General features: G+C 41.8%; 2 protein-coding genes across 6 annotated transcripts; both read left to right on the forward strand.

The window, feature by feature from the left end:
• Positions 1–50,827: 50,827 nt before the first annotated feature.
• Positions 50,828–102,391, forward strand: AHCYL1 (adenosylhomocysteinase like 1). 5 transcript variants are annotated; one of them, XM_072137399.1, is made up of 17 exons: positions 50,829–51,049; positions 71,431–71,542; positions 72,468–72,611; positions 73,400–73,500; positions 75,349–75,451; positions 79,943–80,037; positions 80,130–80,236; positions 80,866–80,982; positions 87,311–87,374; positions 92,546–92,634; positions 93,711–93,781; positions 93,951–94,045; positions 95,191–95,289; positions 95,666–95,734; positions 98,401–98,479; positions 98,725–98,845; positions 99,721–102,385. In XM_072137399.1, the coding sequence occupies exons 1-17, from the start codon at positions 50,960–50,962 to the stop codon at positions 99,725–99,727; spliced, it is 1,563 nt and encodes a 520-aa protein (XP_071993500.1). In that variant the 5' UTR covers positions 50,829–50,959; the 3' UTR covers positions 99,728–102,385. The 5 variants fall into 5 exon arrangements, with proteins under 5 accessions (XP_071993504.1, XP_071993502.1, XP_071993500.1 ...); XM_072137400.1 differs by having other exon boundaries at positions 71,434–71,542; positions 99,721–102,384; XM_072137403.1 differs by lacking the exon at positions 80,866–80,982 and having other exon boundaries at positions 50,828–51,049; positions 99,721–102,391.
• Positions 102,392–116,048: 13,657 nt separating this feature from the next.
• On the forward strand, positions 116,049–131,104 carry STRIP1 (striatin interacting protein 1). The gene is made up of 21 exons (XM_072137404.1): positions 116,049–116,218; positions 117,664–117,733; positions 118,441–118,515; positions 118,610–118,744; positions 118,847–118,967; positions 120,629–120,697; positions 120,791–120,897; positions 121,306–121,433; positions 121,501–121,683; positions 121,942–122,159; positions 124,087–124,152; positions 124,238–124,301; positions 125,082–125,153; positions 125,257–125,331; positions 126,610–126,707; positions 126,807–126,933; positions 129,047–129,147; positions 129,220–129,286; positions 129,374–129,478; positions 130,017–130,221; positions 130,306–131,104. Exons 1-21 carry the CDS (start codon positions 116,093–116,095, stop codon positions 130,551–130,553), a joined length of 2,460 nt encoding a protein of 819 aa, XP_071993505.1. The 5' UTR covers positions 116,049–116,092; the 3' UTR covers positions 130,554–131,104.
• Positions 131,105–144,179: the final 13,075 nt, after the last annotated feature.

Here is a 144,179-nt window from a genome sequence, read left to right on the forward strand (position 1 = left end):
GTAACTGGGGAGCTGTATATATTTATTACAGATGGCTGTGTATATTTATTACTGAGGGCTGTATATATATATTTGTTACTGGAGAGCTGTATAAATTTATTACAGATGGCGGTATATATTTATTACTGGTTTCTGTATATATATTTGTTACTGGGGAGCTATATATACAGGCAGTCCCCGGGTTACATACAAGATGGGGTCTGTAGGTTTGTTCTTAAGTTGAGTTTGTATGTAAGTCAGAACTGTATACTTTATCATTGTAATCCCAGCCAGAACTTTTTTGGTCTCTGTGACAATTGAATTTTAAAAATGTTGGGTTTTCATAAGAATCAATATTAACACTAAAGCTTCATTACAGACACATTTGATAACTGTTACAGCTGATCAATGTAGCCTAGAACTAAAGTACAATAAATTACCAATATCCAGGGGTCCGTTTGTAACTAGGGGTCGTATGTAAGTCGAGAATTCTTAAGTAGGGGACCGTCTGTATATATTTATGGGTCAAAACGGGTTTATTTAACAGATAAAAACGGTGCACAGTTGAGCAGAACAACAAAGCACAAGGGCTCACATATGTTCTTCATGAATCAGACACACCCTCTGACAAAGTGCACCAACTTTTTTTTACTTTTACTTTTTACAAACCTTAACCCGTACGCGCACCAGGACATACTATAATGACCTGGTCCTGCAGGTGGTGTATGGACAGAGCTCACGGGCTGAGCTCTCTCCATATACAGGGTGTGTCAGCTGTATAATATAGCTGACACCCGCCTGTTACTGTCAAGGTCAGTGCTGGCACCTAATTTACCGTCCCAGGAGATGGCAGGCTATTAGAGATCAGCAGTAAAATTGTTATATACTGCAATACAGTAGTATTGCAGTATATAGTATTAGCAATCAGACCCTGCAGGGTTAACCCCTTAACAACCAGTCCCTTTTTTGTTTTTTCATTGCCATTTTTCACTCCCCACCTTCAAAAATCTATAACTTTTTTATTTTTACATGTAAAGAGCTCTGTGATGGCTTGTTTTCTGCGTAACAAATTGCACTTCATATTAATGGTATTGAATATTCTATGCCGTGTCCTGCAAAGCGGGAAAAAAATCCAAATGCAGAGAAACTGGTGAAATGGTTTCCTTGTAGGCTTGGATTTTACGGCTTTAACTGTGCTCCCCAAATGACATGTCTACTTTATTCTTTGGGTCGGTATGATCATGAGGATAACAAATTTATATAGGTTTTATATAATGTTTTCATATATTTAGATTTTTTTTTTTAATTTTGCGCTACTTAGATGTATGGAGCTGTGGGTGGTGTCATATTGTGCGACTTTAGAAGAAGTTTTCAATGCTACCATTTTTAGGACTGTACCACCTTTTAATCACTTTTTATAGAATTTTTTTCAAAATGGCAAAAAAGTGCTATTTTCCATTACGGGGTTAAACGCAGTGAAAAACTTAGATTTTGATAGAATGGGCATTTTCAGATGCGGTAATACCTAATGTGTTTATGATTTTTACTGTTTTTTAAATATTTTTTTATTTTTACTTTCATAACTTTTCAGACCCCCTAGGGTACATTAACCCTAGGTTGTCTGATTGATCCACCTCATTCATTAAAATCTGCAAATCGTACATTATAATGAATGGGTTAAAAAGAAACAGCCTCAGGTTTTTGGAAGACCCAATGCTATCATGGTGAAAGATTGCTGCTCCCCGATGACGTCACGGGGAGCGACGATCGTCACTTTATGAAGCCGCTGACAGCTTTGTCGGCTAGCACCATTTGCGTGTGTTACCGGTAAAAAATAAAAGATATTCCCATGAACACCATAATGGAAAACAGTGCCCAAATGTCTGAATCACCACCTTATCCCCATTTTTCCATCCATTATTATTTGAATAAAAAATTATTAAACAGTCATATAGATCCCAAATTGATATAAAATAACACCTTACACCAAAGTGTGGAAAAGTTTTTGGCCTCAGAATTTGGCAAAATGGTAAATATTTTTTATGTACAAAACATTTACATTTTTAAAAATCTATTAAAACCAAATAAAACCTATATCAATTTGTGAACGTATTGACCCAAAGAATAAAGAGAGAGTTTCATTTGGAGCGCAAAATAAAACCCGTAAAAACAGAGCTCACAAGAATACGCCCCAAATGTGTTTCTTTTGTCAATTTCACTGCACTTGAAAGTTTTTTCCAGCTTTCCAGTACATTGCATGGAATACTAAATTGCGCCACTAAAAAGTACAATTTGACCTGTAGATAACAAGCCCTAACACATCTCTGGCAATGTAAAAATAAAAAAGTTATTGCTTTTGGAATGAGGGGAGTAAAAAACAGAAACACAAAAATGAAAAAGGGTTGAGTTCTGTAAGGGTTAAGGGTTAGAGTCCTGTAACTGTGTGACACAATTCTGTCGGACACTGCATGATAAATGTGGCACATGGTCCGACCGTGCAAAGGAACGCCCCTATCAGTGCAGAATTTTGTGTTTCGTTGGGTATAGCGCAGCGAAACACATTTGTTTCCACTGGGCTACTGTTATGGAGCAATCAAATGAGTATAGATATGACAAGTCTGAACTATAGTATTCCAATGGAAAAAGATCAGATTCACAGTAATGCACCTAATAGCATAAAGTTATGAAAAAGATACATACATATGCAGCAGATAGGGATCCACAGAATACAAAGACACAAGAAACAATAGGGTAAAACATGGGACAGGGGCTATCCGTCCAGAGCAATGCCTGAATTTGAGAGCTGTATGTTATAATTACAGGGGGCTGGATGTATTACTGAGGGGATATATATCTGTATTACTGGGGGGCTGTATGTATATCCATTACAGGGGGAGTTGTATGTAATTATTACAGGGGGCTTTATGTATTACTGAGGAGCTATATATCTTTATTACTGGGGAAGCTCTATATATTTTCATTACGGGGGGGGGGGGTTGTACCGTATATATTTATTACAAGAGGCTGTATGTATTACTGAGGGGCTATATGTATTACTGAGCGGCTATACACTCACCGGCCACTTTATTAGGTACACCATGCTAGTAACGGGTTGGACCCCCTTTTGCCTTCAGAACTGCCTCAATTCTTCGTGGCATAGATTCAACAAGGTGCTGGAAGCATTCCTCAGAGATTTTGGTCCATATTGACATGATGGCATCACACAGTTGCCGCAGATTTGTCGGCTGCACGTCCATGATGCGAATCTCCCGTTCCACCACATCCCAAAGATGCTCTATTGGATTGAGATCTGGTGACTGTGGAGGCCATTGTCATGTTCAAGAAACCAGTCTGAGATGATTCCAGCTTTATGACATGGCGCATTATCCTGCTGAAAGTAGCCATCAGATGTTACAGGGTACATTGTGGTCATAAAGGGATGGACATGGTCAGCAACAATACTCAGGTAGGCTGTGGCGTTGCAACGATGCTCAATTGGTACCAAGGGGCCCAAAGAGTGCCAAGAAAATATTCCCCACACCATGACACCACCACCACCAGCCTGAACCGTTGATGCAAGGCAGGATGGATCCATGCTTTCATGTTGTTGACGCCAAATTCTGACCCTACCATCCGAATGTCGCAGCAGAAATCGAGACTCATCAGACCAGGCAACGTTTTTCCAATCTTCTACTGTCCAATTTCGATGAGCTTGTGCAAATTGTAGCCTCAGTTTCCTGTTCTTAGCTAAAAGGAGTGGCACCCAGTATGGTCTTCTGCTGCTGTAGCCCATCTGCCTCAGTTCGACGTACTGTGCATTCAGAGATGCTCTTCTGCCTACCTTGGTTGTAGCGGGTGGCGATTTGAGTCACTGTTGCCTTTCTATCAGCTCGAACCAGTCTGCCCATTCTCCTCTAACCTCTGGCATCAACAAGGCATTTCCGCCCACAGAACTGCCGCTCACTGGATGTTTTTTCTTTTTCGGACCATTCTCTGTAAACCCTAGAGATGGTTGTGCATAAAAATCCTAGTAGATCAACAGTTTCTGAAATACTCAGACCAGCCCTTTTGGCACCAACAACCATGCCACGTTCAAAGGCACTCAAATCACCTTTCTTCCCCATACTGATGCTCGGTTTGAACTGCAGGAGATTGTCTTGACCATGTCTACATGCCTAAATGCACTGAGTTGCCGCCATGTGATTGGCTGATTAGAAATTAAGTGTTAATGAGCAGTTGTACAGGTGTTCCTAATAAAGTGGCCGGTGAGTGTATGTATTACTGAGGGGCTATATATTAGCTTTATATTGAGCTGTATATGTATTTATTTATGGGGCGATGTATATATATACATCAGGGGGAGGCTTCACTTTTCATGTCCTAAAGCATAACACAACTTTTAATAGATGTATATTGGTAAATTACCTAATAAGATAAAAAAAATTTAATCCCAGAAGAGAAAATGGTTTATCTCCCCCGCTGAGCCTGTAAAAAAGACATACATAATAAATTAAGGACATAACTGTTATAAAATATTCTGAGAGGTTTTCCAGAATCTAGGCATCTTACCAGACTTATAACTTAATTTGGAAAGTCTAACCAATATGTCACCTAACAGGTTTGTAGAACCCTTGCACTGATGCAAGGCCTAGACGCTTTTTAAGTCTCAGTTTCCTTAATTACCCTACTGACATCAGTTGATGTTATAAGCAGGGCACTTTAAGACAATGTTTAATCACCTGTGCCTTAGACCCTCCTGCCCCCCAACACTTACATCAATTACCCTACTGACATCAGTTGATGTTATAAGCAGGGCACTTTAAGACAATGTTTAATCACCTGTGCCTTAGACCCTCCTGCCCCCCAACACTTACAAACACATTACAAAAACATGAGGTAAAGTGGCCAAGCCCTTTAATGTTAAAGCATCCCCCCTTAATATTAGAGCTGAAGTTGAGCTGTCTGTGTCTGATAGTCTCTCAGCATTTGCAGCAGTGCACATCTAAAGCTTCCCACCAATCTCAGAAATAAATACAACTGATCATTTCCTCATTGATTTGGTTTAAAAAAACTTGGAGCAATAATGTTTTTTAGCGTACGTGATCTCCTAAGTTTTGGATTTTTAGGTAAAATTTCCTTCCAATATGTTTTATGCAACAAAATGTTCCAGTGTTTACGCAAGATGTTTTTCATTTTTGTACCATAATTTGAGTAAGTGGTGATGAAGTTAACATGACTTTCTGTATGCTGACTTATTCTTTTACTAGGTTCTAGGCTATTGCTTGACTTAGAGCACCTTCTTGTGCATGGGCTGCAGTAATGAAGGGCACTTGATACTCCGTAGCTCTCAACCATTTTGTTAGGATTTCACTTTGTGTGTAATAATACCTATCATCCATGCAATTTTGCCTTATTTTCTTGTTATTTCCATAAGGAATATTAGAAGGAATATTAAATACATCTTAGTTTTACTATGTGAATTACATCTTCATTATATGAAAAATAATTACAGTACATCTAAATACTCTTACCTCTCTTATTCTGGACAACATTACAAGCAGGGGCGCACCTGCCATGAGGCGAGTTGAGATTCTCGCCTCAGGCGGCGCGCCTCCTGCTAGGCAAGGGAGCGGCGTCGGGCTCCCTCCCACTGGCATGTGTTCCGGCCTGTACATCTCCTCGCCCCTCACATCCACCCGCCCGCTGCCTGCACATGTATTTTCGCACCGGCCGACACTTGCCCCGCCGCCCGCCCCTCAAATCCACCCGCGGCTGGCACATGTACCTGCGCGCCCCACACATTCCGCCAGCACATGTTTTTGCATAGCAGCCGACACTTCCCCCTGCGGCACACCCATCACATCCATCTGTGCGGCCAGCGCATCTCCCCGCCCATGCCGCCGCCCATCACATTTACCCACCCGCGGCCGGCACATGTGTTTGCGCGCCTGCCAACACTTGCCCCGCAGCCTCCATCCACCCCCGCGGCCGGCACCTGTTCCTGCGCGCCGGCCGACACTTCCCACCGCGGCCCGCCTATCACATACACCCGCCCGGCACAGGTACCCGCCCCAGCCCAATGTTTGCGCCGGTAGCACCCCCCCCCCTTCGATTCCGCCTCCCCCCCGCTCCGATTCCGCCCCCCCCTTCCCCCGGGCTCCGATTTGGCCCCCCCCCCTCTGATTCCCACGTCCCCCCACCCCCACCGGAGGACAAGGCAGACGAGAAAACAAGAAAAGAGTTAAGGTAACTTCTATGTATGTATATATATGTGTGTGTATGAATGTATGTATAGATGTGACTGTGTGTGTTTGTATGTGTGTAATATAAATATATATATATATATATATATATATTCTGTATATGTATGTGTGTATATTTGCTGTATCTACTGTTTATATATGTGTATGTATGTGTGTACCTTCAGCGTGCCACCATGTAAAATATACTATATGGCAGCATGCTTTATATATTATATACTATATGGCGGCATGCTGTATATATTATATGGTATATGTCAGCACGCTGTATGTATTATATGGTATATGGGGGCATGCTGTATGTATTATATGGTATATAGGGGCATGCTGTATGTATTATATGGTATATGTCGGCACGCTGTATATATTATATGGTATATGGTGGCACGCTATATGTATTATATGGTATATGGTGGCATGCTGTATGTATTATATGGTATATGGCGGCACGCTGTATGTATTATATGGTATATGGGGGCACACTATGTATTATATGGTATATGGGAGCATGCTGTATGTATTATATGGTATATGGCGGCACGCTGTATATATTATATGGTATGTGGCGGCATGCTGTATATATTATATGGTATATGGTGGCATGGTGTATGTATTATATGGTATATGTCAGCACGCTGTATGTATTATATGGTATATAGGGGCACACTATGTATTATATGGTATATGGGGGCATGCTGTATGTATTATATGGTATATGGCGGCACGCTGTATGTATTATATGGTATATGGCGGCACGCTGTATGTATTATATGGTATATGGGGGCATGCTGTATGCATTATATGGTATATGGCGGCACGCTGTATGTATTATATGGTATATTTCAGCACGCTGTATGTATTATATGGTATATGGGGGCACACTGCATGTATTATATGGTATATGGGGGCATGCTGTATGCATTATATGGTATATAGGGGCATGCTGTATGTATTATATGGTATATGGGGGCATGCTGTATGCATTATATGGTATATAGGGGCACGCTGTATGTATTATATGGTATATGGTGGCACGCTATATGTATTATATGGTATATGGGGGCATGCTGTATGCATTATATGGTATATAGGGGCATGCTGTATGTATTATATGGTATATGGTGGCACGCTGTATGTATTATATGGTATATGGTGGCACGCTGTATTAATTTTATATTATATGGCGGATTGTTGTATGTATTTTGTTCTTTGTGGTAGCTCGCTGTGTCTATTATATAGTACATGGTGGCACACTATAGATTTTGCATTGCTTTATTTTCACATTAAACCAATATGATTGTCTAGTCCCGACACTCCCTGATATATTTCATATATGGAGGGGGGCGTTTTTCTATAGTTCGCCTCAGGCAGCAGAAAGGCTAGGTTCACCCCTGATTACAAGTGAATTCAAGATCCCAAGTATTTTCTTTAAATCTCCAACAAAAAGCTCTGCATCTGCTTGGCTCCCATGCCATATTATAAAAATTTTGTCTATAAAACGTTTAAACAGCATTTTTCAAATAATTTATGTTTGTAAATGTTCTGTTGCTCAAAAAGACCTACATACAGATTTGCAAAGCTGGGTGCTAATTTACTCTCCAAAGAAGCCCCCCTTTGCTGTAAAGAAAGGTGGTCTAGAGGTGAAAAGTAATTGTGTTTTAATCTATTGAAATGGATCTCAGTAAAAAATTGCTTTGTTTGGCAGAGATGTTAACCTCATCGTTTAAGAATTGTGATATGGAATAGACCCTTAGATCCTCATGAGGGATATTGGTATAAAGAGAGGTTATGTCCATAGTAATTAATAAAATTAAATCTTTTCAAGGTTTCTGTAATACATGTTCGACTAAATCAGAAGTATTTAATATAAATGAATCTAATTCTTTTATATATTTTTGTAAATAAAGATCAACATAGTTTTTGTATAAAAGTACTCTATGTATATGCTGTGTTTTATATCTGTCTGATGTTTTGAGAAAGGGTTCTTAACCAAAACATCATTCAGGATTATATAGATTTACCATTTCCTATTATTATGTTTTAAATTGTTATGTTATTATGTTTTTAATTTTTTGACAAGGGCGTAACTTGAGGGGGTGCAGAGGTTGCGGTCGCACCAGGGCCCAAGAGGTTTAGGGGGCCCTTATGGTGTCACTTTCCCATATGAGAAGAGTAGTACTTTAAACCATACATTATAGTCGGGGCCTGGCACATACTTTGCACTGGGGCCTATCAGCTTCTAGTTACGCCACTGTTTTGTGAATAAATATTCACCTTTCATTTTCGTTATTTGGGGTAGTCAATTCATTGTGATAAAGATACACCATTTCCTATGGTTGTTAGTGCCCCATTCGTACCCTTTTTTGTATCTGTATTCTAATTACTGTGGGCTTCCCAAATTAAGGCTTTACATGTACCTTTTTCACAGTTGGCTTGCAAATAGTTTTAAATTTTGACAAATTCTATGGTGGACATTTATTAAGGCTTGTAAGCCAGTTTTCTGCCCATTTTCCCCCATTATGCCACCTCCACGATGGTGGATTAGCCGGAGGTGCAGGGATTACATCATACGCTGGCGCATTTTGATAAATCCCACCAATGTCTTTTTAACTGTTAGAAGTTGGCCGTACCGGCCAAAAGAATAAATTAGACATGTCATTTGGGGCAGTGAAAGCCGTAAAATCCAAGCCTACAAGAAAACTGTGCAAATGCATTTTTTTCACCATTTTACTGTATTTGGAATTTTTTCCTGCTTCCCAGTATACTACATGGAATATTCAATACCATCACTATGAAGTGCAATTTGTTACGCAGAAGATAAGAGCTTTTTATGTGTAAAAATAAAAAAGTTATAGATTTTTGAAGGTGGGGAGTGAAAAATGGAAATGAAAAATCAAAAAAGGTCCTGGTCGTTAAGGGGTTAAGATTCTCTGTGAATCAATTAACTGAAAGTCTGTAATGCTTTTTTAATGTGATAAAATTTTGCATAAGATACAGAAAAGATATTGTTTGAGGTTTGTAACTGAGAGGTTTAGGAACAGGTTTAGGTCTCTACCTAAAAATCTGTTTTCCTTTCATAAATTGTTCTAGTGCGATAAGAGCTTTTAGTATGAATTTATTTTGCAGATTGCATAACTATCAGGTAAATTGTTTTTTAAACATAATTCATTCATATGAGGGGCTCAAAAGTAATTGGACAAATTATATAATTGTAAATAAAATGTTAATTCCTAATACTTTGTTAAAAACCCTTTGTTGGCAATGATTTCTTGAAGTCTTGAACTCAGGGACATCACCAGACATTGGAGCAGATTTATTTATGAAGTGTCTGAAAGTCAGAATATTTCTGGTTGCCCATGGAAACCAATCACAGCTCAGCTTTAAAATATTCACGAGCACTGGTAAAATGAAAGCTGAGCTGTGATTGGTTGCCATGGGCAACTGGAAATATTCTGACTTTCAGACACTTGATAAATCTGCCCCATTGTGTTTCCTCCTTTTTAATGTTATGCCAGCCCTGCCAACTGTTTTTTTTATTGCTGTCTATTTGTGGATTTTCTGTCTAAAGTTTAGCCTTTAACAAGTGAAATGCAGCTTTAGATCAGGTGACTTGGCCATTCAAGAATATTCCACTTCTTTGCTTTAATAAACTCCTGGGTTGTTTTGGGTCATTGTCCATCTGAATTCTGAAAAGCTGACCACCAGTTTGGCTGAATTTGGCCAGTGGGCAGCTGCGCCAAAATTTGATCGTGACACAATCCCCAGTTAAATATCTGTCGCAGGTGTGCACAACCCAAAAATATAGGAAAGTCAGACAAAAGTGTGGCCGCTGACCCTTAGTAAATAAGCCCCAGTATGTCTCTGCATACCTCAGAATTTATCTGGTTGCTTCTGTCCTGTGTCACATCAATAAATACTAGTGACACATTGCCACTGGCAGCCATGGCTGCCCGAACCATCACACTACCTCTGCCGTCTTTTACAGATGATGTGGTATGCTTTGGATCATGAGCTATACCCCTGCTTTCCATCATTTCTGTAGAGGCTGATTTTGGTTTCATCTATCCAAAGAATGCTGGCTTTTTTTAGATGTTTTTTTTTTTTAGCAAAGTCCAATATAGCCTTTTTATTGTTGAGGCTTATGAGTGGCCTCCACCGTGAAGTCAACCTTCAGTATTTGCTTTCATGCCATCTTATCTTTATGGTAGCTATGGATATTGATACATCTACATCCTGGAGAGCGTTCTTCACTTGGTTGGCTTTGGAGGGGTTTCTCTTCACCATGGAAATTATTCACATTATTATTCCACATTTCCATAGCTTAAATTGGGCACATGCTACTTTTTTCCTCTGATAGGATCATAGGTTCATACTTCACCTACCAATCCAGTATGGACTCCAGCATACATGTGGCAAGCTTAATTATGTAATTATTGATGTAATTATGTGACTATATAAACACATGGACTTGTACACATGTACTTCAAACACATTGCTTAATGTAGTAATCTCTGTCTTTTGTTTTACAGCTTGCACATGTTACTGAGGTTTTCAGAGTATGTAACTTTATTATTGTGTATTTTACTTGATATTATCTTTATATATTAACCCCTACGGGACTCAGCCTATTTTGGCCTCTAGGACGCGGCCCCATTTTTCAATTCTGCCCTGTGTCACTATAAGTGCTTATAGCTTTGGAACGCTGTAAGATATCCTGGGGATTCTGAGACGGTTTTCTGTGACACATTGTTCTTCAAATGAGTTTAAATATATATCTTTTGTGTTTAGTTATGGAAAAAAACGGAAATTTGATAAAGATTTTGGAAGATTCTCCTTTTTCAAATTTTTTAATTCTCTACTTTTGAAGCAGATAGTCTTAGCACCCAAATTAATTCTTAACTTACATTTACCAAATGTCTGCTTTATGTTGACATGTGTTTTTTCAGAATCCATGTATTTTAAAGAATGTTATGCGGTTTAGAATTTTGGTGCAATTTTTATAATTTTTTGGAAAATTTCCTGTATTTAGAGAGACCTGCTCAACTTTCAATTGACTGTGAGATACCTAAATAATAGAAAGACTTGTACATTACCCATGTTATGGGAACTACACCCCTCAAAGTATGAAAAAACACTTTTAAGAAGTTTGTTAACCCTTTAGTTGTTTTATTGGGGCATCTGTAGCTAATTGATTAGATTTTATTAACTTTTGGTTGGTGGAGGAAATGAAAATGGCTAATGGTTAATGGCTTATTCTTTGCAAGAAAGTTATTTTTATTTATTTAAAAAATGTTAACTTATTTTTTCCTATGTTTTACTTTATACAAACTTGAACTTGTAATGTAGTGTAAACTGTATGGCATACAGAGGCATGCGCAGACAGTTTACAGTCAGATCCGGAAGGGGTCTGACTGCTGGAGACACTGGGCAGCCCTGGGGCACTCGGCGGATTTATCAAGCTGTCTGAAAGTCAGAATATTTCTAGTTGCCCGTGCCAACCAATCAAAGCTCCACTTTAAAATATTCATGAGCACTGGTAAAATGAAAGCTGAGCTGTGATTGGTTGCCATGGGCAACTACAAATATTCTGACTTTCAGACAGCTTGATAAATTTGCCCCAGTGTCTTGCAAGAAGCGCCATCTTGCTTCTCCTTGTTCCAGTTGCCTAGTCTGCTGTTAGGTGACACCAAATCGATTCCATAAAGGTAATGACACATGTATCCCCTCCATGGGCATTGTTCATGTGTCTTGCTATAGGGGTATCACAATTATTTGCAATGTCACCCAAGTGGTCCTCCTCCCTCCTTCTCAACTCCCTTTTTGTCATTCCCACATATTCCAAACCGCATTTACAGAGGGCCCTATAGATGACCCCCTGCAATCTACAGTTAATGAAGTGTCTTATGTAGTAGGTTTTTCCTGTTACTGATGAACAGAAGTTTTACCAGGGGTAAGAACAGGGCACACAACACAGACCCTACACCTGAAATAATAATTGGGGATGTGTTACCCGTTACTCAGGAGAAATAACTACACTATGTGATCCTTGATGGAACGGTCCTTAGGATAGCTTGGGGGTTATCCCCAACCACATCCTTAATATCCGGATCCATTACTAGAACATGCCAGTATTTATTAACAACATTTTTAGCTACCTATGTACCACTATTAAAAGTATTAATGAGTCTAATTGTGGTCCACTTATCCAAATCTTTATTTTTGGTCGTTAGTAGAGCTGAACAATTTTGACAAATGGGGAATACAAGTATATTGCAGTGTAAGGGCTTGAACAAGCGACTGGATGAACGCTTGTTCAAGCCCAAGTCTGGAAAATGTAAAAAATGTTAAAAAAAAAGTAAAAAGATTTTTATAATAATTAAATAAAATAAGAGTCCCCTAAACAACCCAATTATTTATAAAATCTGAATAAAGTATATAAAACACAAAAAAGTACATATTTGGTATGTTCAGTAAAATTGAGCAAACATAAGAAAAATTATATAAATGAGGTATCACTGTAATCGTAGTGAACCAGAGAATACTGATAAAATATTATTTCTATATTATGGCAAGCGGGGAAAAAAAGAGCTTAAAATCCAAAATAAAAGTTGATAATGTAGTTTGTGTCCCCCTTGAAATAGTTAATAAAATCTCATGAATAAGCTATAGACCCCCAAGAATTATCTGTACATTGTATACCCTGCAAATAATAAGCCATAATAATAGCTTGTACATTGTGACAATACAAATCTGCTGTGAATGGTGCTGCTTACATTTCATGCCCGGCCAAGTGCCCATACAGCAGTTACCACCACATATGAGGTGTCGATACACTCGGGATAAATTGGGCATCAAACTTTGAAGAGCATTTCATCATTTTATTCATTATGAAAGTGTCATTTTTGGTTTAAATGAATATATTTTCCAAAAAAAATCAAAAGTTTCTAAATCGCACTTCCATTTTATTTTAACCCCTTAACGCTCTGAGCCGTAGCTCTACAGCGCAGAGGTGCAGAGAATGTATGAAGAGGGCTCACAGGCTGGGGGTTGTTGCATATTGCAGCAATTGCTAATAACCGCGGTCGGTGCATGCCGGTGCATGCATAATTTTAGCTTCCTTCCAGTGTCCCTCTGTGCATAGAGAATCATGGGGCCAGCAGGAGGTCCTCCAAAGATAATTCTTCCCTGTCTATTCATTCTCCCTCTTTCTACAGTCCCAAGTAGTGAAGTAAGTATCAAAATATGACTGAAAGCAGCATATTTTAAGTTGCTTGGAACTGCAGGAAGATTCTTTTACCTCTGTCTGGTGTGCTGGGGCAATGGCCCGGGTGCCCACAGAAAGGGCACCCCCGTGCCATAGGTTTGCAATCACTGCCCTAGATGGTCTAAGAAATAGTGAAAAAAAAAGAAAAAAAAAAGTTTCACCCCTCTTTCCCTAGATATAGAACACTATATATGTGAAGAAACATCTGCATCTGCAATGTATGGAAACATCTGCAATGTGTTCTTCACACACATATATATTGTTCTTCACATACAATTTTGTTCGCACCGTTCCGCGCATATCTCCCGACAAGTAAGCAGATGTGCCGAACATCTGTAATCTATTCTTCACTGTGTTCTTCACTGTGTTTTTCACTTAAATGATCCTGTGTTCACTGTGTTCACTGTTTTTATTCTATTCTTCACTGTTCTTCACTGTGTTTTTTTAATTAAATGCTCGATCTCGAGCAGGGGAATTATTCATGTCACCTAGCAACCCATCCGTTTAAAATGCATTGCACTCGCATTGCACTTGCATTGCTTGCGAGTGCAATACGTTTTTGATGCGTCTCCATAGATTTGAATGGGGCGGGAAAAACGCGCGTGAAACGGAAAAGTAGAGCATGCTGCGATTTTGACGCGCGTCAAAACAAACGCAAACACGTGTGTAAAAAACAACGCAAATGAGGAAAGACCCATTGGAAACAATGGGACAGAGTGCAATGCAAGTTCTGCGCGTCAAAAGCACGCGCAGAACACGCGCATGAAAAACGCTAGTGTGGAAGGGACCTAAATGTCCTCCATCCTTGGATCTGTGTGCTCTGCCCGCTTGCACTGTATGATATGGCCCTGTCTGATGACATCATACAGTGTGCACAGACGTGTCTTTGCTAGTGCCGCTGAAGTAATCAATTGTATGCATTCCAGCCAGCCAATGCCTTCCACTACCAAACAACCAGCTTGCAATCTAGTTTTCTCACTTGACGATGTATGTACGACATGCTCTTAGGCCGGCTTGCTAATCAGATTCCGCTGTCATCATTAAAACTTATTTGGAGTGGCATTCTCCACAAGATCAATTGCCAAGAGAGAGCAAAAAGGTATAGCTTAGTTTTAAAAAATTTGTATAATTGCAGGTATAAAAGCACACAGCATCTCATAGCACAAAGTACCGTATATACTCGTGTATAAGCCGAGTTTTTCAGCACAAAAAATGTGCTGAAAAACGTCCCCTCGGCTTATACACGAATCAATACTACCAAAAATTAATTAAAAATGGACTAAAAAAATAATAAACTTATATGCTCACCCTCCGGTGGCCCCGATGCGCAGTGCTGCTTCTCCGATGTCATCGCGGCTCCTCTTCTGGCTTCCCGGCTGCTCTTCATGCTTCAGCGTGCTGGGCGCCGCCATGTTCTTCTCGAGGGCGGCGCCTAGTATGACGTCAGCCGCGGCGCGTCATACTAAGCGCCGCCCGGGAAAGAACAATGGCGGCGCCCAGCACGCTGAAGCAAGAAGAGCAGCCGGGAAGCCAGAAGAGGAGCTGCGATGACATCGGAGGAGCCGCAATGACATCAGGGGAGCAGCGCTGCACATCGGCGCCACCGGAGGGTGAGTATATAAGTTTATTTTTTAATTCTGGGCTGTGCTGTATACTACTGGGGGCACGGCTGTATACTACTGAGGGCAGGCTGGGGCAGGCTGTATACTACTGGGGGCAGGCTGTATACTACTGGGGGCAGTGCTGTATACTACTGGGTCAGTGCTGTATACTTCTGGGGGCAGTGCTGTATACTACTGGGGGCAGTGCTGTATACTTCTGGGGGCAGTGCTGTATACTTCTGGGGGCAGTGCTGTATATTATAGGGGGCTGGCTGGCTATATACTGGGGGGGTCTGTGACCAATGCATTTCCCACCCTCGGCTTATACTCGAGTCAATAGGTTTTCCCAGTTTTTGGTGGTAAAATTAGGGGTCTTGGCTTGTATTCGGGTCGGCTTATACTCGAGTATATACGGTAATCATGAAGTCTCTGCTCAGCTAGTGCCCGCCCACTGAATTTGACACTGACTATTACTGAGTGATAGGACCAAAAACAGCAATAAAACTGAATAAAATTGCAGAGTGAGGGGTTAAAAATTATCTTTATTGTGCAAACATCACTAGAGGATAAACATTTGAGAAGTTTCTTTCATGTGCAAACCCCCTTAAATGCAAACATTTTTCAAGAGTATATGCTTCATAGTTAATCATTCATGGCTCAGATTCTTGATGCTCAGAAAAAGCTTTTCAAAAATGAGGTATGGTGTCTTTAGCCATGGAGTAAGCTTATATACATTGGAGTCACCCACAAAATGAAAATGGAAAAACACACCACAGGCTAACCCTACTTTGATGAAATGTCCTTAAAACAAGTCAAAATGAGTCTTAGTATTGTGTATGGCCCCCCTGTGCTTGGATGACCTCCCTAGAAAGCCTCGGAATTCCCCTGATGAGGTTGCAGATGCTCTCCTGAGGGATCTCCGCGATCCAGCGGCGCATTCTCTGTGGAGGATTCGAGTCTTCCGGCGATTCACTATGGTAGTGCGCCCCATGTCCACTAGGTGCCGCTGCTGCGCTGAAGTCTGTCAGAGTTCACTGGAGTTCACCAAGCTATCCTGGGTGCAGGTAAGCACGTGTCAAGCGGCACTTTTTTTTTTAAAATACGGCAGGTTTTACGAATCCATCAGGTTTTCTTACTTCCACGGCCCCCGCTTTCTGTCACGTGCATGCCGGCACCGATGCACCACAATCCGATCGCGTGCGCCAAAAACCTGGGGCAATTCAGGGGAAATCGGCGCAAAACGGTAATATTCGGGTAACCCTGAAACTCTGAACTGGATCCTCAATTTCTTTTCCCCCATAAATCTCTGATGTTACACTATAATAGACATGTAATACATCAAAAATTGTTGCCAAAACATGAAACAAATGTAATGGGGACTGACATCTGGCCGCACCATTTGCTGGCGGAAATTGGTCCCCATTGACACCTATGGCACCCTGAGCGGGTATCCAGCCTGAGCCATTACTGTGAACCCCAGTCTGAGTTGGCACCTGTATTAAAGCAAGTTTCCAGCCTGAGCCAGTACCCTGAATCCCAGTCTGAACTGGAACCTTTATCTGAGTCAGTATTAAGCTTTAGCCGGTATCCTAAACCCCATTCTGAACTGGATCCTGTATCTGACCCTGTATCCAGCCTGAACCAGTAACCTGAACCCTAGTCTGATCTGTATCCAAGCCTATATTCAGCCAGAGATGGTTTTCTGAACCCCAGCCTGAAATGGAACCTGTATCTGAGCCACTATCCAGCCTGAGCTGATACCCTGAACCCCAGTCTGAAATAGAAAGTATATTTAAACCTTGTATCCTTCCTGATGCAAAACCCTGAAAACCAGTGTGAACTTTAACCTGTACACAAGCCTATATCCAGCCTGAGCTGGTACCCTGGACCCCAGTGTGAACTGTAACTAATATCTAACCCTGTATCCTGACCCGGAACCCTGCATCCTGAAGACTTATCTTGAACCTGTAACCGGAACCTTGTATCCTGACCTGTTCTAGAATCCTTTTTCCTGCCAAATTCGGTATCCCTAAACTCTAACCTGTTTTGTAACCCCTGAAACTGTACTCTAAATCCTGTTTCAGAGCCTGCTCCCTGTTCCTGATCTTGTACACCGATTCCGTGCCTATTCTCTGATACTCATATGTCTGCATACTTATCTGCCCTTACAGAAAATATATTTATTTGAAACCCTGACATAGTTTACTTGAATGGGATTGAGCTGCAGTTTGGGGGGCTGGAGATGGTAGTACAGATTGATGGATGGCTCATTCTATATGAAATGCCAATAAAACAACAAGTTCCCAAGTCAACTATTCAGTGAACACTGTCTACAGGATAAACAACCAATCACAGTAGGGTTTTTGTTATCACGACAAGATTAAAGAAGTTCTGTGGTTGTGTTTTTTTTTCTTTAATAAAGTTTTGGAAGTCTTCTCCTTCCTTGTAATTGCAAATCAATTAATTCATTAATGCAGCTAAGAGCTTATGTACACTAAAGAGAGACTAGTATAAACACAGTGTTTGTCTATTTTAAGATTGGTGTAACGCTTTCTTTTATTACAGTTATTGGCAATCTGATAAGTTCCTAGCAAATATTAACACTCTTTTCCTGTTCAAAATCCTGTGTAATCTGCTCTGGACTTTGTTACATAACATAATCTTTCAAAACCAACAACTACAGCTTTTCACTTTCACTGCCTACATTGTATACAAATTCATACCTGCAGGTGTCTTTAGCAATACATTATGGCCTGAGAACTTGATGGAATATGCTAATGTATAAGGGTTTCTATAATTCTGTTGCAACATAAGAGCAAATTAATAAAATAACAGAAGCCCCTGGTGAATAAATGAAAAATTTAATGAAATTATTCTCAAAAACAACAGGAACTTTAACCCCTTAGTGATCAAGCTCATTTGCACTTTGATAGGAGGATAGTAGACAAGGAACACAACAGCGCTCATAGGGTGATAACGTTTGATTCAGGGTATATGGCGTAGTTGGACAGTCGCTTACCTGGATGAGTTGTGCTTTAACATATGGCATAACTCTCGTATTGGGATATAGAGTTTTTTGGTTCGAGGTGCAGCCGGCGTCTTTGGGGTATCCAGACACGAGATGCTAGATCGGCTGGAGTCAGAGAATAGGTGCAGAGGGCCAAGAGCAGAGGGCGCACGACAAGACTGGGTAATAGTTCCGAAAAAATTTTTCTTTTTATTTAAATCATCGAAGGTACACAGAGGAAACACAACGCGTTTCGGGGAACTGTGGTCCCCTTTTTCAAGTGGATAAATGATCTGTGAGTTGGCGAAGGACAAAAGTATATATACACAAAAATGAGAATTGGTACAGAGGGGAAACAAGGGAATTTGTACACAAATGGTACAAAAAAAGGAATAAGTATAAGTAAAAAAAGGATATAAAAGATAAAAAATGGGAGATATTATATAAAAGACACGTAAAATACAACAAAAGTATCATGTATACATGAGTGAGGTTGTGATATATGAGTATTTTACATAAGTTAAAATAAATGTTAAAATATGTATGTATTCAGGAGTAATTGGTACAAACAATATGCGGGTTACGATGGGTAAAACCAAACAGTAAAATACAGGACAGTGTATAGTTCCATCATAAAATGTATTATATCATATAGAGATAGAGTTAGGGTTACAAGTAGGTTCAAAGTTTGAGTATATATCAAGATCAGAGTTTACAATAGAGGTCTAATAAGGGATGGATTAGTAACTTGATTATAGACATGTATAACTAAACGAATAAATAGATAAATAAATAAAAACCCAATAAATCTATTTATGCACTGAAAAGTTTCTTTGCCCCATCACGGTGAGATGATCGGACTTACCAAGCACTGGAGTGACTGAGGGACGCTCCAGTGTGTGTGCGCGCGCCCGATCGCATGCTGGTTTTAAAGACCGCGACACCTCTATCGTTGGCGGGTAAGTGCGCACTTTCAAAGAGGAAACCAAAAACATGGCGTCCGGCGATGTGCACAGTACTAATTGCTGATGTATCTGTGAATCGAGTGCCTGTTGTGGAGTGGTGGTATGGTAATGTGAGCTCTTGAAGAATGGATGAAGAGGAATAATTAAAAGGAATACATGGATAATTGGTTGCCTGTTTTGGAGTGAGGGTATGGGAGTTTGGGCAATTGGGGAGTGGATGAGGGCAAGGGATGAGTTGATGCAATGGATTATATAAACTGTCAATTGCATGGATATAAGTATAAATAATTGATTGATCCCGATTTAATGATGTATAAATAAATTAAATGAAAGAATATGTAAATATATAAATAAATAATTAAATAAATAATTAAATGAGTGATCCTAAATACATAGTTATATGGATGAAAAAATGAAGGATTCGAATGATTAAAAGTTCCTTTGAATCTGAGTGTATTAAATTCATTAATTGTCAACGCGGGGGGGGGGGATTTGGTAGTGGCGTTAGAAGTTTTCTTCAAACATTTCGTTAAGTCCTGCTGGGTGAAGGCTGTTTAATTTAAAAATCCAATACATTTCGCATTTACGCAACTTTTGGAAGCGGTCACCACCATCTGTCTCTATCGTGACAGACTAAAGCATGTTTGATGACACTATGTTTGGTATAGCTATTTGTTATTTTACTTCTGTGTCCATTCATTCTGATGCGTAGGGTTAGGCAAGTGAGGCCCACATTCCATCAGATAGATGACATAGGTTGATGAACAATTAAGAAACTGGTGAATTTTGAAGGTCTCTCTAGTTTGGTTGCTGGTAAAGGAGTTCTTTCGCTGTTGGATATTCAGGCAGCATTTGCCACATATGGCCACATCTAAAGCTGCCCGTTGTTTGTGGAAAGAGGGAAGTTATTTTAGCCGTGTTTTTCTTTACCCGTAGTTTCGTAGGGGCACGTATGCCTTTTAGTATCTGTGACCGTCTGTAAATTATTTTCGGCTGTCTGGGTAGGTTCTTGTTTAAAAAAGGGTCATTCAGGAGTATAGGCCAGTGTTTTCTGGGGTTTTTGCAAGGGTTAGATGGTTATTGTTGTAGGTTGTAATGAATACTGGGCAGTTGTTGGGGGAGGCTCCTGGTTGGGTTTTAGACTTGAATTGGATGGTTGTAGACATTCAGCTTGTGTAAGATTAAGGGCTTTGTCAAAGGCTGCTTCAACCAGTGTTTTCGGAAACCTCTTTTCTTAAAGTCTGTTTCTTAAAGGTGTTAGTCTCTGTACAATTTTTTCGGATTCTCCTGAATTGACTAAAGGGGATGTTACTTTTCCATTTATTATGGTGTGCACTACTGTAATCCAGGTAACTGTTAGTGTCTACCGGTTTGAAATGGGTGCTGGTGACAATCCGGTTGTTTTTGATGGACAGGTGTAAGTCCAGGAATTCAAGCTCGGTTGAAGAGAAGGTTGCGGTGAAGGATAGGCCTAAATCATTATTGTTGAGATGGTTGATGAATTGGTTGATGGAGGTGGCGGGGGCATTCCAAATTATGAGTAAATCATCTATGTAGCGCTTGTACAGTACAATATTAGGGTACCAGTTATTGTTCTTGTAAATCAAATCCTCCTCAAATTTACCCATGTAAAGTTTGGCGAAGCTAGGGGCAAATCGTGTCCCCATAGCTGTGCCTTTTATTTATCTGTAGATGATGTTCTGGAAGGAGAAGTAGTTGTGGGTTAGTATGTAATTGATCGCTTCTATGACAAAGGTACTCTGTTGGGTAGGCATTGTGGGATCTTTGTCTAGGTAATACTGAACAGCTTCCAGGGCCTTTTTATGGGGGATATTAGAATATAGGGCTGTGATGTCCAAGGATAGCCACATATAAGTGGATTCCCATTTGATTTTCTCTAGTGCTAATAAGACACTAGTGGAATCTCGTAGGTAAGAGTCTAGTTGGGTGACATGTTTCTGAAGTAGGACATCTACATAATGCGAGAGATTGCAAGTTAGAGATTAAATCCCCGAGATGATGGGTCTACCGGGTGGGTTTTTGGTGCATTTATGAACTTTTGGAAGATGATAAAATGTTGGGGTAACCGGGGTGTCTAATCAGATGTAATTTCTTTCTTTCTTATTAATTACACCAGATGTGGTGGCTTTTTTCAGTAATGCTTTCAGTTCCATTGAGTAGTTGACAATGGGGTTTGTGGGCAGAATCTCGTAGAATTCCTTATCGGAGAGGATTCTTGGGGCCTCTGACAGATAAGTTTCCCTGTCTTGTAGGACTATTCCCCCGCCCTTATCTGCATTTCTGATGATTAGGTTGGGTTTGTCCGTCAGGTTTTTGAGAGCCGATCTTTCCGTTGGTTTGAGATTGTGTTTAATTTTTATATCTTTGTTTATGTTTCTAAAATCATTTTCTACCATGGACAGGAAGGTGTCGATATGACTCCCTCTATGGTGTGTCGGGTAAAAATTGGATTTTGGTCTGAGGTTGGTAGGAATAACTGGGTGTTCCGTGGAGGGAGGGGAAGTTTGCGACAGGTTCCCTGGATTTTCCTTAGTGGTAGGACACCCCTCGGTAGGTTTTTCTACTAGAATGTTGAAGTGACAAGTAAGGGTCAGTTTTCTGACATAGGAGTGAAGGTCATTAAATAAGTGAAATTCATTGAACTTTGTTGTTGGGCAGAAAGAGAGCCCTTTTGTTTGAAGGGAGATCTCGTTTTGTTCCAAAATGTAGGAGGAAAGGTTGAAAATCTTTACTTTTACATTAGCTTCTTGTTCTTTTGCATTTTTTGCATCACGATCTGTGGTTCCAGTGGAGCCGGATTTGGGCTTCCATTTGCACTTTGATGATCAAGGCCCATTTTTCAAAACCAGCATGTGTCACTTTATCCGGTAATAACTTTAGAAGGCTTTAACTTACCCAGGTGGCCTTGTTTTTTCAAGGCATGCTGTACATCAAGTTAGTGGGAAAAAAAGTGAACTTGGTAAACATTTTGAAAAAATTATTTATTTTCAAAATGCAAAATGTTCTGTTTTTCAAACTGATAGTAACTAATTTGGGTAGTAAGACTAACTAACATTTACCATATCTCAGCTTTGTGTTTTATAAGTGTCCTTTTGTTTTATCACGATCCTGGAAAGATCACAAATCGAACTGCATTTTTTCACATTTTCATGAAAATTTTACAATCATTTATTTTAGGGACCATTTTATTTTTATAAGGGTTTTGGAAGTTCTGTTAATAGAAAGCCCCTACATATCACCCTGTTCTATTAACTTCACCCCTCAAACTATTCAAAATAGCATGTAGGAAGCTTGTAAAGTATTTTACAGGACTTCAAACAAAATGAAGGTTTGATTTAGAATCTACTAATATTTATCATTAATACGTTTATTTACCATTAACCCCTTCCCGACATTTGACGTAATAGTACTGCATGGCGGGAGGTGCGTTCCCGCAAAATGCAGTACTATTACGTCATGCTTCTGGCCCCGGCTCCTAAACGGAGCCGGGGCCAGAAGCTGCGGGTGTCAGCTATATATCATAGCCGACACCTGCCCCTAACACCCGCGATCGGAGATTTCTCCGATCGCGGGTGTTAACCCCTAACACGCCGCGGTCGCGCTGACCGCGGCGTGTTAGAGGCATTTAAAGTTTAAGAAGAGGGAATCGGACCCCCCGCGGCGCTTACCGGGGGGGTCCGCTGCTCCGATCGCAGCCCCGGGACTGCCGGTGCCCGGGGCTGCGAGATCTTCATCCCGGTGCCGGGTCCCTGCCTCCTGGCAGGACCCGGCTGTAAGACACTGGGCATGCGCAGCATACTCAGTGTCTTACATTACACAGTGCAATACATCTGTATTGCACTGTGTAACCTGTAAAAATGCTTGAACAAGTGATCAGAAGATCACTTGTTCAAGCTTAGATGGCAGTAACTGTAAAAAAAGTAAAAATAAATAAATAAAGGTTTTTTTAAATAAAAATAAATAATAAAAGAAAGTGAAAGTCCCCCCAAACACCACATTTCCCTGTACACAAGTAATAAAGTATAAAAAACACTAAATCACAAAAAAACCCCACTTATTTGGTATCGCTGCGTCCGTAACAATCTGTACAATAAATCCTAATCATAATTGGACCCCCTCGGTGAACGTGGTAAAAAAAAAACCCCAAAAACATGCCAAAAATTTAAACTTTTTATCAAATTGCTTTACAAAAAATGTTCTAAAAAGTTATCCGAAAAAGTTACAAGCACCAAAATGATACCAATGAAAAGAACAACTTGTCACGCAAAAAATAAGCTTACAACCAGCTCCGTCAACCAAAAAATACTATAGTTATGCTGCTATAAAAATGGAAATACTAAAACAAATGCAATTTTTTCTATTCTAGTTTTCCTTCAATAAAATTGGACAAATATGAAATAAACTATATAAATGAGGTATCACCGTAATCGTAGTGATCCGTAGAATAAAGATAATATATTATTGTTATGCTACAGTGAACACCCCCCAAAAAAATGCTAAAAATCCAAAACAAGAATTGCTGATTTTATTTTCCTCCACACGTAAAAAGTTAATAAAATTGCTTCAATAAGCTAAAAACCCACTAAAATTACGTTTTTTTTACAGTGCATCTCATCTCGCAAAAAATAAGCCATTATGTGTCTAAATTGCTTAAAAAATAAATAAAGATTGTATAGCCTATTCCCAACGCGCATTGTTATAGAACGGTGCTGCGGGTAGTGACTTGCCAACACGGTTCAGACACAGTGATCGGGGCAAGACGGCGGCTGTTCCTGACGGCCATTCATCCTGCCTCATGGACCAGAAGGGTTACGTCCCCCCCACATGATCGCTGCTACTGGCTCATCAATTCAGACCAGCCAATAGCAGCGAATTTACTTATGACGTCAGTAATACCGGTCACCATGTCTGTAGACACGGTGATCGGGGCAGGGTGGCGGCTGTTCCTGACAGCCACCAATTTTGCCTTGCGGTCCAGAGGGGTTTTGTTGCCCCCCTCTGTCCATGTTTGCCGCTATGGGCTGGTCGATTTGGTCCAGCCAAAAGCAGCAATATTCGTCACAATGGGCATCGCTAGGGTGAATAAGAGCAACACTTGGTGAAAATTTCCCTACGAAAAAACAAGATATGGTACAAAAGCGCTGGCCGTGCACATTGTACAGATTATGCTGTACAACTCTTACGAGCTGTTCCAATGTGCATGTCCTGCCGTATCATTTCTCCATTTTCAAGAGGAAGATATTAGGAAACTAATATTGGGACAAGAAGGACGGGGCCCCAGTACCTCTGGTTTAGATGTTCCTGTGTTTTGCCAGGACAGCATTTTCCCGGTGAATTCTGCTGCTTCTAATGGTAGGACTCAATAAAGAGTCTGTTCCAAAAGAGAAGTTAGGATGGACACTACATACTAAGGATGGACACTACATACTACTAAGAGACCTGCGACACCTCCAGAGTGACAAAAGTTTAGTTGGTCCCTTGGTATATTCCACCTCCTTATACGCAACACATTCACAATTCACGCCCAACCTGTTGTGAATTAATTTCGGTAAAATGAATAATTGTAACAACTGTTAGGTTACGATGCTCCCTATAACCCTCCATTATTTCATATGGGGCGCCACATAACGGGCACTGAACGTTCCAGAAATAATTGCAATTTCCATTTTGGACTCCATTGCACATGATATTTGGAAACCACCTATATGTTCAAAATGCTCATTTCACGACGTGTATTACACTACACCACATATTACACCTTGCTATATTCCCCAAGGGGTGTACATTCCACAATTAGGGTCACTTTTCGGGTTTTCCTCTGTTTTGGTACCACTACGGCTCTCCAAATGTATCCTGACACATGTGAAGGATTTCTGTCAAATTTGGCCTCTAAAAGACAAACATCCCTCTTTTCCTCTACTGTGCGCCCATAAAGTATTTTATATGCACATGTGGGGTACTTCTACACTCGGGAGAAATAGTTTCACTCCTTTTTTGGGGTTATTTAATATATTATCCCTTGTGGCTTACAACAATTAGGGGTAAAGTGACATTTATAGGAAAATTTTCACCTTTTTAATGTTTAGGGCCTAATTGGATCATTCACCTGTAGGGGCAAATACATATATTACACATTGCAAAATTCTCTAAGGGGTGTGCATTCAAAAATTAGGGTCACTTTTCGGATTCTTATCTGTTTTATACCACTAGGGTTCTCCAAATGCATGTCAAACATTTCTGTCAAATTTGGCTTCTAAAAGGCAAACATTCCCCTTTCCTTTTACTGTGCGCCCATACAACATTTTATATACACATGTGGGGTACTTCTACACTTGAGAGAAATAGCTTTACACATTTTGGGGGGTTATTACATTTTTTTTATCCCTTGTGGCTATAAAAAATTAGGGGTAAAATGACCTTTATAGGAAAATTTTTAACTTTTTCCTATTTAAGTCCTAATTAAATCAAACACCTTTATGGACAAATACACATATTACACCTTGCTAAATTCTCTAAGGGGTGTGCTTTCCAAAATGGTGACACTTGTTGGGGTTCCCCTCTGTTTTGGTACCACTACGGCCAGGGTCGGATTAAGGTTGGTGGGGGCCCCTGGGCGCAAAATCTGGTGGAGGCCCCCACTGAGTGCAGCGTGCATACTCGTCCCCCTGCTCACTATCCACTATCCCCGCAGTAACACCGCTACATACAGCCGCCTCATCCCTAGTAACACAGCTACATGCATACGCCTCACCCCAGTAACACATCTACACACAGCCGCCTCATCCCCTGCAACACAGCTACATACAGCCGCCTCGCCCCCAGAAACACAGCTACATACAGCCACCTCGCCCCCAGTAACACAGCTACATACAGCCGCCTCGCCCCCAGTAACACAGCTACATACAGCCGCCTCATCCCTAGTAACACAGCTACATACAGCCGCCTCATCCCTAGTAACACAGCTACATACAGCCGCCTCGCCCCCAGTAACACAGCTACATACAGCTGCCTCGCCCCCAGTTACACAGCTACATACAGCCGCCTCGCCCCCAGTAACACCGCTACATACAGCCGCCTCATCCCCAGTAACACAGCTACATACAGCCGCCTCATCCCCAGTAACACAGCTACATACAGCCGCCTCAACCCCAGTAATACCGCTACATACAGCCGCCTCGTCCCCAGTAACACCGCTACATACAGCCGCCTCAGCCCCTGTAACACAGCTACATACAGCCGCCTCATCCCCAGTAACACAGCTATACACAGCCGCCTCGCCCCCAGTAACACAGCTACATACAGCCGCCTTATCCCCTGTAACACAGCTACATACAGCCGCCTCGTCCCCAGTAACACAGCTACATACAGCCGCCTCACCCCCAGTAACACAGCTACATACAGCCGCCTCACCCCCAGTAACACAGCTACATACAGCCTCCGCATCCCCAGTAACACAGCTACATACAGCCGCCTCAACCCCAGTAACACAGCTACATACAGCCGCCTCATCCCCAGTAACACGGCTACATACAGCTGCCTCGCCCCCAGTAACACAGCTACATACAGCCGCCTCATCCCCAGTAACACAGCTACATACAGCCGCCTCGTCCCCAGTAACACAGCTACATACAGCCGCCTCATCCCCAGTAACACAGCTACATACAGCCGCCTCGTCCCCAGTAACACAGCTATACACAGCCGCCTCACCCCCAGTAACACCGCTACATACAGCCGCCTCATCCCCTGTAACACAGCTACATACAGCCGCCTCATCCCCAGTAACACAGCTATACACAGCCGCCTCATCCCTAGTAACACAGCTACATACAGCCACCTCATCCCCTGTAACACAGCTACATACAGTCACCTCGCCCCCAGTAACACAGCTACATACAGCCGCCTCTTCCCCAGTAACACAGCTACATACTGCCGCCTCGCCACCAGTAACACCACTACATACAACCACCTTGGCCCCAGTAACAGAGCTACATACAGCCGCCTCATCCTGAGTAACACAGCCGCCTCATCCCCAGTAACACAGCTACACACAGCCGCCTCGACCCCAGTAACACATCTTTATATAAACCTTCACCCCTACCAGATATGCAGTCCCATTTAACATACACCTCAGCCCGCACCAGACACCCAGTCCTGCAGTTTATACAATTACACACATTTATACATTGATATATACACACATAAAGTTCTACACTGGTATGCTTGCACCCATATATATACAAGTATACACACACATTTATGTATCCATATACATTTATACACTAATACACAGAGTATACACAAACTCATAAAGTATATACACACATACGGTATATATACATCACACACATATACACTGACCATATATACACATACATGCAGTATAAAAACACCATATACACACAGAATATACACACATACAACAAATACACACACATTCAGTATATACAGCATTTTCACACACATACGGGAAATACACACACACACATTCAGTACACAGAGCATATACATACATACCACATACACAGGATATAAACATAATCATATATATTTAAATGTGCACATATATATGCTTATACAAATATATGCGTGTATAAATACCGTATATGCAACTATACACAGTATATACATATAAATACAGTATATACACATTATATACACAGTAGATGCATGTATACACATATACACAGTATATATACAGTAGATGAATGTATACACATATACACAGTATATACACATTATATACACAGTAGATGCATATATACACATATACACAGTATATACACATTATATATACAGTAGATGCATGTATACACATATACACAGTATATACACATTATATACACAGTAGATGCATGTATACACATATACACAGTATATACACATTATATACACAGTAGATGCATGTATACACATATACACAGTATATACACATTATATACACAGTAGATGCATATATACACATATACACAGTATATACACATTATATGCACAGTAGATGCATATATACACATATACACAGTATATACACATTATATGCACAGTAGATGCATATATACACATATACACAGTATATACACATTATATGCACAGTAGATGCATATATACACATATACACAGTATATACACATTATATACACAGTAGATGCATATATACACAGTATATACACAATTACACATATATACACTGTATATACACAGTTACACATATATACAGTATATACACAATATACACAGTATATACACACAGTATATATACTGTATATACATATATAAACACAATATACACCATATATACACAGATAAATACATATTGTATTTAAGGCTGGTGTTCGGGGGGTCTCTGTCGGTTGCTCGTTCCGACAGGAGGGGGGGTTTGGTCGGAGGACGCCTGCCTCTTCGCGCGGGGGGGGGGGGGATCACGGAGGACACCTGCTTCTTCGGGCGGGGGGGGGATCGCGGAGAACAGCTGCTTCTTTGGGCGGGGGGGGGGCGGGAATCGCGGAGGACAGCTGATTCTTCGGGGGGGGGGGATCGCGGAGGACAGCTGCTTCTTCGAGCGGGGGGGGGGAGCGGAGGACAGCTGCTTCTTCGGGCGGGGGGGGGGAGCGGAGGACAGCTGCTTCTTCGGGCGGGGGGGGGGAGCGGTGGACAGCTGCTTCTTCGGGCGGGGGGGGCGGCTGTTTCTTCGGGCTGGGGGGATCGGGGACGGCTGTTTCTGCGGGGGGGGGGGGGTCGGAGGACGGCTGCTTGTTCGGCGCGGGCGGGCTACCGGAGGACGGCTGCTTCTTCGGGCGGCGAGGGGGATGGAGCGGAGCGCAGCTTCTTGATCAGGCGTGGGGGGGGGAGCAGCGGAGGACGGCTGTTTGTTCGGGGGGGGGGGGGGAGGGAGCGCGAACGGGGTTGGAGCGGGTGGGGAGGCCGGGCCATGCAGCAGGATGGGCGGGCGGGGAGGTGGGTACCTGTGCCAGGGGGCGGACGGCTCGTCCATGCAGCTGAAGGGCGGGCGGGGAGGCGGTAACTTGTGCCGGGGTCGGGCGTACGGCTCAGGCAGGTGGCGGCTGAGAAGGAAGGGCCCAGGGGGCACGATCTGGTGGGGGCCCCCTGGGGGGGCAAGATGGTGGGGGCCCCGGGGCTCGAGCCCCTGGAGCCCCGCCTATAATCCGGCCCTGACTACGGCTCTCTAAATGCATCCTGACATATGTAAAGGATGTCTGTCAAATTTGGCTTCTAAAAGGCCAACGCCCCTCTTTCCCTTCTGAGCTTCACTGCGTACCCATACAACATTTTATTTGCATGTGTGGGGCAATTTTATACTCGGGAGAAATGCTAGTACACATTTTTTTGGGGTTGTTTCATCTTTAATGCCTTATGGGATACAAAAATTAGCCGTAAAAGTGACTTTTTTGGGAAAATGTTCATCTTTTTCCTTTTAGGGACCTATTTGAAGCAAACACCTGTAGGGGAAAATACACATATTACACCTTGCTAAATTTTCCAAAGGGTGCACTTTCCAAAATGGTGACACTTGTTGGGGTTCCCCTCTGTTTTGGTACCACTAGGGCTCTCCAAATGCATCCTGACACATGTAAAGGATGATTGTCAAATCTGGCTTCTAAAAGGCCAAAGCCCCTCATTCCCTTCTGAGCCCTTCTGTGTACCCATACAACACTTTATATGCAAAAGTGGTGCAGTTCTGTGCTTAGGAGAAATAGTTCTACACATTTATGGGGGGTGTTTCATCTTTTATCCCTTGTGGCTTACAAAAATTTGGGGTAAAAGTGACTTGAGAAAATTTTCACCTTTTTTCCTTTTTGGGGCCTAATTGAATCAAACACCTGTTGGGGCAAATATACAAATTACACCTTGCTAAACTCTCCAAGGGGTGTACTTTTCAAAATGGTGTCTCTTGTTGGGGCTTTCCTCTGTTTTGGTACCATTATGGCTCTCCAAATGCATCCTGACACATGAAAACTTTTTCAGCCATATTTGCCCTCCAAAAACGAAACAACGCTCTTTCCATTCCAAGTGCCCCCCTGTGCCCGTACAGCAGGGTACAGTGACAAAATGGGTATTGGCATACTCAGGAGGAATTGCCCTCAACATTGTAAAATGCATTTTCCTTTTTAACCCATTGTGAAGGTGCAAATTTTAGTGTTCAATGAATCTATAGTAAGATAAAATTACATTTCTCTAATTTCACTTTAATTTATCTTTCACGCTCATGAAACGCTCAAAGGGTTAACAAAATTCCCAAAGGTTGTTTTGAATATTTTGAGGGGTGTAGTTTCTAAAATGGTGTCATTTGTGGGGGTTTCCTGTCATGTGGGCCTTATAAAGTCACTTCTAACTAAATTGACCCTCCAAAAGTAGGTTTTGATGATTTTCGTGAAAATCTGAAAAATTGCACCTAAAGTTATAAGCCTCCTAACATCCTAAAAAAAGGAAAAGATGTTTGAAAAATGATGCCAAGTTAAAGCAGACATATGGAAAATGTAAGTTATCAAGTTATTTTAGTGATATGACCAACTTTCCAAAAAGTAGAAAATTTTGAATTTGGAAAACATAGTTTTTTTCAAAATTTTTGCCAAATTTCCATTTATTTCATAAATAAATACTAAACATATTGATTAAATTTCTCAACCAACATGAAGTACAATGTGTCACAAAAAAACAATTTCAAAATCAACTGGATATGTTAAAGTGTTCCAAAGTTATAACCATTTATAGTGACACAGGGCAGATTTGAAAAAATGGGCCGTGTCAGGAAGGTGAAAAGTGGCTTCAGCGTTAAGGGGTTAAATTTACCCACTTAAGCTGAATAAAGTTAGAAAATAAATATATTGTGCAGATTCTTCTGAGTACAAAGAAACCTCACATTTGGATGTAACCTGCTGTCTGGGAACATGGGGGGCGTAGAAGGGTAGGAGCCCCATTGAACTTTGCATCGCAGACGTTTGTAGAGCCCATGAAACATTGGCGATTTGGACATTTGGGTGCATTTTTCCGTGACGGGGTTCATCGCCGGGAATAACTGTGCTTATATATTTTTATAGATTGGGAATTTTGGGACGCGGTGATAACTAATATGTTGTGTTTTTTTACTTTTTTAATTACCGTATATACTCGAGTATAAGCCGAGGCCCCTAATTTTACCACAAAAACCTGGTAAAACCTTTATTTTTTACTCGAGTATAAGCCGAGTTTGAGGTTTCAGCACATTTTTTTTGTGCTGACAAACTAAACTAGGCTTATACTTGAGTATATATGGTATATACTGTTTTATGTGCGTTGGGGCTTTTTGGGATATTTTATTGAATTTTATTTTAAATTGTTATTTTTTATTTTTTTGTGCTTTTTTAAACATTGTTTTTATAATGCTGCTCTGTCCAGCCAGCGGATGGTGATCTGGAAATTGTCTGTCACTCAAAAATGTCTCAAAGCCCACTGTACTTCTTTTTTTTTTAGGATAAATCAGTTCCAATTTCCACCTCTAGTCGGAGTTCTCATTATCTCAATGCCATTATGTTTTTGCCAGATACCATCCCTGTATTCTCTTCTTCAGATATATAAAAGTCTTTCCCACATAACTTAGTAGTCAGGAACAGGTAAAGAGAAATCACTCCCACACTGGAACAAAAGATGAAATCCCTGATCTTATACTCTTTGGCAGGCCTTACACTAGTAAAGGTTAGATATTTATGTATTTTTCCTCTGCATTTTTGCATTGGTACATCAATCTATATATATGTTGACATACTATTGATAGACTTGTGCAACTTATATATATACACTCACCGGCCACTTTATTAGGTACACCATGCTAGTAACGGGTTGGACCCCCTTTTGCCTTCAGAACTGCCTCAATTCTTCGTGGCATAGATTCAACAAGGTGCTGGAAGCATTCCTCAGAGATTTTGGTCCATATTGACATGATGGCATCACACAGTTGCCGCAGATTTGTCGGCTACACATCCATGATGCGAATCTCCCGTTCAACCACATCCCAAAGATGCTCTATTGGATTGAGACTGGTGACTGTGGAGGCCATTTGAGTACAGTGAACTCATTGTCATGTTCAAGAAACCAGTCTGAGATGATTCCAGCGTTATGACATGGCGCATTATCCTGCTGAAAGTAGCCATCAGATGTTGGGTACATTGTGGTCATAAAGGGATGGACATGGTCAGCAACAATACTCAGGTAGGCTGTGGCGTTGCAACGATGCTCAATTGGTACCAAGGGGCCCAAAGAGTGCCAAGAAAATATTCCCCACACCATGACACCACCACCACCAGCCTGAACCGTTGATGCAAGGCAGGATGGATCCATGCTTTCATGTTGTTGACGCCAAATTCTGACCCTACCATCCGAATGTCGCAGCAGAAATCGAGACTCATCAGACCAGGCAACGTTTTTCCAATCTTCTACTGTCCAATTTCGATGAGCTTGTGCAAATTGTAGCCTCAGTTTCCTGTTTTTAGTTGAAAGGAGTGGCACCCGGTGTGGTCTTCTGCTGCTGTAGCCCATCTGCCTCAAAGTTTGACATACTGTGCATTCAGAGATGCTCTTCTGCCTACCTTGGTTGTAATGGGTGTCACTGTTGCCTTTCTGTCAGCTCGAACCAGTCTGCCCATTCTCCTCTGACCTCTGGCATCAACAAGGCATTTCCGCCCACAGAACTGACGCTCACTGGATGTTTTTTCTTTTTCGGACCATTCTCTGTAAACCCTAGAGATGGTTGTGCGTGAAAATCCCAGTAGATCAGCAGTTTCTGAAATACTCAGACCAGCCCTTCTGGCACCAACAACCATGCCACGTTCAAAGGCACTCAAATCACCTTTCTTCCCCATATTGATGCTCGGTTTGAACTGCAGGAGATTGTCTTGACCATGTCTACAAGCCTAAATGCACTGAGTTGCCGCCATGTGATTGGCTGATTAGAAATTAAGTGTTAACGAGCAGTTGGACAGGTGTACCTAATAAAGTGGCAGTTGAGTGTATAGGCACTGTGATGAACAAGGGAGATCCACATGCCAGATATTGTCTTGTTCATCAAGCTACCCATATCCCTTACTTTCCCCCCTCAGCTTAATTAGCCTAATGGAGCTAGCTAGAGTGTTATATAACACTACAAAGGCTGCAGAGGAACTCTGGGTCTGTAGGAGGTAGCTATTAACTAACACTTTTTGCAGTCACAGCGTCTCCAAAAGGGCAAATACATTTTTGGATTCTATATCATCAGGGGATCACAGTGTCCCAATTCCTAAGACTGTAGCACCCTTAGGTCCAGAGATATAAATATCTCGGGATGGGACAGTAGCAAATGGATCACGTTTCGTATCAATGTGATCAAGGGATTCACCCGGATCCATGGATACCAGAACCCTGACCCTACAAATTCCACTTGAGAAGCTATGACTTCTCCAAGGTTCTGGACTTAATACCAGGTAGGAGGGACCTATGAGCTCTCCTAGGGGTGGACAGAGGTATGTCTGCATCTAATATAATCAGAACACCCCTGATGCTTTTGTCTGGAAACCCATTTACTAGTGCAGGAAAGATCTTAAGGTGTGGACTATCAGGTTCCATTAGGCCCATACACAAGGTAACTAACTAACTAAAATGCTGACACTTTTAGTCCTACCTTTATATTTTGTACTCTGTTGAACTTATATATATATATATTTATTATCTATTGTGTGTACTGTTTGACTAGTGTGTTTAAGGTAATTAAATTTAAAATTTTACCTGTGTTGCAGATCGGGCTTATATTAAACGATAATTGGTGGCAGCTTAATTGGGTTGATAAGGTTCTGCGTCACTGAGGCTAGTGTAAGGGGTCTTATAACCATTTGGGGTTGTGATTTATTGTTGTGCCATACATGGAAATTGTGTGGACAAATCACTTTCAGAACCCATGCGTTTTGGGAGTGTCTAAAAAGGATAAGTGACCTTGCGTTCCCTTCAGGGGTCCGAAACATCACGGTTTTCTTTACAGGCACTATACAGCATTGACAGTCCTATGCAAAGCACAGTACTATTAACCACCAAGTATGTGTGGGGGCTGCTCAGTATTACTTCTATTATACTGTATATATATGTATATAGCACTGTAACACTAAACAGACTATTAATGTATTAACCCCTACGGGACTCAGCCTCTTTTGGCCTTAAGGACGCGGCCCCATTCTTCAAATCTGACCTGTGTCACTATAAGTGGTTATAGTTTTGGAACGCTACGAGATATCCAGGGGATTTTGAGATTGTTTTCTCGTGACACATTGTACTTCAAATTAGTTTAAAAATTTGGATGATATCTTTTGTGTTTAGTTATGAAAAAAAAAACAAAATTTGGCAAAAATTTTGAAAAATTCTTTATTTTCAACGTTCTAAATTCTCTACTTTTGATGCAGATAGTCATAGCTCCCAAATAAATTCATAACTTACATTTCCCAAATGTCTGCTTTATGTTGGCATGGTTTTTTAAGATTCCACATATTTTACTAGAATGTTATGAGGCTCAGACTTTGGGGCCATTTTTCACATTTTTTGTAAAATCACCAAAACCTGTATTTAGATGAACCTGCTCAACTTCTAATTGACACAGAGGCCTAAATAATAGCGAGACTCGTAAATTACCCCATTGTGGAAACTACACACCTCAACGTATGAAAAACCACTTTTAAGAAGTTTGTTAACCCTTTACGTGTTTTTAGGGGTTAAAACAAAATGGAGGTGCAGTCTGCAAATTGTAATATTTTTTCACAATACACCCATTTTGGGTGGAAAATTAAACATTTACAATGGATTAAATGAATAAAGGCTCCACAAAGTTTGTTACCCAATTTCTCCCGAGTACACGGATACCCCATATGTGGTGGTAACCTGCTGTATGGGCGCACGGCCGGGCATAGAGGGAAAGGAGGCGCCATCCAGATCAGATTTGCTATGTCATTTTGTACAGGCTATAATTTTTTTCTTTTTTTTAATGTGGACCTATAGGGGCTTATTTCTTTTGCCACATGAGATGCACTTTTCTGGTACGTAATTTGGGGGAATCTATAGGCTAATTGGTGAGATTTTATTAACTCTTTGTTGGTGGAGGAAATGAAAATCATCACTTTTCAGGAAGATTTTTATGGGGTTTTTTTTTTGGCTGTTTACCATACCATAAAAATAGTATATTATTTTTATTCTTTGGGTTGCCACGATTACAAAAAGACCTCATTTATATAGATTTTTTATTTTTTTCCCATTTTTACTGCATAAAAAGTAATTTGGCAAAAATGTTGTTAATTTTAGCATCACCGTCTTTCATATGCATAACTTTTTTATTTTTCGCCTCACAAATCTGTTTAAGGGCTTATTTTTTGCGAGAAGGATTGTTCTTTTTAGTGGTCTTATTTTAGAGTGCATAACATTTTTTAAATCCCTTTTTAGAGCATTTTTATAGGGTATTAATTGAAAATGATCTTTTTTCTGGAGCTTTTTTTGTTTCGTTTTTTACGGGGTTCACTTTGCGGATCTAATAACGATTCTGTTTTATTATGCAGATTGTTACGGACGCAGGGATACCAAATATGTGGGGGTTTTGTGTATTTTATTCAATTGTACTGAATAAAAACCAATTTGGAGAAAATCTTGTTCATTTTAGCATCACCATCTTTTCATATGCATAACTTCTTTATTTTTCGGCTGACAAATCTGGTTAGGGACTTATTTTTTGCGAGAAGAGTTGTTCTTTTTAGTGGGCTTATTTTGGAGTGCATAACATTTTTTAAATTACTTTTTAGAGCACTTTTTTATAGGGTATTAATTAAAAATTATCTTTTTTCGGAACGTTTTTGCGTTTTTTTTTCTACGGCGTGTACCGTGCGGGTCCAGTAACGATTCTGTTTTATTATACAGATTGTTACGGACGCGGCAATACCAAATATGCGGGGTTTTTTGTGTTTTTGTGTTTTTTATACTTTATTAAGTGTTTTTATGGGAAAGTGACATTTTAGGGGCTTATATTTTTATGTATTTATTTTTTATTTATTATAATGTGTAGTGTTAAGTGTTTTTGCATATTTTTACTTATACATACTTGAACTTGAACCAGTGATGCTCTGATCACTGGTTTAAGTTCAATACACTGCTCTACAATACTATTTTATTGTAGAGCAGTGTAAACTGTCTGAGCAAGCTTGCGCATGCTCAGACAGTTTACAGTCAGACCCGGAAGGGGTCTGACTGCCATGGAGACCGGGCAGCTCCGGGGCACATGCCAGTCCTCGGAGCTGCCCAGAAGTGGATCGGATCCCCCGGTAAGCGGCACGGGGGATCCGATCCATAGCGCAAACACCCTTACACGCCGTGGTCATGTTTGACCGCGGCGTGTAAGGGGTTAACACCCGCGATCAGAGCCGGCTCCGATCGCGGGTGTTAGCGCAGGCTGTCAGCTGTACTAGACAGCTGACAGCCGCTGCTTCTGGTACCGGCTCCGTTCGTGAGCCGGTGCCAGAAGCAGGACGTTATAGAACGTCCCCGTGCGCTAAGCATCTAGCCCCGGGGACGTACTATAACGCCCTGGTGCGCCTAGGGGTTAAAACAGCATTGCAGAATGTAACATTTAAAGCTTACAGTTTATTTTATTTTAAATCATTTTAGTATACAGACGGTCCCCTACTTAAGAACACCTGACTTACATACCACCCCTAGTTACAAACGGACCTCTCGAAGTCGGAAATTTACTGTACTTTAGCCTTAGGCTACAATAAACAGCTACCAGTTATCAGAGGTGTCTACAATGAAGCTTTATTGTTAATCCTGGTTCTTATGACAATCCAACATTTTTCAAATCCAATTGTCACAGAGACCAAAAAAAAAAAATGTCTGGGGGTTACAATGATGAAGTATACAGTTCTGACTTACATACAAATTCAACTTAAGAACAAACCTACAGACCCTATCTTGTAACCCGGGGACTGCCTGTAATTGAAGTATGTGAGCAACAGAAAAAATAATAGTAAGGTACCTTTATTATCAGACTTTACTTATGAGTCATCTGTTTTCATGAAGGAAACACTGCCCCAGGCTTTCCCTGCCTGCCAAGTGAGAACCATTGTATGAAAGAATGCACATTAGTTATCATATATAAAAGAAGAGAATGAGAGAAGCCGCTGCAATACCTTATGAGTTCATTAATCTGTTTGTCAGCAATTACTTCGCATACAATGGGGGAGATATATTATGCCTTCTCCATCAGTTTTCTGTTCCAGAAAGCACATGAATCTCCCACTCCCCATCATATTCACAGACGCTGTTGTTGATGTCATGTCACTAGGGTGTGCATGCACTACATACTGCAACTTTCAACATGGCATAATATTTTATTATTGTATATATATATATATATATATATATATATATATATATATATATATATATATATATATATATATATGTTGTACTATATAGGAGTGGTACTCAATGTGTTTGTAACCAAAAATACAATTATTTTTGCTCCCCTCGAACCACTATTCCCTGGAAAAAAACATTTGGGTACCCTGCCCTTACCCTGTACCTAACCTATCCTCTGTGTACCCAAAAAATATAATACACTCACTTAATGGCCCCTATTTTATATAATGTCCCCCTTAGTAGCCCCCACATGGTATAATGCCAAGGAAGTGTACATAATACTGTGCAAAATGTTCCCAAATAAAAACATGTACATTGGAAGACTTAATAAAAACTACAAATAAGGATGAATTCACGCAGAGACACCATAAGCAAGGAGAAGGAGACACCTGTGGTAAAACATGTCTCTGGCCAAGACCACAGTATCATATATTTAAACATCGCTATCCTAAAGGGTTACTACAAGAAAAGACAGAGAGATAAAAACTTGTGAATATAAGCTGCTAAATTACAATTAATGACACAAAGTTTTCCACCCATTCTCCTTGCATGTTACTGTTGCTTTAAATTAAACAAAAACTAAAAATTAAAACACCCCCCTTTCTCTAGAACTGTTATAAATATAAATCAACAGTAAAAATAACAAACATGTTATAATATCAGCGCATCCCAAAATTTCCAATCTATCAATATATAATACCGGTTATTCCTAGCGTTTAACCCTGTAACGGAAAATAGCGCCCAAAGTCGAAAATGACACTTTTTTGCCATTTTGCAAAATATTGAAAAATTCTATAAAAAGTGATCAAAATGCAGTACAGTCCACAAAATAGTATCACTGAAAATATCATCAAAAGTCACAAAAAAAAGACACCACCAACTGCTCCATACACCGAAGTATAAAAAAAGTTATGAGCGCCACAAGATGGCAAAATAAAATTTTTTTGTACATGAGGTTTTAATTTTTGTAAATGTATGAAAACAATTGTAAAACCTATATAAATTTGGTATCACTTTAACGACCCAAAGAATAAGGCAGACATGTCATTTGGCGCGCCACAGTGAAAGCTATAAAATCTAAGCCCATAAGAAAACAACACAAATGCATTTTTTCACCAATATATTATATTTGGAATTTTTTCCAAAACAAGCAGAAAACAAGCCCTCACACAGCTCCTTACATGGTAAAATTAAAAAAGTTATGGATTTTTGAAGGTGAGGAGTGAAAAATTTAAATACAAACAAGGGCCTGGTCATTAAGGGGTTAACATGCAATATATATATATATAACAGTTTGACGAAAATGGGGTCTGGCGTGCACTGTGTGTATAAGTGATGTGCAGCACTGACTGAGTGAGTTAAATGTCCGTGAGAAGTCGGGCCCTGCGTGTAGAATCAGACGTCCTAGATGATGTAATACGCATGTGTATCTCTAATACAAGCTAGAAATAACATTGTAAATTTGAAATATCACGATGTAGTTGAATAAATGTACTGTAATATGGAAGAAGATAGGTTTGAGAGTATCAAGAAGCTATGCATAATGCCATATGTTATTACATTGTGTATAAGTGAGGAAAAGGGAGAGAGGAGTATAATGAATGATGTTAGTAGGAAGTGCAACATTTAATTAATAAATAACTAATAGTCTATATGAATTGGACTGAGTGTGTGTATAAACACTAAACTATGATAAATTGATTTAGAAATGATGAAATAGATTAGCATTAAGTTAATAAACACATAGGGGCAGATTTACTTACCCGGTCCATTCTCGATCCAGCTGCGCGTTCTCTGCGCTGGATTCGGGTCCGGCCGGGATTTATTAAGGTAGTTCCTCCGCCGTCCACCAGATGTCGCTGCTGCGCTGAAGAGTATCGGAACGCACTGGAATACACCGAGCCGAGCGAAGGTAAGTGCAATTTTCGCGACACATTTTTTTTTAAAAATGCGGTGGTTTTTCCGAATCCGTCGGGTTTTCGTTCGGACATGCCCCCCCGATGTCCGTCGCGTGCATGCCAGCGCCGATGCGCCACAATCCGATCGCGTGCGCCAAAATCCCAGGGCAATTCAGGGGAAATTGGCGCAAATCGGAAATATTCGGGTAGCACGTCGGGAAAACGCGAATTAACCCTTAGTAAATGACCCCCATAATATAAACTAAGTGAAAAAAATTATATTTTATTATACACATGATATAGTAGGGTTGCATCAATAGGTAGATGCGCAATATGCAATGAAATAAAGTGGATAAATAAACAGATTTCATCCAAAAAGACGTAAAATAGCATAAAATAAATAAAAATATGATATATAATATCATAATATAATATGATATATAATATAATTGCATTCAATTTCAACATGATCATCCAAAATATAATGGCAGGATGAGGAAGGTGATCTGTATAGTGTAGGGTGAATCCTACCTCAATGAGGTATGTCGAGAGAGATGTCTTCATATAGTAAATGAACATTGACCATCCTCTATATATACTAATACACCAGCAGAATAGCTCCATCTATGATCACTACTGTCAGGGAAATATCCCCATCTCTTGATGTGATGTGTGGTTCTAAATTATTGTATAGTACGAGCTGCTCGGTGAATCACTCAGACCTTCACATGTTTGAGAGAATTCCAATTTATTTAGGTAGCAGACAGTTTTTATAGGTTCTTGAGACAAAGGAGCCTACTGACCATACCCACATTCCAATAGCCCTCAAGAGGAGCTATCAGTGTAAAATGATCTGTGTACTCGGGGGGGATGGGTACTAGTCTTTTCTATCAATAGAGCCAAAGATCTTTGTATAGATACATGATAGAAGAACAGATTCAAAAATGGATTCTATTCCCTCACAATTCCTCCCTTTTTGTGAATAATTTCAGGTACGGCTCAGGTGGTACATTGACATGTGCTAGTCACACATCCAGGACTTATCTAACCCTTCACCTGCTTCCCTCCTGAGCATCCTGAACATTACATCACAACACAATTCATGTAAATCCATTGTAAAGGGCAGAATCTCTACATCCTATTGGTGTATATCCATGTCAGCATACCAACCCCTGAGTACTATTAGACATGGTATGCGGCGCACACACTGTAGTAGGAGTGGTAAGAGTGATAATGTCCATAGCAGCATCGAGATACACAGATTCATGTTCAACAGTCTCTGGGTCCTGCTCCATTCTTCAGCTGTCGCAGTCTCGTTGTAGTTTCTACACGCTGATATGTCACAGGTATTTGGGATGACCCTTCAAAAGACTCTCAGGTGTCACATCAGGACCATCTCATCACCTGGGTGCAGGTCCTGTGCTCTAGCTACTTTAGGTTCTGGAACTGAAACAGATACTTGGTTATGCACCTAAGAAAAAATGTATCTGCAGCTTTTGGACACCCCACCAGTTCTCTATGACACCTCTGGACAACCTTAGGGAAGTATATGTTCATCCATGGGGCAATTCTAAAAACAACCTCAGTAGGTGAAAAGACTTTTTAATCCCTAGAGCTGTCATCAACTATATTACTACCCCAATAGGGATTTTTACTTTAGTCTCTAGAATAAGTGGACTAACGTATTCCTCGATCCCTGGCTGTGGTCTTTACAGTTGCTTTAGTTACAGGATAGGGTTCAGATTACCCAGAAAAGAGGTCCACACACAAGCACATGTTCGTAGCCACTTACCTTTCGTAGCTGTACTTAGCCAATCTGCAGCTTCTGGAAGGGGTAAAGCGGCTTTGGAGTGTAGATATGAGGGTTTTCACTACTCTCCCTACATTGTACTAAGCACATATAAACATACTTGTGTAAATGGACAATAGCAAAAGTGACTGTAAGTGATACTCAATACTAATCCACTACGGAGCATATAGAGTCTTAGACTGGTGCCTCACCCTGTGGGTGCACTGAACCATCATAGGGTAAAGGGCCGTTGGCAGACATTGCTTGTCACCTCTTTGCCATAGTCCACCCTCCATCCATGGGGTCCCAGTGTTACTCCAGTCTTGCTTCCTCACCTGTGAAGCCGGTTTCTATATAGACAGGAGTATAGATAACCCTACTGGGCCAGCGAGGGTCACGGACTGTACTGATCCAGGCTCCTTCCCCTAGGCTTTCTAGTAACCAGTATGGTCACTTCATGTGTTACAGCTTTATAGGTTTTACCTTCTAGGATGGACCTTTATTGTAACACTAAGGCCTCTATCAGCTATTTCAAAGTCTCATAGTTGTGGATGAACTTACTAGATCATGTCAGGAATCATAAGGAATCCCAAAAGACTCACATTCTTACCCTCTGCCACTTTACACCCCTCCATCAGTGCCTTCACCTCTGCCTCCTGTACAGACAGGTAGGTCAGGAGTGGTTTTTCTTTAGTTACCTCATGTTGTGTGACCGCTGCACATCTGATGTAGAATTAACCTCATTCCTGGTTTCTAAAACCATCTACAAAAAACTCAAAATGCAGATTAATGATATATTCAGTTTTGACATTACAAAAAGGTAACTGGTTCATTAATCATTAAGATAATAGAAAATTTTAAATACAACCCGTCTACCTCATGTCTCCCCCCTTTGAATCTAGCGAAAATAGTGGAGCTGGATTTAATGTAATACATCATAAAGAGGGCACATTGTAACCGAGGTTTCTAGTCATGAAGAGGTGAAATATTATCAGGATAGTCCAAAACTACTACAGAAGCTTTTTATACACAGGCAGCAGTAGGATACAAAACCAAGAAGGATCCAGGTTGTCCTGTGACACACGATCAGCAGCTTCCGGCCTGTGTCCTCTCCTCTGAGGTGCTTGGCTTAAACTTAAATGAGAACAATAGTAAGTGAGCAATATATTCCAGAAAAACACAGTATTGGGACCAATGCCGATGTATCAATGCTTTATTATTTTAAACCTATACAGTCATCCTGGGGGCACATACTGGGGACACATACTGGGGGCACAAACTGAGCAGAAGCATCACTAGAGCCAGTGACGTAGAAGGCTTCTAGGGATGTTATAGCTTCTGCCTAAAAAGCTCCTAATAATAATCTCAGTCATAGCTGCTGAATAGGACTAATAGTGTAGGGATCATAGGGAGGTTTTACTCCTGATTAAAACAATAAAATTACAGATGTTGCACCGAATCAAACCCAAAATCTGCTAAGGGCCATGAGGGTTATCATGAACACACATTCTCATTGTTCCTTTCTTCTCTTAACATTCCAACATGTGCTTCCCCCCCCCCCCCTGCGTTCACTGAGACAAGGGGGGAGGCAGCCCCCTCCTTCTCCCTGTGGTGTCTGTAGTACTAGGTGTCCCAGCATAGCAGGAGAACAAAGAAGGAATCTAACACACCATTGTAACATCTAAGATCACTGTATCATCCTACACAAATTGCAAAAACTTTTGACCACACCCTTCAAACTTTAGGTGTATTTATAAAGTTTTACACTACATGTCTGATGTTTTTAAACATAAATCACAGGATTTCTCAGGTCCAAGCCTACAATGAACAATGTCCACAACTGGGTGGTGTGCTTTCCTCACATCTGGTAACTCTGATGTGACTCTGCTAAATACCATTAGCACTACACGTCATATAGGCAAAACACATTTATATATTTGCCATAATCTGCAGGACTGTATAATGGAATAAACTCATAGAACATCTACAGTATCTGGCAAGGGTCAGCTCAGGGAATCCAATTGGGACTGCACAACCGTCCAGGAGCTCTCCCCACAGAAGACCAAAATCCGTAACAAATATGTTACTACCCGGGTTTTTGGACTTTGTAATTCTGAGAGGTGACTCTAAGATAAGCAGGCACAGTCTCCTACATTTATTCCCTGGGTACTATATCTTAGTTGTCTTCTAAAGTTACAACAATACAGCTGAGCGGAGTGTGGGTGCAAATCCAAAGATCTTTAGGCAATGCATCATTACCCATACCACTGGTCTACTGCCCCCTACAGGAGAAACATCTGAAGACTACGTCTTTGTTCTGTGCTAATCCATGTAATGGATGTTCTAATCCAGTCCTGACCAGATATATTCCAGTGTGGGGGTTGGGTCTAGGTGCCACATTGCATTCACATGTCTCCGCCAGTCTGTTTCTTTGTTTCCATACATCAATTCATCCACCATTTTAGGGTGGAGGCAGAACTTTTTCTAAATGTTGTCTTTTGTCTGTCCAACGTTTTTGTCCGTCATCGTCATAACACTCATACAACACACAATTTCCTATGGCTGTTTCTTTATAACCTCCTCTGGTCACTTCCTCTGTAACTTTCTTCTATCCACTTGCAATTTCCATCATATCATTATCATGCAACCAGCCTTTGTTCTTTTAAGAACCTTTCCATTTACCAACATACAAACAACCATCTTTTGATATACTTGTCCTTTTCCAACATTCTCTGACATCCTTTTACAGCCTCTTTTTTTTTATCATTCAAGATCCGTACGTCTGGTTTCCCTCTGAATTGCCTCTCATCCTACCTAGCAATTTTTCCCATAATTTTCTATATATCTCTAATGCCGGCACACACTCGCAGTCACTCACTCTTCCATAGGGCAGTTTTAACCACTTCTAATTCTAAAATTTTTTTTTCTTTTTTTTTTAAACCGTTGGCCCGTCAAGAAATGACTGCAGTCCCCTTCCTTGAAGCAGCTCTGGAACCTACCACACAAAATAAATGTATAAAGTCCGACTGTCCAAACTCAGTCTACTTTGTCTCAAGCGAATTACGATCCAAAAAGCTGCTCGTCTAGGAGACTCTTTAGGTAGGGGCAATTCCTAGAATGTTACGTTCTTAAAACCAGTACAGTACAGTACAGTATCACAATAGCGCTATCAAACACACATGTTCAAACTCACACAATAGCCATATAACACTACCACACATCACATGGAGTTTTCAAATAAACTAACAAGATTCTTTGGACTGGGCAAAATAGGCATGCAACTCACCGGACGTGGAGCAATCTAATCAAGGAGAGACAGAACAATTTGTAAGAAAAAACGCTTCTTACCTTTTTGTGCAGCTGCATGGTCTGTCTGTCCTGAAAGGATGATCCCTGAGTTGTCCGGTAGGCGTCATGCAAACCCATGTCGCTGTTCGAGCGCCATGTTTTGTCAGGGAAATATCCCCATCTCTTGATGTGATGTGTGGTTCCAAATTATTGTATAGTACGAGCTGCTCAGTGAATCACTCAGACCTTCACGTGTTTGAGAGAATTCCAATTTATTTAGGTAGCAGACAGTTTTTATAGGTTCTTGAGACAAAGGAGCCTACTGACCATACCCACATTCCAATAGCCCTCAAGAGGAGCTATCAGTGTAAAATGATCTGTGTACTCGGGGGGGATGGGTACTAGTCTTTTCTACCAATAGAGCCAAAGATCTTTGTATAGATACATGATAGAAGAACAGATTCAAAAATGGATTCCATTCCCTCACACTACGGCCGGGTGCATTGTCACACAGAAAGGTTTCACAACCCCTTTTTTTTTTTTTTGTATTTTTAAAAGACGTGGTTTCCCCGTTCCATTCCTTCTTGGGACTTGTATTACGTGCGTTGAATATGTTATGTTGTTTTCAATGTCTGTCACAGAGCTGTACTGTACAAAGCAATTTTCCCTGGGATTAATAAAGTTTTATTTTATTGATTTTTTTTGGTTAATGGTTTCTTATTAGCTTTATGAATTTGTCAACTTCCCCATCTGGTATGTGACATATACTGTAACTTCCTAGAGTGTGGAATCTCATATATTAACCTTGTTTGCTTTGTACGAAAAACATACAGGCATCTGGATTTAGTTATTGGGACATTGTACTGATTTATGTATAGGATGTGCTGATTATTTTTTAGACATATTAATGTGATTTTGTTAAGCAACCATCACATAAAGTTTGGTATGTTCACTGTTTTCAACAAGAGTCCTTGATCATGCTTGGATTTGTACCTTGCTACACATTAGCAAACACTTTGCATTGGTAATTTCTGGGCTTCTTGCCAATTATCATATGGAAATTTCCCTATCACTGACAGTGGGAAAAAGCACAAAAAAGAAAAAAGAAACTGTTTTGGATTTAACCTTCTAAGGGATTGATGCTACCATTTTGAATTTTATCGTCCAGGGATTTGGACCCAGCAGCCAGCAAGGGATCTATGTTCCCCTCCAATTGGCTGGGACTTGAAAACTAGTTATAAGGTACAGATACCAAGGGGAGAGGGATAGTTTAGGCTTGTGTGGAAACATTACTAAGCTAAATTCACATTGCGTTTTTATCCCTCTGTTGTAAGCGTAGGGTAGGAGGATTACGAGAGTATCCTTACAATAGGGGGCAGCATCGTATCACACAACACGTTTATACAGTGGGATACGTCCCCAGTTTGGCTTCTCCTAAAAAGCAGTGATTTACATCTGTTGAGGTTCAGGGTTTTTCCCTTCTGACATAACTGTCATTACATTGACAGTTATATAATTGGGGCAAAACTATAGTGTACGTACAGAGGAGACTGGGAATTGATGCCATACAGTTGCATCCTTCCCCCATTACCTCTTGAGCATATGCTGTTTTACAGCAGTAAGCAGGATAAAAAAGCACAGACTACTGTTTTCTTTTCATTCAGTGTTTCCAGCTACATGCAACGAATTCTGAGCAGACATAGGCAAAAATTATGTCTTCATCCACCAGTATACACCTATGGACATATTCAGCATTTTAAAAGCCAAAAAAGTTATGTGAATGTAGTCTTAAAATGAGAAAAAAGAATAAAATCCACACCGGCAACGAGAGGATTAGAAAAAATGTATTTTAATCCAAAAGCATAAAAAATGACATCATTACAAACAAAGAAAAAAGGTGATGTGTTTTGGACAGAATTCAGTATTTTGTCCTTATTCATACCTTAAGTCTTAGTTGGTGTAGATTGCAGTATGTATCCAGAGAGAGGCATAGAGGTGTTGACCTGCACGGGTGTCCTTTTATTTTTTTTTAGGAGGGTAGAGACTTTGAGGCATTGCACCGATTCTGTAAGGTTCCGTTAGCGGTTTTGCTCAGCCCGAACACAAGTAGTCCATGGTAAGCATACAAAAAGAAAAGGGCAGCACTCACCGGGCATGTGGAACTGCTTCTTTTATTCAGAAAACGGTGTAATACAGGGGAAACACTGGAGCCAGACGGCGACGGGCCGTTTCACGCTTACTAGCGCATCTTCAAGCCGTTGACGTCACCTGCCCGTGACGCACTATATTTATGTGTCAGAGCCGGCAGGTGTCGTCAAGGGAACAGCATACACAAGATAAGATCAAGGCGTGTGTATGAACAAATAATAAAATTCAATACAACATATCAAAGTTTAAAAACAAATACAAAATGTATCAAAATACAGCTATCGATGAAAAGCTAGTAATACATTGTTACAGAAATAATGCAAATTCTCATTAGAGCACGACTAGAGTGGCACAGGCGCATGCACTACAGGAAGACACTAAAGTCATTTCTGTCGTTCATGCCCAATGGCCCCATGGCATCGAACCTAATGATATATCTACTTTCATGTTGCATTAGGGTTTTATTTCTATTGCCTTCTAATGGATCCGCGACCACTACTTCAATACATTGGGGTTGCCATCATGGCAAGTCCTCACATGTTCAATCAGGCGTGGGCAACCGTTCCCATTTTTAATTGACCTTTGCTGCTCTTTAAATCGTACATTTAGTCTACGTATCGTTTTGTCGATGTAGTAGAAGTTACAGGGACAGTAGACAATATATACAACATAGATGGATTTACACGAGATAAAGGACGTAACTTTCTGCAATTTAATCCATTTAAGTTGACCATTAAAGCGACAGCTACTGCATCCACCACATTTAAAGTTGCCTACCGGGGTTCCTTTTTCTAGCCATGTGTATTTAGGGGTGTGGAATCTACTTCTGATTAAGGCCCTTCTGATGGTAGGGGAGCGTCTAAACGCAATATTGGGGCATGTAGCAGTAATGCCCTGAAGTTGTGGGTCCTGCTTCAAGATGCTCCAATTCTTAAGGATAGCATCTCGAACTATTTTCTCACAAGGACTAAACTCAAAAGAGAAGACCGCTCTTTCGCTACTGTTCTTACTGGTGTGTGCATGCCTTTTTATCCCTGGTATCCCTCTTGATTTGTTTTTTAGGCCACAGTAACTCCTCCCGTGGTAATGCCAAAACTTTATTGTATGCCTCACTGATTAACTGTTCTGGATAGCCCCTAGCTATTAAACGACCCTTAAGTTCCTCAGCCTGTATTTTGAATTGGGTTACATCGTTGTTTGAATTTTCTAAGTCGTAACAACTGACTATAGGGGAGTCCTCTCTTAGTATGGAATGGATGGTGGCTATTGAAGTGGAGAAGTGAGTTGGTGGCGTTGGCCTTGTGAAAGGCCACAGTACACAGCTCACCCCTCTCCTCTCTAACCTTGACATCCAAAAAAATCAAATTCTTTCTCCCCATACATGGCAGTGAAACGCATGTTCATACAGTTGGTAGTATACATAATGCTACATAGGTGTAGAGCACTGCATGTAGCAGAAACCATGGAATTAGGAAGTTGTTGGATGAGACCTGGCATCATTGTGCAAGTCTTAAAGGAAACCTAACACCACAAATCTACCTATAAAGGTAGATCGGGTGGTAGGTGGATAAATGGGACGTGAGGATAGCCCTTTTAAGGGGTAATCCTCACGTCCACCCACTTTTTTAGTAACTTTTAATAGCCTTGTATGCAAATTTTGTTAGCAGCGCCATGTAACCTCAGATGCGGCTACTCCACGCCCCAGTAGCCGCATCTGAGGTTACATGGTGCGGCTACTCCACGCCGCAGTAGCCTCTTTTCCCCTCCTACTCACCATCATCGGCGCGCAGCTCCTCGTAGCTGCACGCCCTCGTCCGACCATCCTGCCGTCTGTGCATGTGCAGAACAGCAGGCCCGCGCCTGCGCGGTCACTGCTCCGAAGCCAGGGCTGCACAGGCGCGGGCCTGCTGTTCTGCGCATGCGCAGACGGCAGGATCGTCGGACGAGGGCGCGCAGCTACGAGGAGCTGCGTGCCAAAGATGGTGAGTAGGAGGGGAAGAGAGGCTACTGGGGCATGGAGTAGCCGCGCCATGTAACCTCAGATGCGGCTACTCCACGCCCCAGTAGCCGCATAACAAAATTTGCATACAAGGCTAATAAAAGTTACTAAAAAAGTGCGGGGATGTGAGGATTAGCCCTTAAAAGGGCTATCCTCACGTCCCATTTATCCACCTACCACCCGATCTACCTATAGGTAGATTTGTGGTGGTAGGTTCCCTTTAAAGAAGCATTCTAAGGGTCTGGGACTATTTCATACCTGTTGGCCGTGCTTCACAATAAGTACTTCATGGTCAAACTGTGTACAGAGTGGGCCACAAAAAACTGAGCCGTTTTTTTTTCTTGTGTGGTTTATATTGGATACAACCTTCTGAGGAATATTGGGGATGGGTGGATTTATCACATGTTATTGCATCACTGAAGATGATGCCACACATTGAATTTTTGGACCGTTTTAAAGTATGCATTTTCAGTCCGTTTTTAAAACGCATGCGTTTTTGAATGTTTATAAAGCGTTTGTCGGCTTTAAACACCCTCGCGTCCGAGGACAAACTAAATCGTCCTCGGCAGTTAACCTGTTAAGTGCCGCAGTCGAACTCGACCACGGCACCTAACTTACCTTTACATGGGCGCCTCCATCTTGGATGGCCGATCCCTGTGATGTCATCGCAGAGCGCCGATCGGTTGGCATGGCAGCCTACAGTTTCATTGAGACTCGCAGGCTTGCCATGTGCAATGATCTCTAATAGCCAGCAGATGGCAGGCTATTAGAAATCATTGTAATATTGCTATATACTGCAATACATTATATATATATATATAATACCTTTCCCTAGATCACATATAAATCAAATAAACAGTAAGAAACATGTTTGGTATTATCACGTCTATCAAAATATAATAGCGATTTTTCCCTGCGTTTAACCCCGTAACGGAAAATGTTGCCCAAACTCGAAAGTGACACTTTTTTGCCATTTTGAAAAATATAAAAAATTCTATAATAAGTCATCAAAAGGTCATACAGTCCTAAAAATCATAGCATTAAAAATGTCATCAAAATTTAAAAAAAAATGACACCACCCACAGCTATGTATGAAAACATTATAAAACCTGTATAAATTTGTTATCCCCGTGATCGTACCGACCCAAAGAATTACGTAGACATGTTATTTGGGGCGCTTAGTGAAAGCTGTAAAATGCCCGCCCACAAGAATATGGCGCAAATGCCATTTTTCATCATTTTTACTGCATTCAGAATTTTTTCCCGCTCCCCAGTACACAGCGTGGAATATAAAATACCATAACTATGAAGTGCAATTTTCTTACGCAGAAAACAAGCCCAAACACAGCTCTGTATTTTTTACAGATTTCTGAAAGTGGGGAGCGAAAAATTCCGTAAAAATGAAAAGGGGTTAATCTGTTTCACAGCTGCCTACAAATGAAGATAAACAGGTTCAAAGCAGACAAACGTATAATAAACATTCAAAAACGCATGCATTTTAAAAATACATGCTTTAGAATGGTCCAAAAACGTGACGTGTGGCATCGAACTAAGGGCAGATGGGTTTTGTGCTGCCCATTTATTGTATGGACAGCAGTACTGTAGTAAAGGCAACACTTTTGTATGGATCGGAGGCCACCACCATAGTTTTTAATGGACCGTGTGTCCGATCTGTTGAATAACAGAGCATATCCTAGCCAGGTTTTTCTTACACATCACTCAGACTATAGTTTATTTGGATAATAACCGATACCAGACTGATGCACGTCAGCTGTGACTATTGTATGTTATCATCCATGTTACACAGCTGCTGCAGGTCTTCAAGCGGCAGTTCTGACTGTAATACATTGCATTTCCATCAAGTTTGCTCAGTACAAGGAAAACGTTACCTCCACCTACGATCACGGGGAGGCCTTTGGCTTGGGTCTCAAATTGCCATGTGAACGCAGAGAAAGACCAAAAATATAAATATGTAAATTCACCGAAAATGCGGGTGCTCAAAAAGGGGCACCAACTCCATAGCAGTCCTTTGTCTGGTAGCACATATAGTAAATACACAGTTTATTATCACTTCCCTTCAGTGCGATGTGGCCGACAGTACAAGAAACGGACAGCCGCTCACATCCTGTCAGCCTCGCCTATCATGCGCCCTCTAGCGGAACCTTCCAGCAGTGCGTTGCCCATACTACACGCACAGATGCACTTGCCAGTGCCTGACGCAGTGATGTCATACGCAGCAGTGACGTCCGCTCCTCCCGGTGCTCCTGTCACTTATCCCGGTAGTAAGACACTTCATCTGCTATAGTTACATAGAGGGCGCGGATCCTTCACCAACATGTCCACACCAGACGCGATTGCAGCGGACGAAGCTGAGGCCTCCAACAAATTCTCCTTCATGGCTGCGGTCAGCAAGACCCCGAAGAAGGTAATGACGTCACTTATTCACTCGCCCCACCCACTGGAGCTGACGAGGGTGTGCGTCATAGTCACTTGTGCTCCGGGTCATAGGGAGTCGGGGTGTCTGTTCCCGTACCCCCTCTTTGCTGTGTGGTGATTAGTTTAAAATGAAAATGACAATTCTTTATGTTTTAAATGACAGCCGGTTATATGGCAGCCATTAGTGGTCATGAGGCCGGTACATGGTGTCCCCATATCACAGGAATCCTGCTCTTCTCTATGGAAGGGACATGTTCACATGCGTTATGTAAGACTGTGTCAGTGTGCCCTCCATGGCACAGCGTTATTGTAACTGCTGCAGGGCACGTTGGCTTATGTGCTCTGTCATTTGCTAGTAATGTAGATTTGTACCGTGTTAGTCATGGGGAGCTGAAGAAGAGTGAAGAAATCAGGCGATACCTTTTTGAGGCTAACTGAGTATATTTGATGGTGAGCTGTCGAGAATACTAGTTCTCTTCATCAGACATGATGTTATGCATGAAATAGAAAATTCACAGCATTTTATACACACTAAACAGTGATCATCAAAGGATATTAAAAAAAACTTTAAAACAACAGATTGATAAATACAGGGACACCTTACAAAGTGGTCTTAACATCCATGCCAGCTTCATGACCTCCTATCTCTGACCTGGAGGCCACAAGCAGGGCTCTCTTGTCATGCCTTACAGGTTTTTAGTGTGTTTATTGCCGTCCTGTCGTAAATGAAAAGTCCCTGTGTTATCTGTTGTTTTAAAGTTGTTGTTTTTTAATATCCTTTGCTGATCACTGCCTAGTGTGTATAAAATGCTGTAAATTTTCTATTTCATGCATAACATCATGTCTGATGAAGAGAACTAGTATTCTCGACAGCTCACCATCAAATATACTCAGCCTCAAAAAGGTATGGCCTGCTTTCTTCACTCTTCTGTCATTTGCTATGTAGAAATAAGTTTACACACTGCTTTCACACATATTCCTTGTGTGTGGGCTAGCAGTGATTTAAACATATAATAAATTAGAAAAAAATTAAACATTTACTTGAAATGTCTGTTCTGTTCCTGATCTAAGGATTTGGGCCAGGTTGAGCAACATTTATTGGTCCAAGAGACATATTGTCAAACTGCTCATGAAAGACTATGTGCAAATGAGCCTGAGGGGCTCCATGGTCCATTAACAGGGAGTCTGTAGTCCCTCAGGCTCATTTGCATACAGTTCTGCATCATGATGGCGCATTAGTAACCAGTACCCCAGTTGCACTAACAACCACAATACAGCACAAAATGCCACCACAGAAATTATAAATGTCACAGTACAGCAATAAATACCACCCCAACCACCAAATACTACATTAAGCAAACAATAAAGGGCGCTGTCACACAGTGCCTTCTTGGACCGTTTTTAAATGTACATAAAACTCATACGTTTCTGTACTATACCATGCATTTGGCTGGTTTGAACTCGTTTATCTTAATTTCTAGAAGGGTTAGGCAGATGTGAAACACAGCCAAACGCATGGTAAACGTACAATAAAGCATTCTTTTTCAGTCCGTTTAAAAACGGCTCAAGAATGCACCGTGTGACAGCACTCTTAGGCTGGTGCCACACGTGCCGCTTTGTTTGGGTTTGCAAACGCAGACAAAATGGCAGGTGTGGCACCAGCCTAAGGCGCCTTCCACACTTGCGTTGCAGATCACATCAGAGTTTGATCACGGTGCAATCAGGGTTTGGTCAGTGAAAAACTGTGAAAACGTGAAAACCGCATTGCACTTGCAAGTGTCTCAGAGTGCGATGCGTTTTTGATGCATCTCCATAGACTTGTATGGTGCGTTTTTCACGTGCGTAACTTGCAAAAGTAGAGCATGTCCAGATTTAAACGTGCGTAAAAAAAACCCTATGGCATCTAAAAACACAATTAATTTTGTGTTATTTTAAGGAGGAGATTCTCCCCTTTAACCCCTTAACGCTCAGCGTCCGATATATCGGACGCTGAGCTCAATGACTTAGCGCTCAGCGTCCGATATATCGGACGCTGAGCCCATGCCGGTTCAGCTCAAGATCTGAGCCGAACCGGCATCGGGAAACACGGGGTGCCGGCTGTAACTAATAGCCGGCACCCCAGTGTAACACCCGCGATCGGAGTTGTCTCCGATCGCGGGTGCTTAACCCGTTAAATGCCGCGGTCAGCGCGACCGCGGCATCTAACATGCCTCTGGGGGGTCTTTCCCCCACGATCGGCCCCCCCGAACCGTTTTCGGGGGGCGCCGATCGTCGCTATAGTAACTCTGGGGTCCGATCTGGACCCCAGAGTTACTTGCAAGAATTGCCAGTAAGATGGCGTCTGTGACGTCATCTTACTGGCACAGTGCCAGCCTATGCAAGTGCATAGGCTGACACTGATAATACTCTGCAATACATCAGTATTGCAGAATATTATCATGAAGAAGCAATCAGAAGATTGCTTCTTCATGTCCCATGGTATAAAAGTGAAAAAGTAAAAAAAAAAATGTTATTCAATAAAAAAATAAAGTCATAAATCACTAAAAATGCCCAAAACCCCCAAAACATATAAAGAGACATATAACTCAAAAAAAAAGTCTAAATCATAACACAAACCCCACATATATAGTATCACCGCGTCCGTAACAACCCGTAGAATAAAAGTAAATCTTTATTGAACCCCCACGATAAACGCCGTAAAAAAAAACTGCTATAAACCTTCCAAAAATTATGATTTTTAGCTATTCAATCCCACAAAAAATGCTATAAAATGCGATCAAAAAACCATGTGTACTCCGACATGATACTGGTGCAATGTACAACATGTCCCGCAAAAAATAAGCCATCAACCAGCTCCGTAGCCAAAAAAGTAACAATGTTATGCCACTTGGAAGACGGCAATACATAAATGATAGATTTTTCCCCACATTAGGGTTTTGTTTGACAAATTTAGTAAAACGTAAGAAAATATATTCAAGTCTGGTATCCCCGTAATCGTATCGACCCATAGAATAAAAATAACATGATTATTAGGCTATACGGTGAACACCAAAAAAAAAAAGAGTAAAAAATCCAGTACAGAATTGATGCTTTTCTACTCCTGCCCTCAAAAAAAGTTCCTAAATTTTCAACAATAGGTGATACCAACCCCAAAATGGTAACAATGGAAAAAGCATCTCATCGCGCAAAAAAAATGGCATCACATGGCCCCAATAACGCAAAAGCGAAAATTTTATAGCCTTCAAAAGGGGCCAATGAGGAAACTAAAATCCTGACAGCTGCAGGGCTCTCCTTCCCTTCTGCGTCTCGCTGTGCGCCCATAAAACAAGTAACGGCCACATGTGGGGGGGTCTTTGTACTCAGGAGAAATTGCAGAACAAATTGTATGGTGGGTTTTCTCTTTTTATATTTTGGAAATGTGTAAATTTTAGGGCTAAATGAACGTATAAGGGAACAATATGACCATTCTAAATTTCACCTCCATTTTTATTCAATTACTATGAAGATCTCAAGGGGTTAACAATCTTCGTAAATGCTGTTTCTGATAGCTTGAGGGGTGCAGATTTGAAAATGGGTTGGTTATATAGGGGGTTTTGATGCTAAATATGTAAAATTTCATTCCAAACTGTATTTATCCCCAAAATAGTCAATTCTGAAAATCCGGAAAAGCGATATTCTTTTTGTAAGCCGCGTGACATCAAAATAAATTATCCAAACATTTCAGAAATTATGAAAATGTAAAGTAGACAAATGGGTAATGTTATTCAGCAACTTATTTAGGTGGTAAATCTATCTGCCTGGAAACGCAATGATTTTGAATTTCGAAAATGGCAAATTTTTCAAAAAATGTATCATATTTTCTTTTTTTTTGTAAATAAACGCAAAACTTATCAGCCAAAATTTACCACTAAAATGAAGTACAACATGTGGGGAAAAAACAATCTCAGAATCGTTTTGATAAGTAACAGTCAGAGGTCGCACTAACATTTTTCCAGAAGGGTAATAATACTCCTCTCACAATTTTTGAGGAGTATTTTTAACCCAGGAGGAGTACGAAATTTTCACTAATAAATGTATAACTCCCAGGCGTATATATAGTGTTAAGAGACATCTATTAATACAAGGAAAAAGTTACAGCTCCTGTTTTCTGTGCTTAAAAGGGTTTTCCCACAAATTCAAGTTAGACCCTATCCACGGGATAGGGTCTAATTTGAATTTGTGGGAAAACCCCTTTAGGGAGCATGCACACGTTTTTTATGCGTTTTTGACGCATCCAAAGGCTTCACATGTTGAAGTAACACTGCGTGGAGTAACACAAATGCAATGGAAACGCAATGTTACTTTAACATGTGATCAAGGTTGAAGCCTTTGGAATGCGTCAAAAAACGCAACGCATCGTGTGAATGCTCCTTCAAATAGCAGGTATGTATTAAACGAGTGGTGCACAACATTTTTATGGTGTGTTCACACATGGCGTTTTCAAACAAGAACAGCTGAGAAGAGATTTGCATAATTACATTGCTGTCAATATTGTGTTAACAAAACACATGCATCAACGCAATGTGGACAGCAATATAATTAGGCAAATCTCTTCTCAGCTGTTGTGATGCGTTTGAAAACGTATGTAATAACCTCACCCTTAGGGCGCTGTCCCACGTTGCGTTTGCAAACGCAGACAAAACCGTGCCCACCGGGGCGGTCCGCGGTCCGATCGCATCGACGTTTCTGTGGAAACGTCTGCGATCGGGTACGAGCCGCCTGTGTTTTGCGTTAAATTAATGCAATACACCGGCGGCTCGTTCCCGATCGCAGGCGTTTCCATAGAAACGCCGATGCTATCGGACCGCTGACCGCCCCGGTGGGCGCGGTTTTGTCTGTGTTTGCAAACGCAACGTGGTACAGCGCCCTCAGGCTACATTCACACTACCGTATGGGGGCGTATGTAAAACCACAAGCTTGTGGCTGTACATATGTCCCCAATAGATGGCCACACAGAGTGATACCGCTCAGTACACGGGAAAATGACATGTCTTTCCCCGTGTTACGGCCAGTACCCAATGCATTTCAATGGAGAGGGTCGGGGTCACCTCCTCCTCCTCTCCATGGTGCAGAACGTACGCCTGCCTGGCGGGCACACGTTTGTGTATGTCTACCCAGCGGACTATGGCTGACGGCGGCCCCCAGACCAGTCCGGGGCTGATGCTGCTGAAATTTTATTTAATTAGGTTTCTGCGGTTTGGGAACATAACCCTTTTTTTTTTTTTTTTTTTTTTTTATACAGGGGCACATTTAGGGAGGAACACATAATATATGTGTTCCCTGCTTTTCTTTTATATAGATGACAGATAACAGTGATCTAATGGTAAGAGCCCATTGGATCACTGTCATCAGTGATCTGTATACAGAGACATGCAGAGAGGATGCATAGCACCTTCCCTGCAGCCTCTCACTGTATACAGGGGCTGCTGTGACAGGGGACCGATTATTATCAGTCCCCTGTCACATTACACGATCGGGCTGTCACATAGACAGCACGATCCTGTTACTGGCTGTGTGCACGATCGCACACAGATCAGGAGCACAGCCCCGGCAACAGAAAACCCTCCTCTACCCCTCGCTTGGCTCCTCCATCTCTCACCACTCGCTCGGCTCCGCCCCCACCACTCGCTCGGCTCCGCCCCCACCACTCGCTCGGCTCCGCCCCCACCACTCGCTCGGCTCCGCCCCCACCACTCGCTCGGCTCCCCGCGGGAGAGGCACGGACGGTGAGCTGGAAGTCCCTCCCTGTCCTGCCTCCAGCCACTCAGCGCTGCGATCCTGCAGAGAATATCTTGCAGGATCGCAGCCGGCAGCGTCACCGCTTGGAAGCGGCAGCTCACAGGAAAATCACCAAGCGTATTAATACGCTTGGTGATTTTTTGGGGGAGTAAATCAGCCTCTAAACGCGTCTATGACGCGTGTAGAGGCGTTATCGCGACCTCTGGTAACAGTGTTCAAAAGTTATAACCATATAAAGCGACGCAGGTCAGAATCCAAAAAATCGGGCTGAGCCTTAACCTGCAAAATGGCTGCGTCCTTAAGGGGTTAATATCACAGCGAGAGTATGTTTCTAGGTATCTAGTAGATATCCATAGTTAAAGTTACAGCCGGGAGTGGAAGCTGTATATGAAAATCTGTGCATATCTCCATTATTGTGGCATACAATATTTGTGTGAAACACAATTCACGTGTGAGTGATTATTTTATTCTCTTCTTTAAAAAGAGACCAGAACTATAGTGTGAACCCCTGTAAGTAGGGGATATTTTTGAAGTAGGGATTTATGTTTTTCAACACTAAACTAAATAGACTGAAAAATCATGTTAGGGCTTATTTTCAAGTAGATCATAAAGAATGAAATACTGCTTATTGTGAATCTTCCCCTATTACTTCAATCAAATTCACTTCTGTACAAATGAGAGATAGTAAAATGTTACCTTTAGAGTCAAAACAGCTATAGCATGTAATTACCCAGGTGTTGAATTTTATATGGGTACTTCAATATGCACTACTACTCCAATGAACGCTGTGGCCCTGCTCACTAAATGGGCTGGATGGGCGATCCCGGAATAACACCCTACCTCCTGGACCTGTTTAAGTTCCAGGGAAAGGGATATATTAAGGTTTCCTATATTCAACATCTGATGCTATCCTGTATATTGATGTCTCCAACGTACCTCAGCACTTTTATCCCGAGAAACCTGTCAGGAATAGCTCCCTGTTTACACCTGATGTGTTTCTGCTGGTCACACACTAACAACTCATATTCATCCAGCTCATCAGAGGTGTCAATAAGTGCTAGCCCATAACATTGTATGGCCACCAATTAGCAAGACACACAGCCTCCTCACTAGCTAACTCAGGGACTAAACTAACTGGCATGCAGCATAGCCTCCAGCACTAGTATGGTCATGGCGCCCGCCACTGCAGTGGGATTTAAAGCCTTTATGCCTCGCCCACTCCTCAATGAGGACAGTCAATGGATCAGCTGATCAGTCATCTTATCTGGGGCTGGAGGCGGTCTTTTGAAACACAACATTATTTCCTTGGTGCCGCCAATCAACTCCTCAGCTGATCGGTCAGCTGATCGGGAGCCAGAGGAGAGGCACCACCTCCAGGTTAACTCTGTAGGGGCATATTATACTCAATGTACCAAGCCAATCGATGGACCAGTTAGTGTTGACTTCAGCTCAGTTAAATGTACAGCCCACTGCTGTATTCTCGCAACTGTTATCAGGAACTAATTGGGGCAAATTTTTGGTAGCTATATCCAGTACAGTATAAGGGATTTGAATGACAGAGGGTCGAGAATGACCCCAAGGAGATCATCTATTACAGTGGAGGAGTTTTTCTCCTATGAGAGAATAAAACTTGCATGTCCCTTATGCATAAGGTCTCCAATTCAATATTAACCTGAGGCTTACCAAATTAGTCAAAATATATTTATTGTTAGTCTCATACGCCCTTATACATATACATCAACACCAGGCATGTCAAATTAAAGGGTCTTATCCCATATGATGCTTAGATAAATAATAATTCCACTGACAATATTTGGAATAAATAACCAATATAGATCGTATCATGGATGTGGAATATGCCATACAGTACACAGATCACATGTATCCACAATCATAGACGTGGGGTATGATCTAATGTATATGGATCCGCATATCTCCATGTATCACATCCCACGTTTAAAAAAGACAGACAAAAGTATTGGGGCACATTTACTTACCCTATCCAGCGAGTTCCCCAAAAGTGCATTGTCCGACGATAATGCACTGTGCCGAGATTCACTAAGATCGTGCGCTCGATATGTGTCGCTTCCCTGCTCAGGTCCAACGGAGTTCACCTTCTTCTTCCTGGTGCATGTAAGTGCTTCGTCTTGGTCTTGAGTCACGCTCAGTCCGACTCAGTCGGATTTTCCGTCGCTCTGCCCCCGTTTCTGTCGCATGAAAGGCAGTGCAGCTGCGCCACAATCTAATCACGTGCTGCACAATCCCAGAGCAAATCCCTATTAAATACCTGTCAAATCCCGAAAATGGGGAACAATCAGACAAAAGTGAGCAGTGCGACCCTTAGGGCGCTGTCACACGTTGCGTTTGCAAACGCAGACGCAGACCAAACCGCGCCCACCGGGGCGGTCCAATCGCATCGGCGTTTCTCTATGTTTCTATGGAAATCGCCAATGCGATCGGACCGCGGACCGCCCTAGTGGGCGTGGTTTGGTCTGCGTCTGCAAACGCAACGTGGGACAGCGCCCTTAGTAAATAAGCCCCATTGTGTTCACTTCCATCAGAATTCACATATCTCCAAAGATCTCATTTCCCGTTTATAAGAAGTATTCAAAAGGTTTTGTGTTCATTTAGGCCATATGGGTTAATAGTGTTCAGTTTATATATTCAGTGGGTCTCTTTCGGTAAAATTAGGCAGTCCCAGTTACCTCCCCTCTTGGGGGGCGGGTCCACTTTCATAATCCCCTGAAAGGAGATACATTTGGGCTTCCCACCATGTTGTTTAAACATGTGTTTGGACAGGGAGGTGTCATCATTACGAGTGATATCCCCAATATGATGCAAAATTTATCTCCTAAACTCCTGTATGGTTTTAATCACGTATTGAATCCTGCAAATGCAGGTTGCCAGCTATACCACCCCTTATGACAGTTAATAAATTGTTTTATGGCGTATCTTGCTCCAGTTGCGGTTTGTTGGTAGAATTTTGAGAAATTTCATAAGGGCTTTAAATCCCCACATCAGCGGGCACGCCAGTTAGTTTAGTCCTGTAATCCCTGAGTTAACTAGTGATGCGGCTGTGTGTCTTGGGGGGACAAAATTTGCTAATTGGTGGCCATACAATACAATGTTATGGACCAGCACTTATTGACACCTCTGTGAAGCTGTTTTGACCCTTTATACACGCAACCGACCTATTGCAAAACTATGACCCGTGCTAATATACATACAATTGCCCTTTCTTTTTATCTATTTCTAATAAAGGTTACATTTTAATATTCCTCATTTTTACACATGCAAATAATCCTTTGCTAGTCTTTTCTGCTTTCAACATCTGTACGGTTAGATTAGGTAACATGTTATCCACTATGCTGGTACAGTACACCAGCGGCTGACTTGCATGGTTTATGTCCAGAATGGACCTACCTGGGGTCTAGGTTCACATAGTACAACTGCATTGTGTGAACCCAGATTGAGTCACCGTATTTGGTTTCCGGGAGATATGTTTTCCTTTATCAGTTTTTAACGTTTCCTTTCATGGATTGCAGGTGCTTTCCAAGGCAGTCACTTAGTGTTTATGTGGTCTGATGTTTGCTTGGCTTATGAAACAAAGATGTCTTTGCTCAATAATTGATATGTTGTTTGGTATTTTCTACTACAGTGATACATTGTAAGGAGGTAGCTTTGAGGAACCTTCCCAGCTTGGCTAACGTGTCATTATATCCCTAAGCTTTATATTTAGCATTGTCAAGCATTCCTCAATACAGAAGTAGGGCTACAACAGGAGCCTAGATGTCTCACTTGTAAACGAAATCAAAATGAGACCTGTATTCTTGCACAAAGGTTACTGAGAGCTCGGTGACGTCACTGGTCAGGGGAATGGGAGGGGCGACGTGTTATCTTATACACGCTGGAGGTGTGCATAATTAGGTTACTAGGGAGAGCCTGGTGTGATGTGTACAGGAGCACCCGAGCCTCATTGGCATCATATTTACAGCAGCTTTTTGTCAAATCGTTTTATGCCTACTCAAGAAAAGGTCCTTCCTCGGCACGTTTACAGCAAACATATGCAAACATTGTGTCTTGTTGCCATCTACCAAGTGGTAGATTTCTTTGAACACCTTAATGGCATGTGAAATAACTGCAGACAAAGCGGTGCGTGTGACACCGGCCTTAGGGTGAAGACACACATGGCGCTTTTGGGCCGTTTTTGGGCCGTTTTTACTAAGTGCGTTTTCAGATCGTTAAAAACGCATGCGTTAAAAAACGCATCCGTTTTTTAAAAACGCATGCGTTTTTTGAAAACGCATGCGTTTTTGTCCGTTTTTCCGAAATTGCGCAATGAAAAACGGACAAAAACGCATGCGTTTTCAAAAAACGGATGCGTTTTTAACGCATGCGTTTTTAACGATCTGAAAACGCACTTAGTTTTTACTAAGTGCGTTTTCAGATCGTTAAAAACGCATGCGTTAAAAAACGTTTTTCCGATTTTTTTCCGTTTTTCCGAAATTGCGCAATGAAAAACGGATGCGTTTTTTAACGCATGCGTTTTTAACGATCTGAAAACGCAATTAGTAAAAACGGCCCAAAAACGCCATGTGTGTCTTCACCCTTAGGCCGGCGCCACACAGGGCGCTTTGTCTGCGCTTGCAAACGCAGACGCAGACAAAGTCGCGCCCACCGGGGCGGGCCTCGGCCCGATCGCATCGGCGTTTCTATGGAAACGCCTGCGATCAGGAACGAGCCGCCGGTGTTTCGCGATAAATTAACGCAAAAGACCGGCAGCTCCTTCCCGATGGCAGGCGTTTCCATAGAAACGCTGATGCGATCGAGCCGAGGCCCGTCCCGGTGGCTAAGTGTGTTTTCAGATCGTAAAAAACGCATGCGTTTTTTAAAAACGCTTGCGGTTTTTGAAAATGCATGTGTTTTTGTCCGGTTTTCCGAATTTGCTCAATTAAAAACTGACAAAAACACATGCAAGGGTGAAGACACACGTGGCGTTTTTGGGCCGTTTTTACTAAGTGCATTTTCAGATCGTAAAAAACGCATCCGTTTTTTAAAAAGGCATGCATTTTTGTCCGGTTTTCCGTATTTGCGCAATTAAAAACGGACATAAACGCATGCGTTTTTCACGATCCGAAAACGCACTTAGTAAAAACGGCCCAAAAACGGCCTAAAAACGCCACATGTGTCTTCACCCTAAGGGCGCGTTCACACGTTGCGTTTTGGTCGCGTTTTCATTGCGTTTGAAACGCATACACAACAGCTGATGAGAGGTGATTTGCCTAATTACATTACCATTTACGTTTGTAAACGCAATGTTAACGCATGCGTTAACAACACACGTGCGTTAACGTGTTGTTAACGCATGCGTTAACATCGCATTTACGATGCGTTTTGTAAACAGACATGTTAACAGTGATGTAATTAGGCAAATCACCCCTGATTTGAAAACGCATGCTTTTGGCCGTTTTTCATTGCGCAATTTCGGAAAAATGGACAAAAATGCATGCGTTTTAAAAAAAACGGATGAGTTTTTTTAACGCATGCGTTTTTAATGATCTGAAAACGCACTTAGTAAAAACGGCCCAAAAACGCCATGTGTAGACACACATGGCGTTTTTGGGCCGTTTTTACTAAGTGCGTTTTCAGATCGTTAAAAACGCATGCGTTAAAAAACGCATCCGTTTTTTAAAAACGCAGTTTTCCGAAATTGCGCAATGAAAACCAGACAAAACGCATGCGTTATTAACGATCTGAAAACGCACTTAGTAAAAACGGCCCCAAAACGCCATGTGTGTCTTCACCCTTAGGGCGCGTTCACACGTTGCGTTTTGGTTGCGTTTTCATTGCGTTCGAAACGCATATACAACAGCTGATGTGAGGTAATTTGCCTAATTACATTACCGTTTACGTTTGTAAACGCAATGTTAACGTATGCGTTAACAAAACGCATGTGTTAACAAAACGCATGCATTAACGCTTTGTTAACGCATGCGTTAACATCACGTTTACGATGCGTTTTGTAAACGGAAACGTTAACAGTGATGTAATTAGGAAAATCACCTCTCCTCAGCTGTTGTATATGCGTTTCAAACGCAATGAAAACGCAGGTCAAAACGCAACGTGTTAACGCGCCCTTAGGGTGAAGACACACATGGCGTTTTTGGGCCGTTTTTGGGCCGTTTTTACTTAGTGCGTTTTCAGATCGTTAAAAACGCATGCGTTAAAAAACGCATCCGTTTTTTAAAAACGCATGCGTTTTTTGAAAACGCATGCGTTTTTGTCCGTTTTTCATTGCACAATTTCGGAGAAACAGACAAAAACGGATGCGTTTTCAAAAAACGCATGCGTTTTTAAAAAAACGCATTAACGCATGCGTTTTTAACGATCTGAAAACGCACTTAGTAAAAACGGCCCAAAAACGGCCCAAAAACGCCATGTGTGTCTTCACCCTTAGGGTGAAGACACACATGGCGTTTTTGGGCCGTTTTTACTAAGTGCGTTTTCAGATCGTTAAAAACGCATGCGTTAAAAAACGCATCCGGTTTTTAAAAACGCGTGCGTTTTTTGAAAACGCATGCGTTTTTGTCCGTTTTTCATTGCGCAATTTTGGAAAAACGGACAAAACCGCATGCGTTTTCAAAAACGCATGTGTTTTTAAAAAACGGATGCGTTTTTTAACGCATGTGTTTTTAACGATCTGAAAACGCACTTAGTAAAAACGGCCAAAAAACGCCATGTGTGTCTTCACCCTTAGGGCGCGTTCACACGTTGCGTTTTGGTTGCGTTTTCATTGCGTTCGAAACGCATATACAACAGCTGATGTGAGGTAATTTGCCTAATTACATTACCGTTTACGTTTGTAAACGCAATGTTAACGCATGCGTTAACAAAACACATGCGTTAACGCTTTGTTAACGCATGCGTTAACATCGCGTTTACGATGCGTTTTGTTAACACATGCGTTAACAGTGATGAAATTTTTTAACGCATGTGTTTTTAACGATCTGAAAACGCACTTAGTAAAAACGGCCCAAAAACGGCCCAAAAACGCCATGTGTAGACACACATGGCGTTTTTGGGCCGTTTTTACTAAGTGCGTTTTCAGATCGTTAAAAACGCATGCGTTAAAAAACGCATCCGTTTTTTAAAAACGCAGTTTTCCGAAATTGCGCAATGAAAACCAGACAAAACGCATGCATTAACGCTTTGTTAACGCATGCGTTAACATCACGTTTACGATGCGTTTTGTAAACGGAAACGTTAACAGTGATGTAATTAGGAAAATCACCTCTCCTCAGCTGTTGTATATGCGTTTCAAACGCAATGAAAACGCAGGTCAAAACGCAACGTGTTAACGCGCCCTTAGGGTGAAGACACACATGGCGTTTTTGGGCCGTTTTTGGGCCATTTTTACTCAGTGCGTTTTCAGATCGTTAAAAACGCATGCGTTAAAAAACGCATCCGTTTTTTAAAAACGCATGCGTTTTTTGAAAACGCATGCGTTTTTGTCCGTTTTTCATTGCACAATTTCGGAGAAACGGACAAAAACGGATGCGTTTTCAAAAAACGCATGCGTTTTTAAAAAAAACGCATTAACGCATGCGTTTTTAACGATCTGAAAACGCACTTAGTAAAAACGGCCCAAAAACGGCCCAAAAACGCCATGTGTGTCTTCACCCTTACAGCAAATAGAAGAAAGAAGAGGAGCCGCTCCAAGGATCAGAGCGCCGGAGGGTGAGTAGGAGAGTTTATTTTTTTTTATGTGCCGGGCAAACTGCGTGCTGGCAGGCTGTATGCTACTGGGTGCTGGCAGGCTGTATGCTACTGGGTGCTGGCAGGCTGTATACTACTGGGGCCTGGCTGGCTGTATACTACTGGGGCCTGGCTGGCTGTATACTACTGGGGCCTTGCTGGCTGTATACTACTGGGGCCTTGCTGGCTGTATACTACTGGGGGCTGGCTGGCTATATACTACTGGGGGCTGGCTGGCTATATACTACTGGGGGCTGGCTGGCTGTATACTACTGGGGGCTGGCTGGCTGTATACTACTGGGGGATGGCTGGCTGTATACTACTGGGGGCTGGCTGGCTGTATACTACTGGGGGATGGCTGGCTGTATACTACTGGGGGCTAGATGGCTGTATACTACTGGGGGCTGGCTATATACTACTGGCTATATACTGGAGGCTGTTACCAATGCATTTCCCACCCTCGGCTTATACTCAAGTCAATAGGTTTTCCCCGTTTTTGGTGGTAAAATTAGGGGTCTCGGCTTATACTCGGGTCGGCTTATACTTGGGTTATACGGAAATAGAAAAAAATTGATATTATCTTTTGTGTTTAGTTATGAAAAAAGAACAAAATTTGGCCAAAATCTCCAAAAATTATTCATTTCCAAAGTTAAAATTTTTAGCACCCAAGTAACTTTATAACTAACATTTCCCAAATGTCTGCTTTATATTGACATGGGCTAAAACAAAATAGAGGTGTAATTTACAAATTGTAATTTTTGGCTCAAAATTAAACTATCACAAAGTATTAAATGACTAAAAACTCCACAAAGTTTGATATCCAATTTCTCCAGGGTGTGAGAATCTTCCATGTGTGTTGGTAAACTGCTGCATGGGCATAGAAGGGAAGGAGGCGCCAGATCTGCATTGTCACATTTTACAAGCTATAAAGTGTTTAATTTTTTAATTTAGACATACGGGGGATTATATTTTTTTATGGGATGAGATCCACTTTTCAGGTACATCATTTAGGGGGGTTCAATAGCTACTAATAAGATTTTATTAACTCTTTTTTGGTGGTTAAAAAAATCATTAACTCACTTTGTGATAAATTTGCTTGTTTTTGCGTCACCATGTATTAACCCCTTAGTGACACAGCCTGAAAAGGCTCTGGTCACCGGGCATTTTTAGCCAATATTCATAAGGGCCATAACTTTTTTTTGTGTGTGCTTCCTTGAAATTTTTCACTGTGTTTTTTATGGACGCATAGAAGAATGTACCGTATTTTCCGGACTATAAGGCGCACTTAAAAGCATTGGATTTCCGTGGAAATCCAAAGTGCGCCTTATAGTCCGGTGCGCCCTATGTATGGCGCTGGGCACAGGGCAGCGGACCATACTTACATAGGTCCCCGCTACCGGAGATCTCCAGCGGGAGATCTGCTGTCTCCGGTAGCGGGGACCTATGTAAGTATGGTCCGCTGCCCTCCTCCACCTCCCCCTCCCCTTCCCCGCTCACCTTCCCCGCGTTCCCCGTCGCGTCTCGGCGTCGCGTCTCGTCGCCGCGTCCCGTCGTCGCGTCACGTCGGGTCTCCGCCACGCCCCCGGACCTCCGCCACGCCCCCGGCCGCCGGACCCCGCGCCTTATAGTCCGATGCGCCTTATATATGTAATTATTACATATATAAGGCGCATCGGACTAATGCGCCTTATAGTCCGGTGCGCCCTATAGGGCAGAAAATACGGTAATAAAAAGTTTGAAATGTTTTTTTTTTTTTTCCATTTACCGTATATTCTTTTTTGTGGGTTATAAGTGGAAAAAGTCCTTTTTTTGTAATTTATATTAGTTTTTTTTTAATTTTCAAATTAACTCAAAATTAACATTATTAGTGAATTCTCTATTTTGTTTCGGTCGTTTTTATATAAAATATGTATAGTCTTGAGCAAAGGGGGCGACTGGTGGTGTTTTTTGTAGTTTAGAGAGGGATTTTTTATTTATTATATTATTATATTATTATTATATTATTATGAATATTTATTATTGTGTGTGTTTTCATTTTCCCTTTTTTTTGACTTTGCAAGTTTTCCCCTGTAACTGAGGCATCTATAAGGCCAGCGGCACATGTGCCATTTTTGAACCCGTTTTTTGGCTGTTTTTAAGCAGTCCGTCAAAAAATGCATGCGGTTTAAACACGCATGTGATTTTTGAAAACGCATCAGTTTTTGACAGTTTCTTCCAATTATCTTAATGAGGATAATTGGAAAACGAACAAAAACAGTCAAAAACCGTCTGCGTTTTCAAAAACCGTCTGCGTTTTCAAAAACCGTCTGCGTTTAAAAAAAAAATTGTTTTCTGAAAATGCATGCGTTTTTTAACGGACTGCTTAAAAACGGGCCAAAAATGGATTCAAAACTCCACATGTGCCGCCGGCCTAAGAGCCTCAGTTACATAGGGAAACCACCACCTGTTACTGGTGGTGCTGATCAGAGCTGTTCTGGGTCTAATTTGACCCAACAGCCCTTGACCCCTTTAGGGTGAAGACACACATGGCGTTTTTGGGCCGTTTTTACTAAGTGCGTTTTCAGATCGTTAAAAACGCATGCGTTAAAAAACGCATCCGTTTTTTGAAAACGCATGCGTTTTTGTCCGTTTTTCATTGCGCAATTTCGGAAAAACGGACAAAAACGCATGCGTTTTCAAAAAACGGATGCGTTTTTTAACGCATGCGTTTTTAACGATCTGAAAACGCACTTAGTAAAAACGGCCCAAAAACGCCATGTGTGTCTTCACCCTTAGACCCGGCGGTCACATGATTATGGAGTCCTTCAGCTCCATGCTTTTTTGACAGGTTTGACCAATTATCTTAATCCAAACTGGTCAAAAACGCATGCGTTTTTAACGATCTGAAAACGCACTAAACTAAAAACGCCCTAAAAACGCCAAGTGTGTCTTCACCCTTAGGGTGAAGACACACATGGCGTTTTTGGGCCGTTTTTGGGCCGTTTTTACTAAGTGCGTTTTCAGATCGTTAAAAACGCATGCGTTAAAAAACGCATCCGTTTTTTTAAAACGCATGCGTTTTGTCCGTTTTTCATTGCGCAATTTCGGAAAAACGGACAAAAACGCATGCGTTTTCAAAAACCGGATGCGTTTTAAAAAAACGGATGCGTTTTTTAACGCATGCGTTTTTAACGATCTGAAAACGCACTTAGTAAAAACGGCCCAAAAACGGCCCAAAAACGCCATGTGTGTCTTCACCCTTAGGGTCTCCGGGTGTCTCTGACACCCGTGAGTCTCGGTCTTGTTCCCGTGGCTCCCGTCGCTGCAGACTCCCGACCTGCGCCTGCTGACGTCTAAAGTCAGCGGGTGGTCCGAGACAAGTTAATGTCACAATGGCGTCCTGTTGTAAAGTGACGTGATCTTCATGACTGTAGTAACTGACTTTCTAGTTGTTGTATATCTCTTTCAGAATTTTAATACATCACTTTTCTGTTGTAAGATTTGGGATACATGCGGCCTAGATATCTATTTTAATGTCTGTCTTCTCTCAGAGAAGTGGCTTAGTTGGGCAGCACCCTGCCCCCCATGTTTGCCTTCTGAGTGCTGTAATCCGTAAGACTCTGTGCTGCTCCCACCATTGTTCACATCTCTGACGGATGCTGGTTTAACTCTAGAACCTCTTTTAAGCTGCTTTGGATATATTTAATATTTTTAGAATTTGCTAAGCATTGCTACAGCCCATGCAGAGGGGGAGGATTACAGGCTGATAATCCACAGCTCCACCACTTGTGCTTAGTGTGTTGATTCCTTTACTGCATTGCTGACGTGACGGCACGTGGACTACAGAAGCTCATATTTCTCTACAACTGTCTAATAGCCTCACAAGGAATTGTACTGCGTCCTAATATTTCATAGATTTAATAGAGCAGTATGATGTTGTAATGTTACCCTAGTTTACCCAAATAACATTGGATAACAGGTCTTTCCTGAATATGAATTTTTGCTTTCTGGATCTTCATTTACTTGGAAGGTGTTTTAAGTGGTTTCCTCCACTGCATTTCCTTCTCATGTGATCCAAGCAAGTGTAAAGTCAGTGCTGGAATCACCGAGGGATTTTGATCCCAGGATGAATCCTTTGCCACCCACTGCGTTAACTAATCTAGCAGGGAGCTGCGTAAGAGATCATATGCAGCGCTCAACTCCTTAGATTATCTGACTATAGCTACTGAGGCATCTAAGAGAGCTTAAAGGGGTATTCCCATTCAAGCAAATTAATTTTAATGTTTTTATGACAAAAAGTTATACAATTTCCCAATATACTTTCTGTATCAATTCCTCATGCTTTTCTAGATCTCTGCTGACTGTCATTCTATGGAAAGCTTCTATGTGTACCTTTAGTGGACAGAAATCTGATCATGGTTACACAGGTGCACAGCTTGTTATATCACAGACAGTAACGAGCCAATAACAGACAATAATGAGCAGTGCACCTTTGTGACCTTGGTCAGATTTCTGTCCACTGGAAGTGGACATAGAAGCCTTCAATAGAATGACAGAAAGCAGAGATCTAGAAAACTGTGAGGAACAATCATACATAAAGTATATTGGAAAATTGTGTAACTTTTGATAATACAAACAATAACATTAATTTGCTGTAGTGGGTATACCCCTTTAATGGCCTAACTTGCTGATTGGTGGGGGTCTGGCTGATGAGAAACCGATCAGCAAGTCTCATCAAGCAGGTCATGCGCGACCGTCTGCTCCATTAATCTCTGCAAGCGGCGTGACTGAGGTACCTGGGACCCCCATCGGACCCCTCGTTCTTGTGATCTGTAAGGGGGGGGGTGTGGCCCCTATCCTGCTCCGGCGTAATCTCCCCTTGGGTATTTCCATATCTGTGTTAATTTCACAGCCATTCTACAAGAATCAGTAAGCAGATGAAATTGTTATCTCGCATAAAAATTTGTAAAAATTACCATAAAAGGACAAACCTCAGAATAGAATCAATTAAAACTACAAATTATCCAAACACAGCTCTGTCAGCATAAAAGTGGTATTATTATTAGTATGGGTCTTTAAAATTTAACTCCATCCACAATAAAAAAAAACAAAAAACAAGGCCTCACACGGCTAAAATAATGGAAATATGATGTCTTTTGGGTGGTGTATCTTCTAGTCTAGGCGTGTGGAGACTTCCAGCCTGAGGGATTCTGGGAAATATTAAAAAAATACTTTTTCCTGTATGGGATTAGGAAAATATTGCCTCTTTTAAGACACACTAAGTATTGATCCTACAAATATAGGCCCCACTGTGTGTTCTTAGATGTCCTCTTCTTTGGATTAAAAGGGTTGTCTGGGACAAGGGGTTTTTAAAAATAGAGTGTGGCGTTCACTCGAGTGATTCTATTCAGAGCTGTGCTGCCTATCAGAAGCTTAGCAGCGACTTCGTTACCAGTGTATTCACCCGCTACAGCTTGCAACTGCTGCTGCAGAGGGTTGCGCTTGTCAACGCCACATCAGTGGGCAGCAGCTAATATGCACCTCAGTGTTCTTCTCCACCTTCCTGTCACTAGTATGCTGCTAAATGGTCTGGCATCCCGGCGCCCAATTAAAGAGAACCCGTCATGCAAAATAACCCCCCTAATCTAAATAGATTTTCATAAACTGCCATTAGAAAGCTTTGCCTCTATCCCTTCATTGTCCCTCTACATGCCTGTAAACCTAAGCAATGAGGTCCTAAAGCTGTATGCAAATGACCTGTGAAATGTCCAATGAGTCATTAGCATATTCAAGCTGTCCAGCTTATTCATGAGTGGGAGGTACAGCCACACCCCCAGTGCTTGACTGACAGCCTGTGTAATGGTGTAAAGGCTGCTCCATGTGCTATCTGGTGCTGGTGGCCACACCCCCTGCAGCCTGTGTGTGCATGTGTGTGTGTTTAGGAGAGATACAACAGCTCCAGGCTGCAGCCATGTTATAGCAGAACATGTCAGGTACTTGTGTAGCTGATGTCTGTGTCTCTGTGTATTAGGAGGATGCAGCATGTCAGCAGATGCAGCACACACACTGGCAATGCTTTACTATACATTACACACAGACATGAGCAGGGCGAGGAGAGGGGAGGGGGAACAGGAGTGACATCACTGCCTCTCACCATGTGACCAGCCTCATTTACATAATAAAGAAAAGAGGATTTTACAATGATTAATGTATGAAATAACTAGATAAAGGCTGTGATGGATCCTTGTGAGCTGCTCCAACAGGTAGTAGTGACAGGACTAGTGACACAGACCTGATGACAGGTGTCCTTTAAACCAATTAGCTGCCTGCCTCACCGCCTATAACAAAGCCCCTGCTATTATATCGGACTTTCCAACAGCAGATCAGCAGCATCACTTTGTGCTACTGACACTGTGGTTACTCGCAGTTATGACAAGCAAAGGTTAAAAGTCTCATGTGCATTTGTCATTCCCTACTGATGTGCAATCTGTACAGTGTCATTCTTTGAGATGACTTTTCATTTGTTTTTGTATGAATTAAAAAATCTAATACATTTTATTTAACAAAAACCAAAATGGCAAACATAATGCGATAAAGGTGCTTGATGCATAAATATAATAATATATCCTCTGTGAAATGTTATTTCCCATGCAGCATTCTGCTACCTTGTCAAGGCTCCTCTACAATTTTCCACAAAGAATAGGCCTGTCCTCTAGTGGATTTAGGAAATGCTGCTTCCACTTTAGCAGTATTATATTCAGTATTATACTCAGTATTAGACGCTCTCTGCACCTTGTATGGGCCGTCGCATAGAGCTGCTATGTAATAATGTTCTATCCTTTTTCTCTTTTTTTGAAGCAGATTCAGTTTGCGGATGACATGCAGGAGTTTAGCAAGTTTCCAACCAAGACTGGACGCAGATCTCTGTCACGCTCCATCTCTCAGTCCTCCACTGACAGCTACAGTTCTGGTATGTGTCCCTATGTGTGTGGCCTGACGTTTTGGAGATTGATGTGGGACATGCAGATATTTATTATACGTCTTGTGGATATGCCATAAATGGGAACCTCCTTAAAACACTGGGTAGTGATTGTTCATGAAGCCACATTACATAAATATAGGTATACTAAATTGGGTTTATTCCACGACAGTATCTTGTCCCCTATCCACAGGGTAGGAGACAAGTTACAGATGAGACCCCTAGTAATACACAGAATAGGGAACTGAAATTTCCCCTATCCTGTAAACAGTTTTTTTTCGGTAAATTTATCAATGATGTTTAGATTAAAGGGGCTATCCCACAAACAAAAGTTAGACCCAATCCTCCCAATCCTCAGTGCTGTGACTCCCACAGATTACGAAAACGAGGGGTCTGTCGGAACCCTTGTCGCTCCATAAGAGTAATGGAGTACATGGCTGTGCATGACCATTCTGCTCCACTAATATGTATGGTGCTGAAGGAAATCGCTCACCGATCTCTGTCAGCTCCATAGAGATTCATGAACCAGAACGGTCATGCACAGCCATCTGCTGCATTAGTCTGACGGACCCCTCGTTTTCATGATCTGTGGAGGTTTTAGCACTGAGACCCCCACTGATCAGCAAGTTAGGCTCTATCCCATGGATAGAGCTTTACTTTTGTTTGCGGGAAAACCTCTTTATGGTGCACCTTGTGTTGCCTGTTCTACGTCTCATGGAATCTAATGTTTTATAAAAACAAAGTGGAGATATCCTTGTGCTCTTTATTCACTCCCAGGTACTTTAAATGTAATCCAGTAGTGGTTCTTGCCAATATTTTTTCTGTGTCCTGTTCTAATGCTAATTTTGCTAAAATAGTTGTGGCAATACAGCAAGTTCATGTGAGATGTTATAGATTTATGTTGTTCTTTTCTTAGTTGCCTCCTACACAGACAGTTCAGACGATGAGATGTCTCCTCGTGACAAACAACAAACAACCACAAAAGGCAGCAGTGACTTCTGTGTCAAGAACATAAAACAAGCTGAATTTGGACGTCGAGAGATTGAGATTGCAGAGCAAGGTGACAGTAGCGAACGAGGATGTTTAACCCCTTTGGGACTCAGTCCTTTTTCGCTTTTGCATTTCTGTTTTTTACTCCCCTCATTCCACAAGCGATAACTTTTTTATTTTTATGTTTACAGAAATGTATGAGGGCTTGTTATCTGTGGGACATATTGTACTATTCCATGCAATGTACTGAAAAGCTGGAAAAAAAAGTTCCAAGTGCACACGTTTGGGCGCTCTTTTCCGTTATTGTATTCAGAGCTGGGAATAATCGCATTTTGGGACACAACAATACCTATCACGATTATGTTTTTTACTGTTTATTTACTTTTATATGTGGTCTAGGGACAGGAGGATTTAAACTTTTTTACTTTTTTTCCCAATTTTTTTTTTTTTTACCAAACTACTGTATTGCAGTATATATCAATATTACTGCTGATCTTATGCTGATCTCACATATTCTGGTTGTTAGAGATCATTGCACATTTCAAGCCTACAAGTCTCAATCAGACTCTAGGCTGCCATGGCAAGCGATCGCCGCCCTCCGATGACGTCACGGGGGGGGGGGGCGCCTCAAGCCCCTGGTGATAAGGGATAACTTGCTGATTGGATTCCCATGAGAATGAGCATCTGTTGTACCCGAGATGAATGGAGCGGCAGAGATCCTCCAATGGGAGTCCCTTAATCCACAACTTATTCCCTACCCTATGATGTGGCTGGACAACCCTTTTAAGCATAGAACAAGGTTCATCATTAGTATAACTAGATCATGATTGATATATTTCTTCTCTATAATGTTTACAGAAATGACTGCACTAATCTCTCTAAGAAAAAGAGCACAGGGGGAGAAACCGCTTGCCGGAGCGAAGATAGTTGGGTGCACACACATTACAGCCCAGACTGGGGTTTGTATGATTTATTAAATTCTTATATTCGTTATTACAGAAAAATGTGTTCTATGATTCTATGCCGCCATATCCCTGATTCTCTTGCTCATACATTGCCAATATCCTATGCCGGTGTGAAGAGGATCACCACTGCAGCTAATGGCTGAATAGCCATTTTCAAGGAAGCAAAGACTGTCAGGAGATTGGAAAGCATGCTTGTACCGTTCTGAGCTAGTTTAAAATTAATTTGTTTAACAACCATTGGACGGCATACCGTATATACTCAAGTATAAAAAAATGTGCTGAAAAACCCTAACTAGGCTTATACTTGAGTCTATAAAAAAACCCTTCTACCCCCCCCCCCCCTCAAACTCTTGCAGGTCCTCTTTCAATCCATGTCCGGCTTTGGCGCAGTGCCATCCCTTGTGTCATGACGTCAGCTGCTTGCTAATATTCTATTATATGCACTGCCATCGGCACACTCTGATGTCAGCGAGCGGCTGAGGTCATGAAGCAAGCATCGGCACTGCGCAGAGACACGAAGCCAAAGACGGACATCAGTGGAATGAAGAGGACCTGCCTTAGGGCATCGGAAGGTGAGTACCCATTTTGTTTTTTTCTAAAAGGCTGGACATTCCTCGGGGAGGGGCTACAGACTATATATATCGGGGGCAGGGGCTACAGGCTATATACTGGGGGACAGGGGCTACTGGCTATATACTGAGGGCAGGGACTACTGGATGTATACAGGGGGGCAGGGGCTGCTGGCTATATACTGGGGGACAGGGGCTGCTGGCTATGTACTGGGGGGCAGGGGCTGCTGGCTATATACTGGGGGGCAGGGGCTGCAGACTATATACTGGGGGTGAAGGGGCTGCAGACTATATACTGGGGGTGAAGGGGCTGCAGACTATATACTGGGGGTGAAGGGGCTGCAGACTATATATTGGGGGACAGGGGCTAGAGGCTATATACTGGGGCAAAGGGCTGGCTGTATACTGGGGGCATGAGCTGGCTGTCTATATACAGGGGACAAGGTTCTTCTGGCTATATACTGGGGGCATGAGCTGGCAGGCTTATATTCAAGTCAATAGGTTTCCACTGTTTTTGTGTTAAAATTAGGTACCTTGGCTTATACTTGGGTCAGCTTTTACTTGAGTATATACAGTATTTTATTATTATGATTTATTTTCTTACATGTTTTGTAACTGGATTTTACACAACTTAACTAAGAACTCTCAGGTAGGGCATGGAATCTACTTTCTAGCATTTCCTCATTTACATTAAAACTTGTTCTTTTACCTGTAAGAATTGTTTCCAAAGATATATGCAAATTAGATGAAAAGACTCTTTTCCCCTTCTTTCTAACCAGCCCTTATCATCCTCAGCTTGTACTGGTATGTGAGGAGAAGGACCTCCTTGATACTGCTCCCTCTGCATCTCTGCTGGCAGCTTGCAATCCTTGTTTTTCCAGTCCTGTAGCTCACAAAACCGCAATGCTTGATTCTTATCTTTAATAGGATACCAAAAGCCTGGTCCTAGGTACTGTAGAGCTATGCATCTAAAGTGACACTCTTCTTCCAGCCTTTAAAAGGGTCACAAAAAGTGGCCCTTCTCAGCTCACTGCCTATGTCTTTGATAGGGATGTTTTATAGGTAAGCAGGCAAATTTAAACATAAAAGGGTAATGCTAAAAAGGATATTTCATACCTTAACTGGAGGTGTACAGCTAGAGACAGAGTTCCTTTAATGATGGACTTCTATAGTGAAAATAATTGTATTCATGCCTGTGCTATACCTATTATTTACTTATGACTTTACTTTTATCCACATTCAGACAAAATGATTTATTTTCAATTAATATTAGGTTCTCATTGAGACCTTATGTGCACTTGGGGCCCAATGCCGCTGGTCTGCTTGTAACATCTACTCAACTCAAAATGAAGTAGCTGCTGCTTTGGCAGAGACAGGTAAGTGACTGGATTTTATAGGTTATCTGTTAAAAGGAAACTATAATCAGTTTTGACCATACAAATATGCAGTCAGAAAACATAGGCAGACCAATGTACACCATTAGGAACTGCAGTGTAATCCGACAAGTGCCTCAAAAAGGCAGACTCCTGAATCAGTTACTATGACAAACATGTCTGCATCGCAATTCTCAATTTGGCAAATGCCAGTAGAACATAAGCTGCCAGTCTGCAATGTGCTAGCTGTAAGGTTTGCTGGATGAGAGGTACAGCTGTGGGGTAGTTTTTGAGGGGTTGTCGTTGGCCACCTAGTTCCAAAGAAGAGACAACTTTATTCCTTTGCATAGCGAGGTCTTTATGGATAATCTTATGCCTCTAGCTGTGTGAACTGCTTATGAAAGCCATTTTTCTGTTCCAGCACAACAGTGCCTTTCTGCAAAAGGAAACATCCAATAAAGAATGGTTTGGTGTGGAAAACATGAATGGTTCATACTTAGCCCTAATCTCTACCTCATCTTACACTTTTGGGAAGGTATATGGCCCCTCTTGTGGTGTCAAATCCCACAAATGGTATTTGGTAAATATACCCTATATCAGTGATGGCGAACCTTTTGGAGACAGAGTGCCCAAGCTACAACCAAAACCCACTTGTATGTCGCAAAGTGCCAACATGATGATTTAAGCAGTAACTTATTGATCCCTGCTGTATCACAGGTTTTAATCATATTGGCCTCCTGAGTTCACCTATACAACAGAAAGATGATTGTATTGGTTTTGGATTGTAACTTCCTTCCCGGGTCCCTTGAAGTGGAAGAATCAAGGGACCCAGAACAGGAGCTCAAACGACAATCCATCTCTATCCATACCTTCTTGCTCCTCCTGTAGTGCTGGCAGCAAAGGATGTGTCGCTTTAAAATAGCGCTGAGCATGGCACATCCTGGGCTGTACTGGACCACAGGAGGAAGCCTTGAGTCAGATCTTGCAAACTCTGTGTTGGTGTGAAGGCTTGGGTGCCCACAGAAAGGGCTCTGAGTGCCACCTCTGGCACCCGTGCCATAGGTTTGCCACCACTGCCCTATATATACGGTATATACCATATATACTCGAATATAAGCCAACCCAAGTATAAGCCAAGGCCCCTAATTTTACCACAAAAACCTGGGAAAACCTATTGACTTGAGTATAAGCCGAGGGTGGGAAATTCATTGGTCACAACCTCCCCAGTATATAGCCTGCTCCATAGTATATAGCCAGCATCTGCCCCCCAGTATATAGCCTGCCAGCCCATATCCCCCAGTATATAGCCAGCCCCCTGCCCCAGTATATAGCCAGCAGCGAGGGAAGCCAGAAAGGTGAGTTTTGATATTTATTTTACTCGAGTATAAGCCGAGTTTGGGTTTTCAGCACATTTTTTTGTGCTGAAAAACTAGGCTTATACTCGAGTATATGGTATATTAGTTACATGTGTAACAGACCTGGATTACTCTGACTCTGTGGATGCCTACAGTTATTTGAAGCTTTAATATATTACTTGAATGTGTAATAATAAGATTCAGAGCCCTGGTGTTATAACCTGATGTGCAATGAAACAGCCTAAAATAGCTTATCTGGTTTTAGATTGTGATTGAAACAGACTTGTGACTGGACTATATAAGGCTTGAAATGTCCTTCACTTTAGATAAAGTATCCAACATCCAAAAACAGCGAAGCCTTTATTAGCCCATGATCACTTTTTTTTATTCAAAATTTTTATGGAATTTTTAATAAAGAGGAGGTAAAGGAAATCTACCATCAAAATCAAGCATGATTAACCAGGGGCACTAAGGCCGAGTGGAGAAGGGAGGGGGAATGAGTGCTTCTCACGCTTCCCCTCTCCATAGGAAGCCAAACAACCACAGCCGCAAATCTGACCAGAGATAGGACATGCTCTCTCTCTTGCAGTGCCTGGCTCACACACGCCGTGGTGGGAAATATGGCCTTTCAAATAAATGACTGTATTTCCTATTAAAGTCAACTGGGCCGTTTGCTTCACATATAAAAGCGTTAGGATACGGCTGGCGCACAGCCTAAAAAATATGTTTGTGTGCAAGAGGCCTTACTCGTAGATCCAGGCAAGCTGACTGTTGTAATCTACTTCTATTTGTTAACCATTCAATTTGTTATCAACTATTAAAATTATTCTAATGAACCAGAAGGAGTATGGGCGTGTTACAGAATCCTTCTGTGCTCTGGCTTTATAGGCTGTTACAATGAAACCGCAGGTCTCATTCTCACCCTCCCCTGCTCCTTCAGCATTTCCCTTCCTGTAATCTCAGCAGCAGTGAGCACAGTGTGAGAGGTGCTCTTTCCAATCGCAGCATTGTGTGTAGCTACAGCACAGAGGAAACCTCTGCTCAATAGTATAATTTTAAGCATTTATTTTAGAAGGAAGGAGGTCATGAATAACAGATATAAGAAGATTACCACAGTCACAGTGTCTGGATCTATGAGTAAGTGTCCCTGGTTTATTATGATGGATTTGGATGCTAGAGTTTCTTTAACAGGCAATGACACATTACATAAGCATAAGGTTCTGAAAGTTAAAGGGGTATTCCAGGAATCAGCATAATTCATATACAAATGTACACTCAAAATATAAGCTAATATGTAATTAGTTGTTATTTAAAATTTTGCTCCCCTTAGCAGAAAATGCTGGTGACATAGACTGTAATGAAGAATTAAAATGCTACTGGCCCTTTAATCAGTCCGTTAATTTCCTTCGCGCGGTCCGTTGCAGGACAGAAGATGGCTGCTGGTCACATGTCCACATCACATGTCCTGTAGCTGCCTGGGCAGGTCATGTGATCAGCACTATGTTTGGCTGTAGTCGGTTGGTTGCAGTGCATCCAGTATGGCCGGTGTTCTGGTGATGGCAGTTACACATCATTACTATAGTAACAGAGCAAGAAAGTCTGTTATATCATCACTGGGAGCAGAGCATAAGTGGTAGGAGGAGTTACTGAGAACTAAAGGATCATGGAACTTGTAGTTTCCAGTGGCGGCCATCTTAGTGATAACTCCATCTACTTTAGAGAGGCCATAAACTTTGTAAATCATAAAATCAAACTATTTAAGCTCTGTTTTGTGACTAATGACATTGAGTATTGTTATATTCATTTCGTTATATCATCATAGATTTTTGTGTCAGGCGTTCATATTCCCGGAATACCCCTTTAAGCATGTTTAGGGAAGAATAATATATAACATGTATAAAATAAATCTAAACTAAGAAGAAGGATCAAGAAAAGGAAAGAGTAGAGAACCAGGCCAAAATAATGAGGAAGTGGGGGAGACTGCAGTAAAGCGACAAACAAATATGAACAGTAGGTTCTCCAATGGGTACCAAATACCTAAGGAAAAAATAAAGATGGAAAAAGACGCCAGGAGCAGAAGGGGAGGGGGTAGTGGTTGCCTCAGTAGAGTCCCACACAACTGGGATTACAAGTTTTGTAGCCAAATTATGAGTTCTTCTTCTGAGGGGCCTACAAAAGGAGTAATTCATGGGTGAGTTGGAAGTTAGGGACACACAAAGAGCATATAGTTTTAGTGACTTGATCCCAGTAGGTGCCAAGTTTGGGACAAGAATACCAAGAATACCAGATTCGCAAATCCATCAGATGTCTAATGCTGAGAGATGTGCCTGCTGAAGTGAAGCAGGTGTCTTATGATGGTGATTTGAAGGAATTTTCCTGTAGTTGTACAAAAGGTAAGAAGCCATGAGAGGTCCGACGGCTCACGTTGCTGTTCCAATTCCAAAGTCTTAATGCACTGTGGGGCCCTGTAAGTGTGGAAGTGATATCTTATTTTTTTGGATTCAGATGCCTACATTTTTCCAAATGGTGTGGCTCTTTTCTTCACACTGATAGGTGTATGTGTATTTGTTTATGTCAGGAATACTGAAGTCTTTACCAGTACTTTCCTGCAAAACTATCATGATATGATTCTGTTGGTAAACCACCTAAGATTTCCATGAATGATTTCTTCATGATTTCCTTTGGACGTTCATTTATGGAAAAACCCTGAGGCATTTTGTGAATATGATCGCTTTCCATCTTGGCATAAACTGCTATTTTTGCGCTCCATTGATATGAAAAATAGCCTTTGATTTCTGAGTGATAGGCACACGTTGCATCTTGTTTTTTTGCTGGAATGTGAATGAAAGTTAAATATTTTGATCTTTAGCATTTTGAAAAATTAGAGCAGCAGGATATTGTGAAATTAATTGTATGGGATAGGATAGAGTAAAATATGACTCCAAAGCAGCAGATATTTAGAACTGGAAAAAGTATGGAGCCATCAATTGTGATCCATATGTCAGCTGTGAAGGAGATGGAGGAAGACTATCCACATATCTCTAATATGCCTTAATGAATTGATAAAACTCTAGGTTATTATGTCTTGTTATTTGTTCCTGTATTTACAGTAATTGGTCTATTTATTCTTTTTTTGGAGGTGTTGCAGTGTTTGCATGGAAAGGAGAATCAGAAGATGATTTTTGGTGGTGCATTGATCGCTCTGTAAATGGTGATAGTTGGCAGCCAAACATGGTACATGGGAGTTAAAATACTCCATCCATCTTTAGATTTCATTACTATTTGTTAGTCTCTAATTTATGATTGTTTTTCGTTTTATTTCCTAGATCCTGGATGATGGAGGAGATTTAACTCATTGGGTCTACAAGAAATACCCAAATGTTTATAAAAAGATTCGGGGGATTGTGGAGGAGAGTGTAACTGGGGTGCACCGGTGAGTTTATTAGTGTGTAACACTGCATGAAAAAAATAAATAGTTTTCTCTGATAGGAATAAGGAGAGCAAAAAACACCCCTTTAAAAATTTCCTGTGTTTTATTAATTTAAGATTGTTATGACCATATTTATGGTATTTTGTTAATACCCAGTTTTATACAGTTCAATCCGAGGACAGGATGGCACTCGCTTGTCACAATCCACAATCTTTATTTAGTGTTCAATAGACAAACATGTGAGGATACCGAGGTCCGATGGGTAACTGGCTGTTTCTCACTCGTATCGCTTTGTCAAACCTCCTAGTCATGTTCAGGAGCCCTCCCTCAAAAAACTTAAAAACTGGGGATGAGTTTTCGTCCAGCACTCAATAGACTGCATCGTGACTTCCGTCTTGGCTTGCAGGATAAACTAAGGCTTTGAATCGGCGTCACTAATGGTTACTTTCAGTTGGAACCCCACAATCAGATATCAATTCACTGAAAGTCTGTATGATCAACAAGTTTGTGTCTCCGTGTAAAAAATAAATTCAGTGGTGCTCGAGAGGCACTGTAAAAAAAGCCCAAACAATGTTGATTGTGAAAAAAACCCTATTATGCTAATTTTACAATATGTTTTACGTATTTTACAGCTTATATCAGCTGTCCAAGGCTGGTAAACTTTGTGTTCCTGCCATGAACGTGAATGACTCTGTCACCAAACAAAAATTTGACAATTTATACTGTTGTCGTGAATCTATACTAGATGGGTAAGAACTTTATGATACTATTCTCTGTCCATCCAATTAACTTTAATGCATAAATCTACAGTTACTTGTCAAAAAAAAAGTTTAAGCACAGCTGGAGAGAGCCTTTGACAACAATTCTAACGACACCTGTATTATGCCTCTGGATTCTTCCTATCCCGAGATATAGGGCTAATAGATATATTAATCTATCTGTAAAACCCACTCAGCTTTTGCTGAAGTGGGTGGGACTTCCTGGTTGTGACATCAGTTATGGGTAGTGATGCCAAAGCAGTGATGGCATTAATGTGAATGTGCACAAACCCAGCCAATCAGGATACAGAATCATTGTTAATGCTTGTGCAGAGATCTAGTGCAGAGCAAGGCATCATATAGTAATCTCCTACATCACAAATAAAAATATATATTAAAACATGTCCATCTACACCATAAAAGAGAAATAAAAAGATGAACACATGGCAGCATCACAGTATGTGTGTGTGTGTGTATATATATATATATATCTCACAGTGTGTGTGTGTGTATGTGTATATATTGTAGGAGATTAGCTCCGGGGATCGTCGTCTCCTAAGCAGACGACCAGCACACACAGGGAATTCACACAATGTGAGTAAGGTTAAAACTGGCCTCAGCCAGCTTTATTTGGCAGTACACAAACTCAAAACATAAAAATAATACCTAAGCCTCTCCAGCACTAACTACACATCGAGGTTCCCTACCTCACCAGGTGCTGGCCTACTGCCAGCCACCCCAAAAACACAGCAACAGTTCACTGCCACCGCTCCACAGGCCTTTGCTGTAGCCTGTCTCTTCCCCAGGGTGGAGCCCAGTGTGAAGTCTGCCCCATGTATTAGTGCAGCCCCTCCAGCTGAAAACTAATCAACTTAATTAGACAGACCCAACTTTTCCAGGTCTGTCTTCTACTCAGCTTTTCATAAGGCAAAATGCACATTTTATGCCCAAAAGCTTCTCTAGTGGCAGCCACCCTGCCACATATCCTCCCCCTGTGATCAAGGCCGTAGGCCTGATCAATAAGCTTAATTCTCCCTCCGGGGTCAAAGCTCCTATATTGGGGTCTAATCCCTACGGTTCCTAGAAGCACTGTAGAGACCCTACTATCTACTACATCTTCTATACCTGGAAAATGACAGCTTTTTTCTTTAACTGCAGGAGACACAGACAGCTCAAAATTAGTCCCAGCATCTCTTCCTTCACACAACTGATCATCTTCAATCATGTCTCTATTAACAATGATAGATTTTCTTCTCCTCTTTCTCTTGCATTTCACTGGAGACTCCACATACCCCTCAGGGCTTGGCATGGTTAGGCCCCATCTCTTCATCACCTTGTGGATGCCGTCACACCGGTTACCATCCACTGAGGCATATGCACTGTGCTTTTTCCCCTTAGCATTGCACACGACACGCACGGGTTTGCCCGTTTTCCAGTCTTCAGCTTCGACACCTTCTTTGTCATTGAAGGGGGTATTACCGTTCAGAACCAGGGCACGATTCACATTGGTGAGCTTCTGGTCACATGTCTGCAAAGCTGTGCGCTTGCTACCTCTGAGGTCACAACCTCCGCTCTCGGTGTAGGTGAAACTCATCTCAACATCAGCGTCATCCTCATCACCTCCAGCTAACACTTCGGACTTCGGACCCAAGTCCTGGCATGGACTTTCCACAATGGCAGCCTTAAGCTCTTCATGGCTTGCACTAGGTTCCTGGCTGACCTCTTCCTCGGTCAGTCCTTCATACGCCTTGCTGGCCAACACCTCAGTCTTCACCGAGTCTTTCCTGTGTAGGAATTTCGAGGGCTCTGTTGACATTATATCAGACACCGTCTCCTTACATCCACTGCAGTCATCACCCGGTATATCTTCAAGGCACTTACCATCCAGACCATCTTCACTTTCGCTCTTCAGATGATCAGGCAGATCTACCGTTGGGTGCAGCTGTGCTGGAGTCTCTGTAGGGCCCATCTGGGTATTCCTCCACTTGCCCAGAGAATGCTGGCATGCACTATGACAGAGACGAGACGATAGAGCTTCCACACGTACACAGCAACTGGGCTGGTCCCTTTGTTGTAGACTTGGCGCCACTTCAACCTTCTCCACAGGTTCAGCAGGCTGAGACAGCTCTTCACCTGTCTTCGGGAGGTAACCATCAACCCATTCTTCGGATTTTCCCAAGACTGTATTCAGGTTACTGGTTATAAGCGATCCCACTTGGGTGGCCATCACGGTTGAGACTACAGACTTAGTCACACCCAGACCGCCTTGTCCTGCACCAGCTTCCCAGCCCAATATACCGGACATCGCACCTGTAATAGTGTCTCGGGCACCAGTCACTGTATTTGTCTTCAATACGGCTTTTCCAGTTGGCTGCTGAAGAAAAGCCAGGTTGGACTCCTGTTTCCCCAAACCTTTGCAAGCAAAGTCATTACTTGTGGCAACCGGTGGCTCCAGAATGCCTATGAGAGGCCTTGATCCAGTCACTGTAACGTCAGTCAAGGGCTTCTCCTCCTTCTCAGCAACATCACGATCACTGCGGATGCATGGGCGACCTTCCCTCACAGAGTTGTAGACTGCACTCACCACACTGCAGGCAGAACTACCAAAGGGCTGGTGCATCACATGTTCCACCACCTTCTGGGGATCTGGGGTCCCCTCATCCGTAGGTGTATGATTAAGAGTGGCGCTTCCACCCTGTTCACACACAATTTCAGTCAGCACGCCATCATGCGTATTCTGCGGTTCATCAGCAGGTGTACAGGGGTCTGGTTTACGCCTGGTCTCCTTCCTAGGACACTTCTGGTGCCACATCACGACAGAACACACCTGGAGGTCGGCATCACCATTTTGGCACTTTCTTTTGTTCCCCGAACACGTACACATGTGAACCTCCCATTCACTTTTCTTTGCAAACACTGTATCACAGAAAGGACAGTACGAGATATCAATCTTCAACTCATGTTTCTGTAATATATGTCTCTTTAGGTCATCTTTTCTTCTATAAGACACGTGACAATTGTAGCATTTATACCAGTTATTCCGCAAACCAGTATTCACATGACGCTTCAGTTTATTGATGCTTCTTCTGGCCTTGTTCACACACGAACTCAGTACATCAATCTCCTCAGAAGCCTCAGGTGTATCAGATGTCTGGTCTCCCCCTGACATTTCCTGAACACTGATGTGAGACTCCTCCACAGGTGACTGACACAGGCTATCCTCACCTCCTGCAGGTTCTGAGCGAGAAGCTGCTTCTCTAGGGCTCTGTTCACACTCACTGTTTGTGTAACTCTGGGCTGAAGGGAAACCACTAACAATCAGGATCTCATTATCTTCACCTGCCCTTGCTATGGCGGTATCCCTATCTGAACTGCCATTAGCTACATTACACCTCTCAGGCTCGCTACCTGTGTCATTACAACTCACCACCTCTAGGGGCACCTCTGAGCTAACTCTCTCAGTATCTAGGGCTGCACCTAGTTCACACTCTGCATAATTCTGAACAGACATTGTAACGCTATCAGATGTTATCGGCATTGCAGAATTGTCACATGTTACAGGTAGTGTCATATAATCACAGTTAACACTATAATCACAGGTTAGAGGCAGATTATGCACAACATTACACTTTTCTGGTTTAACTTCAGAAATTAAGGCATCACAAATATTATCATCATCACATAGTCCATCAGACTTTATCAGTCTCAGTGGCAGAGTCTCCTTCTGTGGGATCAAGACCCCTTGGTCACAGTTCAGACTGCAACCTGTTGAGACTCCACCCACCATCACCTCAGGTCGCTGAGACTTCTCCAGATCGTCCTTTGGGGAGATTGACATCGGGTACAGTCCCAGAGGGGTCTCCCAGGAAAAGCAGCTATTCCCACTACTTGGAATACTTTCCCACAAGTCCCAGAAAAAAGGGAGGTTTTTCCCCAGGACGAACTCCACCTCCAGATCTGCACAAATCTCCAGCTTATGTGTCACAATCGCAATATCACTTTCAAAGTCAATCCAAACAGTCTTACCCTTCCCTGGCTGGTACTTCAGGAACAATAAGATATCCGGTTTAACTCTGGAGACATCCTGAGAACAGTCCAGTTCCACCGTCAGCGGGATTCCACCCACTATCATCTCACAGGTCTTGACTGGCAACTTCTCTGGTCTCCTGACCAGAGGACAATGAGGTGTACTGACCTCACATGGCACAGCCGCATGCTGTCGCCGTTGGTTGCCCCTAGCAACCACATCTTTGCGCTGCTGCATACACGTTGCAACACGTGGCCACTTGGCCGCCGGACATTCCGCCACACACCGGTTCATCCGTAGACATCTGCAAAGCTGCTCCCGTCGGTTGCCCCCGGCAACGGCACATAGCAACCTCTCCTCAGGAACTGCAGACCGATCACAGACATCTCGAACCATCGGCTGGGATCCGCTCGCCTTGGCAGTTGGGGTCTCCATAACCCGAATGGCTTCTGGCATTCCAAGGTCCTCCCACATCATCTGCCGCCAGCGTCTCTGGAACTCATCCATCGGACCCATGGTGATTACTCCCACAGCAAACAAGCAGTCTCTGTATATCTCTCACACCAAGACAAATCTTCCCGTGACCACAGCGCCTCCAGCAGCAGGAACAACAGTCTCTCACATGAGGGTTACTGGCCCTTTAAATCTCGCTGTGTGTGCTGATTTCCATGCCCGCATCCTCCACCATATGTAGGAGATTAGCTCCGGGGATCGTCGTCTCCTAAGCAGACGACCAGCACACACAGGGAATTCACACAATGTGAGTAAGGTTAAAACTGGCCTCAGCCAGCTTTATTTGGCAGTACACAAACTCAAAACATAAAAATAATACCTAAGCCTCTCCGGCACTAACTACACATCGAGGTTCCCTACCTCACCAGGTGCTGGCCTACTGCCAGCCACCCCAAAAACACAGCAACAGTTCACTGCCACCGCTCCACAGGCCTTTGCTGTAGCCTGTCTCTTCCCCAGGGTGGAGCCCAGTGTGAAGTCTGCCCCATGTATTAGTGCAGCCCCTCCAGCTGAAAACTAATCAACTTAATTAGACAGACCCAACTTTTCCAGGTCTGTCTTCTACTCAGCTTTTCATAAGCCAAAATGCACATTTTATGCCCAAAAGCTTCTCTAGTGGCAGCCACCCTGCCACAATATATATATGTATATATGTATTTAGTGCCTTAAATTGCTTTCCAAATATATTGCTATACGTTCTAATTAGCTTGTACACTTTGGGGGTCATTTACTAAGGGCCCGAATCTCGTTTTTACGTCGGGTTACCCGATTTTTACCACTTTTCGTCAATTTTCCCTGAATTGCTCTGGGATTTTGGCACACGCGATTGGATTGTGGCGCATCGGCGCCGGCATGCACTCGACGGAAATCAGGGGGGGCACGGGAAACCGCCTTATTTAAAAAAGTGCTTGACACGCACTTACCTGGACCTGGCTTGGCTTGGTGAACTTCAGTGAACTCCGATGGAATTCAGCGCAGCAGCGACACCTAATGAACATGGGGGGAACTACCTTAGTGAATCGCCTGAAGACTCGAATCTTCCACAGAAAACCCGCCACTGGATCGCAAATGGACCGGGTAAGTAAATCTGCCCCTTTGTGTTAAGATGCGTGGAGAGGATGGGGGTTTCACCCAAGAATAGCAATCCTAGTGTGAACCCTCTCCTTTGTAAATGCAATTGCCTAATGAATTCTCCCAGGTCTGTCATCATAGTCAGTGTATTATTCAGAGGAGTGCAGTGTATTATATACAGTGATCCAATGATTGCATGTTGAAGTCCCCACGTGGGACAATTTAAACAGTGAAAAAAAGTTTTTAAAAAAAAAAAAAAGTAAAAAAAATAAAGAAAAAACAGGCTGCGCAAACAGCATGATTCAAGGATATTGACATATCCTGCAATTTTTAAAATTGGATTCACATCGTCAACTGGTGAGAAGTTGTCCTCTGAGAATCTGGAATAAAATCCAAAATAAAAAGCCCAAAAATCAGCAATTAATCTGCATGTATTTCTCTGTAGTCTGTTTGAAATGCCACAGCAAGTGCGTCAGGCTATATATGTACAAAAGATATTGCTAAAATGTCCCTGCATCAGCATTGTGGGTGCAGGATCTCAATCAAGATACATCATCCTACTTTATACCAGCGCCAGTCTTCTGCCTACCTTAGCTGATGTTTTCAATCCATAATATTCCATATTCCATGCTTCATCTACATGTGTATTACTTGTGTTTTTTTTTTATTGATTTCTTTTAGTTAATGATTTTTTTTTTCATTTTTTAGACTAAAAAGAAGCACAGATGTCATGTTTGGTGGAAAACAGGTTGTTGTATGTGGATATGGAGAGGTGAGCAATTTATAGAGCATATTCAAATGTGCAGTATGTCTAAATCAGGAATTTGGTATAAAAAGATTGTAGAATAGTATTATATTTAATCAAACATAAAATCTACAACAGGAAATGTGTGACAGAAAGCACTGTATATAGAATTGTATAGTTTATGTATATGGATTGGCTGCCAGTTTCCTGGCGTAGAAGCACTGAAATAATTGTAATTTCTTGCGCACTGAATAAAATTTAGACCACGCCACATCCACACCATGTGGGCATGAAGGGGCGCAGCCGGCGGTGGAGTGGGCTGGCACGGGGCATTCCTGCCTTGTAATATGGGTTTATAAATATGTGCAGGTGTTATGATATGTGATAACTAAACTATAATTCGAAGTATACGTGCTGTGGAATGATGTGTAACATGCTGATTGGCTGCCAGTATTTTAAATAGCAGCCTCTTCCACAGCACTGTGGTCATAATTAAGGGCAGTTAGATGCCAGAAAAGCGTTGACATGTTCTTAAGCAACCTGTGGATCTCTAAGAACCTGGAATAAAGATGGAAATACACCTGATCTTTTTGCAGCTGGACCATTTATTTTTTTAAATGTGTCCTGTACCTGTAAAATGTGTACAATGTACTTTACTTGTGTTGGGTCTGGCCAAGGAAATGTTTTGGGATGATTTTCTGCATACCAAGTATTATAGTATATGAGGCTGGAAAGAGCTGCATGTCCATCAAGTCCAACCTTTAAGAATTAAGCAAATGTTTTATCCCCATAACCCGTGATATTTTGCTCTCCAGAAAGGCATCCAGGCCTCTCTTGAACATGTACATAGAGTCGGCCATAACAACCTCCTGCGGCAGAGAGTTCCATAGTCTCACTGCTCTTACAGTAAAGAACCTTTGTCTATGTTGATGGTAGAATCGCTTCTCCTCTAGGCGTAGAGGATGCCCCCTTGTCCTGGTCACAGGCCGAGGTATAAAAAGATCTATGGAGAGATCCTTGTACTGTCCGTTCAGGTATTTGTACATTGTAATGAGGTCTCCCCGTCTTTTTTTCTTAACTGAATAATCCCAAATTTTTGTATCAACTTCAAATAATGAAACTTGACTGTGTAAACCCACTAAGAGGTAATTAATAAAAATATTAAAAAGAAATGGCCCCAATACTGACGCCTGTGGCACTCCACTGGTAATGTCAACCCAATCTGAGAATGTGCCATTAATGACGACCCTCTGTTTTCTATCACTAAGCCAATTACTTACCCAAATACACAGATTTTTCCCTAGTCCCAGCAGCCTCATTTTATGTACCTTTTTAATCCTTTTTTGTATATTGGCACCACATTTGCTATGCCCCTCACTATTCCCCAGGTTCCCCCCAACATGTAATTCTGATACCGTCAGGTCTGTTGGTTAGGATCTATCTATAGTAACAGCCCAGTCATAGCTACTGTCCAGTCATGTCTCGCTGATACCCACTATATCATATTTTCTCTCCAACATTAAGACTTCCAGTTCTTCCATTTTTGTTTGTGAGGCTTCTGGCATTAATGTACATAGACTTTATATGGTTTTCCCTATCCCTATTCCTTTGGTTCTTATTCCCTTATCTTATCCCAGCCCCCCTTCCCATTTACCATGACTCTTCCCATTTTCCTATCTACACTGTCTTTTTGCCCTGCACAAGTATAGTTGTCCCTAGTTTAAACACTCCTCCAACCTTCTAGCCATTTTCCCCCAAAACAGCTGCACCCTCCCCTTTGAGGTGCAGCCCATCCCTACTGTAGAGCCTGTAGCCTCCACCTTTGAGGTCCTTGCACTGAGCTTATGGCTTAAGTTCCTGAAATCATTTTTAAGGACCTTCCACCTAGCTCCTACTTTGTCATTGGTGCTAACGTGGTGCATGTAATCAGTCAATCCGATTTGCAACATGCTGAACCTGAGCACCCGGCAAACAACTTACTGTTCCTTATGCACAGTCTTTGTCATGTTTTTTCCCCTAATAATGGAATCTCCCACTACCAGCACCTGTCTGACCTTGCCTGTGCTCCCATTCCCCTTCGTAATTGAGCAGACAGCCCTTCTGGTTGCTTGAGGCCATGTCTTGCTGCATCATTGCTACCCCAGAGCTGATATGCCCCTCATCCGCCAGCCTGGCAAACTTATTGGGGTGCAACAGATCAGGACTAGACTCCCTGCAACTCTTCCCTCTATCTCGCCTTCTACATGTTACCCAACTTGCTGCCCCCTCACTCTGAAACTCCATACTACCATCCAAGCACCAATCAACCCCAGAGAGTTTGCGCTCCAGGAGCAGCAAACTTCCCTCCATGTTCTCAATTTCCTTCAGCCTTGAGACTTTCTTATTTAGATGCAGAATCGGGGCTTCAAGATGAGCAATTTTTACACATCCCACACAGGATGGCACAGGATGAACACTGTGTAGCATTGGCATTTATGTCCATGGGGAATTCATGAGAAAATATGGAGAAAAGAATTCACAGAAAAAGAGTACCACAAAAATACAGAAGTTACCTGCTAAAGTCCCTCAAGTTTAAAGGGGTTTTCCCACTAGAGAAAGTTAGGCGCTATCTAAGGGAAAGGGCCTAATTTGCCGATCAGTGGGGGTCTCAGTGCTGAAACCCCCACAAATCACGAAAACGAGGGGTCCGTCGCTCCGTTAGATTAGTGGAGCAGGCGGCTGCGCATGACTATTCTGCTCCATTAATCTCTATGGAGCTGACATAAATTGCCGAGCGCCGCCTAACCCCTTATTTTCGCGATATGCAGGGTTCTCTCATTCTGGGGATAGGGCCAAACTTTCCTTCCTGGGAAAACCCCTATAAGTCCCTTAATCCTAAATCCCACTTTGGACACTGCACACACTTAGGATCAGTGCACACTTGCAAAAACACTTGTTTTCTGTTTGCTATTAAAGGGAACTTGTCACCAGGAGACCCATTTTTAGCACTCCCCCAGTCCCCACAGAGCATAGTACATACACTGCCAAAGTGCTTTTGTATAAAAAATTGGTTTTACAGAAAAAAAGATATGTTATATTATACCTTTCATTAGCATCTGCTGTGTGACTAGGCAGTTGCCAAAAAGGAGGGACTGGAAAGGAGCAGTTGGGAAACATGTGACCTTTTCAAATATATAAATAACTCCCCACACTGGGGATTAGCTGTAGAGGAGCAGGGGGCGTCGCTAAGCCAAGTGATTGGTTTTTTTTTCATATATTTGAAAAGGTCACATGGAGAAACTGTTCCCCAAGGGTGGGGAGAAAACTGCTCCTTTCCAGACCCTCCCAAAAGGCAACTGCCTAGTCACACAGCAGATGCTAATGAAAGGTACAATATAACATATCTTTTTTTCTGTAAAACCAATTTTTAATACAAAAACACTTTGGCAGTGCATGTACTATGCTCTGTGGGGACTGGGGGGAGTGCTAAAAATGGGTCTCCTGGTGACAGGTTCCCTTTAAATAGGTTAGATGCTGCAGCTTTCACTGCAACAAAAAAAACACTGACCACAGAAGTGTATAAAGGCTGCTAATTAGATGGCCACACCCCACTATTAATTAGGCAGCACATTTGCTATCCCGTCTAGATAATGTAAATGTCTCAGAAACTTAACCAACAATATACCCCCACACAATATACAGATTATGCAAGTAAAATTCCTTCAGATCTACAGGCGGTCCCCTACTTAAGAACACTCGACTTACATACGACCCCTAGTTACAAACGGACCTCTGGATATTGGTAATTTATTGTACTTTAGTCCTAGTCTACAATAAACAGCTATAACAGTTATCACAGGTGTCTGTAATGAAGCTTTAGTGTTAATATTGATTCTTATGACAACCTAACATTTTTGAAATCCAATTGTCGCAGAGACCAAAAAAGTTCTGGCTGGGATTACAATGATAAAATATACAGTTCCGACTTACATACAAACTCAACTTAAAAACAAACCTACAGACCCTATCTTGTATGTAACCCGGGGACTGCCTGTACTTGTTGCTATCTCTAGCAATAAAACCCACACAAAAGAAGATCCATATAAAAAAAAATTAAATGCATATATTTTTTGGATATATCTGGATCCAAAAAATGAACTCCTTCCTTTAATCCTAAATCCCATCTTGGACACTGCACACACTTAGGGTGAAGACACACGTTTTTGGGCCATCTGAAAACTCTGTACTAAAAACATCCCAAAAACGTTTTGGGTCAGTTTTTAAGCAGTCCGTTAAAAAACGCATGCATTTTTTGAAGACCCATCCGTTTTTGACAGGTTTTACCAATTATCTTAATCAAAACTGGTCAAAAACAGATGCGTTTTCAAAAAACACATGCGTTTTTTAACACATGCGTTTTTGGGCGGACTGCTTAAAAACGCACCAAAAACAGGTTCAAAACACCATGTGTGGCATCACCATAGCTTGCACACTCACTTTTCTGTTTGCTATTAAATTGGTTAGATGCCAAAATAAGCCACTGCGTTCACTGCAAAGATCTGGCTGTGACATGGATGTGGTTATGAGCATGAATGTTTGAGTTGTTTTTTGGAGTTTAAAGACTGTATACACTTTTTAGAACAAGCTATTTATAGGAATCATATGTTTAAGTTTTTGCATATTTAGAAAGTGTTCATAATTCCCAATTATACAACCAGCTGATACTCAAGATTTTCAGTATCACAGTGTCCTCGGATGTGACCACTCGCATACCACACATGGCAGTGGTGGCTCCACATGCACTATTGAGGCCTCTTCCCATCCGTAGGCAGTAGGACATACTGGTTGGACGTATGTGGGATGACATTTATGGGAACTTATCTTCGCACAGGGTATTTTTTTGTAATAACATCCAATGGAAGAAATGTACGTATATGACAGATGAATTAAATTATATGTGAATGTCATACCTTTTGTTTTACTAGCCATAAGACATTTCAGAATATTGTTACACATTTGGAAGACTTTTCCAAAAATTACATTTTTCTAAATGTAAAAGGGACAAATGCTAGGGTTTCTAAATACTGTTATGTTCTTGTAGGAGGGTTGACTTTACTCCATTAATTTGTCAACAATTACAATGTTTAGCAATTGAAGGACCTGAAAATTACCAAATATATCACCCATATATATATAATATATTTGTGTTCCCTATACAGGTTGGAAAAGGATGCTGTGCTGCTTTAAAGGCACTGGGTGCTGTTGTGCATGTCACAGAGATTGACCCCATCTGTGCCCTGCAGGCTTGGTAAGAAATGATGGTCAACTTCCACACTGGCATTTAATTATCTCTTGTAAGAAATACTAGTTACATCTATATGGCAATAGTCAATAGTCCCGTAAATGACCCTTTGTAATGTGGAGACAGAGTTCGTAATACACAAATGTGCCTACAGCAAGTCATCATCTGAGTAAAATCCTGAAAGCATGTTATGACAACGTCACTTGACCTAACAGTTTTATCCCTTTTCTAATGTATACAAATCCTATACATTGCAATTGCTTTTGCATTGGGACCCTAAAACTTTTTTAGCAGAATCTCCCAATCCACAATTTAGATGTGGATACTTTGCACATGTATGAAATTCATCTGTTTACATCTCATACTATCCAATAGAAAAGTTTCTCAAAAGTAGAAGGCTCCTTTTACAGAGTTCCCCTGCATGGATTCCCTGTCTTTGGCTGTTATTTGTTGGGAAACCTGTCAGCTAGTATCTTGGCCTGCCACCACTGGAGGAAATTAAAGGGAATGTCAAACTCCTAAAACTGTTCGTCTAACTTGCAAATAATTAAAAAAAAAAAAAAAAGCTAAATTACCATTTAAAGGTACACCAGTCCAGCACTGTTTGCGGTCCTTGATAATATATACTTTTGTGACAGATTTTTGTCCATTTCTGATCAGTTTACTGCTGCAGCCAATCCCTGGCGTAGGTGCTGACCTGTACACAAACTGCAGACAAGGTCATGTGATGTTTGTGGACTGGAAACTTCTGAAGTCAGTGATTGCCTGCAATGGTAAACTGAACATAATTGTCCCAAAAATCATCAGGCCCAAGCAACAGCATAGATGACCACCTTTTTTTATTTCTATTACTGTACTTTATACATTTTTGAAGCCTAAAACAAATGTTTCATTCAGACCACATTAAACATTAATAAGACAAGGATCTTTAACTCCTCTTTTAATGTATATGGGAATGGGTTTTCTAAGTAGGACAACCCCTTCATGATAACATGGGCATACAATAAGTGTCATACCCCTTTATATGTTCATGGGCTGTTACTGCCTATGGTCTCAGTAAAATACTTTTCTCTCCAATGCAGCATGGAAGGTTTTCGTGTGGTGAAACTCAATGAAGTTATAAGACAAGTGGATGTGGTCATCACTTGTACAGGTAACCAGGTATATGACAACTGGGATTTTTTGGTTTAGACAATGAAATCCCATAGCTAGTAAACATGCAGGCAGCATTTAAAGTGATAATAGAGACACTTTGTAGCCTTCAAGAAACAATATTCTTATTTATTTTCACAACTTGTAATATTTCTAACTTTGGTCCATAGGTAACAAAAATGTGGTTATGCGGGAGCATCTTGACCGTATGAAGAATGGTTGCATTGTATGTAATATGGGACACTCTAATACAGAGATCGATGTAGTAAGCACAAGATTTTTATTGTTCATTTTATTTTGCAATATGAAAAATAACTAGGAAAAACTTATGCTCAGGGAACCCCCATTATGAATTAGCCCATTCATTTACAGGGAGTGTGAGCACCAGTCATGTCTGTGCTCCTGCAAGATTTCAGTAGACAGAGGGAGTGGTCTGGAGGAAAGGTATAGTAGCCAGTGCCTGGTAACACCCCCCGAAGCACCTCTGCATCATTTAGATGAATATACAATTTAAAATTCTAAGTAAAGTGCTGGGGTACAGCTGTATATAAACATATGGTGGTATTCACACTTATAGGAACATTAAAGGGGTTGTCCGAGAGTTCTGGAAAAAAACTAAAAGTGGCCGAGAGAGGGCTGCTTAAAAAAATAAAGCCCTACTTACCTTCCGGTGCTCTCCGGTATCCAGCGCTGCTGTCACTCCGGTTCGGGCCCCATGTAAACAAACATGGCCGCCGGAGCAGCGCAGGACTCAGTTTCCGGCCGGCCGTGGCCTGGAACGCCTATCCGTCCCTATACACAGCATTGTGTATCGGGGCCGGAAGGTTGTTGGGTCCGGCCGGAAGCTGAGTCCAGCTCACTGGAGGGCACCAGAAGGTAATTAGGACTTTATTTTTTTAAGCAGCCCTCTCCCAGCCACCTTTAGTTTTTTTTCAAGAACTCGGACAACCCCTTTAATGGTTAATCAACATAAAAGTTAATGCTAATTTTCCTTTAAATCTACCATCTGCATCACTGATAGAAGACCCCTAACACTCACATGTGTGTCCGTTGAAGTGGAGTCTTGTGCAGTAATTATATGTACTGCAATGCCCACAATTTTAAGAAAAAAAGCCTTCTAAAATATGTAAATGAGCATGAGATTCCCATCGCTCTTTGACATTTTACATTTTTTTCACTCCTCAAGTCTTTTACCGTCAGCCTCTTACCGGCCCCCTCTTCAGGCAGAGAGCTAGAGACGTCACCCAGGTCTCTGCAAATCCAATACATGAGTGGTAGTATCTTCCTTGTGCAGCCATGTACTCAATTTGATTTCCTATAAGTGTCTCACAACTAAAAAATAATACATCTAGGAACTTAGAATCATATCAGGTTTTCTATTCTGTTCTCATTCTAAAATATTCTTTTCAGGCCAGCTTGCGCACTCCTGAGCTCACATGGGAACGTATCAGATCTCAAGTGGATCATGTAATCTGGCCAGATGGAAAGAGGGTTGTTCTTCTGGCTGAGGTAAGTATGTCAGCATTCAGGGTGCGGTCACACGTACCTCTCCAAAGCGCACCGGAGTGTTCCATGGCCCAATCACATATGTGTTTCTATTAATTCCCAAATATAGGTTATCAATGTCAAAGTCTGGGGGAAAACCCTTTATTGCTGTCAGGCAAGATTCTGAATAACTAAAAAAAAGTAGATGGCGTATAGCATGCCTGACAGCTATCTTTTATTATGTCGGTATGAACAAAGAGTATTGGAAAGATATTGTAGACATGTAGAGAAGAATTTTTATCAGTAAAATATGAGCATGATTTTGAAAAAATAACTTACCATTCAAGGCAAGGGTCACATCTGTTTCATGTCACACTATTAACTGTATCATGTCTTTCAGGGGCGTCTTCTCAATCTGAGTTGTTCAACCATTCCTACATTTGTTCTTTCAATAACTGCAACTACAGAAGTAAGTTGACAAAACAGTTTTCAGTCACGCTGGAGTGTATTAGCAGCGGGTGGCCATCTACAGTCTCTCAATGCTGGAGGTTGCTGTATTGAGCACCATACCATAAGCACAATGCAGCTCATGGATTAAAGAGCCACAAAGCGCTGTAAATGTAGTGTTTTAAACTGGCTTCTAAGAAACTAGAAATGACAAGGAAGGATTTTACATTGTTAGAGGGAACATGAATGTTAGCCCCCACAGGCATTGGCCTCTATCCTTTTAAATAATGTTCAGAACACATTGGGGCTTATTTACTAAGTGTCCGCGGAAAGCACTTTCGTCTGATTTTTTGAATTTTTCGGTATTTGCGCCGCTGTGACAGCTATTTAGAAGGGGATTGTGCCGCACGTGATCAGATTTTGGCTTTCATGCGACAGAAATCGGGGGCCGAGCCGTCAGACGATCCGACTGATTCTGACTGAGCGCGGGATTTAATATTCAAATTGTGTCGCAACCAATGCAGTTACATACACTGGGAAGAAGATGGTGAACTCCGGTGGACCTGAGCGAGGAAGCGACAGATGCAGGAAATCAGGCACACGATCTTTGTGAATCGCAGCACAGTACAATATGAAAAATATGCAATATTTGGCTGGGTTTGTAAACATGTAATTTGCAGTTGTGTCTAGCTAAAACAGGAGTCCTAACTTTTTCCCAAGCTTCTGTGTAATCTGACACCATGGGGTGCGTTCACAAATTGTGTTAATCCATGCATTTTCACAGACAATGTTGACAGCAATGTAATAAGGCAAATATTCCCCTCTGAGCTGTTGTAATGCATTTGAAAATGTATTCTTTATCACTTTGGGGCTCATTTGCAAAGGGGCCAGTGGACTGCACTTTTGGCGGACATCCCGACGATTCCCGTTTTTCGCCGCTGGAACTGGGATTTAAAAGGCGTTTTTGGCACATAAGATCGGATTTTGGCGCAGCATGCAACACAAATCGGGGGGTGGTCCGTCGGATGATCAAACGGAATCGGACAAACCGCAGGATTTTAAGGGGGAATTCCAGGAATAAGCATAATTCATATATAAATGGGTACTCAAAATTGAAGCTAATGGGGCAGATTTATCAAGCTGTCTGAAAGTCAGAATATTTCTAGTTGCCCATGGCAACCAATCACAGCTCCCCTTTAAAATATTCATGAGCACTGATAAAATGAAAGCTGAGCTGTGATTGGTTGCCATGGGAAACTAGAAATATTTTGACTTTCAGACACTTGATAAATCTTCCCCAATGTGTTATTAGTTGTCATTTAAAATGCTGCTCCCCTTAGCAGAAAATGCTGGTGACATACACTGTGATGGAGAATTAAAATGCTACTGGCTCTTTAATCAGTCCGTTAATTTCCGTTCTGGAGCAGACACAAGACAGAAGATGGTCGCTGGTCACATGTCCACATCACATGTCCTGCACCTGCCACTACGTTTGCTGTAGTCGGTTGGTTGCAGTGCAACCAAACTATTTAAGCTCAGTTTTGTGACTAATGACATTGAGTATTGTTGTATTCATTTATTTATAGCATCATGTTTTTTTGTGTCAGACATTCATATTCGCGGAATACCCCTTTAACTTAAAAATTGTGTCGCAAGCATTGCACTTACATACACCGGGAAGAAGAAGGTGATCCCCGGCGAACCTGATCGGGGAAGCGACAATTTGGCAAATCGCCTCATCTCAGCTGTTGTAATGCGTTTCAAAACGCAATGAAAACGCAACCAAAGCGCAACGTGTGAACGCGCCCTGAGAGTGCGACCACACGTTCAGATGCAGTTTTTGATGCCCAAACTCGGAATGGTGTAAAAGTAGGAGGAGAAGCAGCACCTTTCAATAATTTGTCTCAACCTATTATCACCCACACCATCTTTTGGCTCCAAAACTGCATCTGAAAAACTGAACATGTGGATTCATCTTGCTAACAAAATGGAATTCAGTAGAGAAAGCAAATTTGATATCGAATGGGAGGGGGCATGAGAGAACCCAAGCGAGTCTGTATTGCATTTCAAAGCTCACTGCAGACTGGGAGGGGTTCGGCCCTCCTCTTCGGGTAGCAGCTCGTTTCATCCTCTTCTAAGTCTCCCATTCTGCTTACAAGGAGCACGGAAACAGGCCAGTGCCCCAGTGATTCTCCTCCCCTACCATCCGGCAGATTCTCCTTCTAGGAGAGGTATGGGGGGAGGGAGGCAGGTGGTGAAGATCTCCTCCTCCAGACCTCTCCTCCTGCAGTCACTGGCAGCCATGACTTTCTGGCACTTTCTACAGTGACACTTCCTGGCTGCCTAACTTTCAGTCCTGAAAATGCCACCTGAGGTGAGATTCTCAACTTGGCTCATGGTAGGTGCGCCCCTGGGTAGAGCAGGTCTCATTTCATACCTTTATGTATCCAGTTTGAGGAAAGAACGTAATAATGAAAGGGTACTAACATTATAGTTGGGTGCAAGCGACATATTTGTGATCTTTCTGATTGAAATAGTGTTAAAGGATGTCTTTTTTACACTAATTGTTATTCTGATTGTCCTGAAAAATATCTACGCTTTATTTCTGCAAAATCCACTTTACTCACACTCATCCCATTTTAACTACAAAATGCATAAGATGTTGTCAAAATATTGTCTTCTCTATAGGCATTAGCTTTAATTGAACTTTATAACGCACCGGAAGGTAGATACAAGCAAGATGTGTACCTGTTACCTAAGAAAATGGGTAAGTTGTGGAATAGACAATTCGTGTTATAAATGTCATTACAGCTTTGTACATTTACCGGATTACGATTTCTATGGAGTTGTTCTGAAAGAAATTTACAAACTCTCAGGAACCCTCTATAAATGTTCTCTCCAATGTTCATTTTAATATGGACACGTGGCACCAGATATTAATCACACTCTCGTCTTTTCCTGAAGTTACACCAACCAACCTTTTTTCGAAATGTAATGTGTTCTTTTCTTTAGATGAATATGTTGCCAGCTTGCATCTGCCTTCATTTGATGCCCATCTAACTGAGTTAACTGACGACCAAGCCAAATATCTTGGACTCAACAAGAATGGACCATTTAAACCCAACTACTACAGGTAAAGTCTATAGGTAGAAGCTGGCCTTGATGAGCCCAATTTAAAGAATAATAGACTTCTATACACATACAGTTTTTACAAGTTAAAGGGGGTTTCGCGTATGAGATATCTATGTCTGATTCAAAGCCCCCTGTGATTAGCAGAATGGTGCAGCAGCCCTGTGTTCCTTACTCTGCACACTACAAGGGTTTCTATAGTAACCTGTGGATAGGGGATAAATGTTGTTTATGGGAAAACCCATAAACTCATAAGTCACAAAGCCAAAAAAAGGAAAGAATACAAAACTATACTCCTAGTTGAGAAAAATAGTTTAATAGCAGTATTTCCATATACATTCAGCCCTTTTTCAAAAAGACACCAAATTTTTTTGCACTATATTCAGGGTGGGGAAGGAAGTTGCATGAAGTGTTGAATGTAAGAAAACCCTATAATAGTGTTACCTCTTGATTTCAACAGTCAACTTCTATGCACAGGAGATGGGGTAAGTGCCTGATCGCTGGGAGTCAGATCCCTGGGATCAAGAAAGGCATCCCTGGGGCTTAGTGCATATGGAGCTCCATTATCCTGTAGAAGTAAAAAGGGTGGTGGGTGACACACAACATTTTCTCCCTCTGTGGATAGTGGATAATCATAGGAAAACCCCTTTAATCTTAGTTTGGCAACATATCACTAAGTACATAGATACTTTCAGAAATTTAAATTAAATTAAAAATGTGTATGTATAAAAGGGTTTTTCACTATCTTAGCTAAATTCTCCTTTTGTAAAGCCCGTAAAATTAAATTTGGTTCATAGTCATCTCTGATTTTTAACTCTTGCTTTTAACATGATTTTGTTACATTGATATAACTAACTGTGTATATCACTTCCTTTTTAGATACTGATACTTGAAATTGGATAAATCACCTGTGAAATCTCAAGACAGCTTTAGAAAAAAAAAAAACACCAGCCTCATGTGTCCGTGTTCCTATATTTCTCTGTCTCTGTGTATGTGTTTGCATGTCTTCACTTCCTTATGTGGGAAGCTTTATTTTGCAATGCAGAGCTCTGGAGTTTGTAGATTCCAATGACAGTATTAACGTACAAAGGGGAAGTATCGCCTATAAATAGTTATACTTTTCAATGAGTTGTATGCAATGACGCCTGCAACAGTCATAGATCCCTCTTGCCTAAACTTGCCAGCAGCTGTGAACTTTTAGCAACAGTAGAAACTCCCTTTTTAAAGCAGCCCTTGTTAAAATTACACTTTGCTGCACTAAGATGGCTTTCTGAGAACTTTCAGAGAGTATTCTTCTGTTTGCCTTACTTTACACTAAAAGGATCAATTCACTAAAAATGAGAATAATCATTTTATGATGTCGTTCAAAATTTTATTCCTTAAAAGGGGTATTCCCATGAAGACAAGATTCTTAAATTTACTCAGGATAACTGTTAACAAAATACAGCATTTCACAGATATAATCCAACCTGTCTCCATCAGTCCTGGTGTTTACAGTTTTGGTTGTCCCTGGATCCAACCGTAAATCTTCTGACTATAGTCAGATTCTTCTCATGAATAACTTTGCCTGTCTACACACTGCAGTGCTCTCTGCCTCCTGCCCTTCCCCCCTGCATTACAAGACCACCAGACTTGTGCACTACCTACCTGCAAGCAGCATCGTGCAGAGACTTGCACTACTAGCTACAGGCAAGATAAGGTCTTAATCCAGGAGAGTGAGGCATAACAGCTAACTGTGTGTGTTATAGGTAGCAGATAGCAGAGCTGGAGTGTGTCATTGTGTCTTCTATCCATCTCATGGATCTCATCAGCTCTCTTTTTCTATGTGCCAGATACTAGTAGAATGTTCAGAAGCTAAATAAAACTGTAGATGAACCTGGACCCTGATAATCTAATCGCATTGTCAGCACACAGCATCTCATAGCACAGAGGAATAATGGAATCTCTTAAATTTTTCAATGACCATCATTGAGTTATAAGAGCTTCTAACAGCAATAAAACTGAGTAAAATTGTAAAGCATGGGGGTTAAAAATTATCTTTGTTGTCTAAACATCACTAGGGGATTAAAGGGAACCTGTCATGAAAAATGGACCTAATAAAGCACAACCAGTATGTTGCCAAGCATCTGAACACCTTCCAGATGTTTCTTTCATGATGCAGTGCGGTGGCATCATCCAGAAAATCTACTTTGAAGTGAGATGTGAATTGGTTGTATAAGTTCAAGGAGGCAGAGCGTTTAACCCCTTAACGACTTGGCCTTTTTTAAATTTTTCCACATAAAGAGCTGTGTTATGGCTTATTTTCTGCATAACAAATTGCACTTCATAGTGACGGTATTTAATATTCCATGGCGTGTACTGGGAAGCGGGAAAAAAAAATTCCAAATGCAGTGAAAATGGTGAAAAACCACATTTGCGACGTTTTCTTGTGGGCTTGGATTTTACAGCTTTCACTCTGCGTCCCAAATGACATGTCTACTTTATTCTTTGGGTCGGTACGATCACGTGGATACCAAATTTGTATAGGTTTTATAATGTTTTCATACATTTAAAAAAATTAAAACCTCCTGTACAAAATATTTTTTTTTTATTATGCCATCTTCTGGCGCCAATAACTTTTTCATACTTTGGTGTACGGAGCTGTGGATAGTGTCATTTTTTGCGAATTTTGATGGTGTTTTCATTACTATAATTTTTGGGACTGTGCGACCTTTTGATCACTTTTTATGTTTTTTTTAAATATTTTTTTAAAATGGCAAAAAAAGCCATTTTCGACTTTGGACGCTATTTTCCGTTACGGGGTTAAACGCAGTGAAAAAACTTTATTATATTTTGATAGATCAGGCACTTTTGGACGCGGCGATACCTAATGTGTTTATGATTTTTACCGTTTATTTATTTTTATGTCAGTTCTAGGGAAAGGGGGGTGATTTGAATTTTTAGGTTTTTTTATTACGGCGCGCGTCGGGAAGGGGTTAACACTTAAGTCAAGCTCTCTCTTCCTGGGAACCCCCCCTTCACTGTAAATAATGGTCCTGTATCTAGCGAAATCACTAACCAGATTTCCTGAAGTCCGATGTACAATGTCAATCACAGAGGGTCAGAGCTCCCCAATCTTGACTTCAGTGTTAAACCTCCTCAACTTTATGCGATCAATTTACATCTCACTTCAATGTTCATTTTCTGGATGATGTCACCACACTGGGCCATGAAAGAAACAAAAACTAGAAGGTGTTACATTGTTCGACAATATTTTGGTACTTGTTTATAAGGCCACTTGCTGATGACAGGTTCCCTTTAAAATTTGAGAACTTTCTTTCATGGACAAAACCCCTTTAATATCTTTCTCACATTCCAGAAAACAGTAAATGAAAGCCTGCTGAATATTGTAGGTGGCCTAGGTTATATTACATCTTTAACCCCTTAACGCTCTGCGCCGTAGCTCTACGGCGCAGAGGTATAAGGGATGTATGAAGAGGGCTCACGGGCTGAGTCCTCTTCATACAGAGGTGGGGGTTTTTGCATTTTGCACAAAACCCCCACCGCTAATAACCGCGGTCGGTGCTTGCACCGATCGCGGCTATTAACCCCCTAAACGCCGCCGGCAAAGTCGCCGGCGGCGTTTAAAAGACGGCGGCGCGTGGGCGCCGCCATCTTTTTTTCGATCGCCACGCCCCCGAACGTCATCGGGGGGCGGCGATCAGTTGCCATGGTAGCCTCGTGTCTTCTTTTGACACGAGGCTATCTGGCAGCTGCATATTCGTTACAATGAGCCAGTGGCTCATTGTAATGAATGTGCTGCAAAAATGCCATATATTGCAATACAGAAGTATTGCAGTATATGGTAGCAGCGATCTGACTATCTAGGGTTAATGTACCCTAGATGGTCTAAAAGATAGTGAAAAAAAAAAGAAAAAAAAAAGTTTAAAAAATAAAAAAAATTAATAAAATATTAAAAGTTCAAATCACCCCCCTTTCCCTAGAACGGATATAAAACATAACAAACAGTAAAAATCACAGACATATTAGGTATTGCCGCGTCCCAAAATGCCCGATCTATCAAAATATAAAAACGGTTACGGCCGGCGGTGACCTCCGAGGCGGGAAATGGCGCCCAAATGTCCGAAATGCGACTTTTACACCTTTTTACATAACATAAAAAATGAAATAAAAAATGATCAAAATGTCGCACAGACCTCAAAATGGTAGCAATGAAAACGTCGCCTCATTTCGCAAAAAATGACCCCTCACACATCTCCGTGCGCCAAAGTATGAAAAAGTTATTAGCGTCAGAAGATGGCAAAAAATTTTTTTTCTTTTTTGTACACATTCGTTTAATTTTTGAAAATGTATTAAAACACAATAAAACCTATATAAATTTGGTATCACCGCGATCGCACCGAACCAAAGAATAAAGTAGGCGTGTTATTTGGAGCGAAGAGTGAAAGTCGTAAAAACTGAGCCCACAAGAACGTGACGCACGTGCGGTTTTTTTTCAATTTTTCCACATTTGGAATTTTTTTTCAGCTTTGCAGTACATGGCATGTTAAAATAAATAACATTACGGGAAAGTAAAATTTGTTACGCACAAAATAAGCCCTCACATAGCTCTGTACACGGAAAAATGAAAAAGTTATGGATTTTTGAAGTTGGAGAGCGAGAAATGAGGCGAAAAACCCTCCGTCCTTAAGGGGTTAAGCAATTTTTTTTTTTAATTCAAAGAATATCTCTTATGAGCGCTGGTTATCCTGCTGCCTTAATTCAGTATGGTACCTCTTATCATTTTCATTCTCCATTTTATTGTTTGTCTATAAGCAGAGCTGTACAATCGGATGCCGTTAATGAATAGTGGCCACTAAATGTTATCACAATACTGTACATAACCAGTCTTTGGCCCTGGCTGGCAATGCTTTTCTATTATCACCTTGGTATCAACACTGGCTGCTTTTTCTGTATATGAAGAAACATAAATGCTGTCAAGAGACTTCACAACCGCCATATCCACAGGGGAACCTTGTGAAGTGAAAGAAAAAAATTGAATACAAGGGCAGCAGAACGTTCTCTATTGCGACTTCTGTTCCAGATGTTTGGTTCTCACCATTGTCTTTGACATGAAAAAAATCAGCATCTTGGTGTTAAAATGTACAGGAGAAACACTTAAGTCTGAGGGCAATGTCTGTCTGATAAGGAGTATTACTGAATGTCCTGCGCACTGTACACAAAACCCTGTATAACACTGTGAGCTCAGAGTGAAAACACAAATAGCTTTTATCCTTGAATCATAACTTGTGATAGATTTAGTTTTAATCCTCTAGTCACTGCTGTCTTAAATATGTATTTTAGATGTAGGTGATCCTCTGATGAGATTGCGCTGCCGCACAATAATTTATAATGAAATCTCCAGCAAATGCCATATTCCTAAAATGTGAATCGACAGCCCTTGAGTTGGCTTCATGGTGCTCAGGAAGTCCCAAGCTATGCATGTGATCATTGCCTTCTTGTAACCTCTGCTGGGAATAGAAGCTCACAAATACTGCTTTGCTGAAATCTGACATGACCCTTACAGTTGTGAGACTCCTGCAGCCAATGATTGACTCTTTAATGGGCACGTTATATTGATCTGCTTGACAGAGATTTCTATTATTTATATGTATGCGAATTATTTCTAATGAATGCAATACTACATTGATTCATGCTGGTAAGCAATACACAATAAAGCCAAATTCAGATATTATGTAAACAGTGTGTGTGTTTTATCATTATTAATTTCTTGTAGTCTTTTCTGTGGACCCAGAAAAAATATTGGTATTAAATGATTAACCCCCTTCAGGACCAAACCATTTTTAGTTATTAGGACCAAAACTAACATTTTGCAATTTTGTCTACTTTCTTTGGCATGGCCCTTTTTTTCTAGGTTGTTAGGAGGTTAAGAATTTTGGGTGCAATTTTCCAACCCCATTATAGAACTGTTGACCTGAAGTCAACTTTAACTCAACTTCTGGGTTTGGTCCTGTAATTCTGGCTTGTATATAGATTTTTTCCCGGAACAAGTTTGCAAGTGGACAACTCGCCATCAGATTGCAACGTAAAGATTGAACATGTCCTAGTGTTTTAAGTTTTTGCAGTAAAGTCTCTCCCTAGAAGTCTATGGGAGTGGGGAGTGGGTTGTCCACTATGTACGGCCTGTTTTTGCAGTGGGTTGCCCAGTAGACCAGGTCACATGGATGCCAGCCGACTGTAATTTTGTGCAGTTACGGACAGTTTTTGCTGACTTGTAGGTTACATACATAATTTGAATAGCTAAAACCTGAATTTCTATAAATGGCATATCAGTTGGAAAACAAAAAGATATGTCTGGGAAGCTTATAAAGTGTCCTACACAATATCGGTTTTACAATGTAAGGTAATTTGAGAACTGGTACACTACATTAAAGGGCATCTACCACCAGGATGAAGGATTGTATGCAAATGAGCCTCCATAGGTGTTACTGAAGCCTGGAACCCCCCTGGCTCATTTCCATACAGGCTTTCATCCTGGTGGTAGATGTCCTTTAAAATTTTGGCCAAGGTTTTTACACTGCCCTCATTCAGATGTTGATGCTCTATATTCAAATACCTTTATATTTTTGGAATAAAATTTTCCATGAGTTTCTGACTTCCCATCCTTCCCAGTATTGAGGAACTGCATTGTTTATTACGCAGTCAGCACTCCAGGCTGGCTCTGCTGAATCTCCTCTGTCTTCCGGTGCTGAAGTTCAGTGAGGAGCAAAGAGGCCGGCAGCAGGCCTGCCATGTGTAGATACAGAACGAAGTGTTTCTTACTCTAGGCACTTCCACTCATATTAGCTGTATTCATGCCCGGAAAATCACTGGAGCTCCAGACATGTAGCAGCTTCCAGTGCCTGGCCAGAGCTTCAATGAAAGAACCCTGGTGGGGGCAGTGGCGGAGGGTTCTGCGTTTTCACCACCACTGGACTTAGGTAGATGCTAGGATTTGCTCAAGACAGCACAATTTGGATTGTGACAGAGATAGCAGGAGAATGCTTTACCTCCTGGCTTCACTGTAGCTGAGTGAGTCACAGTATTGAGACTAGGACGGGTGCAGGACACTGCAGGCATATTTGGGACAATCTCCCACCATACCTCCCAACCGACCCAAATCTATCGTGCCAGTCATGGATTTCAGGGTCTGTTCCGAGGCATGTCCCAGGATGTCAACTCTAATAGCAATTCAGTTGGATGAACCTCTATGGGGTGATACAGAGAGCCTCACCTCTCTGCATCACCTTCAGGTCTCTGCCATGTTTGTACAGCAGAGTCTGGCAGGCGCAGTGACATCATCACAACGCGATGCAGACATGGTGGAGGACGGCAGCGTGGGAACAAGGAAAGGTGAGCGCACTTTATTAGGGACCATAAAAACGCTGAGAGCAGAGAAGGAGGCAAAATAAAGGGGGATGGCATTAATAAATATGCACAATAAGAGGGAGCAAATAAAATGCATAATAAGGAAGGGGAACAGAGAGGGGGCATAATAAGAAGGGAGGGGGAATGGGGCATTGTACTGAGCGAGTTTATAGTGAAAGAGCCATTATTCTAGGTATTATACTGTGTGTGCATACTGTTATCCAAGGAAGGCAATTTCATGGGCCTATTGCAGGGCAAGAGAGGCCGAGCGCTCCTCTTTACTACACGAACATCCAAAACCGACATCAGATATGCCCAAACTGATTGTGACCTACAACAACCAGTGGGATGATGTACGACGCATTTTAAAGAAGCACTGGAACATTCTCTTCAGTGATGAGAGACTTGCCTCTCTAATTCCTCCTAATCCCCAATTGGTTGCAAGACATGCAAAAAATCTAAAAGACAACCTCTCATGGAGTCACTTCCAACGAATGAGGACCTCCTCTTCTCTGGCTTCTACAAGCCATTATGTTTATGTTGCAGAATAATAAAGGTATCGGATGTATTCACATCAAATAACAACAAAGAAACATTTAATTTGAAACACAGGTTAAACTGCAGCAGCCAATATATAATATATTTGATCGAATGCCAATGCGGCCTACAGTATGTAGGAAGAACCACTCAGGCCCTCCACTGCAGGGTCAATCAACATCAAATCAACAATATTAAGCACAAAATTCTAAAGCATGGTCTCTCGAGACATTGTGCACTGAAGCATAAAGGAGAAGGAAATATCTCCATTATCCCCATCGATAATATTAATCAGGAGGTCAACGATAGGTTCGGAGCCTTAAAAAGAGGGAAATCTATTGGATATATAGACTAAAAACCCTCAAACCCTCAGGACTTAACGAGATGACCGAAACAATATTGACCTAAGTCCACCATCTCCTCATCTGCTAATCAAATAGCACACCAACTCTATCATCACATGTGTCCATATTCACAATATTTTCTACCCACCATGCTGTTCGCAACAGAAAACACCTCCATGGGTCGAACGATGGACTACATCTGCTTTTACATTCCTACAGTATCTGTTACCCCATATACTACAAGTAATTTACACCTCTGCCTCCCCTTTTTTTTGAACGGTACATACTATTAACAAAATATTTATTGTAAATATATGAAATGATGCTTCACGTATTTATATGCTTTTACATGCTATGGAAATATATTTTCATGCATTCCCCACTTTTAATCTATATCTCTGACAAATAATTTCCCTAACCCCTTTTTTTTTCTCCTTTTTTTTTTCTCTTCTTTCCCTCTCTTTATTATTCCAGCGTCACTAGCACATAAAGTTTTTTTTTTTTTAACCAGGGTCATTATATAAGTCAGACATGTTTTAATGTAATTTTATGCTGTATATAACTGAGGAAGAGCCCGGTTCGGGCTCGAAACGCGTATTATTCAGCCTATGAATAAAGATATTCATTTATGAAAAGGAACTACCGTATTCTGAGTGATTGGCGCCGCTGATAGCCTGGAAAATTGCCATATATTTACTGGCTTCTACAAGCAATAAGTGTCTACCTGGGAACAATGGCACCTTCCTGTGGTAAGCTGTCCTTCTATTATGATTCATTTAATTCACTATTTACTTTTTTGATCATTAATCTTTTATTTTTTGTCCTTTTTGCCCCATGGTGGGTGGCACTATTATTACTTTCTGGTTATTTTATTTGATTTGTACTTGTTACATGTAGCATTTGGCCTATTCAGTCTTTACAGGAGGTCAGTTCCACCCTTTGCCCAATATTTGGACTGCTTAGGAATACACGTGTATGGGTTTGTATACTTCACCTTTGTTTTCCCCCACCTTGCACACTACACTAGTACACTCCTTCACTTATCACTATTGCACACATTCTCACACACTCCCTTTGCACTCTGCCCTTTTGCCCTTTGTGGTGTCACTTCGGGACCCCTTACTTTTGGTTTTCATTATTTTCTTATGGGTCCCCGTAATAGCATGTTCTTCTTTCACCTTTGTCACACTTATTCACCTCTCACTTCCCTCTCTCTTCAGCCATTCTTCTGCTCCCTTTTTCCTCCTTTCTTTTTTATCCGCTATTTTCGTTTCCCTTTTCCTTTTCTCTTTCCCCCCTTTTTTGCTTTCTCCTTGCACATTATTGCACATTTTGATTCCTTCCTCCCATCCACACATGTACCCCTTTACTGACCCTTGTACTCCCGTTACATTTAGTGTACCACCCACATCATGATCCAAAAGGGCCGTCCATTCTAATTACCTGTTTTGATGTCTCCACTTACCTGATGTACCCCTAGTGATGGATGGTCAGACTTTTACCTCTTGAATCCATATCAAGACATAGACCTGTGCTATTGATCGATTGTGGCTTACATTCTCTCCACACCTACCTGGACTCTGCATTCTCCTGATGTGTCATCCATACTTTAGCTGACCGCTCCTGCCTTGGCTCTCCAGAACTCCTATTTGATGCTTCCGGGGATATATATGTTCATATGCAATGAACCCCTTGGAACATCTTTCCTTAAACTTCCTTTCAATTGTGTACATATTTATTTTTGTTTGGACAATATTTTTGGTGTGACTAGAGATATATTGATACTTGTTTATATATCTACAGGCAGTCCCCGGGTTACGTACAAGATAGGGTCCAGAGGTTTGTTCTTAAGTTGAATTTGTATGTAAGTCAAAACTGTATATTTTATACAGTAATTGTAGATCCAGACAAAAAAAAATTTGGCCACAGTGACAATTGGAGTTCAAACATTTTTTGCTGTAATGGGACCAAGGATCATCAATAAAGCTTCATTACAGACACCTTACAGATGATTATTGTAATCTGGGACTATAGTAAAGCATTCAGAAAGCTTCACCAGAGGTCAGAGGGGTCTGTCTGTAACTATGGGTTGTCTGTAAGTCGGGTGTCCTTAAGTAGGGGACCGCCTGTACTGTGGTATGGACTCTAGTCCCTCGATTTCCATAATATGCATCCATTGTATTTAGTCTGCATCATGCGAGACACCTTTTTCTATTTTGCTGTTTTAGTCATCTGTTCTGTCCCGTGTTTATGGTCAACATTGTCCATTCACATCTAATTATTTAACCCGGTCTGCATGTGCCCAGATTTTTTCAAATCATGTTTTTTCATGGTTATTTTCTTACCTTGTTTATTTTTACTTTATTTTTTGGTTCATGGAGAATTACATGAAATACATTTATTAATTTTTAATTGTGATATGCACGGAGCACTTACCATCTATGTCAGTGATGGCAAACCTTTTAGACGCCGAGTGCCCAAACTACATCCAAAACCCACATATTTTTCGCAAAGTGCCGATGCGACAATATAAACAGTAACTTATTACTCCCTGCTCTGTCACATGTTTAAATTGTATAGGCACCTGAGGACACCAATACAGTAGAAAGGAGAAAAAGCTTAGGTTATCATTGTAGCTTCTTTCTAGGGTCCTGGGCTGCCTGGAACTGCAAGAGGCCTTGAGTCCTGTCTGGCAGAGTCTGAGGTGGGGTGATGGCACGGGTGCCCATAGAGAGCGCTCTGAGTGCCACCTCTGGCACTAGTGCCATAGGTTCGCCACCACTGATCTATGTCATCTTTCATATGTAGGTTTTTTTGCTCTTTATTTTATAAGTGTAACTTTATTAGCGATAGTACAACTTGGGCACGATACTTGATAATTTGTACATGTGATTTATATTCATTTGCCTAGCTCCGTTAGTAACTATTTCCTTGCCGGGCGCATGCGCATAATTGTTGCTTCGGCGTGCTTATGCACCGTATTGTTTTGAGTGGCTCGCTTGCACTTGTACAAAATGTAATATTAGCACTGTGCAATAAGTAAGTTGGTTTTGGTTGTCATTTAGGTGCCTCTAGGCAGGGGGGCACCTACCATGAGGCGAGTTGAGATTCTCGCCTCAGTTGTTTCAGCTAGGACGTGTCACTGTACAATGTGCCGACACGTCCTGGCTGCCTGTGACTGCAGGAGGAGAGCCTCCCCCCCATCATACCTTTCCTAGTCGGCTCCCAGATGCGTAACAACAGGGGGCCTGAATGGGCGCCTGCCCATCTAATCCGGGGGCGCCGCGCCAGACCTGCCTTCTTCATCCGCGACAGCCCGGCCTCCCCATGTCATCTGTGGCCAGGCCCGCCCTTCACATGTGCAGCCGCCCACCCATTTGATCTTCGGCTGGGCCCGCCCTTCACATCAGCGGCTGCCCGGCCCCTCCGTTCCGTGGCCCGGCCCACCTGTTCCTGTCGTGTGCGCTCGTTCCCTCTGCGGCCTGGTCTGCTATACATCTGCAGCCGCCGCCCCCTTCATCCCTGGCTGCTGCCCGTCCTTCTCATTCGTGGTAAGTCGCGCGCTAATCCCATAGACCGCCGGCCACTCCACTTTTCCACCTATAGCCGCCGGCCCCTTCTCATCCGCGGCGCGCAGCACCCGTTCCAGCCGCGGACGTTAGGCCCGCCCATCCGCAGCCGCCCGCCAAGTCTTTCTCATCTGTGGCCCAGCGTTGCCAGCACACTGCCAGCAAATGTATGTACTTTTTATATTTTTAGAAAGGTGTATATATATATCTGTATATGCATGCTGCATGAGTGTCTATACTGTAGAAGTGTGAATATATATGTGTTTATACTGTCTATTTGTGTATATACTGTATGTGTGTAACTCAGCTCCACTACACCTGACCAACTATATATATGTTAGAATATTTGGAATCTCCCTGATCTTATTGACCCAAAGATTAAAGGGGAGATATAATTTGGGGTGCACAGTGACAGCTGTAAAAACAGCCCACAAGAAAAGGTTGCAATTGCGTTTTTTTTGTGTCAGTTGTTTTGCAAATGGAATTTATCTCCACTTTTCCACTACACAACATGGAATATCAAATGCTGCCGCTACCAAGTATAATTTGTACTGCAGATAAGATCTAAATTTTGCTTACCTGAAAATTTCTTTTCCTCGAAGTCCAAAGGCAGCACTGATAGCACTGATGGGGTAAGAGTCTGGAGTCCTAATTATGACAGAAGAACACAATAACAATGTTAATTAACAATAAATCAATTAACCGACTGCCCTATAAGTATCCTAGGAGTCAAGGAAGAGGCGTGTTTTATGCAGCAAAAAAAAAAAATTATTTTATTGGGAGGGAATATAATAGTGCTGCCTTTGGACTTCGAGGAAAATAAATTTTCAGGTAAGCAAAATTTAGATCTTCCTCTCGTCCTACAGGCAGCACTGATGGGATTTAGGTAGCAAATCAAAGGGGGGGACAAATTTTCGAAGCCACTGTAGATAGCACCGATACGCCAAAGGCTGAGCCAGCTGAGGAGACATCCAGCCTGTAATGTTTAGCAAAAGTATTAGAAGAAGTCCAAGAAGCTGCTTGACAGATCTGATCTATAGAGAGCATTGCATACTCTGCCCAGGAAGTAGCAGTAGATCTTGTAGAATGAGCCCTAATCTGTAACGGTGAAGGTTGTCCCAAGGCCCTGTAAGCCATAGAAATACTCTGCTTTATCCATCGAGAGAGAGAGGCTGCAGAGGCCTTCATCCCTTTTCTTGGACCTTGAAATTGGAGAAACAGAGATTCAGATTTTCTAAAAGATTTTGTCTTCTCTAGATAAGTCAAGACGGATCTTCTAACATCCAGAAGATGCAGAACTTGCTGATGAGCATTAGCAGGAGTTGGACACAAAGCTGGAAGATAATATTCCTGATTTAAATTAGAAACTGAGGCCACTTTAGGAAGAAACGATGGAACGGTTCTTAGTATGATGCAGTCTGGTCTTATCTGTAAGTATGGCTCTTTGCAGGATAAGGCTTGCAGCTCTGAAATTCTTCTAGCAGTGGAAACGGCAACTAAAAAGAAGATCTTCCACGATAAACATTTGAGAGAAGCTTCCTGTATAGGCTCAAAGGGAGGTTCTGTGAGATGATGTAGGACCAAGGAAAGATCCCACTGTGGACATGGTGGCCTAATAGGAGGTTTGATGTTCCTTAAAGCCTTGAAGAATCTCCGTACTAAATGATTAGATGAGAATCTATTGTTATTTAAAGCATTGATTGCAGCAACCTGAAGCTTCAAGGTAGCAGGTTTTAAACCTTTATCAAGGCCATCCTGTAGAAAAGTAAGAATATCTGAGACTGAAGGTTCAGATACAGAATTATCTGAACACCAGGATGTGAAGACTTTCCAAACTCTACCATAGGACTTAATGGTCGCTGGTCTTCTAGCTGACAACAATGTCTTTATAACTCTGGATGAAAGACCTAGACCTGTTAGGGTCTTCTTCTCAATCTCCAGGCCGTAAGCTGTAGCTTCTGTGGTGATGGATGGAAAAACCCCATCTGTTCCAAGAGATGTGGAACTGCAGGAAGTTTCCAATATTCGCCCTTGGACAACCTCATTACAAGAGGAAACCATACTCTGCGTGGCCAAAATGGTAGGATCAGAATTGCATTCGGTTTCTCTTCTTTGATTTTGTAAAGTATCCTCTGAATGAGCGGTATCGGAGGAAATATGTAAATGAACAGGTTGGTCCAGGGAAGAGACAGGGCATCCACTGCATAGGGTTGGTCTGACCTGTAAAGAGAGCAAAACATTGGCAACTTCGAGTTCTGTTTGGTCGCCATCATGTCCATTTGTGGACAACCGAACCGACTGACAATCTGTTGGAAGATAACACTGTTCAGGGACCATTCCCCTGGTCTTAGTTGAGAGCGGCTTAAAATGTCTGCCTGAGTGTTCAGAGACCCTCGAATGTGGACTGCTGACAGACTCTGAAGGTTTTCCTCGGCCCAGGAGATAATCTTTTGACACAGTTTGATGAGGGGTGTGCTCCTGGTACCCCCTTGCTTGTTTATGTAATAAACACATGACAGATTGTCGGTCTGTACCTTCACATGCTGTTTTTTCAGCTGGGTCTGAAAGAATTTCAGGGCTAAATAAATGGCTTTCAATTCTCTTTGATTTGAGGACAGAGTCCTGTCTGTGTAATTCCATTTGTCCTGAACCCAGAGATTGCCGAGGTGGGCCCCCCAACCTGAGGATGAGGCATCGGTTGTCAGGATCTGGGGTTGAACAAAACGTAAAGATCTGCCGGACGCCAAATTCTTCCTCAACCATCAACCGAGGCTCACTCTGGTCTGAGGAGTTAGTACAATCGGTTTGTCGAATCCTGCTGGAGATTTGTTCCAAACAGCCAGAATGTTGAGTTGTAGCTGTCTGAAATGTGCCTTTGCCCAAGGAACTGCTTCTATTATTGAAGTCATCAGACCCAGGACCCTCATGGCTGTTCTGACCGTTGTGCATCTTGTCTTGATAAGGTAGTGCACGGACTGCTTGATTTTCAAGATTCTCTCCTGAGGAAGATGAATAGTCATACTGCACGAGTCGAGAATATACCCCAGGAACTGAATTCTGGTTGTTGGAATAAGAAGGGATTTTTCCCAATTGATTAGGAAACCCAGTTGTTGTAGAAGATCGATTGTCATCTGAAGATGAAGTTTCAAGAGAGATTGATTCTCTGCTATGATCAGCCAGTCGTCCAAATAGGGCACGATCTGTATCCCCCGAAGTCTCAGTGCAGCCGCCAGAACTATGGTGGTCTTGGTGAAGACGCGAGGGGCTGATGTAATGCTGAATGGCAGACAGGTGAACTGGTAGTGAAGAGTTCTTGAATTGGTCACAATTGCTATTCTCAGATATTTTCTGTGACCTCTCCTGATGGGAATGTGGAGATAAGCATCGGCCAGGTCTATTTTGGCCATGTAGTTGCTTTGCTGTAGAATGGCGGTGGCTGATTTTATGGAGTCCATCTTGATTGCAATTTTGGTCAAGAATCTGTTTAGATAGCGGAGGTCTATAATTAATCTCCACCTGTTGTTTGGCTTTGGTACAGCAAATATGGCGGAGTACACTCCTTTTCCTCTTTCTGACAAAGGGACTTCTTCTAGAGCTCTTTTTTGGATAAATTCGTGCAACAAGGGAAGGATCTGAGATTTCTCGATTTTTGTACTCAAAAATCTTTCTGGCGTAATCTTGTCGAATTCCAAAGCGTATCCGTTTTTTACTGTGGACAGTACCCAAGCATCGGATGTGATGTCTGTCCATAAGTGAGCGAAGTCTGCCACCCTTGCACCTACTGGAGACAGACCTGGCATGGCGTCAGAAGTCAGGCTTCTCGTTTTTTTTTACTGTGGAAGACAGTTCTGTCTTTAGACTTCTGAACTCCTCTACGTCGGTTACGAAATGCACGAAAAGGTCTTTCCGGTCTTGCTTTTCTAGGTGGAAAGCTCGGTTTTTTGGAGGTACTGGCTAATTGTGGAAAAGAGTTCCCCTTATCTTCACTAAGATTCTTCAACACCTCCTTCAGGTCTTTCCCAAACAAGGAAGATGGGTGGAAGGGAAGTGAACAGAAGTGATGTTTGGAGGCTACATCCCCTGTCCAGGGCTTTATCCACAGGGCACGACGTGCAGAGTTAGCCGTTAGCATGTTCTTAGATGCAAGTTTTAAAGAGTCAAGAGAAAAATCACACAGAAAATCGCCTGCAAGTTTAACAGAAGACAAATTCTCATAAATTTCTTCTCTAGGGACTCCATCCAAAATGTCCCGACCAATCTGGCTTAGCCATAATCTTAAGGCTCGTGCAACAGGCACAGTAGCAAGAGATGCCTTAGCCATGGCTGCTGAGAGTTGATAGCTTCTGCGGAGCATAGCGTCAGCTTTCCTGTCATAATTAGGACTCCAGACTCTTACCCCATCAGTGCTATCAGTGCTGCCTGTAGGACGAGAGGAAGGCCGTGTTCACACTGCATTTTCTCTATTGTAATGATACGGTGAGAGAATTCACAATGTATCCCACTATATATGTCGCGGTAAGGGTGGGGGGGGGGGGGCGTCTTTGTGAAGTTCGCCTCAGGCAGCAGAAAGGCTAGGTACACCCCTGCCTCTAGGTCCGTTGTTGCTGCTGGGTTGTGACCAGTGGTCTAACTCATTTAACCATTTTTCAACACATTTACTTACCCAGTCAATGGAGTTCACAGAAAGTGCATTGGCCGACGGTAATGCAGTGTGCCGCGGTTCACTAAGATCATGTGTCTGATATCATGAATGTGTCGCTTCCCTGCTCAGGTCCGATAGAGTTAACCATCTTTCTAATGGTGCATGTTAGGCCGAGGGCTTGCAATGCTATTTGAAAGTTAAATACACCCCCTAAATTTGCAGCGCACCCACTACTTGTATAAATACCTGTACAAGCCATTTTAACATTTGAGAACGGGCACCGTCTGACTAAAGTGCTTCGCAAAGCCCTTTGTAAAGGTGCCCCGTAGGTGCCCAGCTGCCCCCTGTGATGTCATTTGAGATGCCCTGATCTTGTGTGGGTTAGGTTTGTTATCTTGACGCTTGCCCAAATATATTTAACACTTTAAATTATATTTTCATTTGCGCTGTGTTAGTTATTTTCTAAGTGCAGTCAGATTGACTGAGACCTGAAAAATGCACCAGTTTTCATAATTTTTTATTACATAACAATCTACATTCTGTGAAGAAAACACACGTGCAGGTTTCTCCTCACTCTGCACCACATTCAATATATTTGCCGTCCTTGGTCACCTGAGGTCTATCACGTGACCTTCAGGAGCCGCGTGGAACGCACTACGTAGAATATACCTAACTGATTGCGTTCCACAAGACGCACGCCACGTACTTAGCAATCGCGATACTTTGAGCTACGTGGGCGTTTCCTATTGAAGATGGAGGCCGCCGGCTCGCTGATTGTCAACAACAAAATGAGAACCGGTGTTGGCGCTTTAGGTGCCGGGAGCCCTCAGCCAGGAAAGGGGCGAGAATATAACCGCAACCAGCGCAAAGATTCCGAGGTTAGGATGCGTTTTCTCACTATGTGCTGAATGGTCAGGATCTTCCCCCAGTGATAACATGCAATATATGGTGATACATAGGACACCCTGCAGCAGAGAACAGGGTGCTGTATTTATGGGCATTTTGTTTTCTGATTGATACTGTAGTTGTAAAAGTATTCCAGACTTTACCTGACCTCTGATAGAAAACAATCGAGAGACATGGGCATTTCGCTTTCTCTAGGTCAGTGATGGCTAACCTATGGCACTGGTGCCAGAGGTGGCACTCGGAGCCCTTTCTGTGGGCACCCAGGGCATCACCAGAGATGAGTCCAGGTATTTTCCTGTAGTCCCAGACAGCCCAGGACTTGCTGTGCAAAGAGCTATTTTAAAGTGACAGCTCTACCTGGGACTATTTTCTGCTTTATTGGTGTCCTCAGGGTGCTGGTATCAATGAAAACTGTGACAGAGAAGGGAGTATAAATCACAAATTAAATTTCTGTATTGGCACTTTGCGATAAATAAGCGGGTCTTTGTTGAGGTTTGGGCACTCGGTCTCTAAAAGGTTTGCCATCACTGCTCTAGGTTATGATCTGTCAAACATTTGTGATAGTGGCAGTATGCTATGGGAACACCCCACCTGCACTTTCTATCTTAAGAAAGCAAGAACTTCTACATGATAAATTAGGATAATTCACATTTCGTTGTTATGTTTGCGTAAACACCAGGAAAGCTCCCGGTGTATATGCTAAATGTATACATAGACACTTACTGGCAGCAAGCTACATCTTTACGTCTTGACTTCTATGCGACATATATGATCGACGGAGGACATAATGGCCCATGCTAACTCTACTGCATCCATCTTGGCCTCCGCTGAATGTACGCTGTGTGAGGAGACTCTTGTAACAGTCCAGGGGGGTGGCAGGAAACAGAACAACATATCCCACTTTTTGAGCATACAGTGGGATAGTACAAGATGTGAACATAGCCCAAAAATCCTTTCCCATTAAGCTATATGTTATTCTACCTCAGCTCCTCCTGCTCTATAACATGCTGCTCTTGGATTTCACTGCATCCTATTTAAAGCAGGTCTCCCTAAAGCAGTAGCCTCAATATGTTGCCCAATAACATTAGATTTGTTCCATGGGTGACACTGATGGTCCTGTTTTTTTGTCCCTAAAAGTCAGAAATAAGCCAATATATTTGCCCCTAAACACCCAGATGTGGTTTATGTTTCATTGTAGATGACATTCATAAAGGTTCATATTTACCAAAGCTTGATTAGCAGTACATGGGATTATACTAGACTGTGTACTGTCACATTATCAGAATGTTGAATCATACCATTGTTGTTTTAAAACAAGCCTAACATCTACTACTAGTTTAGTAGAGAATGGCATTCTACTGTATTTTCATCCATTGTCCAATCCAGATGTGCTCTGAGTACAGTTTTGGTTTTTCAGGGTTGCTCAGAGTCTCCTGATCTTGAATTTGTGTATGCGGACGCTGACAAGTGGGCTGCAGAGCTATCAGGTATGACATTATCATTATTCTAGTACAACTGTAGTTCACTTCATGTAAGCATCATGTTATTTATATAAATATATATTTTTTTACAATCTGAAGTTGAATCACCATAAAGGCCAAATAATTCTCACTTCTGGATGTAGATGTATCATTAGGTAGAATCTTGCTCCAGTTTCTTTGAGTTTCTTAGGAGATCTTTAGACGTCTTTAGCACATCAGATTTCTCATAGTGGCTTAGACAGTTGTAATATTTTTCCCCGCCTATGCTCTCCAGCCTCTTTGTATATCTGGATGCGATCTCCACCAGGTCTGGAGGGGATTTCAGCTATAGTCTCTGTTGTTTTTGTGGCACACCATACAGTAAATATGGCGGGTGGGGGGAAATCGGACAAAACTGTCATAAAGTGGGCTGTCCAGCAGAAAACTGACACAAGGTATTTAAATTATTTAATTTCATTTATTTAATTAGTATGTGGCCAGACGGGATTTCAACTTGCCCCCTGGACTCTGTTGCAGGCATTATTATAAGGGTGGTGTTACACGTGGCGCTTTGAACCCGTTTTTAGTCATGCGTTTTCAGTCCATTAAAAACGCATGCGTTTATGTCCGGTTTTCCCAATTATCTTAATTAAAAATGTATTTGTAAGGTTGCTGCAGTAAAGATGCTGTACACTACTGTTATGCAAATAGTGACTCTTTGTCTCCCATCACAGAGCTGTATAGCTACACAGAAGGCCCAGAATTCCAATTGAACAGGAAATGTTTTGAGGAAGATTTAAGACTACATGGTAAGGTGATAGAAAAGACAGTCTACTATATCCCCTGGGTGTAATGATGGCCTGGACCTCTCTGCTCAGAATCTGTTTTTTTTTTTAATTTTAGTGCCTGATAAGAAATGGACCGAGCTGGATGTGTCCCAGCAACGTGCACACACAATGCGGCTCCTTGATGCACTGGAGGTCACTGCCAGAGAAAAAAGGCTGAAAGTGGCAAGGGCAATTCTGTATGTGGCACAGGGTAAGTAGTGCACATATCAATGGCTTTTCTTGCATGTTGTTCATTCTGGTTTGCAATTAGTTTTAAGTCACTTTGACATGACAAGATCTCTCTTTTGCATAGGCACTTTTGGGGAGTGCACTTCAGAGTCAGAAGTGCAGACCTGGCAGAGGCATAACATCTTCCTGCTCCTAGAAGCTGGTGCATTCAATGCCCTTGTGGAACTTCTTAACATGGAAGTTGAGTGAGTATTAATGAGTTCTTCACTATGTTAAGTTTCCCGGTTCTATAAAACACATTCTAATTGAGGAACACAGAAGAAGTATATTTTAAAGTGACTCTTTAAAGTTCCTTAAATAAAGGGTTCATTTTTTGAGGTATATAAATGCAGAAAAAAAGGAATTCAATGGACACTGGGATATGGAAGCGGAAGTTGTTTTACTTGGGTTTCAGGCAAAGACAAAACTATGAAATGTTTTGTGGTTTTTTTTCCTTAGTTCTGTTTATACAGTATAAGAAATACCATCTATAGAAGAAATACCATCTGCTGTCCTTGGTATTAGTGTGGCTAATGCATCCGAGTATAATAGACTAGCTGAATGTACAACTTTGTTCTATAATTTGTAGGGATCCACTGCTGATTGTTTCTATTTTTTTCTCCAAACAGGTGTTAGTTTAACTTCCATGGTTGGAAAAGTATTGGGTCTATTTAGAGAATATATATAGCAATATGTGACAGCAAATATTATTATAAGTTATAACAAACATGGATTTAGGAGGAACAGAAGATGTCAGAATAACCTGATCTGTTTTTATGAAGAGGCAAGCACATGTGTACATATAAGAACTGTTGTGGGCCTAATGTTCTGGGACTATGCAAGTTTTTGGGCACTGTTCCTTATAAACACCTAATGGTTAAAACATAGGTAAAATAGAGTATGATCCACACTTGGATTAAAAATTGTGTGAAGGGTATCCAAAGAGTTTTGGTCATTGATTGCTAACCAGAATTGGCACCAATATAGTTGACAGGATTAATATCACTGTCTATTTTTGCAGATGACACCAAGCTGTGTAGTGTAATACAGTCTGTGGAGGATGTTCATAGGCAGCAGGGTGACATTTGGAATGTGGAGATAAAAGGTGGAGGAGCCACTAACTAGGCAAACTCCCAAATTTATACTAACTTTTTTTATATTGTCGTTAAATACACGGTGACATGGCCACACTGAGCGTTTGGGCATCCACTTTGGAAACGAGGTTCAAAGTGGGTAACTGTGCCATTATGCAAATGGATACTTATAATGCACATACACCATATGTCCTTGGGGGAGGAAATCTGAGAGCGCTGAGAAGGATCTGGGTGTACTAGTAGATAAATAGAATAAAAAACTGCATTCAATGTCAATCAGCTGTCTCTAAAGCCAACAGGATCTTGTCATGAGTTATGGACTCTGGGGATAGAGATGTAATATTACAAGTGTATAAGGCGTTGGTTCGGCATCACCTAGAATATGCCGTACAGTTCTGGACACCAGTGATGCCCTGGATTTTGAGAGGGAAACAGGAGAGTTGGGAATGAAAAGTTGTTTCTTATTAAATCACATAAAAAGATAAGGTTTGATCTCTAGAGGTGACCGGGCTTCTTTCCTATAAGAACTCTGAATTTGTGGAATAGCCTGCCTCAGGAGCTGGTTACTGCAGGCACAGCGGCGAGATTTGACAAGGGCTTAGATGTCTTCTTACAGAAAAATAACATTGCTTGCTAAATAAAACAGAAAACCTTGCAGTCCTACAGAACTTGGATCCAGTGGAGTGTTTCATGTGTAGAATGGGTAATAGGACAGGGCCTGCTTGTAAACATTGACAGTCACTATAGAAGACTTTTATTCTAATGTCTTTTAGAAACAGTGCAGCTTGCAGTAATGCTGTAAGGAAGCCGGCAATCTCTCTGGCTGACAGCACAGATCTTCGGTAAGAGGAACCTATGTTGACTAAAACTTTTGGGGAAAAAAATGTTCCTTTTTTTTGTTGAAAAGAAACTGTACATATTCCTTTGCTTTTCAGTGTACTTTTGAACATCATGTATCTGATGGTGGATACGTTACGAGAGGACGGTGAAAACGATAGTGAAGAATGGAAAACTATGAGACAAACCTTCTGCGCAGATCTAGGTGTGCATTGCCCTACCTGTCATTTCCACCTACTGCCCTCATGCCACTTTAACTCTCCTTACTCTAACCTTTACTGTCTTCAGCACCCTCTTTGTAATCCCTGAGCAGCTGATATAATTATACAGGTTACTCTACAGGCCCATGTGTTCTGTAAAAATAGATTGACTGGTTTGCGCAGCTTTATTTATGTCTTTTGTCCCTCAGTTTTTTCCTTTGCCATTCTATTAGCACATATACCACCTTGGTCATCCCTTTCTCATAAATGTAAGCTATTGTGAGCAGTGCCCTCACTCCTAATGTATGTGACCGCCATACTTTAGCAGGGCTAAATAATATAGTATATATACAGCAGTTATTTAAAGTATAGAGCTTTTTTATCTGGTGACACAATGATTTGTATTCCTGCAGGGTCACCCGTATATAACAGTGAGCCGTTTGCTGTTCTACTTTTTGGGATGGTCACAAAGTTCTGTAGTGGTCATGCTCCACATTTTCCTATGAAAAAGGTGCTGTTGCTACTCTGGAAGACTGTGTTGGTAAGTATATGGCTTTGTTTTTTCCATGAGTTTTGTGCTTCTGTATTTATAAGTCATCTCTTCTCAGTGCACTCTGGGTGGTTTTGAAGATTTGCTGAAGATGAAAGCAGAGAAGCGAGAGATCTTGGGGCTTCCACCTCTTCCTGAAGATAGCATTAAAGTAATCCGCAATATGAGAGCTGCATCTCCACCAGCTTCAGCTTCTGATCTTATTGAGCAGCAGCAGAGAAGAGGCCGAAGGGAGCATAAGGTAAGTACACACATATTTCATCTACTGTTGAAGCTAGTCTGCCCTTATCTCATTCCCTATATTTTATCTTGGGGAAATGTGTTTTGCCTAGAAATATGTGGATTCTTACATTGAACAACTTGATAGAACATGGTATCATATTTACTGGACAAACATAACCTAAAATGAATTATATAAACTCATTGATAGCATTTTATATTATAGGTGATACAGTAAATGTATGTACATAAAATTGGGCTTTCACTTTTCTGTTTCCAGGCACTTATCAAACAGGATAATCTTGATGCATTTAATGAGCGGGATCCATACAAAACAGATGATACTAGGGATGAAGAAGAGGAAAATGATGAAGAAAACAGCTTAGAGGGTGAACCCTTCTCCATCGAACGGGAAGAGGTGATGCCACCGTCGGTTACTCAACCTGCTACTGATCGTCTTGCATTACCAAAAGGTTTACCCTGGGCACCAAAAGTGAGGTGAGAGTAAAATGTATTTAGGTGTAATGTTGGCCTTTAATCGCCTAACTCAGTTTTTTTTTTTTCTTTCTTTTCATATCACTATGTGCACTGTGGTGAAGTAGCCTAGGTTCTCTACATATGTAGGCACATGCTGCAGCATTAAAGAGGACCTGTCATCCCTTAAAAAAAGCACTAGGAGCTGCTTACTAAAGTAAGCAGCTCGTAGCGCTACCCCATTTTTAGCAGTGATAAACCACTAGCTTTATTGGAACCCTCCAATAAAGCTAGCAGACACTGCAACGCCTTACAATTAGAATGCTGGACCGAACTGTCAGCTTGGTCCGGCAAATTCATGAGGGGGAGGGACTAGGTGGTGACTGCTGCATGAAGCCTGGCAGTCACTGGCGGCCTATGGCGTTGGGGGGGAGAAGCAGTGCCTCGGATCGCCCCCTCATGAATACGCCGGAACCGCTGTCAGCTCAGTACGGCATTCCAATTGTACTCTTTACAATGGAATTGTACTTTTTGTAATGGGACACTCCTGGGTTGCTTAGGTTTGCTGTAGTTGAAGCAGTCAAGTATGTATGCAGCCACTTTATAGGACTGCTGAAGAGGAGTACAGCACTAAACCACTGTTCCATTCAGAGGACTTAAATTTTGAACTTGATGGTGGCCATAGCATTCACACCTACACTAAGACACATGTAACTTAAAGGGGTATTCCCATTACAGCAAATAAATGTTATTGTATATATTACAAAAAGTTCTACAACTTTCAAAACTACTTTCTGTATAAATTCCTTGTTGTTTTCTAGATCTCTGCTTGCTGTCTTGCTATAGAAAGCCTCTACGTCTACATCCAGTGGACAGAAATCTGACCATGGTCACACAGGTGCGCAGCTCGTTATATCACACACATTACTCTCTATGGTATAACAAGCCGTGCACCTGTGTGACTATGGTCAGATTTTTGTGCATTGGATGTAGATGTAAAAGCTTTCTATAGAAGGACAGCAAGCAGAGATCTAGAAAACCATGAGGAATTGATAAAGAAAGTATATTGGAAAACTGTACAACTTTTTATCTTAAAAACACTAACATTATTTTGCTGAAATTGGAATACCCCTGTAAGGTCCGTTTTTAAGCAGTCCGTTAAAAAAAACGCATGCGCTTTTTGAAAATGCATCCGTTTTTGACAGGTTTTCAGAATTTGCACAATAAAAAACTGAAGCGTTTTTTAACGCATGTGTTTTTAAACGGACTGCTTAAAAACGGACCAAAAACGGTTTCAAAACGCCGTGTGTGGCATCACCCTAAGCACATGAGCTTTCATTCAGGGGTAATTCAGGATGAAAATCTATTTTGAAAAAAAGGAAGAAAGTAAGAAAAATAGGGAAGGGTTCCTATTAGGGTGAGCCAAGTAGTATTTCTTAGAGGGCGCATTCACACTTTGCGTTTTGGTTGTGTTTTCATTGCGTTTGAAACATATATACAACAGCTGATGTGAGGTAATTTGCCTAATTACATTACCGTTTACATTTGTAAACGCAATGTTAACACATGCATTAACAAAACGCATGCGTTCGCGCTTTGTTAACGCATGCGTTAACATCGCATTTACGATGCGTTTTGTAAACGGAAACGTTTACAGTGATGTAATTAGGCAAATCACCTCTCCTCAGCTGTTGTATATGCGTTTCAAACTCAATGAAAACGCAGGTCAAAACGCAACGTGTGAACGCGCCCAGAGGGAGAGAAGAGGATGCGCTTTGTGATTAATTATAATCCTACCAGAGAGACCAGATTGCCAAAAACGTATTGTCCCTGTCATTGAAAATAGAGGTGATCTCCCGGACTTGAAAAAAATTGTGTCCAATAATGATAATTTTATTCAGGTTTTTGTACATCACACACTTTAACTTTTAATTCTGTTCCCTGTAAACAGGGAAAAAGATATCGAGATCTTCTTGGAATCAAGTCGCAGTAAGTTCATTGGTTACACTCTTGGAAGGTAAGCTAAAGAATTTAGTCTTGTACTGTGTAGCTTAGTAGAATATAAAAGGTGGCTGTCGCTATAACCTCTCTACAATCTACAGTGACACAGATACAGTGGTTGGTTTGCCGCGTCCTATTCATGAGAGTATTCGCACTCTAAAGCTGGTAAGTGTGCTGTTTATGTGTGTGCACATCTGATTCCATTGTTATTGTAAAAATATTTTTTCCCACTATTATTAATGCATGCGTACTGGAGTATAACAGAAGCTCCATTTAAGTCTTTGGGAAATGGATGGTGAACAGGAGATCTTCTGTTCACCTTCCGTTTTTAGTTTGTTACGCTTTCCTAAAAGGAGTGTATAACGGAAATCTTATAATAATAATCTTGTATAGGGCCATCAAATTCTGTAGCGCTTTACAAATCATAGGGGACATATACAAATATAATATTACATTATACAGAAGAAACAGTCAAATAGAACAATGGGAGTGAGTGCCCTGCTCACAAGAGCTTACTGACCTTAAGGATGAGGGTGTTGACACAAGAGGTAAAAACGCCATTCTTTATAAAATAATTGAATAAATAAAAATTCTGTGCTTGAACCAGCCATCAGCCTCCATGGGCAAACGTGTAAATTAGGCCTATTAGATCAAGCACAGACTGTACTCTATCTTGCTTGTGAGACAATTGCTACTTATTTTGGAAAAGGGGTATGCCTTTTGATAAATTAGGCATATCTCTTAGACCAGAAATTCACATTTACTCCAGCTCTAAATGTTAAAAAAAGGGGCATTGGCCCTTCCTGCTATACCCTGACCCAAGACGACCGCCTTTTGATCAGAAACTGGTGTAAAATGTATGATACATTCCCCTATTATTCACTGTGTATAGATATAGTATAACAGAACACATTGAGTGATGTGAACTTTCTGCATTTCTTTTAGCACAAATATACTTCTGTTGCTGAGGTCCAGATTCGCCTAGAAGAAGAGTTCATTAGGTGTCCACTCTCAGGTGTAAGTATGACCAAGATATTTTGGTGTTTGTCTCTTTTTTTTTTTTTTTTTTTTTTTCTTCTTTCTCCCATTTAATTTTACACTTGTTGTAATTGTAACTTAGGGTGAAGAGGAGGTTGAACAAGTTCCGGCAGAAATCTTATACCAGGGTCTTCTCCCAAGTTTACCTCAATATATGGTGAGTGCATTATATACTCTCTATCCTAAGCTTTTGGACTCCATTGACCAGGACAGCACATTCTCTGTGAATAACAATTTTACCATCTTTTTTGAACTATAATATGCACCCCAGATCTAAACATAAAAAAACGCTAAATATATTTGACACCCATTGGGTGGCGAAACAAATCTCTGTAATAGCTCCACTACATTTACATCTTCTATATAAATTCACACAGCTCTGCTACATGTATAGATAAAGCCTTGTTGCATGCAAGCACATCATCCCCTTTCAACCATTTATAATGACTAACATCCTCCGTAGACTGAGAGTGCGTTCACATGTGGCGTTTCATGATGCATTTTAAAACACGTCAGCACGGATGAGTTTCTTGTTATCATGCGTTTGGATGCTTTCTTCATTGCTGGAAGTGTAAGCAGCTACAAAAATGTTAGCACTGCTGCTGTGTAAGTAGCAATGAAGAAAAACGCTTTCCAAGCAGTAAAACAAATCCCCAAAACGTCATGTGTAAACGCCCCCTCAGCTTCCTATGCACCATATTTATCATATCCTCAGTTTACCAGCCTCCGTCCCCCCACATTTCATCAGACATTTAGAATAAATAAGCCCTCCCCCACCAGCTCTTTATCCCACGTGTATAACAATCACACTCATCTCTTCTGTATACCCTTCCCTTCTAGCTCCCCAGCCCTACAGCTACTCACATTCTCCATGTAGCTGCAGGGCACAGACATCTCACTATGTGTACTGAACTTTCCCTTCACTTCGTGTCATGTGACTTGAAATTTGCATGACCCGATTGCATCGTCAAAGGTCCTTTAGTGTTAGTGTCAGGTGACCAGGAGTCAAAGTAAGGAGTGACAAGCCTCTGCTTTCTCAGATGGAGAGGAGCAGTCCCCCGATCTCCATTACAACGGTCAGGAGGGTCTGGCAGTGCTGGGTCCTTCTGACTATAAGACGCAGGAACTTTTTCTTACTGAAAGGTGCCTCTTAGAGTTCAAGAAATATGGTAGATGGTGCGGTTGCTATTGATTGTGGTATCTACCAGGGTTGATTGTGTCAGAGTTCAGAACTGTTCTAGTTGCCCATGACAACCTTTTATTTTCTCACAGCTGTTAAATAAAATTTAAGCAGAGCTCTGATTTGTTTGTATGGGCAACTAGAACAGTTTTACCTCAGACACCTCTGATAAATCTCCCCCATTGTGTCCAGTAATTTGCAGTGAAGATTGTATTAAAAATCCTATGCGTAATAATTATTTTGTAATCCATTCAGATTGCTTTACTGAAGATCCTGCTTGCTGCTGCACCTACTTCCAAAGCCAAGACAGATTCCATTAATATACTGGCAGATGTGCTTCCGGAAGAAATGCCGTAAGTAACACTGAATAGGTGCACCTTTCTGTAAGTTTTCTTTTACATGAATTTAGCTTACTTTAGTATTAAGTTAAATCATTTTATTCTTTCTCATAGAACCACTGTTCTTCAGAGCATGAAACTAGGAGTAGATGTCAATCGACACAAAGAGATAATTGTCAAAGCTATTTCTGCTGTGTTGCTGCTGTTACTAAAGCATTTCAAGCTGAACCATGTTTATCAGGTATGCTTTCTTCTAGGCTGCCAAGTGTTTTAGAAAAGCCCATTAGGTCAAAAAGCTGTGCTTTATCTATATACATATCTGTATATTGGGCATATTTCCTGTAATGAACAACGCCTCCCTGTACTTATTGTAATCATGTATTCAGTATATCGGGCATTAATCCTGCCAATGCTCAATGTTCTGTTTGGGATATACAGCTGATGCCTGGTTCCAATTTTGTGAGTAGTGCTAACTTGCGTATCTATATTCCAACACCCATGTTTTTGTTTTTTTTTGTGAAGATGTAGGATATCAGTTAAGTAGATGGACACTAACGTTTCCTTGTTAAAAAACAAACGGACACTTGTCTTTTGGTTAGTGTCAGTTAGTATCAGTTTTCTTTTTGAAGAATTGGTTTTTTTAATTACACTTCCACTTTCAAAACACTGATCTATAGCTTCTATATCTGTCTATGTATCCTTCCCTGAAACAAATTTATCCATCTACCTACTGATCTCTTATTTCTAATTGCCTATCTACCTTTTGATCTATTTTTGTCTACATAACTTAATGTCATCTGTTATGGTCAGTTTGGCACCATCCGTTTTGAATCAGTTTTTTTTTTTTTTTTGGAACGGAAAAAAAAGTACTGCAAGCTTTTTCTTTTTTCTGTGAAAAAAATGAAGAATGGATCATTTGTACAACTTATGACAGTGATGGCCAACCTATGACACGCGTGTCAGTGCTGACACGCGGCCGCCGGAGAGTTAAGTTTCATCCTCTGCTCCTACACGGCCAGGTGCAGTAGCCGGGAGGCTGAGAGATTGTCCAGCACATTGTAATAAATAGATGATGTGGAAAATCCCCATATACTGCCATACTGTAGTACATGGTAGGATCAATCACACAACCTAGGATTAAAGTACCCTAGAAGTTAAATAATTATACATATTTGTTATTTAAAACTATAAATATCACAAAATTATGTTTTGTTTTTTTTTTTGTCAAGGTGACACACCACCCGAGTTATGCTCGGTTTTTTGGCGAATTTTGACACACCAAGCTCAAAAGGTTGCCCATCACTGACTTATAACGGATGACATTATAATTTACATTGATTTCAATGGGGTTTACAACTGATCCATTCTATTTCAGTTTTTTACTTTTACTTTCCGAACATGTGCCCACTGGCAGTGCAGTACTGTCTGGCGCATAACAAAAATATACCGGTGGTTCAAGTACTGTGTTGGTTACACTTCATCCACTTAGCAATGTGACTCAATGGTTAGCACTACAGCTTTGCAGCTCTGGGGTCCTGGATTCCATACAGCTCAACATCTGCAAAGAATTTTTATGTTCTCTCCGGGTCCCCGGTTTCCTCCCACACTCCAAAACATACTGGTGGGTTCATTAGATTGTGAGCCCCATTGGGGACAGGGACTGAAATGGCAAACTCTGTGTAGCGCTGCATTATCTGTGTGGCTATATAAATAAAGGAATTGTTCTTATTTATTAGGCTCAAACCTAGTGGTAGAATTCCTTTTAAGGCATTTAAGAATGTAGAGACTGATACTTAACTATCAAATTACCACACACAGTACAGTATAGTGTCATATAGGTCTTCATCTGTTGCATAGTTAGAATGTTACGCCCATCTGTATTCCCAGATTTAAAGGGGTTTTCCCACGAAGACAAGTTGGGCCGTATCCATGGGATAGGGCCTAACCTGCTGATCAGTGGGGGTCTCAGTGCTGACGGACGGACCGATGTCTCCGACGGACCCACCGCCGCTCCTCAGGCTAATAGGGCAGATGGCCGCGCATTCGTCTGCTCCATTAGTCTAAGGAGCAGCGAGTTTTCACGATCTGCAGGGGTCTCAGCACTGAGACCTCCACTGATCAGCAAGTTAGGCCCTATTCCATGGATAGGGCCTAACTTGTCTTCGTTGGAAAACCCTTTCAACGCATTTCTTATTTTTGTCAGCATTATTCATGCCTTGTCTGTAATGCATATAGAAATATGTGCTGCATATGCCAACCAGAGGAACAGTTTTTAATAAAAAAAAATCTTTTCCATTGTATGATGTATATTAGACATATACGATCAGTAAGTAAGATCTCTTTTCTTTCCGCAGATGGAATATATGGCTCAGCATCTGGTGTTTGCCAATTGCATTCCATTAATATTGAAATTTTTTAATCAAAACATTATGTCTTACATCACGGCCAAAAATAGGTAAGTTGGCTAAGAGGTGGAAACAGTTATTTTTCTGGTAAATTGCATGGCTAATTTTTCTTTACCTGTTAGTATTTCAGTTCTTGACTATCCTTACTGTGTGGTTCATGAACTGCCTGAACTCACAGCCGAGAGCCTGGTAAGTTTGCTTAGATGATATACTGCACACATATAGGCACATTGTATGGGTGAATGTTCATTCACTGGTCTTGTGATCTCCTTACAGGAAGCTGGAGATAATAATCGATTTTGTTGGCGGAACTTGTTTTCATGCATAAATCTACTGCGCATCCTTAACAAGCTGACCAAGTGGAAGCACTCCAGGACCATGGTTAGTAGACAGACTAATAGTAATAGCCTTCACATACAGTAGAGGGCCTATGGAACAGCTTGCTGCACTTTAGCTACTAGGGCTGTCTTCGGAGCATTTGTGGTTGCAGCTTGGGTAGGATTAAAACATTTCTTTCAAACAGGAGGCAGCTGTTCCCTTGGCGTATCAATGTTATTTTAAAGCTTGACATCCTGGGAGTGCAGGAAGAGTAAGAAGGCAGTGTTGGATTTTCATTGGAGCTCCTTCTCCAGTCGGGGGGCCATGGAGGGGAGTAGATCTTCCAAAATTTCCCTCCTTTAAATGCCATTGGTGACCTCAGGACTCCGATACCGTAGAAAGCAATGATGGAGCAATTAGTTAACAATAACTGTTTAAATTTCTTCAAAAAATATTATGCAATAAATAAGTGGTTTTGTGCTGCTGTTTGGTCACTGTCTCAGTTCGCCATCTCTGTACTGTACGACTTAGATACTTTAAATGTTCTAATATGTTGCCTTTTACGTAATTTATGTATCTTGCTATAACTTGTCTTCCATAGATGCTTGTGGTTTTCAAGTCTGCCCCCATCCTGAAGAGAGCCCTGAAGGTTAAGCAGGCGATGATGCAGCTGTATGTACTTAAGCTGCTAAAAGTACAGACAAAGTACTTAGGACGGCAGTGGAGAAAAAGCAACATGAAAACTATGTCAGCCATTTATCAAAAAGTGCGACACCGTCTGAATGACGATTGGGCCTATGGAAATGGTAAGATGAACTTGATTTTATTTTCTTTGATTCCTTTAAATTTCAGCATTAATTATTAATAGTAATAATATTTATTTGTTATAGATCTTGATGCTCGTCCATGGGATTTCCAAGCTGAGGAATGTGCTCTTAGAGCCAACATTGAGCGCTTCAACTCTCGGCGTTATGACCGGACTCATAGAAACCCTGAATTCCTCCCAGTAGACAACTGTCTCCAGAGTGTACTCGGTCAGCATGTGGAGCTGCCAGAGGACTTTCAGATGAACTATGATTTGTGGCTGGAAAGAGAAGTGTTTTCTAAACCTATATCCTGGGAAGAGTTACTACAATAACATGCGCTGTAATTTCTGCCTAGAGATGATAGATAGGTTCATTCCTGCACCTACATTAATAACACTAGTTACTTTTCAGATATGGTTAGTGACTTCCTCTAATGTACATGGGCCAAATGGTGAAAACAAAAACCTTTTAAAATCTTGTGAGCTTTTTTTTTCCTTGCAAATTTTGGTTCATTTATAATAATCACTCCACTTTATGAGTAAGCCTTTTTAGGGTACATAATTGTAGATATCAAAGTAGGCCAAGAAGGATACACCCAGTGTTAGTCTAAAATACGCTTCAAGAGATGAGCTGTTATGTTATATTAAAATGGCCTTTTTATTTGAGCCTCAATGTGTTGCAATTATAACCCAGATCATGTGTTACTCACTTTATATATTGTCCATTTCGCTAAAGTGTCTGCATATCAAATGAGTAGAGTGCGTTAATGTACCAGTGAACTATTTATTATGGTAACATTACTCTTGTTTATTTTTTGGGACAGTTTTCATGAGTTTTTATATATGTGAATTGAGCTTTAAATATATTTTATCAGCTTCTAAAACTGTCTTTTATTTTTTTTTTAATGAATAATGCAATACTTTTATAGCTGTTGAGGATTCAGTGTGTCCAGTGTTTTGTTTATGTGTGTGGGCGTTTATTACATAATTACATATAAAAAGGGTCGATCACTGAAGGATAGGTTGGTTCATAGCCACTATACCGAGTACCGTGACCCCACCTGGCTAGAAAAAAGCAAAATGACAGGAAATTTTCAGTGTAGTGGGTGCATAGCCTGCCCGTATATGAGTAGATGCAAGTCTTTCACATCCTCAGTAACAGGTAATGTATACACCATACAACAATTCATTAATTGTAGATCAGAGGGAGTGGTCTACAGAGTAATCTGTGAGTGTGGAATCGAATAAGTCGGGAAAACGATTTGCGAATTCAGGAGGAGAATTGGAGCACACCTGGGAAATATAACACACAGGAGGGACACACCACTGGCCCGCCATGTGAACGCGGTCCACAGTGGTGATGCAGATAAAATTCGCTTCCATGGTATTCAACTGATTAAAAGACCTCCAAGGGGAGGCAACTGGGACAAATTGGTCCTGCAACAGGAGACTAGGTGGATCTTCCTGTTGGACACAGTAGCCCCAAAGGGATTGAATGAGATGCAAAACTTTGGGTGTTTTTTGTAAAATCTCTGAACTGAATTGCTCTCCTTCATAAATGAATATGTGGCACAATCTATAGGCTCTAATTGTTCCACAGCTTCTATAAGGATAGCACAAGAGCCGTGTATATATTTCTCTGCTCGAGGACTTACCTGTCGACACTCTAATGAATAACCCATTGTCCTCTATGCATAGCCTTCTCTGTGACACTTGCTTTGTATAGTATCAGCTAAAAATCTATTTTACATATTAATCTCTATATCTGTTACGATCCATGGATAGCTTAAACAATGAGCTTGTACAGGCATTGCGTGGCATAAGACACCTAGTGAATGAAGAGCCGGACAATGCAATACAATCTCCATGGTGATAGTAAACAGCACGCCCCCTCTCCCTCTTTTGTTGTAAGGACACACCTGTAGTAACGCCCATTAGCAGGGAAGGGAGCGTGATAGGCGGACTTCATGTGATGTCATGGGGAAGTACAGCCCCCTCTCACGGAGTCCAGCCACAAGGTGACTCCTCCCACTTGATGACGAGCTCGCGATCCCGGCCAATCAGGAGCGTGACCCGTAACGAGGGTGGATGATATTAGCTTTAAATACAGTAAGTACACTAAATATGACGCCCACGCCACACAGTCTAGTCACCACACTGGACTGCTAGTGAATATAGGAGCCACACAGTCTAGTCACCACACTGGACTGCTAGTGAATATAGGAGCCACTGCCCGTCTATATTCTTGCATACTGTTTCTTAACCAGCACATGAGCCACGCTCGTGCTTATTCCCTCTCTGATCCCTATCTAGCTCAGTACAGCATTAACAGCTACAGCAGCAGATGGGGGGCCAATGATTTAATCTATCCCCTGATGATTGTATCCTATGGTACATGAAACGCGTAGGGAGCATACAACACTCAGTAAGTAGGGATTAACAGCTGCTATTAGGGACAGCTTTGGGACTGTCCTTGTCAGGACAGGAGCAACGGGGACACCAGGTGATCATACAAGTGTAGGGATTACTAGGCCCTACGTTCCTGGAATGTCTCCCTGGATCAAGAACCATCACGCACAAGATTGGTGAGATCTAATTTAATTACTCTCTTGCTGGTCCCTGTTGAAATGTCAGTAATCAATATTCTGCTTATGTTTACATTTGAACCAATGAAAAATATTTAATGATTTAAGTTTTTTGTGGCTTTCTCTACCCAGTTCTGGTGACTGGTGAGCTGATATTGCACTTTACCTTTTGGGAATATTTTACTCGATAAAGAATAAAAGTTAATTTTTAATGTACACATCCTGCTAATAAGTATAGTGTGTGGGCGTTTAGAATCAGCAGGAATGTGGCCAATTTATTTATATTCCAGGATTGTAGCTGGACTTGGGGACTTGCCCAGTGCTCCAAGTCCAGCTGGAACATAAAATGCATTCACAAATTTTTCTGCTACTCATGACACACACAAAGGTAAGGTTACACAGATCCCCCGGGCTGCTATATAACACAGTCTGCAGGTTTTTATGCCGGTAGATTTTCCCTTTAAGTAATGAAAGCCATAATGAACACCTAACTACAATTGAGTTTCAGAAATCTTATCAGACACAAGAAGTCTATGATGAAAGCATTTTAAACAGAATTTGCACTCAACAGAGTTTTTAGGGCAAATGTGGCTGAAGGCCGAGTACTGTTTGTGGCTTTTGTAAACCATTTTACTTTGGCGGACCTAAAACCTTATGGCCTTTGTTGATCAAACAAGGCCTGTGCGGGTGCATTCACACGTGGTGTTTTAGATGTGTAAGAGCACATGCGTTTTTAAATGTTACAATGCTTTTGGCTACTCTGGAAGCATTTTTCTTCATTGCTGTAAGTGTAAGCGTGTAAGCAGATGTGAAAATGTTTACAAGCTGTTTACACTTGAAAAAATGACGAAAAACAAATGCTACGATACCATGTGTGAATGCATGCTCAGTGTTATTTTCCTCCTCCCCACCACTTTAGGTACGATTTCTCACATTTTCATAAAAAACACAAAATCACGCTTTTGCAGGACCTGCTTAGATTTCAAGTCACTTTAACAGGCCTAAATAAAAGTAAGACCCCATAAGTTACCCCATTATAAAAACTACACCCCTTAATGTATGTAAAACAACTTTCATGAATTATTTTACAAGGGATAAAACAAGATCGGATGCAATTTTGAAATTTACATTTTTTTAGCTAAATGAATGTGTTTTTCAAAAAATGTACAAATTCTCAGTGGATAAAATAACAAAACTGTCCACAAAGTTTGATACCCAATCTCTCCTGAGTATAACAATACCCCATATGTGGGGGTAACCTGGTGTATGGGCACACGCCAGGGCATCTAAGGGAAGCTGCACCATTCAGAGCAGATTATGCCTTGTCCCTTTTTATTGGCTATACAATTTTTTTTTGGGGGGGGGGAATTTGGACAAATAAGGGCTTATTTTCCACCACGTTCCATGACGGCCCCCACCTGGAGGATGCTCCTATATCCTGTAGGGACAGGAAGTGCAAGAGATCAAAAGCTCCTCCCTAGCACCCAACACCAGTGTCTTCCTGTCCCTACGGGATATAGGATGCAAGAGAGTCTCCTTATGGAGACACAAGAGTTTTTAAACTTTTTTACTTTTTACTGAGTTCCGCCTCCACAAGCGAGTGGAGGGGAACAAAAACACCTCCTTCCCACCCCCCGCATCATCCGGCCCCGGCCCATCCAGCGGTCCCGGGAGACTAATGCTGGGCCGGATACGGGGGGGCAAGCAGCCAGATTGAAATACCTGCTCGTTGGAGCCTTGTTTCTGTTTGGGGACCGGCGTTCGAGTGGGCGTCGGTCCTCGGCAGGTGGAGGGTTCTGCCGAACAGCAGGGGATGGTGGCGCACGTGCGCGCGTCTCCGGTGCGCGGTTCCGGAGTGGCCGCGTACCGGAAGTCGGGCCGCGTCGCGTCGCGTCATCATGATGACGCGACTTCCGGTAATCGCATCACCAGGGCGCCGGAGTCACGTCATCAGTGGCGGACCCGAAGGCCCGGCTCCGTGGACTCATGCTCAGTCCAGGAGCCCGATCACTTCCGGTCACACCGGAAGGGGGAGGAGGGACGAGCCTCTCCAGACGCGCCAGAAATCCTTATAAGCGTCCCTGGAGAAACCTATCTTGGGTGGCTCGGATGCTTCCAGCAAACATGGCTGACGACGCATCAAACCTGTTCCAGGTCCTGGTACCCGTAAGTACAAGCCCTGGGCTGATCGCTCTCTCTCTCTCACCATACATTTCATACCTGTCTATTGACTGTTATCATGTATGCTTTTCTTAGGGGAAAGAGCAAAAAGAATCTAAAGAAAAAGAACAGAGAGAGAGAGAGATAAACCCCTTAAAAAACCCTCTAAAAGATGTGGCATATGTAATTCTAAATTATCCGACGATTATAGAAAGAGTCCAGACTGTCTAACTAAAATTCAAAAGGAGGAAAGATCGTCATTAATGGACGAAATTAGGTCCGCAATAAAGGAGGAATTATCCTCCTCTATTGCTGCTCACTTACCCGAACCACCTAGGAAAAAACCTAGATATATTCAGTCGTCCTCTTCTGATCAGGATTCAGATTTTCCTTCCTGTTCTATTAACGAAAGACTGGAAGAAGACTTAGAGGAGGTACATTCTAAGGATCAGGGGCACACAAAATACTTGTTTGCATCGGAAGATCTAGACAGCTTATTAAAAGCCCTAAGAAACACATTAGAAATAGAAGATGTGTCTGAACCCACTTCAGTCCAGAATGACCTCTTTGGGGGACTTAAATATAGGAAGAAAAGTTGCTTCCCGGTAGTTGACACATTAAAAGATTTAGTGTTATCAGAGTGGAAGGAACCAGAGAAAAGAATTTCAATCCCCAAAGAATTCCGAAACAGGTTGCAATTTGAGGATAATACACTATGGGACGAGATACATACAAGTCGCTAAGGTAGTTAAAAAAACGGATCTCCCATTTGACGATAGTGCCCAATTAGAGACCCCCTTGATCGTAAATCTGATGCCCTACTAAAGAGGGCTTGGGAGACGTCTTCTTTAAATATTAAAACCAACATTGCCTCCACTTCTGTTGCCAGAACTCTATATTTCTGGTTATCAGAATTAGAATCCCACCTTGCAAATAAGACCTCAAGAGAATCCATTATAGAGTCTACCCCTCCTCAAATCCGCCACAGCATTTCTAGCAGATGCTTCGGCGGAGGCTCTTAGATTTTCGGCCAAAGAGGCGGCCTTGACCAACTCTGTCCGGAGATCTCTCTGGTTAAAACAGTGGGGTGGTGATACAAAATCCAAGTCTATGCTCTGTGGTATACCCTTCCAGGGCGAATTCTTGTTTGGCAGCGAATTAGACTCTATACTAGAGAAAGCTGCAGACAGAAAAAAGGGGTTTCCAGTTAATAGACTTCCCCCAAAAAAACCCTCCTTTCCCTTTCCCTTTCGTACTTCCAGGGAAGAGAAAACTCCCTTTATGGGCAAAGGAAAAACAGGGAGATGGAGCTACGCAAAAGGAGGGGCAGGCCGTGGGTTTTTCTCTAACCCCGACCATAAACAGAGAAAACAATGACTTGCAGGTGGGGGGGAGACTTTCCCATTTCAGGCTCGAATGGGAAAAAATCTGCCAAAGCCCTTGGATACACCAGACCATCCAGTCAGGTTACAGGGTAGAGTTTCTCTATATTCCCCCACAACATTTTCAGACCCCTCCAAAACTTCCAGAAAAACAAGTTCTCCATCTCTGGACCAACATCCAACAGTTACTTCAAATGGATGTGATTGCTCCAGTCCCGGAGACAGAAATAGGGGAAGGATTTTATCCCCCTCTATTTTTGGTAAAAAAAACCCAATGGGTCTTACCGTCTAATTATAAACCTGAAAAAATTAAACCGGTTCATAAAATACAAACACCTCAAAATGGAATAAAGTCAGCGACCCCCCCAAAATTATCTTTTATGTACTATAGATCTGAAAGACGCGTACTATCACGTCCCTATCTGTCAGGATCACCAAAAATATCTCAGATTCACAGCTCGTTCCCCGGGGGGGAAAATACTTCACTTTCAATTCAAGGCCTTGCCATTTGGGATCTCTTCAGCACCCCGTATTTTCACAAAAATTATGGTAGAGGTAGTGGCCCATCTAAGGTTGAAGGGTATAGTTATAGTACCTTACCTAGACGATCTACTTTTAGTCGCCAAAACCAAACTAGATCTAAAGACCCACCTTCAGATAGTCATAGGTCTCCTCCAGGACTTAGGTTGGGTCATAAACGAGAAAAAATCTGATTTAAAACCAGAGAAAGTGAAAAAGTTTCTAGGGGTGAATCTAGATTCTGTGAAACAGAGTTCTTTCCTACCGATAGAAAAGATCCAAAAAATAAAGGAAAATGTGAGTCTCTTCCAGAGAAAGGAGTCGTGCAGCATTCGAGCAGCTCTGAGTCTTCTGGGCCTTCTGACGTCCTGTATCCAGTGCGTGGCATGGGCTCAGAACCACACAAGGACTATGCAGGCTTGGACAATCCGGGTATGGGACAAAAACCCTCTACATCTAGACCACAAGGTAAAAATTCCCCTTTTAGTTAAACATTCCCTATCATGGTGGAAGAATCCCATAAACTTAAAGAAAGGGGTTTGGTGGAATCCTAACCCGGTCTTGACAATACGAACGGACGCAAGCCTGACAGGTTGGGGGGCTGTGTTAGCAGGCCACTATTTTCAAGGTCAGTGGGACAGCCAGACTCGTTCTAGGTCCTCAAACTTCCGGGAATTAAAAGCAGTCCTAGAACCCTTCAAACAGAGCCACTTGCACATAAGAAATCAACATGTAAGAATCCTTTCTGATAACACTACCACAGTAGCTTATCTGCGCAGACAAGGGGGCACAAAGTCAAAACCTTTGTCAGGGTTATCACATCAGATTTTTCGGTGGGCGGAAACATATTTTCTATCCCTCTCAGCTGTTCATCTGAAAGGTACAGAAAACATAGAAGCAGATTTTTTAAGCCGGGTTACATTAGATCCACTTGAATGGTCGCTAAACCCGCAAACTTTCAGGGAAATTTGTCATATCTGGGGGACTCCAACCTTAGATCTTTTCGCGACCCACCTAAATAATAAATCCCCTAAATACTTCTCTTTAGACCCTAGGGGCTCTCCTACAGGGTTAGATGCCTTCAGTCATGCATGGGGGTCAGGGTTAGTCTATGCCTTTCCTCCCATACCCCTGATTCCCAAAATCTTACAAAGATTGAGAACAGAACAGGTATTAATGGTTCTTATTGCTCCATACTGGCCAAAAAGAAGTTGGTTCCCGGTTATTCAGGAACTAGCTATAGATAATCCTGTTCATCTACCTTATCGTCAGGATCTTCTTCTACAGGGTCCATTGTACCATCAAGACGTACGACATTTAAAACTCACGGCCTGGATCTTAGACGACAAGAGGGCATACCTAATGACCAAAGGCCTTTCTACCAAAGTGATCAACACTATTCAAGCAAGCAGGAAACCAGTGACTAACGCTATTTATGCCAAGATCTGGAAAAAATTCTGTACATGGTGCGGAGACTATCCCTCTTCTCCAGAGAATCCAAACCTAGGTCAAATCTTAGATTTCTTACAAACAGGGTTTTCTCTTGGCCTTAAACCAAGTACCCTTAGAGTCCAAATTTCGGCCTTAAGTATATATTTTGATTTCCCCTTAGCAGATCACAGATGGATCAAAAGATTCATTAAGGGCTGTTCACGTATTAAACCACATATACACAACCCAGTCCCTTCTTGGGATCTCTCACTGGTCCTAAACACTTTCGCAGAGCCCCCCTTTGAGCCTCTTGATTCTGCAACCTTGAAAATCCTCACATTTAAAACGGTCTTCCTCATTGCGATTACCACAGCCCGCAGATTGGGCGAAATTCATGCCCTCTCGCGCAGGGAACCCTTTCTAAGAATCTTAGACGACAAGATAGTTCTCAAATTAGATCCCCTCTTCCTCCCCAAAGTTGTGTCGGATTTCCACCGTAGACAGGAGATTATTCTTCCCTCTTTTTGTGCTAATCCTAAATCTGAACGTGAAAAAAAGTGGCAGACGTTAGGAGATGTGTTCTCTTTTACTTAGAAGCAACAAAAGAATGGTGTAAGGATTCAAATTTATTAGTCAACTTTGGGGGGAAGAATAGAGGGTTAAAAGCCTCAAAAGAGACTTTAGCCAGATGGATAAAATCCACCATCTCTCTCTGCTATAAAACCGCAAACACCTCCCTTCCGGGGGACATTAAAGCCCATTCCACTAGGGCCATGGCAACATCGTGGGCCGAAAAAAGGGGTGCGTCTCTGGACCAGATATGCCGGGCAGCAACGTGGTCAAGTTCCTTGACCTTTGCAAAGCACTACCGCTTGGATATTGCCTCCCAGGAGGACCTGGCGTTTGGCAGGAAAATCCTGCAGGCGGTGGTCCCTCCCAAATAATGGGGTAATCTGGTAAGTCTCCAGGTGGGGGCCGTCATGGAACGTGGTGGAAATATGGAATTAGACTTACCGGTAATTCGGTTTCCACTAGTGACCATGACGGCCCCCCATTATTTCCCTCCCTTCTTCCTTCTTGGAGATGGTTCTACGTAAATTTTCTGCACTTGCATCCTTCCGGGTGGTACTTTGGTAGACACTGTTGTTGGGTGCTAGGGAGGAGCTTTTAATCTCTTGCACTTCCTGTCCCTACAGGATATAGGAGCATCCTCCAGGTGGGGGCCGTCATGGTCACTAGTGGAAACCGAATTACCGGTAAGTCTAATTCCATATTTTTGCGGCATTCGATACACTTTACAAATACTTCATTTAAGTGGGTCTTTAGCTTATTGATGAGATTTTATTAACTCTTAAATGTATGTAGGAAAAAAAATTGTCAATTTTGGTTTCCTTTTTTCTTGTACTTTTTTTGGGGTCATACACCGTACCATAAAAAAAAACATTATCTTTATTCTATGGATAACTACGGTTATGGTGATACCTCATTTATATAGTTTTTATATATTTTTACAATTTTATTGAATTAAAACTAATACAGAGAAAATCTCATTTATTTTTGTATCGCCATCTTTACAGAGATATAACTCTAATTTTTTTCGGTTGACAGAGCTGGTTTAGGGCTTTTTTTGCGTGTTGAGTTGTTCTTTTCAGTGATACCATTTTGGCGTACATAACTTTTTTTGATCACTTTTTAGAACAGTTTTGTGAAGCGATTTAATGAAAAATGTACATTTTTGGCAAGTTTTTCGGGTTTCGTTTTTACGGCGCTCACCAATCGGGTCCAGTAATGTTACTGAGTTATTGTACAGATTGTTACGGACGTGGCGATACCAAATATGTGGGTTTTTTCTGGTGATTTTGTGTTTTTTTTACTTTTTAGATATGTTTAGGGAATGTTTGTGTTTAAGGGACTTTAATTTTATTTAATTCTTTTTATTAATAAATGTTTATATGAAGTGTTTTTAACTTTTTTTTTTTTTTTTTTTACTTTAACAGTTTGGTTTGAACAAGTGATCCTCTGATCGCTTGTTCAAGCTATTCTTCTCCTAATACAGTGTAATACAGATGTAATAAACTGTATTATGTGACACTGAGCATATAATAATAATCTTTATTTATATAGCGCCATCAAATTTCCTAGCGCTTTATAAATCATAGGCGACGTATACAACTATATTACATTACAAAGAACAAACAGTCATATGGAACAATAGGAGTGAGGGCCCTGCTCACAAGAGCTTACAGACTGAGAGATGCTGCGCATGCTCAGTGTGTCACAGCCGGGTCCTGCCAGAAGCATGACGTAATAATACTGCAAATTGCGGGTTGATATACAGGGGGTTCTATTATTATCTATACAATTTCATTACAAACAATACTGATCCACAAAACAGTGGTAAATACGAAAAAACGATATTCGAGTTGGAAACCACGTGACATCAAAATACATTTCAATACTAAATGCTTACTGTATTCTAATGTATAACCTGATTTATTTGAAAATGTTCAAGACTGACTGTATAAGTATGCTTTGTTATACACTAAAAAATTTGAATAAAGAAAGTTTTAAAACAAACAAAATACATTTCAACTTCGTCCCCCATGACAGCCCACCTGGAGCATGGCCCTTGACCTCTGTAGGTCAGGACTAGAGAGGTGCCCTCTCTCCTCCAAGGGGGAGGGGGGCAAAGACACTCACAGGTTAGGCCGGTTATGACGGCTGAAAAAACTACATTTCCATAACGGCCCACTTGGAGAATGCCCATTGACCTCTGTAGGGACAGGAAGCAGAAAGGTTAAAGGCCTCCCACCCGCATCCTCCTGTGTTCAGGTCAAGAGAGGCTCTCTCTCCTCCTAAGGGCGTTCCATGGATCCTCTTCGGTCCGTGTCTGCCCTCTCCAACGGCCAGGCGGATTACGGCCTACGCGTGGACGCGCTATGTGCAAGGACTACTTTTCCCAGGCATCCCTTGCGGCTGATGACGACTTCCGGTCGAGACCGGAAGTGATGCAGAGTCGCTCGGAATACGGAAGTAGCGTTGAAACGCCAATGGGGGCCACCTTCAAAGGGGTATGGGCTCCCCATTATTGTATTTAAACCTCCATAGGTCAGGTAGTTATGTTGATCTGAGGTCTATGCTACTGTTGGTGTTTCTGAGCCATCCCAGACAATAATGGCTGATGAGACAGACTTGGGCCTACTCCAACCCCCAGTTCATGTGAGTGGTGCTGCATGGCAGGTTCTATTTTCTTTGTTGTTATTAAGAACCCCAAGTTACTATCTCCTTTGCCTTCTTCCCCTAGGAACAAGGGTCTAAGGGGAAAGGCAGAAAAGATTAATCGGGTAAAACCGAAAAATCTAACAAAATCTGAGAAGAGTAGGACCCCTGTTAAAAAATGTAACATGTCTACACTCCCTACCAGATTCTTATAAGAACCCTATCTGTAGATCCTATATCGAGGAGTTCATGCGTGAAGAAAAGACGTCCTTCATGGACGAATTAATAACATTTATGGAGGAAAAAGGGTGGTTTCTTCAGCTGCTACTCAGGGAGCTCCCCCGCAGAAGAAGGCGAGAGTTGTGACAGTCTCCTCCCGGGAGGAGGAAGAAGGCTGCGCTTCAGATTCCCCTTCTTGTTCCTTCGTAGATGAACAGGATCCTGATCAGAGAACCGATTCCCGACACTCATTCCATAACAATGAGCTGGACAACCTTCTAAAGGCTATGCGTGAAACTGAAGATGAGATTTTTTTTATCCCGTGAAGACGAGTTGTTTGGCGGTTTGAAAGCCAAAAAACATTGCGTCTTTCAAGTCAATGACACCCTTAGGAGGTTAATTTGGGAGGAATGGAAGGATCCTGAGAAAAAGATCGCTGTCTCTAAAAAATTTTAGGAAGCATCTGGTTTTTGATCAGGAAGAATCCAAAGATTGGGACTCCTTCCCTTCAAGGACTCAGCCCAACTATCCGATGGATAGGAAGTCAGAGGCCCTTTTGAAGAAGGTTTGGGAGACTTCAATGCTTAGCCTCAAATCAAATCTATCCGTTGGTGGCAAGAACTCTGTACTTTTGGCTAGGAAAATTGGAATCACACATCCTTCAGGGCACCCCTAGAGACCCTTTGTTGGAGAGCGTTCCATTACTAAGATCAGCCACCGCGTTTCTCACAGACGCTACAACTGAAGGTATCCGGTTTGTAGCCAAGGAGGGAGCCACACTATTCACACTAAGACAAAACTTTGTAGTATCCCCTTCTCAGGGTTCTTTGTCTGCGGTCCTGAATTAGAAGCCATCCTGGAGAAAGCATCGGACAAGAAAAAGGGATTCCCAGAAAGTAAGGCAGTTACCAAGAAGATTCCTTTTCGTCCTTTCAAGAACACCAGAGAGTCCTTTCGGGGGAAAGGTAAACAGGGTCGCTGGAGCTACCCTATGGGAGGAAGAGGAAGGGGCTTCCTGTTCTCTGACCCTCCTGACAGTACTGGAAGCAAGAAACAGTGAGGCCGAGAGGGGGGGGGGGCGACTTCTTGGGTTCGCATCGCAGTGGTCAAAAATCACAGTGAATCCTTGGGTATTGAATATTATACATTCAGGATACAGGATAGAATTCACCTGCCCCCCCCCTCAAGGTTTATCCCTCCTTAATCCTCTGCCTCTCTCTCCACTCACTCTCTCATTTGGCAGGAGGTCTCATATCTCATCCACTCAGGTGGTGGTTCCTGTTCCTCGCGATAAAGAGAAGTTGGGGTTCTATTCTCCGCTGTTCCTAAACAAGAAGCCAAATGGTTCAAATCGGCTGATTATAAACCTGAAGCTGCTAAACAACTACATCACCTACAGAAAATTCTGCATGGAGTCGGTCATATCTGCTACCCAGCTTATTCACGCCAATACCTATATGTCCACAATAGATCTCCGGGATGCATATTATAATGTCCCTATTCACCCCTCATCACAGACATATCTCAGATTCTCAATCCTTTCTCCAGATGGCTCTATTCTGCATTTTCAATTTCAAGCACTTCCCTTTGGTATCTCCTCAGCCCTGAGAATTTTTACCAAAATCATGGTGGAAATACTGGCCTTCTTAAGGCTACAGAATGTATCCATTATCCCCTACGATCTCCTAATAGTAGGGAAGGACAAGACAAGCCTATTAGCTATAAGGGAACTTTCCCTGGGTAAACTCTCAGAGTTGGGATGGTTAGTCAATTTACAAAAATCCGATTTAACACCTTCCCTCCAAACGATATTCCTAGGGGTTCTTTTGAATTCTATTTATCAAATGTCTTTCCTTCCCCAGGGAAAAGCGAACAACATAAAAGACCATATCCAGGGCCGCCGATAGGGCAGTACAACTGGTACTGCCCTATGGGGCCCGGACTCTAAGGGGCCCTATGGGGCCCGGCCGGTGGGGTAATATTACGTCAAACTTCTGGCCCCGGCTCCTGAATGGAGCCGGGGCCAGAAGCTGCGGGTGTCGGCTATATATTATAGCCGACACCCTCCTCTAACACCCGCGATCGGAGATTTCTCCGATCGCGGGTGTTAACCCCTAACACGCCGCGGTCGCGCTGACCGCGGCGTGCTAGGGGCATTTAACAGGATTCGGACCCCCCCGCGGCGCTTACCGGGGGGGTCCCGCTGCTCTGATCGCAGCCCCGGGACTGCCGGTGCCCGGGGCTGCGCGATCTTCTTCCGGGTGCCGGGTCCGTGCCTCCTGGCAGGACCCGGCTGTGACACACTGAGCATGCGCAGCATGCTCAGTGTTTCACATAATACAGTGTAATACATCTGTATTACACTGTATTAGGTGAAGAATAGCTTGAACAAGTGATCAGTGGATCACTTGTTCAAGCTAACCTGTAAAAGTAAAGAAAAAAAA

This window comes from Engystomops pustulosus, chromosome 2 (assembly GCF_040894005.1).
Source record: "Engystomops pustulosus chromosome 2, aEngPut4.maternal, whole genome shotgun sequence".
In the NCBI taxonomy this organism is placed as follows: domain Eukaryota; kingdom Metazoa; phylum Chordata; class Amphibia; order Anura; family Leptodactylidae; genus Engystomops; species Engystomops pustulosus.

Coding starts and splice junctions, on each gene's coding strand:
- AHCYL1 (XM_072137399.1), top strand. CDS start 50,960: ATGTCCACACCAGACGCGATTGCAGCGGACGAAGCTGAGGCCTCCAAC. Junction 73,501..75,348: donor ACATTACAGCCCAGACTGGG/GTTTGTATGATT, acceptor AATTAATATTAG/GTTCTCATTGAGACCTTATG. Junction 94,046..95,190: donor CTAATACAGAGATCGATGTA/GTAAGCACAAGA, acceptor TATTCTTTTCAG/GCCAGCTTGCGCACTCCTGA.
- STRIP1 (XM_072137404.1), top strand. CDS start 116,093: ATGGAGGCCGCCGGCTCGCTGATTGTCAACAACAAAATGAGAACCGGT. Junction 118,745..118,846: donor AATTCTGTATGTGGCACAGG/GTAAGTAGTGCA, acceptor TCTTTTGCATAG/GCACTTTTGGGGAGTGCACT. Junction 130,222..130,305: donor CGATTGGGCCTATGGAAATG/GTAAGATGAACT, acceptor TATTTGTTATAG/ATCTTGATGCTCGTCCATGG.